The sequence below is a fragment of the Phaseolus vulgaris genome, chromosome 1, assembly GCF_000499845.2.
Source record: "Phaseolus vulgaris cultivar G19833 chromosome 1, P. vulgaris v2.0, whole genome shotgun sequence".
Taxonomy (NCBI): Eukaryota; Viridiplantae; Streptophyta; class Magnoliopsida; order Fabales; family Fabaceae; genus Phaseolus; species Phaseolus vulgaris.
Window position 1 is genome coordinate 44,194,435 of NC_023759.2, and position 140,649 is coordinate 44,335,083.

The following is a 140,649-nucleotide window of genomic DNA, read 5'->3' on the forward strand; positions in this document are numbered from 1 at the left end:
ATTAAAATTTCGTTAATTATAAAAAAACTTATTTCTACTATTGAAAAATTTAAATTTTATCCATGTTTTAATTCATTTAATTAAGATAAAAATATAAATTCAAGTACGAAGGTTGTTAGAAGGCTTGATTAAAAACAATTAAAGTTTTGTTTTGCATTTATTTTTTCCTATATATGTATGTAAATGTATAAGAATATCTTACCAAAATTTTGCTTCTAAATGAAGATGAATAATTTTTTTAACTATCCTATTAAAATCTTTTCTTTATATTATTTCTTTATTAACAGATTTTAAATATAAGATTTTACTTAAAACTAAATTCATTCTCACTCTTAATGCTAACTCCTTTAGATGATTAAAATAAAACATTCATTTTTTTAGTACATTAAATTCATTTTTCTAAAAAATAAAATAAAATAAAGTTCACACTACAATAATAAGTGAATGGAGTATAATTTTTTTTTTACAAAAAAAATATTATTTTTTTATTTATGCGGGCTAGCGGGCCAACCCGCCGCGTCCCACTGTTAACCCACACATGCTGCGGGTTATGCAAGGTGAGCAAAAACGGGTCAACAGACTAGGCTCGCAAAATGCAGGTTGGGTTTGTCTGTCCTGCACAAGGAGTATGACTCATTTCACTAGCCCGTCCCGCATAAGAGGTAATCCGCGAGCCAGTTCTAATAAGAATTTTTTTTTAAAGATTAAAATTTCGTTAATTATAAAAAAACTTATTTCTACTATTGAAAAATTTAAATTTTATCCATGTTTTAATTCATTTAATTAAGATAAAAATATAAATTCAAGTACGAAGGTTGTTAGAAGGCTTGATTAAAAACAATTAAAGTTTTGTTTTGCATTTATTTTTTCCTATATATGTATGTAAATGTATAAGAATATCTTACCAAAATTTTGCTTCTAAATGAAGATGAATAATTTTTTTAACTATCCTATTAAAATCTTTTCTTTATATTATTTCTTTATTAACAGATTTTAAATATAAGATTTTACTTAAAACTAAATTCATTCTCACTCTTAATGCTAACTCCTTTAGATGATTAAAATAAAACATTCATTTTTTTAGTACATTAAATTCATTTTTCTAAAAAATAAAATAAAATAAAGTTCACACTACAATAATAAGTGAATGGAGTATAATTTTTTTTTTACAAAAAAAATATTATTTTTTTATTTATGCGGGCTAGCGGGCCAACCCGCCGCGTCCCACTGTTAACCCACACATGCTGCGGGTTATGCAAGGTGAGCAAAAACGGGTCAACAGACTAGGCTCGCAAAATGCAGGTTGGGTTTGTCTGTCCTGCACAAGGAGTATGACTCATTTCACTAGCCCGTCCCGCATAAGAGGTAATCCGCGAGCCAGTTCTAATAAGATTTTTTTTTTAAAGATTAAAATTTCGTTAATTATAAAAAAACTTATTTCTACTATTGAAAAATTTAAATTTTATCCATGTTTTAATTCATTTAATTAAGATAAAAATATAAATTCAAGTACGAAGGTTGTTAGAAGGCTTGATTAAAAACAATTAAAGTTTTGTTTTGCATTTATTTTTTCCTATATATGTATGTAAATGTATAAGAATATCTTACCAAAATTTTGCTTCTAAATGAAGATGAATAATTTTTTTAACTATCCTATTAAAATCTTTTCTTTATATTATTTCTTTATTAACAGATTTTAAATATAAGATTTTACTTAAAACTAAATTCATTCTCACTCTTAATGCTAACTCCTTTAGATGATTAAAATAAAACATTCATTTTTTTAGTACATTAAATTCATTTTTCTAAAAAATAAAATAAAATAAAGTTCACACTACAATAATAAGTGAATGGAGTATAATTTTTTTTTTACAAAAAAAATATTATTTTTTTATTTATGCGGGCTAGCGGGCCAACCCGCCGCGTCCCACTGTTAACCCACACATGCTGCGGGTTATGCAAGGTGAGCAAAAACGGGTCAACAGACTAGGCTCGCAAAATGCAGGTTGGGTTTGTCTGTCCTGCACAAGGAGTATGACTCATTTCACTAGCCCGTCCCGCATAAGAGGTAATCCGCGAGCCAGTTCTAATAAGAATTTTTTTTTAAAGATTAAAATTTCGTTAATTATAAAAAAACTTATTTCTACTATTGAAAAATTTAAATTTTATCCATGTTTTAATTCATTTAATTAAGATAAAAATATAAATTCAAGTACGAAGGTTGTTAGAAGGCTTGATTAAAAACAATTAAAGTTTTGTTTTGCATTTATTTTTTCCTATATATGTATGTAAATGTATAAGAATATCTTACCAAAATTTTGCTTCTAAATGAAGATGAATAATTTTTTTAACTATCCTATTAAAATCTTTTCTTTATATTATTTCTTTATTAACAGATTTTAAATATAAGATTTTACTTAAAACTAAATTCATTCTCACTCTTAATGCTAACTCCTTTAGATGATTAAAATAAAACATTCATTTTTTTAGTACATTAAATTCATTTTTCTAAAAAATAAAATAAAATAAAGTTCACACTACAATAATAAGTGAATGGAGTATAATTTTTTTTTTACAAAAAAAATATTATTTTTTTATTTATGCGGGCTAGCGGGCCAACCCGCCGCGTCCCACTGTTAACCCACACATGCTGCGGGTTATGCAAGGTGAGCAAAAACGGGTCAACAGACTAGGCTCGCAAAATGCAGGTTGGGTTTGTCTGTCCTGCACAAGGAGTATGACTCATTTCACTAGCCCGTCCCGCATAAGAGGTAATCCGCGAGCCAGTTCTAATAAGATTTTTTTTTTAAAGATTAAAATTTCGTTAATTATAAAAAAACTTATTTCTACTATTGAAAAATTTAAATTTTATCCATGTTTTAATTCATTTAATTAAGATAAAAATATAAATTCAAGTACGAAGGTTGTTAGAAGGCTTGATTAAAAACAATTAAAGTTTTGTTTTGCATTTATTTTTTCCTATATATGTATGTAAATGTATAAGAATATCTTACCAAAATTTTGCTTCTAAATGAAGATGAATAATTTTTTTAACTATCCTATTAAAATCTTTTCTTTATATTATTTCTTTATTAACAGATTTTAAATATAAGATTTTACTTAAAACTAAATTCATTCTCACTCTTAATGCTAACTCCTTTAGATGATTAAAATAAAACATTCATTTTTTTAGTACATTAAATTCATTTTTCTAAAAAATAAAATAAAATAAAGTTCACACTACAATAATAAGTGAATGGAGTATAATTTTTTTTTTACAAAAAAAATATTATTTTTTTATTTATGCGGGCTAGCGGGCCAACCCGCCGCGTCCCACTGTTAACCCACACATGCTGCGGGTTATGCAAGGTGAGCAAAAACGGGTCAACAGACTAGGCTCGCAAAATGCAGGTTGGGTTTGTCTGTCCTGCACAAGGAGTATGACTCATTTCACTAGCCCGTCCCGCATAAGAGGTAATCCGCGAGCCAGTTCTAATAAGAATTTTTTTTTAAAGATTAAAATTTCGTTAATTATAAAAAAACTTATTTCTACTATTGAAAAATTTAAATTTTATCCATGTTTTAATTCATTTAATTAAGATAAAAATATAAATTCAAGTACGAAGGTTGTTAGAAGGCTTGATTAAAAACAATTAAAGTTTTGTTTTGCATTTATTTTTTCCTATATATGTATGTAAATGTATAAGAATATCTTACCAAAATTTTGCTTCTAAATGAAGATGAATAATTTTTTTAACTATCCTATTAAAATCTTTTCTTTATATTATTTCTTTATTAACAGATTTTAAATATAAGATTTTACTTAAAACTAAATTCATTCTCACTCTTAATGCTAACTCCTTTAGATGATTAAAATAAAACATTCATTTTTTTAGTACATTAAATTCATTTTTCTAAAAAATAAAATAAAATAAAGTTCACACTACAATAATAAGTGAATGGAGTATAATTTTTTTTTTACAAAAAAAATATTATTTTTTTATTTATGCGGGCTAGCGGGCCAACCCGCCGCGTCCCACTGTTAACCCACACATGCTGCGGGTTATGCAAGGTGAGCAAAAACGGGTCAACAGACTAGGCTCGCAAAATGCAGGTTGGGTTTGTCTGTCCTGCACAAGGAGTATGACTCATTTCACTAGCCCGTCCCGCATAAGAGGTAATCCGCGAGCCAGTTCTAATAAGATTTTTTTTTTAAAGATTAAAATTTCGTTAATTATAAAAAAACTTATTTCTACTATTGAAAAATTTAAATTTTATCCATGTTTTAATTCATTTAATTAAGATAAAAATATAAATTCAAGTACGAAGGTTGTTAGAAGGCTTGATTAAAAACAATTAAAGTTTTGTTTTGCATTTATTTTTTCCTATATATGTATGTAAATGTATAAGAATATCTTACCAAAATTTTGCTTCTAAATGAAGATGAATAATTTTTTTAACTATCCTATTAAAATCTTTTCTTTATATTATTTCTTTATTAACAGATTTTAAATATAAGATTTTACTTAAAACTAAATTCATTCTCACTCTTAATGCTAACTCCTTTAGATGATTAAAATAAAACATTCATTTTTTTAGTACATTAAATTCATTTTTCTAAAAAATAAAATAAAATAAAGTTCACACTACAATAATAAGTGAATGGAGTATAATTTTTTTTTTACAAAAAAAATATTATTTTTTTATTTATGCGGGCTAGCGGGCCAACCCGCCGCGTCCCACTGTTAACCCACACATGCTGCGGGTTATGCAAGGTGAGCAAAAACGGGTCAACAGACTAGATTAGTGAGTCCGCTCCACACTTTTTGATAGTGGAGTGCGAGCCGGTCTGCATGACATGTTCTGCATTGCCATCCCTAGTATGAAGTTAGTAAGAAAGATAATTTTCTGGATAGGAAGAGAAGTGAGAAGTTATTAAGGAAGATACTTTTTTTAATCATAAAAGTAAAAATAAATACCAAAAGAGTGAGATGACATGAATGTTTAAGATAACAATAAATGACAAAAAAAATCTTATTATATATTTTTAAAAATATAAAATAAAATATTATTATAAGAATAAAATGAAAAAGTAAAAATGTATACCAGAAAAACATTTAAAAAAAATTTCCTTTGTTTAGATAAACTAGCGAAATCTACATTTAGTTTTATTATTATTACTACGGAAACCCAAAGTCGTCAGTTTGAGCGAATTCACTCAACGGAATTTACTACCGAGTTAACTCGGTAAGAGTAGGTAGAAACTTGAATTCGGACGAGTCAACTCTTTGACTCGCGAGTTTGACATCTACGAGACTAACCATTTTAGAGTGGATGTGTTAGGGTAGCAGTAGAATTGAATATTGATATATTATACATCCATAATAATTTGAAGAGCAATGCGAGTATCTTATTTTCTTTAGATAATGGGGAGGAATAGCGGAAGAGACCGAAGACGAAGAAGATCGGATGAGTCCGAATCCGAATCTCCGTCCGAGTCCGAATCCGACTCGGACCGACGCCACCGTAGCGGTAGCCACCGGACGCGGCGTGACTCCGACGGCGATAGGAGGAAGAAGAAGTCCTCGAGGAACATCACAGAAGAGGAAATCGCGCAGTACATGGCCAAAAAGGCCCAAACAAAGGTCTTCATCCAGTTTTTCTATGCATATCTTGTCTCTTCACCGTTAGAATTCGCATATTGAATGATTTTCCATTGTTTCAGGCTATGAAAGTCGCGAAAAAGTTGAAAACCAGTACGGTATCGGGCTATTCCAACGATTCGAATCCATTCGGTGACTCCAATCTCAATGAGAAGTAAGTTGCTGCTTATTTGTCGTTGGTTTTCGTATCTCGTGGTTAAATTAAACTTATTCTAGGTCACAATACATAAATCTTGAGATAAGTTGTGGTCGCTCTTATAGATTGTAAACCTACACAAATGTTATTTGTAGGTTTGTTTGGCGCAAGAAGATTGAACGCGATGTTTCTCAAGGTGTGTCTATTGATACGTTTTCAGTTAAGGCCGAGAAAAAGAGACAGATAGAAAGGATGGTATGCACTTTTATCCATGAATTTTATTTGGGTAAAATATGGTTTAGGTCCTCAATTTCACGTTAAGATTGGTTATAGTTCATGTATACTTCATAATCGATAGATTTTCGCCATTACACATATTTTTGTACTTTACCGACAGTTAAAGGGACCTATAACACAATTTTCCCATCAATTTAGTTACTTCATTGGGGACGAATGTGAATCTGGTTTGCTTAGTTATGTTGAAGTATGGTTTCTGAAATGGTCTATGTATGACCGGGATTTGGGTGCAATATCAAGGTTTTTGGAGTCTGCCTCTTCTTTAAATCTCAGGTAGAGATACCAAACGCTCGCCTAAACAAATGATAAAATTACTAATATTAATGACATTAATAATTCATAATTAACAATAAAAACTCATAGGGTTATTAAAATATACAAGTAAATACCAACAACAAAAGTCAAATACAAGTTTCCTAGAGAGGATCATCAATCATCACCTTCAAAATCTAAGCCTTCTTTATTATTTCACTGCCACTACAGCTATAGATGTCATTTTTGGAATTTGAAATCCCAAAACTAGTTCCCCAAAAGAGCCCAATGTATCTATTCAAGGGGTTTCTTAGAATAACACGTAGCACCACTATTAGGAAATCAATTATATCTCAAGATTCTTGGAATAAAATATTATAATTGTTCATATTAGATTAGCTGATTTATAAGGATTGTGTTGTAGAATTATAGGAACATAGTAGCATAGTTATAGATATTCTCTCCTGTATATATCTGTGATTATTTTCATCCAATTGTAATAGAAGGAAGAATTCATTTCATTTCCTTTCTTTACATGGTATCATGCGTCATTGTTCCTTGCTTTCCCAAATTTGTTGGTTTCATTGATGGCCTTAACTGCTAACTTCCTCACTTCATACAATAACAATATTGCAGGCAGAAATTGAAAAAGTGAAAAAGAGAAGAGAGGAAAGGGCACTTGAGAAAGCACGACATGAGGAAGAAATGGTATGTCCTTTCTCATAATTTGTTATTAGTCGGTAGTTATTGTGTAGTGTTAAACTATTATTAGTTTTGGGCTTGTACTAGTTCTATGGTACTTCATTTTATACTTTTCATTAACATAAAATTATATTCAAGAGTATTCGATCAGCCTTTGGTATCTCAACTCATTTATATTGTCTCCTTTCCATCTATTTCCTTGAATTTCAACAGTTTCTATTTATATCATGCCACTGTATTTTTCTATGGTCATATTCTAATATGAAATACTGCTTTTGTATTTTCATTGTTTCTTTATTTGTTCTTGGGGGTGGGGCACAACACAAGGCTGTGTGGCTTTTCACTTTGGCTGAAATATAGAGATATTTGAGTCAAGCCTAGGCTTGATTTATTGTAGGCTGTTGATGGTGTATAAACTATGTTATATTATTGTGATTTAACACATTCTTTTCCCAGGCACTCTTAGCTAGAGAACGTGCTCGAGCTGAGTTTCAGGACTGGGAAAAGAAAGAAGAAGAGGTACTGTGTCTTTAGTTTCTTTTCATTTGATGTTATTTTATATAATATTGTTAGTTTAATGACTTAAGACAATTTAATCTGCAGTTCCATTTTGATCAAAGCAAAGTTAGGTCAGAAATTAGATTGCGTGAAGGGCGTGCCAGACCAATTGATGTTCTAACCAAGCATCTGAACGGATCTGATGATTTGGATATAGAAATAAATGAACCATATATGGTCTTCAAGGTTAATTTAGTGTTTTTCTTTTCATTTTATTTCTCGTCACTGTTCTAATGTTATATAGTATGACTAAGGATATCCAGATATTATTGGACAAGTTACATAATGATTTGATATTTGGAGCAGGGTTTGACTGTAAATGAAATGACTGAGCTACGTGATGACATCAAAATGCATCTGGACCTTGACAGGGCAACACCAACTCATGTAGAATATTGGGAGGTATCACCCTGTTTCCATTGTTTATTTTTGCATTATAGTTCTGCACAGGCTACTTAATTTATGTGTTCTGCCTTATCATATTATGGCAACACCAAATTGAGGAATATTTAAACGAAATTTGAGGTGCTTTGGGACCCAGATGAACTAGTTGACTTTCATGACCTTTTCCTGCCTTAGTAACTTGTATGACTATTATGGTTGGTATCTTGTTTAAAGTTGAAAGCTGATTGTTTAATATCATCTTCATGTAGGCACTCCTTCTGGTGTGTGATTGGGAGCTAGCTGAAGTGCGAAAAAAGGATGCGCTTGATCGAGCTAGGGTGCGTGGAGAAGAACCTCCTTCTGATCTGCTTGCAGAAGAAAGGGGATTGCATTCCAGTGTTGAGCCGGATGTGAAGAGGCTTTTGCTGGGGAAGACACATGCAGAATTGGAGGCTTTACAGGTTCACATTGAATCAGAAATGCGTTCTGGCACAGCAAAGGTGGTTGAGTACTGGGAAGCCATTTTAAAACATCTCCATATTTATAAAGCCAAGGTATTCTAAGTTGCATTAATTTCCAATTCTTTTACATGGCTTTAGGCAATGGTTTGTTCAACTATTATTAAATTGCTCCAAATACAGGCTTGTTTAAAGGAAATTCATGCTAAATTGCTACGTAAGCATTTGCAAACTCTAGAGAGACCATTGGAGGATGAAGATAAATTGGAGGATGCTAATGCTATGATACCGGAGGAGGAGGAGGAAGATACAGAGGATGATGATATTAAAGGTAAAAACTTTTTGTTGTTAAGGACATTTAGTTGTACATGAAACGATTTTTTTTGGCTCCAATCATCTCAATTTTCATACTGAAATTTATTGTTTCTTTTACTTGCTAGTCCGATCTCCAGATGAATCATTTTCACCAGAGTTCATTAGAGAGGAGCAAGAAGCTGAAGATGAGGCTGGATCATTTTCGCCACAACTGTTGCATGGTGATGAAAGTGAGGAGGCTATTGACCCTGAAGAGGATAGAGCCATGCTGGTAATATTTCTAACAATAAATGTTGATCTTATACCTAATTTAGATATTTTATAACTTGACCTTGTCTGTACATTTGTAGGAGCGGAATCGTAAGGCTGTCTTAGAAGAGCAGCAAAGACGAGTTCAGGAAGCAATGGCATCAAAGCCAGCTCCTTCTGAAGATAATTTTGAAATGAAGGCTTTAAAAGCTATGGGGGATATGGAAGATGGAGATGCTGTGTTTGGATCTGGTGCTGAAGTGAACCTGGATTCCCAGGTATAGTGTCTTGGTCTTATATTGTGGAGTGTCACATGACATTATCTTGCTCCTTTGCTATGATTCTCTGTATTTTTTATCGATAGAAAAATATGTAGTTATTGGATAGGGATACAACATTCTTCAGCTCACTTTTAAAGGATACATCAGTTAGTTTTTATTTTAAAAGCTATGTTCGTCCTTTTTCTCTAAAAAACAAGTTCCTTAATTTTCTTTAGAGCTTTTCTCCTAATATATTTTCCCTAATTTCTATAATTTTTATTAGAAGAAAAGCTAGGAACAGTTAGGTGAAACACCACCTAAAGATTGTATTATCATGTACTTAATACACTCCCCCTGGTAGAGTTTCGTATTTAATGGGAAATAGAAAACTTGTTATTTTTTTCTCCGGGTATTTTAAATTTCCTGACGGTCTGATAAATGTTGGAGCAGGTTTATTGGTGGCATGACAAATACAGGCCTAGGAAGCCGAAGTATTTCAACCGTGTTCACACTGGATACGAGTGGAACAAATATAATCAGACTCACTATGATCATGACAACCCACCTCCAAAGATTGTGCAAGGATACAAATTTAATATTTTCTATCCTGATCTTGTAGACAAGACAAAAGCCCCAACCTACACCATTGAGAAGGATGGCAGCAATGGGGAGACTTGCATTATAAGATTCCATGCTGGGCCACCATACGAAGACATTGTAAGTCTATTATCCTTTGTGTTATGAAGGATATTTGATTTTTAATCAATTTACTTATTTCATTGTGTTTTTCATCACAGGCTTTCCGCATCGTAAACAAAGAATGGGAATATTCTCATAAGAAAGGTTTTAAGTGCACATTTGAACGTGGAATTCTGCATGTATACTTTAATTTCAAGCGCCACCGCTACCGCAGATAATTTCGCACAAGGCAATGGTTCACTTTATGTAAGTTTTCCCTACTAGAAAGGCATAGTGGCTGCTGCCATTTTAATAGTAAATTTTGTGCCATGGTGCTGGCACTAGATATAAATGGCCATACATTTACAGCTGAGATTGAGACCAAGAAGAAATTCTAAGGTACTACTATTAGAATGATACCCGCACCGGTTAAAGTTTGATCCAAATCTTGTCATGGTATTTTAGACTTGATTTAAGGAAATAGTTATACTCTATTCATCTAGTGATTATATTTTTAATGGATTGAGTATAGTACTCCATTGCATAACTAAATCGAGACCAAGGGTCTATCCAAACGGGGGAGACACTAATTACATGTCTTTTCTTATTTTTGGTGCACACTCTAATAACTCGTTGATTCCTGTCTGATTTAACTAGGTTTTCCTATACATTGGAGAATATTACATTGTCCAACTGTTTCTGTAGAAAAAGTTGATTATTGTACGCCTTGACTTTAGTCATGTAGAACATTTTCTTTTGGCATAGGAGCCTTCTAGGCCTACTGACTCTTGTCTAAAGGGGCATATCGAGATCCCTTAACCCACAAAGCCCTTGACTTTCCTTACCTTGAAGGTGAAAGAAGTTGTGGTAGCAGACATATGATCAGTTATAACAATTTAATTCTCATTATAATCCTTGTGTTTTATCCAATATGCTCCTTGCTTTAGAAGATGCACAGATTCTCAGTTCATATGATTGCTGATTTTGCATTAAAAACTTTACAGTAGGGATCCATTAAATGAGAGCATGTTGAACTGGTAAAACTTTAAGAAATAAGAATTTAGGTTAACCCATTAAATAGTTGTGTGTTTGATTTAAGTCAAATTCCACTTTCCAAGGAACGTTGAAGGCGAATCTCACGCTCACTGGTTATTGTTGTTCTACGTGATCAAATGGATTCACAATTTTGAGTTTCTATTGTTATTGGTGAGTAGTGTTATTTGATATTCAACTTCTCAGACGTATTGATTTTTCACATCCAATTGATGTATTTAACAAAATAATGGGCGTACATCTTCACAGTCGTGTATGTTTTTTGATGGTGTCTTTTTTGGGAGTATGAAAATTCAGTGTCATGTGTGTGTGTGTGTGTCTCTCTCTCTCTCTCTCTCTCTCTCTATATATATATATATATATATCAGTGTATAATGCTGTAGTGGCTGTGAATAAATTCTTCTCTTTTTTATTTGTTTGTCAGTATAAATTCTGTTTTTTTTATAGGGAATTCTAGTCTAGAATATGTAAGGAACATTATGGATTGTTATTTTAATGAAGGATAAACACTGCTTCTATTTTAAATCTTATAACTGTAAACGTAGTAAAGATAAATATTATTCAACTTAACAGCTCTTAGTTAACGAGATTTCTCTAATCATATTTGATCTTGCTGTTGAATGGTTATTCTCTAATAGTTAATAAGAAATCCTTAAATTTTATAAGTAGAACGGTAAATTATAATAAGAAAAAAGATTTTATATCGATAATATATGACTGAAAAATGAATGGAAGTTAACTGGTGTTTTAAAACTTTAGTAAAAAAGTTGATAAATAATATGTTCATTATAATCCGTATGGACATTTTATTTCTAGTACAATAAAAAAATTAGAGTATTAGTATAATAACTTTAATTTTTTAATATTATTGATTTTGTTTAAATTTCATTAATTCTTAATCTAATTGTGTTTGGTCTTTAGTAATTCTCAAGTATATTAGTTAAAAGAAAAATTAACTTTAATAGGCAGAATTTTAAATTTACAATGTAAACAGTAAAAAGTTTCCTTTTAAAGATTAACTGTGTATTAAAACTAATTATTATAAAAGAGTAAACATGTATTAAGTATCTGAATTATTATTGGAGGTCAAATAAAATTAACGAAATTAATTTTTCTGCACTAAAATTATAATTTTTTTATCATATTAAACGACAATTTATTCTGAAAAATTAAAAAAATATAAAGTGAGTATAAGTTGAGATTTTTTTAATTTAATCTTTAAGATTTTATTATATAGACTTCTATTTTAAGATTAATGATATAGTTTTACTGATACTAGAACAATAGATAGATATTATAGTTGTTAGATTTTATTTTTTATATAGTTATTAACTAATCTATTAGTAGTAATAATAATAATAAATTAATATTATTATGATTAAAATTATATTATTACTACTATAATAATAATCTTAATAATATTATTATTTTCAATATTAATATTATTTTAATTATTATTAATATTAAAATTATTATTATTATTATTAATATATAATAATTACTATTAATATTATTATTCAATTAATATTTTCATTTTAATATATATTAATACAAAATAAGTTTATTAGTATTACTATTATCATAAATTATTATTAAAAATAAGAAAATTATTATCATTATATTTTTTATCATAATTATTTTTAATAATAATAATATTATTATTGTTATTATCTTTATTATTACATATTTTAGTAATTAATATTTTAATTTTATTATATATTCATATAAAATAAAATTATTAGTATTATTATTATAAACAAATATTATTAAGATTAAGATTTATTATTATTATTATTATTATCTTAATTAATATTAATATTATTATTGTAATTATATGAATAATATGCTGATGAATTTTATTGACGAAACATATTAGCGTCAAGAAAGATATTACAGATTTTACTGATGAATCTACACAAATATTATAATTTTTTTATATTCATCAATAATTATCGAATTAATAAAGTCAAATTGTTGAAAAAAAAACTCTACAACAATCAAGTATAAAAATAAATGAGAACTAATATTCACCTACAAATGATGCTCAAAAAAATAGTTGAGATGTTTAATCCATGCCAATATGAACTTATGAAACTCTTATTTTTTTTTATTAATGAAATTTTTTGAACATTTTAGAGATATTAACCCTTATAAAAAATATTAAAATCTGATTGGATTAATTGCTGGCCTAAAAAAATGTTTGCACTGTCATTTTATGATTCCTTTTTTTTTTTCATTGGAAAGTGCTAAGTGCTTGCGCTCCCAAAATTTCCCTTATACCTTCCCCCATTGCATTTCTTGCAAAGTATATATGTCTCCACTGCTTTGAAACCAGTGTCCTGCAAACCAAAAGGCATAGATAAAGAGAAACATAAGGAATAGGCATAAATATGATCTGATTTCCCACTACATACAAGAAACCCATATACATTTACAATCACAACACCTTCCCTAAATCTACAAATCAAAAGATACATATTATTGTCCAATGCAAAACCATGGTAAAACATCCAATAGTACTAGAAGCCTTTGCAAGACTATTACTGTTCTAATTAACAGGTAAACCAATTACATAAAACCTCCAATCAAGATTTATGATATTTGCAAATGATCCCTGCCAGCATCTAACCCCACCATCCAAATACTACACACTTAATTTCAAAAGTATAGAAGAATTAAGAATCCAATCATAAAACCCAACATGAAAATCAGTTATATTTCAACTCAAGTTTTTATTTGAGCCATTTGAAAAACTTACTCACCACCAACCTTCCCTTAGATGTGTGATCTCCCCCCTCACGCCGAGACTGCCAACTCGTGCGTGAGACTATATATTATGGGTGGTCCGATAGCGGCCCGATAGGGGGTGGCATAATAGGCCCAACAAATACTCGCTAGGATAAGCTCGAAAATGGCTTTGATACCATGTTACGAAGTGAACTTTAAGCTTAACTCAACCCCATAAAACCGGCTCATAGGGTTGAGGTTTGCACCTACTTATATACAATGAAAGGCTCTAATCTCTAGTCGATGTGGGATCTTCAACAGTTCCTCTTTTTCCAATACTCAACTAACAACAACCCAAAGACCTTTCCAAATGAGGTTTTTGGTTTGGACTACCATTAAACAGATAAAATTGTTCAAGAACTCCTAATTTCATTATGTTGGACATTTAAACATATCTATAACAATCATCCCATGCAGAATTTGCTAACTTACATTAAGAAGATGTTGTATTGATTCCTGAATTGACTGACAAAGAAGACATGTATTAGTACTAAGGCTTGTTTAGGAAAAGCCTAGGAAACTACTGCTTAAGGCTTGTTGTCCTAACCATGTATTCTCCCACAGTCCATGAAAATGTTTAAGCCTATGAAACTCTTACTTTTAAGTGCTAAAATTATAAATATTGGTTGATTTTGTTATGATTGATATTATAACACGAGATAATCCATTTATTTAAGTTATATATCTTTTACTTATTTTCAACTAATTTTTTAATATTAAATAATTTATACAACATTTTTGAGTTATATATCAAGAAACTAGAATATTCATAATACTTATTACGTCAGTATACAAGCAAACCCTTCCCAAATTAACCTTCATTTTAGCCATGCGTAAGCTGAAGCAGCTGCACCTTGGTTAAATATAGTGGTGACCAACCTGTTATTAGAAATTCTTTTGGCACAAACTGTATATTTTATGTAACGGACAAAACTAAAACCTGCATAAAATACAGAGGATTGTATTGAGAGGTGTAATGCCTTACTTTGAAGGAAGGGATATTAATGGGAATTGCTTCTATGTGTTAAAGCATCTCACAAAATGTTTTTATCAAGTCAAAAATTAAATAAAAATAACATTTTTTAGAAATTTCTTCTATTAAAAAAGGTAGGTTATGAATCTCCATCCAAAAGCTTCACAAATTAATATTAAGAAGTGAACTTTAAGTTTAATTCAACTTTATCAAAATCAGCTTATAAAATTAGATTTACATTCTATGAAATGTCAGCATCTCTATTTGACGTGAGATATCCTGTACACCCACCTCATATCGATACTGTCAACTTGTGTCTCTGAGACTATTTATAAATGATTTGATAAACCCAATAATAATAATGAATTTCTCATTAAATGATTTTCAAAATTTCTCTAAAAAATAATTTCCTCTCACTCTAAAATTAATATTAACTTCATTCTAAAATTCTTATACTCATATCTTATCCCAAAATCCCAAAGTATCTAACCTTAAACGTCCAAAGTATAGTACCTAACCTGACGCTAGCTCACCACACTCCTTCGAACATGTTTTTTAGGTCAACGTAATAAAATAGGAAGAGGGAGATGAAAGCAAGGGTGATGTTGAATAAGGATGATAGACAGCAACCTTTAATAATGATTAAAGTTGTTGAAGAATCATTGACCACAACCTTTAATAGTTGTTGAAGAATAAGAATGAAACAGCCTTAAGTGCAGGGAATATAAGCAAAGCATGCAAAAAGTCGAATGTTATCTTACCACCACAATCTCTCCATCTACACTTTGTTGCTTTGCATTACAAACACTTGAGTTCCCCTCGAAGACTCCACATAACAAAACAAGTTTCTTTAACACATGAAAAGTAAATAAAATACCTTTAACGAACACTTATAATAATATAATAATATTTTTAATTAAAAAATAAATAAATTAATTTATTAAAATATGAACGGTATATTTTCACTGTTCACAGTGTTAACATATTACCACCCTCCACATAAATAGTACTTCCTTTTATCTTGCAGTATTAAAACATTACTTTTTAAAGTTTGAAACCTAAATTCCCTCATGAGAAAAGAAACATGTGATATAGAAACATAAGTACGAGGATTAATAAAGTATTTGCATGTTTTGCTAAGGATTATCTTTAAAATATTCAGACATTTTTATGTTAGGGCTTATATAATTGCCGTTTTGGATGAAATATAATAATTATTTTGCTAAAGACTTTTAAATAGTGTTTTATGGAGTAAATGGTCTTTTAGAACATGAAAATACAAGGTGGTCTAAGATTGATCTCTAGAACTAATAAAATTAATTAAGTATATGAACTATTAAACAAGTTTTTAAACTAATATTTTATTTTGATCTTAATTACATGTTAAGATTATTATTTAATTACATTTTTTAATTTTTTATTAATGTAATTATTGATGCACACTCTCAAGAAAAAAAAATTGGTTTTATGGACTAATTAACAATTTTTTTTTTTACATTTTAAGGAATAAAAAACTCTTTTATCATAAATTTATTTTATATTATTTTCCACAAACTAAAACAAAAATGAAAGAGAACAACGATGCCTTGAATATAATTTATGTTTTGGTTAACTGAAAGAAATGAAATGGATTAAATAAAATAGCCTTACTTATTATTATTTGAATTATTTAAATAAAATGGAAATAAAAAGACATCTCATAATATGTTATCTACTATATGGTTTTCTATTATTTAATTCGAGATGAACATAAACAACATTAATCTATTTTCTTATTAATTCACCTTGAAATACAATCAGAAAACCATTGTTAGTACGGTAGTTTCATTTTATTTCATTCAATCCATCAATATTATATATATATATATATATGTATGTATGAACATACCCGTTACTCATGTTTAAATTCATAAAAAATGCCATAAATCTTATTATTTAAATTGTTTAAAAATTAGATAACTTCATCCATATCTCCTCACATAATTTACGTTTTGTTTTGATTAAATAATGGAAAGTGAAATTATATATGTAAAAAAGAAGAAGAATAACAATAAGTAAAAATAAAACTTGTTTTGATTAAAAAATGATAAGAAATATTTGTATTATAATATTAGTTTATTTATTTTTTATATTTATATATTATTATTATTTTATAAATATTTGAAAATTAAAAAAACTACATAATTAATTATGTTTATATTATCTATATTAACTCGCAAATTTAATAGTTTATATTGATTTTTTTTGTGTTTTTCTTTTTTTATGTCTCAGTTTGTTTAATTTTTGCGGTTTCCGTGTTGGTGGCTGAAACAAACGACATCCAGTGAAATGGGGGAATCAAACTGAGACTTAGGCACCCCACACCTACTAATGAAAATTCTTTATTTTTATCATAAACTATATAAATATTTTACTGCTGCTTAACTCCTCATTTATTTATTTTTTATGCAAATTTTATTTTTTTAACTTCATTTAATCTATTTTAATATTTTAAAATAAGTCTTTAGGCAACATTAGTTAAAATTTGGGTAGAGAAGATATAAAGAAACTGTGTTAATCATTAGATGTACTAGACAGAAACAGAAAATATTAGTGTGAAAGTGTTAACAAAAGAAGATGCATGCATGCTTCCTTAATTTGTCTGCACGTGTCCTTCTATACTAGACATCAGTTTATGGTCATGCTTGAGTAATAATTCAACCTACAATTTTCGTTTTCTTTTCAACTTTCCAAGATAAAAGTTTTTTTCTCTCTTAAAGTTCGGTAGTAAATAATTCTAATGATTTGGGTTAAAGTTAGTGGAATGCAATTGGAGGACCCAAATTAAGAAATTCCCCTTTAAAAGATTATTCATCTCTCAAAAAAATTTCTTATCTTGGTAAAAGGTTACTCAAGTAGTTTTTGAGCACCAGAAGATTTATCTAATGAGAGATAGGAGTGGTGAAGGGGAATCAATAAAAAAAGTTGAATGCTTAAGTATCTGGTTTGGTTGCTGATGAATATATATAGAAGAATACCATGGTGGTGGCTGCGCGTGGACTAGAATATGGAATTTGCATAATTACGAATCTAGTGTTGCCATTAGCGAGACTAGCCAATTTTTTGGTGATGATTACTTTCCCATATTGCTAGGAAGAAGAAGTGTGCAAAAGCAAGCATTATAGGGACTAATGACATTGCTTTTGACTTATCCCACTTAAAAGTGGTCTTTAATTTCCTCCAAGTTTTTCCCCACCATCTTGCATAAGTTGTTTCCCAAGATTATACCCTCATATCTCATCCTAACAAAATTGGTCCTACAGAATATGCTTATATTTATTGAAAGAAAAACAAACTAAAATGCCTCTTAATTTTCATGTATTTCAGTGAAGAGATAGGCATACTCCAAGTCATGAGCTGCAATTTTTATTTATATCTTCTTGGATGTGACTAAAATCTCCATTAAGATTATTTATTCTATTAAAATCACAAGTTGCAATGTAATTTGCTCTATTAGTTTGCTCTATTGAAATGTTTAATTAAGATAGTTACCAAACTATAACAACTATTAACTCAATAAAGTCAAATGTACTAATATTAAGAAAATCTGTATAGTTGTTTCTATTATCTCGTTATAAGAAAATTATTAAATAAAAATTATTTTTTAATTCTTTTTATTTTAGCCGCAAAAAGTTTTCATGTTTCGAATGATCATATTTTTTTTCGATAGAATATGAATGAATATTCACTTCTTAATAAAAAAAATAGGTAGACTAAATGTTCATATCATATAAAGTAAGAAGTATCTACACTAAAAAAATCAAGTGTAATTTTTGCTAACCTCAAGAGAAAATCAAGATTTATTATATTAACTATCTGTAGTTAGATATCCTAATTAACTAAATGTTTCATAACCCTTGTTAACTAACATGGGTTAAAGTCCTTCATGGCAGAAGTTTAATAACCTTTATTAATTAGCAAAGGTTTCATAAATGTCTTAAGTACCATGATTTTACTTGAGGTTTTAAGACCCCAATAATCTCCTAGAGGTTATAACTTATTTCCAAATGTTTCAAACCTTCTTATTAACACTATTCTTTTTGGCTCTTGCCTTGTTTTTAAATCACTGTTTTTTTATAAAGTATTGTATTTATTTTATTATATATATAAATATTTAATTGGCAATACAGTGATATGTTTGAAGAAATCTTTCATTTTAAATGATTAAAATTTATGGGCATTTTGAACACTTTAAAACTAATTGACATTTATTCATAAGTAAAAAAAAGAAAGTTCTACAATACTTTAATATGTAAGGTCATTCAACTTCAAAATTGTGTAAACATAATATAATAATGTAGACATATAAAAGAAACATAAATTTCAATGTACAAATGAACCTTCACAATGTAATTATCTTTTGTACCAACCTTCCTTGGCTTAATCGACCTAATCTAACAATAAATAAACAAACAAAAAAACCCAACATGAACAACAACAATCAAATTGCTCAATCTCAGACTTGAGAGCTTATTGTACACAATAAAACTGAACAAAATAACTCAAAAATAAAAGGTTACCTTGATTGAGACCTTCAAAGTTGTTTACAGAGGGTTTTCAAAAGTCAATGTTGACAGGTGTTTCAGAATGATTGACAGTTTTAGAACTTTGGACCTTCCATAAAAGTTTGTTGGCATCAAGAACTTGAAAGCATCAATGATAACGACTAAGATTATGAGAAAATGGAGATTTGAAGAAGAACATCAATGAGCACGATGTTATCAGAAGCACACATAGAACACACGACTGGAAGAATATGAGTTGGACACACTCTTAGGGTTATGAGAAAACAAAGATATGAAGATAAAAAGAATTAAAAAGAAAATACCTTATGCCAAAAAAGAAACCTGATAAAGAAAAATAAAATCACGATATCACTTTTTTAGAAAATAAGAAATTCAAAACAAATAAAAGAGAAAATAAAAAGGAAATGCAACGTTTTAGAAAAGTAATAAAATTTAATTATGATTTCTACTTAAACCGTCATCTTCATTTATGGTCCATCTTATTTAAAAGTGTTGATATGTTGAGAACAATGTATTATATTTCAAGTAATTTTGTTATTAAAATAAAGTAATTTTAAAATTATATTGACTAATTTCTAATTATAAGTTACTCTCTAAGTAATGTCTTCTACTCTCCCGTTCCCAAAATAACATTTTTCATTATTTAATCCGTGTTTATAAAACTTTTGTTATGTATATCTATTACTGAAGGTTATTATTAAAATTCTTGGTGCTAGCTAGTGCTAGTAGTATGCGTTTATTGTTATTGTTAGAATATATACAAATAATGTTATGCGGAAGATTAGTGCATTTGCTGAATCATAACCTTTTGCTGATGCTTTCATACTACAAAAAGTTAAACTTCCATTTCAAACTCTTTTTTCTCAAATTGTAAAAGGAAGATTACTTTGGATGAGAAAGAAATCCAAAATTCTCAAAGATTCTAACACCGCGTATACTTTGAATAGTTCATACCTTCCACATATATAATGAATTGAAAGCATCTGATTCCAACCAAATAAAATCCAGTTTTGGAATCACTTCACCTCCTTTCTCAGTGGGCTAATCACTATCTATCAGGGACCCCATTGCCACTACCTTGTTTTTGCATCAACACAGATATTAAGTTTTTCACCATAATAATTAAATACTTAAAAAAAGATTACTACTACACAGTTCATTTATAATCAAACACAAACCACACGTGTACGTACTATTTCACTCTTGTTCTACAATCCTAATTATGCAGACTAGGCGTTGAACAATATCCTTCATACTAGGCCTTTCACCTTTCTTCTCTCTCAGACATTCAAGTGCAAGCTCCAAGAAGAGTGTTATGCTTGTGAAGATTTTATCCTCCAAGGTCTCCACGGAAAGAAGCCTTTGATCCACCAATTCCATGATATTACCATTGCTCGCACGTTGATTCACATGAATTGCTAGGTTGACATCATCTTCATCACGATTGAAGTCAATGGCTTTCTGTGAAGTCAAAAGCTCTAGCAACACAACCCCATAACTATAAACATCACTTTTATCTGTTAACTGGTAGTTGCGGTAGTATTCAGGATCCAAGTACCCCAACGTTCCCTGAGCACATGTTGACACGTGACTGAGTCCCGGGCTAGCCAATCTGGAGAGTCCAAAATCTGAGACCTTGGCATTGAAATCATCATCCAATAGTATGTTTGTTGACTTAACATCTCTATGGTAGATGGGAGTGTGTGCAGCAGAATGCAGGTAGGCCAATGCTTCTGCAGTTTGAAAAGCAACCTTGAGCCTTGTTTTCCAGTTTAGAAAGTTGGAACAATACCTACCGTGAAGATGGTCATAGAGGGTCCCATTTGAGATATACTCGTAGATCATAAATGGTAGCTCAGATTCCACACAGCACCCCAAGAGCCTCACCAAGTTCTTGTGATTGACTTGAGAAAGTATTGCAACCTCATTAAGCACTTGTTGGGTGCTTTTCAGGTTTCCCACTCTAGCTTTCTTCACTGCCACTAATGTTCCATCTTGTAGCTCACCTTTGTAAACTTCCCCAAAGCCACCACTCCCCAAGAACCTCTGTTGGGAAAAACCATTTGTTGCTTTCTTCACCTCTTTCAGTTGAAACATCCTACAAGGCTTCTCCCCAGCACTTGATTTCAGCTTGTCTTCTCTTTCCTTCGCTTTGTTATCTCTATAGGTTGAGATTTTGCGGGACTTTGTGATGATGCTCAGAATCACAACAAGAGAGAAAAAAGTAACAACAACCCCTATCGAGACCACCAAGCTGGTTTTCCATTTGGGTTTTCTCTGATACCTCACACACGTTGTGAAAAAAGGGTCCCAACGGTGTCCCGCATTACAAAGGCAGCGAAATAAGCCATTTGTACCAGAAGGGGAACACGTAGAGTCTCCAGAGCAATCCGTTTGTGTCCTGCACACTGGTTCAGGTGGAGGAGCCCATTGAATTTCAAGCCCTTCCTCCCACTGATTAGGAGGCTTGTCTTGGTTCAAATGAAGAATGCTTCTGAATGCTTTACAGCCAGAATCATGAAGCCTGATCCTGTAAGCTGAAGGTATCCCACCAGCTAGAAAAGTGCAACAAGGGTGAAGACCACTTGCACACTCAAGTGCTCGCTTTGTGTCAACGTGACCTGAACTCCCCAAGTAACGATGGCAAACACTAGAAGAAGTGCAGTTAAGAGGAGAAACCAAGAGGCGTGGGGAGCAATTAAGGAGGAACACTGTATTGGATGAAGTTATATTGAAAGGAAGTGACTGGTTCAACCATATACCATTGCTTCTTTGCATGTCTTGTGTAACACACGAACCTGGTAACCAAGGTGATGGCTCTACCACCATGCGCTGGATTGAAGGCATGATCCTCAGAAGGAGATAGGAACTTCCATTGAGGGTGTCGAAGTAAAGCCTTTGAGAGTGGGAATCACAACGAAGCTTGTAGTATGGATCACCACAACTTGGATGTGTACTCAAAGGGTATGGAACTTGCATAGAGCCACAGTTTGGACAAGTCTTCTGTGAAGTAGTGTGATGGGCAAGGAGAAGGAAAAGAAGAAGAAAGGTGTAGGAATAGCAAAAATGGAAGCAGGGTCTCATGTTTGATTCAGCTATCATTTGCATGGAGAATTAAGGGAAGAAACATGTTATGAACTGAAAGATACACGATGAATAAATATAAAGAGTGCAGCTAGTTACTGCAGAAAAAAGTGGGGAAATGCAAGTTAAAGTGCCTGCAAGAATCTACCACATCGAATACTATTCTAGCCCAACCTTCCTAGGTCCAGCTTGGTTAAGTAATTCTTAAACATGTTTAAGGAGAGTTAATTATTATGAATAAAAATATTATTTTAATACAATTTTTATAAACATAACTTATTTAAAATTAAATAAAATTATATAACTGACTTTTTTTTTAATTTTAAACAACTCAATATTAAAATAATATTTTAAATAATTTGTATAATAATTTTTGTTAAATTTCTAAGACGTTTAAAACCGTATCAAAACTCAATCCATGTTTTAGTTCATTTAATTATGCCTTATCTAAAATTTACTATGAATTATAATAGTGTTATTGAACTCAATTGTAAACTTTTGCATCCTTCAATCCACATAATGCTAATGCTTTATTAATAACTCAAATGATTTTAAGAAATTAACTTTTTCTTATAAATATTTTCACTTTACAATTTTATAAATTTATTGATCACAGTTAAGTAGTTTAACCTTATTTTAGCACAAATGTACAGTAATATCGTATTGTAGTTTTCTACTTTGTTTTATAGTAAAGTTAAAATGCTGAATTATGTATATTTGAAATTATTATGACATACATATACATTATTAATAGTTTTTTTTACGGTAATAATTTCTTAGAGGTTTAATTATGAATTAAGATGAAAGGTAACGGTAATGCGAGTTAGTCTGTCTCGTATTGGCTCACATAATGCAGGTTAGGTTGACTCGTCCGTATAAGAAATGTATGTATATTGATTTCAATGATTCGTCGTACATAAGAATTAACCCACATGTTTGCTAGTAACCCGCAAAAGAAGTATTTTTTTAAAAAAAAAATAAAAAATAAAATTTTAAATATAAATTTATTTTTTATTTATTAAATTAATTATTATTATTTATTTAAATTAATTAGATAAATTATCTCGGAATATTATTCTTACGATACAGGGATAATAAGATATGGGTAAAAAAATTATTATGATTTTATTTTTAATGAAATTTGGATTTTAATTGTACTAATAAAATATTTTATTAAATATATATACATTTTTTTTAAGCTAAAACATGTAGACATTTATTTATTTATTTTTATCGCAAAATAAAAATAAATAAAAATAAATAAATATATATATATATATATAATAATAATATGTGTATATATAATACTATATTTTAATTTTATTATAAAAATGACTTAGATCCGACTAATACATTAGAAGAGTCTTCAAACCTAAACAATCTATGCATTTCAAAAAGATAAAAACACACTATTAAATAAGAGAAAATCATCAAGCCTTACTAAATTTTGTGAATGTGTTATGAATTAGTGATTGAGAAAAGTATCTTCTTACATCCCATACTTCAAAAAAATACTTAAATTATCCTTTGACATTTTTCATTGAATGTTTTTTTCTTTAATTTTAAAATGTGAAATTCAAAGACTTTCCTTCGAAAACTTCCTAGGTTATAGAATCCAGAAGTTAAAATTCGTGTTTCATATTGTACCATTCAAAATAAATTTTATATTTCAAATTGTAAAATTTGGAATACAAATTTGTATTTCGAGTTGTAGAATCTGAGATAAATAATTTTAGAATTTTAAAAGTATGAAGGTGCAGGAAAAAATAATGAAAGTAAAAAACAAATTTTCATAATTTTAATATGGGTGATGATACTTTGACACTCTGCTCCACCTTACACCCACAACAAAATATTAATATTTGTAATAAAAAAAATTAAAAAAAAATCTCCTTAATAAAAATATAAGAAAAATGCAAAATATTAAAATAATTTTCAAAATTAAAAATAATTAAAATATTAATATTTATTGGAATATAGAGTAGAGTATGAGTGTAAAAAACCATTTTTCTTTTAATATATGAGGTTATGAAGGCGCTCCACCCCTACTTGATCGCATATAATGCAATGCGTGACGAATTTAAAAAACTAATAGGCTAAAGAGCAATGATATGTTGACATCTTATTTGAAATTTTAAACAAAGAAAGAGGATTGTATAGTGAAGCAAGATTGTCAATGTATCATTTTTCTAGGTTAAAATAGATAACACATTCCGCCTTTGATGTTTTTACATTGAACCACGAACCAGATTGCATAGCTCATCCCACATTGACATCTCTATGCTTTAACAAATCCCTCAATCTCCCGAAAGGATAATTTCCTATAAAGATAAATATAGTTATTATGCTTTGTAGTGAAATCAAGTAAGTCTTACAAATATGACCTTATAGCCTTAACATTAGTCTTCCATGACTTAACTTGACCTTATAGCTGGATGACATCTCCATCATCCAGCTTGAACACCCATCTCTGATAGACGCAAGCATGGATTTTTTTACACGCAATCCTGTATTTTGAATAAGAAAGGAACAAATGTCATAAAAATGGTGGTGATCAATGGGACCAGTTTTGATACCACATGTATGGTATCAAACTTTTTTAGCTATGTATACCCCCTTTATAAGGTGCAAAGAGAAAAGGTTTTGGCATGTACTCAATTTTGCAGTGTTTTTCTTTCTATATACGTATGATCATAGTGGAGAAATTATAGTAATTTAAATATATCAAATTGCAAGACCATTATTCTTATTGCAGTATCAGTAATTATATTCTGCCATGTATTATTCTGACACATGGATCATGCATGCGCAACCACATTATTAAGCCATAATATCGCTATGTGAATTGAAGTTCAAGGTTCAACTAACAACTATACTATTTTTTTTATCAGAAAAAAAATTGAATAAAGACATTATATGTGCTCCAATCCATGTCAAAAAAGAAAAAAAAGTTAAAGGAGTATGAAATAGTCAGGCTAATGCACAACCAACATCACAGAATCAACCCCCATCCATGAATTCAACATTGCTTCTAGCCATAACCGTGCGCTCAGTGGTGATCAAATGCAGTCCCCTTGGCAAGAAGAGCTGTGGATAACTTTTTTGCTGACTACTTCGTTTGCTGCATTGAACCATGCCATCAGAGGTAGAAGGAGCAATACAGGGAGCATAACAGTATGGCTTCATGTCGGCTGCAGAGGGAAGGTGGTGTGCAACCCTTCTACCATGCGACCCTGCACTGCAGAACAACACCACAAAACAACAAGGCAAAGAGCAGAATGTACAGTAGGAAAAATGTTGCATTACTAAGCAGCACTGCCTTTTAAGATAGACCAGATCAGCACCAGTTTTCCTACTATGGGCCAGATTCTCTAAGATACGAAACTACACCAGAAAACACCACACATAGCACTGAGCTAACCATCCCAACACAGAAATATGTTATAGACCTTAGGACACAGAAGAGTTTCTAACCCGCTACAGATTTAATACACAGATGTGGACAGAGGCACCAATCCTAAAAGAACATCTGTGTTTTTGGAATTTTATTTATGATCCAAATCCTCATGGCCTACATTAAAAACCTCCTCAAGGTCCAATGGTATAGATCTAAAAAAAATTCTATTCTTGAGTCCAGATTGACCAGCCAGTAGTTACCACAGTCTTCCAAATATTGTTCCCTACCTTAGTCAGACCTAGTATATAGTGTTATCCTTATTGAGTCTAGACGCTAGTCAGTATGTTTGGTCAGATGGCGGTTGTTCTGTCTTGGGTAGAAGGTTGCTTTCTGTTTGTTGTAGACGCTTGACATGTGTGCTACGTGTTTGCTCTTCTCACGTGTCTTCGCTCATGCAGGCTTGGCTTTATATTACCTTTTTACTGCATCTGGGAAATATAATCTGAGTTTCATTTTCTCTCTTTCTTAGTTCTCTGTTATCTTGATCTTCTTGTACCTAGCTTTCATGGTATCACGGGCTAGTTTTTTTCATGTCTTCCGCTTCTTTGTCAGCCATGACTGATACAGCTTCAACCGTGCCTGCACCTTCGTTCGTTCCCCATAACTTATCCACTCCCATTACTTTAAAGCTCACCGAAGACAACTTTCTATTGTGGAAGTGACAAGTTATTGCTACGATCCATGAACTGTTACTCCTCGTTTTCTTTCATCTTCCGATGCTTTTGCTACAGTTGTCAATTCGACGTACAAGCTTTACTTTCAACAAAATCATCTCATTGCTTGGATGTTTGTTTCTATGTCCACACCGATTTTAACAAAAATGGTTGGTCTCCACTCTCTTCAGATTTGGAATACTCTCAAACAATTATTTTGGCTCTCATACTAGGGCACAGATAAAAAAAACTCAAGGTTCAACTCAAGACTCCAAAGAACAATCGCGACATTGATACATATCTTATTGAACTCAAGAAGACCGTTGATTTTGTTGCGGCTATAGGAGCGCCGATCTCTGCAGAAGAACATATTGAAATGATGCTAGACGGTCTCTTGGAGGACTATAATTCCTTTGTCACTGCAGTTATGAACAGATTGGATCTCTACACTTGAACGACATAGAAGCGCTGCTTCTTGCTGAAGAAGAACGACTTGAGAAACAAACCAAAATAGATCAAATTCTTCTACAAGCCAACACTGCATCTAGGCCATGGGTTTCCTCGAATTCCTTCTCTGTTCGCCCAAGATTTAAAAACCAGTCTACTCGTGGTGCAAGAATGTTCTCCAGACCTCCTATTGGAGGACCAAGATTTTAGCGTTCGTTCCAACCTCATCCACATTCTCACGATTCTTGGAATTCTGCATCTTCTTCTTCTTCTCAGTCTATCAAACCCATCTGTCAAATATGTGCTAAACCTGGACACACGACCTTACAGTGTTGGAAAAGGTTTGATCAACATTACTCACCTTCTTTTCAAGCTAACATTTCTCAGTTTTCTCCCACAGCAAACGACACCTCTAATTCCACCATGATGGACGTTTCTTCAACTGTGGACGATCCCTTGTGGTACCCAAACAGTGGTGATACTCAGCACATCACTAATGACCCCTCTCTTTTCTCTGTGAAAGTGAGACGGTTAAAATTGGTAATGGCTCAGGTATTCCTATTAGTTTATCATCTAATCAATCCACTTTTGTTCTGAATTATCTTTTACATGTACCATAACAAAATATCTGTTAAGCGTATCTCGTTTTGCTAAAGATAATGGTGTATATTTTGAGTTTCATGCTAACTCTTCTTCACGGAATTCTTAAAGACGGATTATATGTGTTTCCTTCTTTTAATTATATTAATAATTGTGTTGTAATAACACTTGGTTTTTTCTGTTAAACCTACTGCTCAAACCTGGCATGCACGATTCGGTCACTATAACTATCAAGTTCTTAAACATATTTTTTGTATATACAATATATCATGTGCAAACAATATTCAGTTTTGTGAAGCGTGTGTTCGTGGTAAATCCCATCAATTGCCTTTTCAACCAATTCATACTGTTTTGCCATTAACTGAGTCATGTTGAAATGTGGAGTATGAAATAGCAGCAATGGTATATGCTTATTAGCTAGTACGTCTTTCATATCGTGTATATTTGTTGAACTGTAGTTCGCAAACTAAAGTTTGCATTTTTTGTTGGTGGCAAATTTTGATCTCCCGATAAGGTTTTATATAAGATTAATGATAATGGTTGAAGTAGTAAGGAGTATTTTAAACTCAAAACTTTAATCAAAATCCAAATTAATTTCTGAATTTCAATGGTATCAAGCCAAAATGACACTTTCATGGAAGGGCAAATGAATCAGTGTTTAGAAACATCTAAAACAAACACGTGCTTATGTAATCATCTTAAACCATAAATACTCTCCTTTTAAATTTGAAACTGTCACATTCAAATCAAATGATGTCACAACTTACAACTCTAATAGCTCCCAATTAGTTGATGTTTATTATACTTCAACTGAATATATATGTAGCTGGTGCTTACACTATGCTTAATACCTATTTACAATATCAATAAATATGTATGTGGGGATAAACACCTTCAAATTTGATGAGATATGCTAATGGTAGATCAAATCATGGTGGATCTCTCTCTATATATATGTATGTATATGTATATGCTCTGTAAATTGTGATCTCATGAAGGAGGAAGTAGCTAGCTAGTGTTGCAATGTGGTGTCAAAGTCACTGCTTCTGTGCCAAGCTCAGAAGTTTCTTGGTAACAACTTACTATAACATAATACTAACTTGGCTCAAGCACTAGAGCATGATTTCCTTCTAGGAACTAGATGTTCATCTGTCCCTTTGGAAACAGAATGCCTAACTCTAGCCTTTTCACCACCTTCCACCCATCTCTTTAGCCTTTCAAGCAACTTTGTCCTTTTTGAACAAGCACTGTCACTGTGATCATGGCTACTGGGATGCTCATCAAGGGAAGGATCACTATGATGCTCCAAAAGGGAGTTGTGTAGTTCATGCTCCGAGTCATAATGAATAACTACATCATTTCTCCCAAATTCCAATTCTAAATGGGTTTTATCTTGATTCTGTTGTTGATCGTGAGGCCTCATTAGATCATGCCTTAAACAAGCATTGGTCCACCGCAAGTAAATAAGTTCTTTAGCTTCATCTGCTCGTTCCTTCTTGATCTTCTCCAATTCATCCACAAGCTGTTTGTAGTCTTCCCTACTTACATCTCCAGCTTCAATCTGCAAATGGAAAACCTTATATTATAATGATTTGAATCCTAATAAACACTCCCTTCAAAGAAAGAATTCAATTGGAACACACTAACAATAAAAAAATTTATTTCTCTTCCATTGTTCAATCATTGATTATAGTTAAAAAAATATTAATTTGTTATAATTATTTTTAAAGTCATATCTAGACTGATCTCTAACTGATTGAGATCACAATTTGTATCAAATTAAACTCCCATCCCTTTTATGCTAATATATGATTTGAGTAACAGCATAAACCTGACACTACAAGTAGATCAAAATTAAATTATATATACCGAACACTACTATTATTTTGTTTATTGATCTGAGAAACCTTTTAGATTTGAACCAGTAAATGATTGGTTTTATACATTGCTTACCTTTAAAGCATGTGATTTTTCTGCTGTATCAAGCTTCTTCATAAGCTCATTCTTTTCATCCTGCAATTGATCCAAAGCCCTCTGCAGCTCTTCCATTTTATCCTCTAGTTTACTTATGACATCAACTTTTGTTTCCAAGGCATCACGGCTTCTCAATATTTCTTCTTCTTCCATTTTGATCTTCAAAGCCTGCTCCTTGGCCACTTGGGTTTGTGCCTTTGATTTCCTGATTAGCTTCTGAAACTTCCTCCGAAGCATTCTATTCTCAGATTTCCAACGCTCTATCTGTTCTACAACTCTGAGATATTGAGCAACAAAACTCTCCAACCTTCTATTCTGTGTCTCCATCGATGAAATCTCCCTATCCAAGAAGTCAGCACGAGCAGTCTCAAGTGACAACATGTTTCTGATCTCCCCAACCACAGCTTCTTGCTCTTTCAAACCACAATAACGATCAAACTGCAAACGCAAGGCCAACTCTTTCATTTGCATACCCTCAATCCTGCTTCTTAAGCCATTAATCTCTTCTTCTAAACATGGGATGTCATGGATCAGAGAACTTTCAGCAAAAACACTTTCATCCATAGTTGTCATATTTCCTTCATCTTCCATACAAGAGAGGCTATGACTATGACAACTTTCTTCATATGAAGGATCGTGGTGGGAATTGGTTTCATCCGAACTTGCTTCATTTGGTGATAAAGAAGAGGTTTTAGAGAGGCTTTTCTTTGCCACGAAACAAGCATAAACTAAACCAGCAAAAGACACAGCCAAAGGAACACCAGCTTTGAGGATCACTGGCTTTAGGACCTCATGCTTTGATGCTGAGCTTTCCATCCTGAAGAACAGAAACAAGTATAATTTCAGCGATTTGGTCAGACTTTTATTTTGATCAAAACCCAATGGAAGACACCAAATATCTTAATTTGATCCTTGCTGTGTGTTGGGTTAGCAAAAGTTTGAAAGAAGGTTTGCTTTTAGAGGAAGAAACACAATGATATAGCTTTTTGACTTCCCCCAGAGGCCTTCTACGCCACCAAATGCTGTCAACTAGCCTTGTTCGTGCTCTTTGGAATCTAATTCTTTTCTGGATTAACAAATTTTTTGGCTTCTTTCCTTTTACGGTAAACCATTGAGTGATGTTATTTAGTTTTCACATGTTCAAAGCTTGAACATGTTACAGGGATATCCATTGGGCATTACCAAAATGGAGAACTTGACTTCACAATATTCATCCAAGTTGCCTGGGAAAAATTATTCGCTGAATGATATAATTTTATATAATAAGGATTGAATCAACACTTTGTATAAATTATTTAGATTTCATTATTGGGTCAACTGTGGTAATTATGATGATTTTGGATTTAGGGTTTATGTGTGATGATGCTAACTAAGTAACTATAAAACTTAAATATATTTTTAAGTATCTCTATTTACTATAATTAATTTTTAGTCTTTTAAAAAAGTTTACGAAAATTAGTTCTCTTAAAAAATAGGATTATTTTTCAGTCTTCCGAAATCAATTGGTAAAATAAAAATTAGCCCTACTAAAAATTTGTATTCTTGCTTATCAAACTAATTTCTTTCTTTAAAAGAAATAAAATTCATTACTTTTTTGCACTCTCACATGTCCAACCAATTTTATTGACATGTACAAAGTTTTATGTTAATGTAAATTTATTGTTGATAGGTGATAATAGGTTATGTATCTCCATTGACCACTTAAATGAATGTAACACCTTTAATTTAATATCTTAGTAATTATTATCTCTATAAATATAAAAGAATTTAAGAAATGACAAAATTTTGATTCATATTATTATGATCAAAATCTTGGTATCAAATTGGTTATAAATTTAAAAAATTATAAAATTTACCACATTATTTTTAATAAAAATTAAAAGTATCAAATTCTGACCTTTTCTAAACGCGAAATATCTGGCACAATAAAAAAGCATCAAATGTTTAATAGTTTATTTATTGTGATGTTCAATACTCCTAAACATAGCCTCACTTTTAGGCTTTGTTTGGACGAGGAGTGAATGTGAGATGATTTGAAGGAAAAGTGTAAAGAAAGTTGAGGTGTTTGGATTAAGGTAAATAGAGTGGAAAGTGTGAAAAAAGTTTGTGAGTGATGTGATGGGTGTGATTGAAATTATATATTTTTTAATTGATAAGAATATAAGTTTACAAATTTATCTTTATATCTAAAAGTTGTTAAAAAATTAATTTTATTTATTTATTTATAAATTATAATTAATTTTATTAAAATATTATTTAAATATTTATAATTATAAATATTTAATAAAAACTTATTTTTATATAAAATAATATTATTATTTTTATCTTTACTTTTTTGTAATTAATATAATTATTATATAAATTTATTTCTATATTATTAAAAAATATATTTATTTTATTATTATTTATATTTATAATTTATTATATATAACATGATTAATTATGTTATTTTATAATAATAATTTTTTATAATTTTAATTATATTTTATATTTAAATTATAATTTTATATTTAAATTATAATTTTATTTTAAATAAAAATAATAATAATTTAAATATAAAATAAAAAGGTTAAGAAAGTAAATTGCAATTAATTAAATAAATATATATATATTATTTAGTAGTCCAGCGAAGAAAGTTTTGATGAAATTCTTTTTTTCGATTTCCGTGTGATTTTGTCCGTATGTACATTGATATTTAAGCATTCTTCGCAAATAGTGAATCTTTCGTTTTCTTCGCTCTGAACCAAAGGGAGCCTTAGAGGACAACATTAAATCTTTAGAATTATAGTCAGTAGAAAAAATCTTAACCCCAAATTAGAAGCTTCATAATTTAGGATAAACCCACTTAACTTTAAAGAAGCATATTTTATCCTCATATAAAGAAGGGAATTTTTTTTATGCTTTAAAGTATTCTTTAGTTTTTCTAAAACAATTATGTTATTTTGTTAATGTGTATTTTACTGGTTATTTTAATTTTTACATCCCTATCACTTACTTCATACATCTTGAGTGTAAAAGATTAATTATGTGACTTATAAGAGCACAACACTCTCTATATTCTTGTAACAGTTTAATTTGATGAAGCACTCGAAATTTCTTAGTCTTTATTCTTAATTTTTCGTAAAAAAATTAACCTGAAAGAAAAATGATTGTCCATGTGTTACTTAATACTAAATGTATAACTATATGTTTTGACAGATATTTCTTTTTCTTTTTATACTCATACTTCTCTTTTTTTAATCACGTTTAGTTTTTAAATACGGTTTTTTTTTATAACTTCAATGAGGGATTTAGTTGTAGAATTTAGGATAAAGTGAATGTTTTATTGGTTGTTTTTTTTAGACTTTAGGGTTTAAGGGAAATGTTGAAAGAGTTTGATGAATGTAATGGTTTATCTTTAGGATTTTTTAAGTATATTATTTGTGAATTTAGTTATTTTTTAATTATATTGTGATTTGTATTGTTATAATCGGGGAAAAAAAGTATGATTAAATAGATTGAGATAAGAATGAAGTAATAACGTAAAATAAATTTTATTAAAAAAATTATTGTTTTGAATAAAAAAAGGAAAAGAGACTATCTATGAGACGATGTGTCACATGATGGTCTCCTTCTTTGTCTTTGAGGCCGTTGTGGAGACCCAGGTTCGGTTGGTTCTGGATCATCTTCTGTGAGTTGAAGTTGGTTCAGGTGAGGTGGAGTATCAAACCTGTATGAAGAGAGTGGTGGTCGATAACAATGTGATGGCAAAAGTGGACAAAATGTTGATAGAAGTGTCATGGTGGAAATACCAAAGATGTTTGAAGTCGTAGAAAACATAATTTTCTGTGATGCAAAAGTGGTGAAACTTGACGGAAATTGTTGGTATGGAGGGTGGGAAAACATAGTATGATAGTTTATGACGTTCATAACCAAATTAAATGAATGGTGGTGTGATTGTGGCGAATTTCAAGTTCTTCATCTTTCTTATATTCATGTCATTATTGTTTGCTCCTATTTCATCTGCAACTAACGACATTTGTTCATCTAATTTTCTGTCTCTGAAGTATTTATAGACTTATGAGATACAATTTCATCTAATGTCGAATGAGGATTACTGGTCTACTTACACTAGACTGAATTTCATTCCAAACCCTCACATGAAACGAAAATAATCTGAAAGACTAATAACTAGACACACCCATAATAAATGGATGATTCAGATTGAAACAAACCAAAAAAAATGCTCTTACTTTGCATAAATGAAGGGTACAATAGGAGCACAATATAAAAAATAACATGTTGTCATTTATAAAAAAAAAAACTATTGTATTATGATAAATATATTTTGTTCTCTTATATTTCTTATTTAACATATTTACATGTAATTAAACTCATTCTTGTCATGACCAAATGTAGATAATACAGAAAACTTCAAATACTTATAATTAATGCACTATTAATATTTTAAAAAAAATCATTCTTTATATATATATATATATATATATATAATTTTTGTGCACTATAATTATAAACCCTAAACCCTTAACCTCCACTCTAACCCCTCAACTCTAACCTTAAAGGCTCATTTATCATATACCTTAACATTAATCTTAGCCACAAAATCTCAATCCCCATAATCAATTAACCCTAAAAACCTTGCGACTAAAGTCCAAATATTTTAAACTTTATCACTTCCTCAAATTCTCAACTTTTATTTTAAAACTTACGAGAGAGAAAACGTGCATAAGTGACACAACTATTTTTACACTCAAATCATGTCACCATGACATGACTTCAATTAAATATTAATTTAAAAATCAATCACAGTTATCATTGGTTCTTACGACTTTAGTTCTATTACTTTTACACTAAAATTGTGTCATGATGAAATTGTGTGTTCTTAACAAGACATTTCCATAATAAAATTATGTCAACAAAACATGACTTATCCCAAATTTTACATTTTAGTATTATAAATAATAAACTTTTTCTATCATTAAGACTAATCGTAATATACTAGGTCTCTAAATGTAAATATGAAACACTTATTCTAATAAGATTCAATTCAAAAGCACTAAAAAAACATCTTAAAAAAATCTTAAAAGAGTTTTTTAAACCAATTTTTATTATTCCTACAATATTTTTTATAGTCCCGCATTATTACATTTTTTTAAAAATCTAATATATAATTTTCAAGAAACTCAAAAAAAAAAAAACTAAAACTTTTATTTAATTGTGTTTGAAATAAATTTTACTCAAGAATTGGTCTTATTCTATTTAAGAATTCCTATTTTTACTTTAAAGAAATTATTTCTTATGCAAAAAAAAAAAAATCCTAAGTTAAAAGAAACTGAATATATCTCAAAACATCTCTTCAATGCATATTTCTTCGTTAAGAAACTAATTAAAAAATCATGGATTCTCTAAAAAATACATTAATTGAGACTTAAATAGGTTAATTCAGTCATAAAAAAACTTATAACTATATACTTTGATTGCATGATTATCATTATTCTCAAACATCTGAATCAAATAACCAATCTAATAACAGCGTTTCCAAGATGAACATACAAGAACCTCCTTGCATGGGGATAATGGAAGATTGGAGTAACATCGGCACCAACTGAAACTGGCTGTGTTGCCCGCTATCATTATTAAATCTCTGGAAGCAACCAATATCTTCCCAGACCAAACCAGGATGCCTTTTTCTTTAACAAAAACTGAAACAGCATCTTTGTTAATTGATATATACTAGCCTCTTTGAGATGTGATCACCAGTTCACGAACAATGGCAAGTCGCATGAACAAATATTCAATTGACAGCTCTCAAATTTCTTAAATATGAATTAAACTGCAAAACATTGCATGGGATTAACAAGACCATCTAAGGCATTTGAGTATTAATAAATTAAATCTCCCCAATGTGTATATGATTTTCAGAGTCACAACTCAAACTGGTAATCCGAAATCAAATGACGTTATTCTAGAAAACAATCATCTCTCATTTGGCTTGTTTCTAAATTGGCCTTTAAAATGAATGTCAGTTCCTTAAGAAACTTGTTTGACACCAATATTACCTCCTCACTTCCAATGGCTTTTTCATTGAATGAAATAAAGACATAAGAACTTTGTTTCATATCCTTAATACAAAAAAAGGGCACAACCATAAAGACTAATAAATAAAGGGCAGGTGAACAGAAACCCAGAAACATGCCCTGATCTTGCCACCACTAATCAAAGTAAGTGCAACAGAAATTGGTCATGTCTTTGTTATATACAACATAAAAATACTGAGCACCTGAAGCAGATCAAGAAAGTTCAAATCCCGCATTTGAACTGATAGCATAGAGAAGCTTTGCCCTCAAGGTGCCTGGACGTTTGTATGTTGGAAGCTGTAATCATTGAGAAGTGGAAAATAAAAAGCATAAATAATTCAGATGTATGACAAATTGACAAGAGATTGCCTGAAAATGCCAACAATTTTGTCTCAAGTGACTCCATCGCTAAATGGGCTTGGTTAGTTAGTGGACATCCAAATGTCCATACTTTTAATAAGAAACCTATTTATATTATATTTTGAAATGAGATTATGAAAAATTCAAGATTGTGATGTCATACTCATAAACAGCATAAAGATTTTGACTTTCATGTACCTCATGCCAAATTCCAAATACATTATTCATAAAACTTACAAACCCCCTGTGTTGGAGGCTCCTCACTTCGCAAATGCATCGAGGGAGGGTGATTATATGTAGCCTTCCCCCATTGCACAAGCAAAGAAGCTGTTTTTGGAATCCTCAAGTAACCAAGGCAAAACTTTACTTTTGTGTCAAGGTTCTTCCCCCTTATGCATAGATTTAAAATAAAATAAAAAAAACCTTGGGAATGTAGGATTCTATCATGCTAAATGTCTCCTAAGCGCAAAGTTAGGAATGTGTTTCGCCGTTACTATATTATATTAGTAGTACCTTGAGAGTATTGTAGCAGGTTGAAGCTGATGGAAGCCGATCTACATCTTGTCCTCCAATTGTTGCCCAAAGAGGAACATCACAAGCAACCTGTGTAAACAAATAGACATGAGTGCTAGCTAATCAATAAAATCAAGACGTTTTATCATTAAAAAATGCATATTTTTTTATGGATTCTTCTAATAACTGGACCTTGATGTTGCATATGAGAGAACGAGAAAAACAGAAATCCTAGAAAACAAAGGCGAGTGGTACAAGATGCAGGCTTGAGTATCTCATAGCAAGCACTTAAAACAATAAATATCTGATGGAAAGCTACCTCATTCGTAACATCTAGGGCAACAAATTATTTTAGATTGCTGATTAGAATAGTTCAAGATGTTTTGCTTCCTAACTCAATTGTTGTGCTTAATATACTTTGCGTGAGCAACAGAAAAAATTCAAACATACCTTAATCATTAAAGAACACAGCAGAATGGGAACAGAGAGGAGTTAGTATACATGATTTTGAATGCCCATAAAACATAAAAGATTGAGAACATACCTTGTGGATGGTTAGTGGTGGCTGCAAGTATTTGAACCCAAGTAATGGAGCACGAGAACAACTAGTGACAAATTTAAGAAGCATACAACGCTCTTCAGGTTCAAAGCCTTTAATTACCTGTACACAATTGGCAGAAAGCAGAAAATGAATAAAGATAACTTAAAATTTGCCTACGCACAAATAGTATGAATAGACTCCTTAATAATTCATGAGGCTGAGAAAAATGGTCAAATGTCACATTTCGTAATCAACACGTAAAAAATCCAGAAAGTAGCAAATTTGTCCATGTGTCAAAGGGAAAGAGAGAGGATCTGTAGTTCAACCAAAAAAATGGAACCTAGAGCCCTTTCTAGGAGAGGGAAAGAGGAATGGAAGACACCTGAAACTTTAACTTTGTAGGATTTACCTTATCTATAACCTACCGATCTTAAACATCAGAAAATTTAAAGAAATAACTTTGACTCTTGTCAAACATCAACATAGTAACACAGCGATTGTATCATTGAGTGTATCTGACCTGTTTAAATTAATAGAAGAACAATTTGATTGTTTGCTTTGAAATAGAAAATAAAATTATCTTTTCCTGTGAAGTTTTCAGTAGCTCTACTCTACCCTCTTCTCGAAGAAAAACTAATGCACTAAAGTCCCTTAATTATTTTTGACAGTGCCATCAGTGGAATGGAATTATTAACACGTCAAGTCCAATTTACCCAAATTTATTGAAAAAAATAATATAATTAAGGAAACAATTTTTTTAGATCAAATCATTAATTCTTCCTTACAAGCAAAATCAGCAGAAAAAAAAAATCTACAAAATTTTCCAGGTATTAGTTATATGATCACAATGCAAAAAATTGGGTTTGATAATAGTAAATAAAGCAGAAGCAGTATCATCAACTTAAATAATTTGCTATGCGCGGACAGTTTTAATACAAAACAACTGGAAAAATATTCATGAGAACTGAATATATTTGAGTTAGGATCCATGTACCCATGGTGTAAAACTTAGTCAAATTACACTTTTAATAACTCTCTATAGAATACAAATTTAATCAATCCAACCGTTGAATTTTATTATATTATCTCAATGATCACATCTATAAAAAGAAGCTTATTGAGATGACAATACCTCCCAAAAAATCTTGATTGTCCGGCTTCCCTCGTTGTAACCACCAGTGTAACGAGTGTTATTTTTTAAATCATCAACATCAATATCATAATTTCCACCTGAAAGCAACTGCATTCCTGTATATCTAAGAAATCTTTCTGGTAAAATGAACTGACTAAAATAGATTTTTCACTATAAAAATATTTTTCACATTTGCTTTGCTGTAGTTGGCGAGAAATGCCTCTTGATTTGGGGACTCTAATATATTTGCCTTATTATATTCATTTGAACAAATTAAATAGCTACTTCAATACTGATACAGCAGACAATAAGACAATGCAAAATTTTGTCATAAAAATGTCCTGCGGTAAACTTTAAGAAAACCATTTCAACACATTGAGAAAAAGAAGATACCTGATTAAATTCACTAGCATTGAATAACTTCAACCAGGATGGAGATATAAGATCAGTTAACCCTCTATAAAATGCATTTGAAAAAGGCAACATCTGCAATTTCAACAAATATATACCCATGATATAACAGACAATACAGAAGTGAATAACCTGCATTAAACTACATGAAATGATGGTAAAACCTGTTGGTTGAGTTTGTAGTCTGCCATTGCATGCATGTACTGCATCTTGTTCTCATTCGTCACAGAAATATCTTTGCCACCAGACTTCAGTTCAACCACATACCTTTTGCCCAATGATTCTTCAGTAACTGTGAAATCAAGACAGAGCTCCATGACATCACCATCATAATTCTGCATGAATGAGAATGTGAACCTTCCAGTAGAATGGTAAAATGCCAGAACACGTATACACAGTATCCACCAAAGTCAAACAAACTCAATCTAAATTTTAAAAACAATGATACAATAAAATGCAGAATGAAGAACATTACTGAAATTTTAAGGATGTCATGAATAATACTTTTATTGTAGAGCTATATAACATCCAGTTACTACACCTAGCCAGCAAAAGACGTGGACTATTTGAGCAATATTCATATACAATATTATTTATGCTTTTAGTAGGATTGCAAATGGACCTGGTTTGTCTACTGAAGAAGAAAAACTGTAGGGGTTAAGCCATCACTAAACCAAGTTCAAATTTAAAAAACATGGATCCTAATATAAACCAATGAATCGTTTTGAATGTCCTGAATTCTGATTAGTTTTGACAAAATATTATAAGAACGAGAGCAAAACAACATGGATTTTTCTCATGGTTTACCTTGACATACATAAGATTTCTGTATAACTCTGGATCAAGTGTTGATAATTCAACAAGAAAACTATATCGTCCCAAAAGCTTTTGTACAAAAACATGGGAGAAAGAGTAATCAAGTAATATCCCTTCATATAGAGCTTTACCGACTACTCTTCCAAGGAATTCAATCATCTGAAGACCATTCTCCAAATATCTGGCAGATGCAGTTGGAATTAGAAGCCTGTCTGAAGTTGAGGTTTGGGAAAAGAGACCATATCTAAGACAAAAGGAAGAGGTGTCAGTTTTTGTTAAAGTCAATCCTTAAAGAGGCAATAACCAAGAAATAAAATCAAGAAAGTCTGGAATAGTTTGTCAAACTTACTCAGGAGCAAATGCTGCTTTTGACAAGTCAGTTAGAAACTCTTTAGATAATCCACCATAGTCCAGGCCAGCCTCAAGAAGACCGCATTCACTAACAAATGATACATGGATGGATGACTTCAACCTTGACCCAAGGGAATTTAATTGCCGAAATCCATCTTCAACAATATGCCCCCGGCGTACTACAATCTCAATGGCTCGTGAATCAGGTTCAGAAATTTCACCAGCCATTTTTCGAGATGCTTTATCCATCTTGATGAATTCACGAAACATCTCAACTCTATTGCAGTGATAAAATAGATGAGTTCTTTCTATAATCTATAGTAGACCATATAATGTCTTACACTCAACAAATGACATGATTTTGATGACAAGTTGCAATCAAATATCCCATCTGAACTCAGTTACTCTACTTTTCCAATTTATTTTCTTTAGTTATGTCTTTCTAATGCGTATCATATAGTGTATAATTGATAAATAAATACAACCACTTATGTAATAAAATATCCACTATTTCATAATATAAATGAGTAATATTATTTCAAAATGATTTTCATAGCATATCAAATTTAAGATAGTTTGAAAGATAAAGAGATATTATCAATAATCTTCTACAGTGTACTCAGTTTAAAGATTTTTCATTTGATCAGCCAAGAGTAGAGGGAACAAAATATAATATATGAATGTACCTTGAACAGTTAAGTTAGTTTACATAGGCCAGGTGACTAGACAACCAAATTAAGATTATCTTTTTATGTAACTTGTAATTTCGGCTCACATGATAAAATTTAAGAAATCAATTCATTTTGGCTACAACACAGATCATCTAGCTCTTTACTTATACCTTATCCTTCAAAGGAATCAATTGAATGCAACAACTGAAATGTCATAAGATATAAAGAACAGAATAGCATAACTAGAGAAAACATTTATCAGTCTTCTTAATGGTCATGGAATTAGTTACCTCTCCTCAAAAGGGAAAACGTGAGGAACAATAGTGACAACAGAACCAGCACTCAGCGAAGCGGATGAATCATCATATCTCAGGTTGGCTGCTAAAGCTTCATGAGTTCTGGCAGCAACAGCAATTGGTGGCCGGCTTTTTCTAGCAGGAGAAAGCCACAAAGCAGGAGGACAAAATGGGTGTCTGCAATCCCTTTCATACAGTAAATGTAAGCATCTGACAGCACAGTCCATTAGGGGCTTATTATGATGACCACCAACATGGGACAAGCCATTATAAACCAAGGTATTGAGCATAGACGCTATTCTTCTTTGCTGCTCTATTTGGAATGGAACCTAGAAACATTATATTGCTAAAAGTTAGTTTGAAAATGTGAATTAACTCATACAAGAAGGAAGGGGACAAGGAGCAACAGATCAGTTACCTGTTTCTCATAGAACTCTATGTCATCAAGAACTAAAAGCAGGTGAGAATAGGTCGCACAGAAAAGATGAAGCATAGAAAACATATTCTTTGGAATGCCTTGCGGCCCATTCCTCATAGGTTCTATGTCCCATACGTCTGATGAATCCTCATTCACTCTGCTAGACTCAGTGTGATTGTCAATAAAATTAGTACAATCTGTTGCTGCTTGTGTCTTACCCGTAAATCTATGAAGTACATTGACCCACTTATTAGGTCCATCTTTACTGACTTGTTTTTGCATCTTCTCAAAGACTTTATGTTTGCTGTTTTCACTTGTGTAATTATCAGAATTATGTTTGTCTCCAGAAAAAAAGGAACCCTCCAGTACACTCCACAATCTCACAAGAAATCCAGGAGTGAATGATAGCATGTTGAGAACTGATAATGAGCCACGAATTGGACTCAAGACTGAAAATATTCTAAGTAAGTTAGAATAAAAAAGTGCAATATCACACAATTCAAGGTTTCCCAGACATTCCAGGCTACTTGAGAGCACAGTCGCAGCCTTGTTATTGGAATCTCTATCAATTGATGCCAAAAGAATTTTGAGATGCCACTGCTGACAAACAGGCCTAAATTGATCCATGTATGACAATATTAAGGATTCATCGGTTGCTTCACCCTCGTGCTGAACTGCATCAATTGGCTGTGTTGAATTTTCAACATCAGTTTGAAGGGCTTTCTTTTTCTTTCTGACCCATCCAATATTATCAAGACAAGCCAGCAGAGCCTCTGATAGAGTAATAACAACATGGACATACAATCCATGGTCTAAACCTTGATTGAAGGATTCATTCTCATTCACTGTTGCTAAGCAGATGATGTTAGCGAGGGCCCAACCAACTGGTGGAATAGCCTTGAAAGAGACAGGAATCTCTGATTTGATGAACCCTGACATCTCCATCAAAACTTTCTCTTTCAAAATCTGTCATTGCCTGTCAGAGTTTAATCAGTTCTGATATGTTTAAATCCTAAATCATAGACTATGAAGTCATATGATCTTATTGACTTGAGTTGAAAGCTAAAGGAAGGCATATTCAAGAATAAAGTTCAAAATCTAATAAATTAAGGCTCGTTATTTTTAATTCCAGCTGTCACAGGAAAGCAGCATCTAAATATATACAAGGGAAATTTTTTCTTCACCGTCAATAATATAAAATATGCATTTAGGTACAAAAAAATATAATTTATTTGATAATTAAGGGTGAAAAATTCACCTTTCAATGATTACCTTTTCACTTTTATAGAAAAATATATAGTGTTTTCAGTTAGAAATATTATATCTATATATTACTGCATATAAATAGTGAAAAATAATTAGATGGAAGAAAATTTAGCTTTAAAGCAAGAAAGATCCATCTTTGATTTTGCAGGCATACAACTACAACATCAAACAATATGTATGCATAGAGAAGCCCAATGTGCCCGCACAATCATCAACTCAGTAGGTTGAAAGTTGGCACTAGTTTAATTAAATTATACATGTGTTACATTTACATGATCTGTTACTGTCTTGAAGAAGAAGAAGAAGAAGAAGAAGAAGAAAGTAAATATTCAAACAGAATAAAGAACAATTAAAGAGACCAAGTTGTCACTGAAATAAAAAAGCAGACCAATAATTTAGCAGGTGAAATTGTTCTACTTTAAGATGCTTACCAATAGAGTCTGGAAGCATGGAAACAAAATAGATTTGTGCTTTAAGGCTGGTAGAAGAACAAGGGGGAGACGTTGCACTAGCCAAGGTATAGTCAGCAGAGAAACAATATACTGCTCAGCAGCATTGTTGAAATCCAGCATATGAGGCGCTTCTGCATCATAGTTTGTCAGATAAAAAGGCCGTACAGCTAAAGTTATTGCACTTGCAGTAACGAAAAAAATTTCATCTGCCTGGGTGATGGTCTTTGACTGAGAAGAATGATTTTCTAATGCACTAATATATCTGCCAATAGACACATAACAACCACTTTTATCACTGCCCATGAACTGAATTAAATCTTTCACTGCTAAATCTGCATCAAAGTGGTTGTTATTTGTAATTCCTTTCCATCCTTTCAGATCAGTTAACATTACAAGAACACGCATAGATAGAGATGTAACAATAGTAATATCTTGGGCCCCCGAAGGACATTCACTGAACTCTGAAAGAATAAGAAAACTAAGAGAAGTCAGCTTGCGTGCCTGGTATCTCCACATTCTTCTTTCTTCAGTTGTACCAATTGCCAGAAAGCAAAAGTTCAGCTTTGAATCTAACCAAAGAGAAATATAGACCCATTAGTAATGTATTAAGTATGTTAAACAAAAAGAAAAAGGGGGAGTGATGAGGGTGGGGCGGGGACAGCTCTTTTGAACTCTCAAAACTAAGAAAAACAGCGCAACAAAAAGTATCTTGGCATTCATTATTTCATATAATCTCTTGTCATGTAATTAAAATAAACTGACTTGTATAATCGGAAAGTGAACATCAAATCCAATAAAATAACATCCAAATAAGAGGATATACCAGAAGATTTCAGGCTTTCCAGTACAATTGTAAAGCACAGTTTCATAGAATCTATTCTCTTGCAGTGGACCTTTTCATGTTGAGTGGAGATACGGGTAATGAAGAACAGAAATGGTCTCAACAAATTGTTTGAAATCCAATTTGCTGTCATCAGACCAGTATAATGATTCACTGCCATCTCCCACTCTTGCTGAAGTTGCAGAGAAACTGTCTTTGTGACCTTGAAGCGCCTCCATACTCTCTATTAACATCCAAAAAATAGCCATTATTTCTCCATTTTGATACAAACAGAAGCCACAGATGAAAACTATAATGTACTAACAAATTGCAGTTCCAACTTTCTAGTGTTCTGTTTATAACAAAGTACACCTCAAGTACACATTTTTTTGTTTTCAATGATTCTAAGTTTATCAGCTTCATGTGTTGAACAAAACAATACCAAGCATTGTTAAGAGCATCAAGTAAAATATCCTAAGAAAACTTGGACACTAAATATTGCGTTTCACTTTGTAACCCAATGCTTCTATAAGCAGTCAAGAAATGACACTGATGAATAACTGCTCACAAACAAAAAAATTGGCATCAAAAGGAAGTAGCAAGGCAACACTGACTCCATTTTGATGTCTATGGAAAGTAAGATGTTGTGATCATATAGGGTGATCCAGAACCAGAACTCATGGCCAAGAGATCACATCAAGCTAAAAAATTTCCACTGGGCCGAGGCTCATTAAGAAACAATGGAAACTTCTAAATGGTAGGCATGTTGTAATAGAGTATATCAATAAGATTCTATCACTCCTCCCTATACTTGCCTAATAGTTTTCCGTTGTGAAAGACAGTTGTTACATACAGTTGCTATACAGCTAATTATTTTTACTCCTTTACCAGATCTCTAACTCACAGTTGAGGCTCGCTCATCTACAAATATGAGAAACCACAGCTATGTCAAAAAGAGAAGAATAATAGTTTTACAGATTTTTATTTTTTTTTCTCAACCTTAGAGTTTTCTTTTCTCTCTCAATTTTCTCTTCTCGTAAACTTGTAATCATAATGTGTCAAACCAGTATCAGTGTCAGACATTGCATTAACACTTTAATTACTTCTAGTTGTCTTTTTTATAATTTCACATCGCTATAAAATTGAGTACAATAACAACTAGATAAATTTTAGCATTTTATTATGTCTACAATGATCCATACTCGTTTAAAACACGAATTCTCTCTCTTTTGTATAAGATTTTATTTATACTAATTTAACATTATTTTTGTACAAGTCATATGTATCCTCTGCATAAGACAATTTTGTTTGAATGAGATAAAGACCATTTTAAACTTCTCCCTCCGAATATTTAATATCATTGGTTACCTAGGTTTCGAATTTAAAACCACTAAATTAATTTTATGCATGCTGTAAGTTTGCAATGCCACAATTTACCGTATTCCCGCGCCCAAGTGGTGTGGTAATTTTAAAAATGAGAGAAAATGGAAAAAACCTGAATGAAGAGAGCAGCAGCAGCAGCTCGTTTTGCATAATTGCGAAGTTCTCTTTCCTGAGAGACCTTCTGAAGAAGGGCGTCTCGCGTTATCTCCTTCGCACTTGCTCCTCTCAACGACACCTTAACGGCGAAAATTAACAAAACCTCCATAATCAGAACACCGAGTAATGATCAAATCGAATTACTTGAATAACTGACCGCGGAGGAAAATCGAGCGCAGTATTCATGCGAAATTAAAGAACGAGATTGATTAATTGATTGATTGCAGGTAAGAAGAGTGAGTGAGTACCTACCTGCTGCTTACGAGGTGCGTCCATGGAAATCACTAATAGAGCTCAGCCTCGATTCTCAATTCCCTATCTTTCCCTTTTCCATCGCCCTCTTTTTCTTTGCTTGACTTAATTTCGGTGTCAAAAAAACAATTCCGAACAAGAAGTTTGTTTTAAGTTTCCTCGTCACGAAGTCGACAGCTGATTTTCTTTTTATTTTGTGATTTGTGAAAAAATGTGTACTATCCGGGTTATAATGGCTGTTAAGGTAAATGTGGGAATGGTTGTTACATTCTTGTAAGATATGAGAGATTTTTTATTTTTTAGTTACATGAAAAAAACGTAAGATATTAGTGGTTTTTTATTTTTTAGTTATATGGAGATAAAAAAAAAAAAATATATTAATTGATAAAAAAATATTTATGTGATTTTTATTCTTTATAAATTATATTATTATTATTTTTAAACTTGTTATGATATTATTAAGAACATAAAAAATAATATGCTTGTTATTATTTAATTTTTTTTGTGATATTATTTTTATAAAAAATTCTATAAATAAAAGATGACAAAAAAACAAAATAAATATTTATTTTATACTCTAATTCACTTGATTGTAAAATAAAAGATGTATATTTTTTTATATTTTATATATATATAAAAAAAATGAGTAGATCCTAGAAGTGATGGTGTTGGTTGCTGGTGAGAGAAATCGTAAATATATGACAGGGTGTGTGTTTACGCGCGAAGGATGGAGAGTGGAAATTGCAGTTGCAACACAAGATATGGTATTGCTACCGGTGGGGATAGGTGGCACCCAAGCCTCCATTGCAAATCCTTCAAGTCTTCTTCCCTTTCCCTCAAACCACCATCCTCCAAACCTTTTTCCCTCTCTTTCCGCCGCAACCTCCGCCATGTCACACACTACCTACCGCCGGACTCCGACTCCCTCGTCCACGCACTCCACGTCTCCTCCCGCGCTGCCGACACCCAACTCGTCAAGACCGTTCACGCCACGCTGCTTAAACTCCACGAACACGACACACGCCTTTTCAACGCCCTCATCTCCGCTTACCTCAAACTCCGCCTCTTCCCTCACGCGCTACGTCTCTTCCTCTCCCTCCCTTCACCCAACGCCGTCTCATACACCACCCTCATCTCCGCCCTATCCAAGCGGCCCCACCACGAGCGCCATGCGCTCAAGCTCTTCCTCCGAATGACGCGCTCCCACCTCATCCCCAACTCGTACACATACGTCGCCGTTTTAACTGCCTGCACAAGAATCCTCCACTTCCAGTTGGGCCTCCAGGTCCACGCTGCCGCTCTCAAAACGGCTCATTTCGATTCCACCTTCGTCGCAAACGCCCTCGTCTCTCTCTACGCCAAACACGCCCCTTTCCACGTTGCGCTTAAACTCTTCAACCAAACACGCCAGAGGGACCTTGCTTCGTGGAACACTATTATCTCTGCTGCGGTGCAGGAATCCATGTACGACACTGCGTTTCAGTTATTCCATGACATGCAGACGACGGATGCGTTTCAAGTCGATGATTTCACCTTGTCGATACTTCTGTCTGCGTGTGCGTCTTTTGTGGAAGGTCAGCAAGTTCACGCGCACGCTGTTAAATTAGGGTTGGAAACTAGTTTGAACGTTGGGAATGGACTCACTGGGTTTTATACTAACTTTGGAACCCTTGAGGATGTGGAGTGGTTGTTTGAGGAGATGAAAGTGAGGGATGTTATAACTTGGACTCAGATGGTGACCGTGTATATGGAGTTTGGGTTGGTGGATTTGGCTCTGAAGGTGTTTGATGAAATGCCCGAGAAGAATTCTGTGTCTTATAACACCGTTTTGTCTGGATTTTGTCAAAACGAGGAAGGCTTAGAGGCGCTGAAGTTGTTCGTCAAAATGGTGGAGGAGGGTTTGGAGTTGACGGATTTTAGTTTGACTAGTGGAGTAAATGCTAGTGGACTGCTTGGTGATCCCAGGGTCAGCAAGCAGGTTCATGGGTTTACCGTGAAGTTTGGGTTTGGATCAAATGCCTGTATTGAAGCGGCATTGCTTGACATGTACACGAGGTGTGGGAGCATGGTGGATGCGGAGAAGATGTTTCTGAGATGGGAGGTGGAGCAGTTTAGCTCTGTGTCTTGGACAGCCATGATATGTGGCTATGCTCGAAACGGGCGGCCAGAGGAGGCCATTTCTCTTTTCCACGTTGGTCGATCGAATGAAAAGGTGATTATGGATGAAGTTGTGGTGACTTCGATGCTTGGTATTTGTGGAACTGTTGGCCATCATGATATGGGTAAACAAATTCACGGTCATGTTGTTAAATGTGGCTTGGGATCTAATTTGCAAGTCGGAAATGCACTTCTTAGCATGTATTTTAAGTGTGGGAACGTGGATGATGCGATGAAGTTGTTTCATGATATGGCTTATACAGATATAGTTACATGGAATACTTTAATCTCGGGAAATCTTATACACAGACAGGGGAACAGAGCATTGGAAGTATGGGTGGAAATGCAAGAGAAGAACATAAAGCCTGACCAAGTTACATTTGTTTTGATAATTTCAGCTTACAGGCAAACTAACTCAAATTTCGTTGATGATTGTCGTAGTTTGTTTAACTCGATGAGAACTGTTTATCAAGTTGAGCCCACATCCTTGCATTATGCTTCCTTCATCAGTGTTTTGGGTCACTGGGGTTTTCTGCAAGAAGCATTAGAAACTATCAATAAAATGCCTTTCCAGCCTTCTGCTCTTGTTTGGCGCGCTTTGCTGGACGCTTGCAAACAGCATCAGAATAATATCATTGGAAGATGGGCTGCTCAGAATATTCTTTCCTTCGAACCTAAAGATCCTTCAACGTTTATACTTGTTTCAAATCTGTATTCTGCTTCTGGGAGATGGGACCGCTCCGAAATGGTCAGGGACGAGATGAGACAAAAGGGGATTCGCAAACACCCAGCTCAAAGTTGGATCATTTCTGAGAAGAAAATACATACATTTTATCCGAGAGATAGATCACATCCTCGGGAGAAAGACATATACAGTGGTTTGGAAATTCTGATCTTGGAGTGCCTAAAAGTTGGATATGAACCTGACACAAGCTTTGTTCTCCATGAAGTAGAGGAGCATCACAAGGAAATTTTTCTATTCCATCACAGTGCTAAACTGGCAGCAACTTACGGGATACTGATGACCAAGCCTGGAAAGCCCGTTCGAATTGTAAAGAACATCCTTCTTTGTGGGGACTGCCATACATTTTTAAAATATGCATCAATTGTCACGAAAAAAGATATATTTCTGAGAGATTCTTCTGGATTTCATTGTTTCTCCGGTGGCCAGTGCTCGTGTAAAGACTGCTGGTGAAACGCTGGTTCTTGTAGCCGGTCGTGATTTATATCAGTGGTCTTTGCTAATTTTGTTAGTTATAGGATAGCAATGTTAGGTAAGAGTTGTATGAGAGATTTTTCTGTAGATGTTACTACGAATTTGGTGGAACCAATCATCTAAGGAGAAAATGAGTAAAACAGCAAGAGGAAGTGGAAGAAAGATTCTCCTTTTAGAAATATTTCTGTAAAAAATTTAGGGGTTAGAACTGCACAGTTTCATCTGAACAAAGATGTATTTTGTGAGTTTATTGATAACCTTCGCTGTCTGGGATCTAACACGGTCAAGTATTTACCAACTCAGCTTGGTATTTTGTCGGAGTTTTGACTATTGAAATATTTACTCCAACTACATAAATTTTTAATGTTAGATGACTTTTTTATTGTATGAGAACAGCATCTCCTTTTTTCCTCGAAGGTTACACTTGATGCAATATAATAGTTTGATTTGGCATTATTTAAAATTTTTTGGGAGATAAACACCTTTTATCTCAACCAACAACATTTTCAATCACTTCGTCTCTTGTACCAATTTAATAGATAAAGGCAATTTTTTTTATAACTCAAATAATATTATTCGTTATTTTATAATAATTTCACTATATCTAAATAAAGGTTAATTTTTTCACATGACTTTCGTAAAATTAATCAATCCTTTTTTCAACAAAAATACTTATTGTTCCTGCTAAGGAGATGGGACCTAGAGAACTATTGAAGTCTTCTTCTTCCTCCTTCGGTCGGGCAAGTGAATGGGTGATGAACTGGGATTTTTCTCGTCCTCCTGCTTATCCTTCGGCACGCAGGACTCGGTCGTCGGGTGAACACCGAATGGTGGGGGTACCTGCGAAGGCACTCCGACGCTCAAGTCAGTAAAGCGGGTGGTTAGCTCTCAGGTAGGTGAACAGTAATAATGACATACCTTACTCCTTGGAATGCGTGCTATTTATATTATTCTAATGGGCCTACCTTGTTGGGCCCGTTTATCGAGGTGGATACCGCTTAGGGTTGCATTACCTAATTCTTGATGATGGATTAGCTTCACTGATCCCGGTTTGAGCGTTAATTGTAATGGGGCTCGGCCATCGGCCAAATTGTCATGGTGAGGGTCAGCCGTCGGCCAAATACCTGTGGTCTTCGACCGTCTCAGTTAAGTCTTCTAAGGTCTCGGTCTCTTGGTCAAGTCTCCAAAGGTCTTGGCCTCTCGGTCTCTCGGCCAAGTCTTCAAAGGTCTCGGCCTCTAAGCCACATGGCCAAGTCTTCTAAGGTGTCGGCCACTCGGCCAAGTCTTCTAAGGTGTCGGCCTCTCGGCCATACCGGTACACTTATGTTTTAACATATTTATTTTCATCATTAATCCCAACAAACATCAATGTTAGATGTCTACCCAGTTCATCAAGGTGCTTATATAAAAAACGAAGTTCATCGGGATACTACTCGAGCCCAAATGATGGATATAGTGAGAAAAATTACCCTAATTTGGTTTTGGACTTGATGGTTTTGGACTTGATGTCTGTGAAAGAGAGTTGGAAGTATAGAATTCTAAGGTCATTGCTTTCTGCATCCAATTGCACCCTGCAAATTTAAAATTCTAAGTTTGTTCTTGTGGTATTAAATGACAGCAGAGGGGATTGTTTGTTTTGCTCATGTGTTGTTGTGACTTCTTTGAGTATTTCACACTTGGTGGTGTTTGGTGGTGATGTTTAAAGTGTAGTGTGGATATTCATTTTCTGAATTTGTGATGAAGTGAAGATGGTGAAGGGAGGGAAACTAACTTTGTTGTTTCGTCCAACATGGGTCAACCATCTAGTGCATGACTCCAACAGTGGATATATGTTATTCAATGACATATTGTCCTACCCACGAATAGACCTTTTATAAATGAGATTCAAATTCCTCCAGTACATTTTGAAAAAGTGTTCTTATGTACATGTTTGTTACAATTTAAAAACATTATTTTCATAATGATATGAAAACAAATGTAATTTTTACAAATTAATAATGTATTTATTTATAAAAGTGTGACATAACCACTTCAATATTTCGTTTGGACAAAGTTGACGTCTTCTAGTTAGTTATACATGTGCATCAATGCGGAAGTCTTCATGAATATCCATCACCATCCACAAATTATTTAAGAGTCTCAAGTACAACACATTGATTGGTATCACACTTTTATTAGCAAAAATTGTGTTTTCCAATAAGATACAACGAAAAAATCCTTATAGCACAATCTATCTCTAGTGAACACAACACTCCTCGTACCTCTCGAAGCCAAGTCAACCTCACGTATGCACCCCGACAATGCCTTATCTTTGTCATGGCATTACCCATGTCCACACCTAACAACTCAACCAACATTGTTGTAGTCGCAGTTGAATCCAACGTGGTGTGTGTGCAAAACTATCCCACACCAGGGATATAAAGCAATGTCAACGCTTTGTTCAAAGTGATCATCATCTCACTAATAAGAAGGTGAAAATTATTGGTGTCTTAGTGTCATCTCTCCACAAAGTCAAATATCAACCACTTATCAGTGGTCTTATAATTGTTATTGCACAATGACAATAACTTAGAGTTAAGCACCGCAACCTCGATATGCCAATAAAGGGTCCCAAGTTTATTTAACTTTCAAGACCAACTTCATTTTCCCTCAATCCTAACAGAAAAAAATATGGGTGTTTGTAAGTACAAACAATTCCACAAATCCAAATATCACAATTAAGTGCAGTCTTTGTTTCTTACCTCACCCTCCCACTAACAAACGTATCAACATGTCTTCCAAAAAATCCATCCTAGTATCAAGTCTTCTTATAGGTGCAACTATTACATTATCATCACTAGCTAGCATCAACAACTTGTACACAATCTTTCCTGCAAATCAACTCTATCTATCAACACCTCGAGAGACAATACCTCTTATCCTAGTCATATATGTGCATATTAAATAAATCATATATTATTCAAATTTATTATTTCATAAATTAAATTAGAAGGAAATTTTAATACATATATTTTTCAAAATAAAAATTCATTTTGGATTGCTCAAATTCATAATGTATTTTTCTAAAATTGAATACATTCTGGATTGTGCAATCTGAAATGCATTTCTAGATCCAAAATGTCTTTCAGATTGTGTAATCCATAATTTATTCTTTTCCATAATGTATTCAAGTTTTGAAAAAATACATTCTTAATCAATCCAAAATACATTTATGGATATGAAAATGTCTTATGAATTGTGAAATAAACAATTTATTAAATATTTGAAAAGTACATTTTGGATTGTGTAATTAGAGACTTTCCTAAAGAACCAATCCAAAATGAAATTAAACAACAGTAAATGTTTTTTTTTTCAAAAACAAACTTCTGCAACGATAACATTAGCGTGATGGGATAACATATGGCAAAGGTGGTTCTTAACAACAAACAATGGGTCCCAGCGATGGGTTTGGAACACTTGAAGCAAAGGAAGCAGCAAAAGGTGCACAATGACAAGTGGATAATAAGTGAAAATGAAGAAAAAAATAGGATAAAAATATATATTTGATTAAGAATATTTTGGTCTTTTAACCACCCGTGGGAGTGCACATGAAAACTATGTAATTATGTTGTGCAGAAATAAATAACTTTAAATAAATGTTTGTCAATCAATAGGAACAAGTGTACCAACATTTTTCCCACTTCTTTTTCCTACACCACATGATTTCTTTATTTATGCACCTCCATTACTGTGAAAATTCTAAATTTTCCATGTAATTTATTTTCAAATTATTAGTTTGAAATATATTTTGAGATTGTGTAATTTTAAAATGCATTTTATGTAATTTGAAAATTCATTCTATATCACACACTCCAAAAATATATTATGAATTACATAATCAAAATTTCAGAATTATATTTATAGATTCTCCAGTGTGAAAATAGTTTACAAATTCTTTGGAAGTCAAAATTATAATTATAGATTACACAATGCATAGTCTTTCTAGTGGGATGATGTTCTTGTGCAATTTGGAGGACAATTTATTATAAGTACAAATTAGACTATTTGCGTCAAAATCGTATGATTCTTAAACTCACTTTAACGTAAGTTATTGTTCCCAATTGCGACTTCTTGTTTGCATAATCCAAATATAACTTGAAAATAATGTCACCTCCACAACTGATCAAATCCTTTGAAAAAAAACGAAAAATTACCCAAAAAGATTTAACTAATTTCAAATACCTACAAAACTTTCACTTCCAGATATATTCTTTACTGAATTCAATATCGAAAGCAATAGTTCGCAAATAAGGACACACATTAAGGACAATGATAAATATTTTGGAGTTTGAATGAATTATAAAACAAAAAAGGGGAAAATAGGCATTTTAAAAAAATAGGGGTGAAGGAAAATACGGAATTTTGGATTTTTTGTTTTTGACAAAAATATCTTTCCTGAAAAATAGTTTTCAGAATATATTTTAGAAAAAAAATGGTTTTAGATTTTGCAAGTTTACTGAAATTTTAATGTTCATAAATCATAATACATTTCTATTGTCAAAAAATAAAATTAAAATGTGGTTCTATATTTTGCAGGTTTCCTAATATTTTAATTTTCATAATACACTTCTATTGTAAAAAAAAAGTAAAAATATGGTTTTAAATTTTGCACGTTCTTAATATTCTAATATTCGATCACTACAAACTCAACCACTTCCACCAATCACTTTTTGTAATCATGGTCAGAGTTGATTTAATGATATTTTGTTTTATTTACGGGTTTTCTTTTGTTCTATCTTTAAGCTAATATTTCTTATCCTTTTTTGCTAGAGTTTTGTATTTGGAATTTTTTTTCTCCTTCGTTAAGAAAATAAAAATATACATTTTAGAAAGTCTTAATTACTTTCTAATTATTTCATTAATTTGAGTATTTTGAATTATTGTTGTTAAAAAAATTGTTCTATACTGTTTATCCCACTCAACTGAGTCATAATAGCGTTGAATTGAATAATCAAAGTAAGCAATTGATATTCTTTGTGACTAATCCTTATTTTCTTACATTACCACAGTGTTATTTGTAAACTATATGACTATGAATTAAAATAAAATCCAAATCATATAGTAAAATAAAAGTTATGACGAATGGTGTTACGTTTAATTTTCCCTCAACCTGTGAATTGAACACGAGAAATGGGCATGCCTCACCCTCATCCACCTCTCCTTATCCTCTTCACAAGAAACATTACGCATGTTTAGTGTTCACCACATCACACCATTAAAGAACAATCTTAGCCAAACAATGCTTGTTAACGTTAACATGTGAGAAATATTAGGTTATCTGGCTGTTGCTTCGTGTTGCTGTTCAGTTTTGGGACCTATATTTTTTTTTTCTTCAATTTGTTGGTTTCAGATCTACTTTTGTTTTGTATATTTAATAATACAAGGGTCAACAATAAGATTCGTAGCATTTGTTTAAGAAATGGTGAGAATAGAAAATAGTTTTTGTTTTTTTAAGAGATTTCGGTGCCCTTGCGTTAAGGATTGGAATATAAATGAACTGAGTGAACAACACGCTATTTTTGTCTTTTAAATTTATTTTATGCGTTTTTTAGAAAGATTGTGGTGCTTTTTGGTTCGTAAGTTACAGCAGGTTACATAACTTTTAGGTAGATTGATTTAATTGGACAAATTTTAATACTTAAATTATTTAAAAACCATATCTCAAAAAGGAAAATTTAATTTAAATTTAAAAATATTTTTAAAAAATATTTAGCGTAATCCCAAAAACTACAATTCAACGAGTATAAAAGTGTATGAAATAAAGAAATTTCTTTATTTTTTAATATATGTTTAAGGAAAAAAAATAGTATTAAGTAAAATTTAAGTCTATTTTAATTTTATAAAATCGATTAATAGAATGAGATCAAAATTTATTAACTCAAAACTATATATTTATAAATAATCCAATAGTGAGAATGATCCAATAAAATTAACATATTTTTTATAAAATAGATTCTAAAAATAATTTTAATATCAAATTAAAAATGAAATTTAAATTTAAATCATCTTATAAAGTTTCACACCAACTTATTTATTATAAAATATCTTATTTTTATTGAACATGTGATATTAAAAAAAAACACATATAATATGATTGAGAGATATAAATTTATAATAATTATAAATAAAAAGGTTGAATAATTATAATAATTTAATTTAGTTATATAATATATAAATAAATAATTAAAGTGTGTATTAAAAAATAAACAGTATTATCTATTAAAACAATTGCATTAAGTGTATGATTATTCGATAAAAATACTAGATTAGTACATGTAGAGAATGTAATAAAAGGTTTGGGAGTGGTAGTGCCTTAAGTAGAAGTTCTTTATGACCACTCAAATTACATGATTTGGAAATCGACATCGTCGTGGTGCGGCCTATTAAAATAGGGTTCATTGATGTTTTATTATAGTATGATGTAAAAGATAAATGCACGTTTACATTTAGCAATGTATTTTAAAACTTTTTCTTAAAAGGTCATTACCTCATGTTTCTGTTCTCTTTTAAACTCTGAAGAGAGATTGTAATTTGCACAACACCAAATTTAGAAAAAATCCAAAGCATATTTATAGCAAACCTCATCCATTAACACCTATGTTGTAACAAAATAATGTCATTTTACAGCCTCTAAAACAAGACAAGCTACTGTGTCTGATTGTGCTTGGACTCTTTGGAAAAGACACTGTTACCATCTTGGTACATTTTTTCCCTTTTTTAACACAAATTAGACTAAGGTTTCTACTCACCAAAATAAAGATGGTGAATTTCTCAACTATGATATTAAAGTTAAAAAAATTGTAAAATTGTAAAAGTGTGTCATCATGGCTTGACCTCTAACCCCCGTTGATGAAATAAATGGGAGGTGGCATGCATCAGAGTTATGACTTATGAACTTCTAATAAATTACCTTTTTCTCCTATTTTTCTTCTTAGTCTTCTGTTTTTTTACTCTCAATTATTACTATTCATATTATATTTATTTTTTTGGACTTTTGTTCTTGCCAATCATTACTTCCAGTTAGGAGCTGTTTAATTTACAAAACATTACATTTTGAAAAACTGCTATAAAATATTAAAAAATAAACTTTACATAAAAGTAATAAAATCTATATGCAAACATTATTTTAAAAGAAAACAAATCCTCCATTTTCCTAAAGATATCACATATTTATGATAAAATATTATTTTCATATTTTAATGAAATGAAAACATACCTTTAAGAAAATAGGAAAACAATAAAAATAACTCAACACGTGCATATAATTTAAACGAGTCATGAAATTGAAATTAAATAGTATTGTGAATAACCTAACAATAATAATTTTAATAATGGTGTAAAAGCGTGATTCAACTAAAGAAGTTTTTCTGACGGAGTTTATTCAACTAAAAACACTGTTTTTTTCTTTCTATAATACTTTATTTTGTTATTTGTGTATTAATTTTTGACATACGAACATATACTATCCTATATATATGAAGATGAAATTAATAAACAACTGTTATACACTGTTTTTAGTCTGCTACACGGTTTATTCACTGTTTTTAGTGTGCTACACTGTTTTTAGTGTGCTCCACTGTTTATTAATCACAAATTATGCGTTTTATAATATTGATTAAATTATAATTTTGATATTTTCACTTTTATTCATACTTTTAGCCTATTTTTTATTTTGGACTCTCTAATTAAAACGAACAACTTTAATTTACTCCTTAATTATTTTTATTTGTATTAAATTAAAATAAGGGAAGAATAATAATATATTGTATTAAATTAGAAATAAGATATCAGGTCCGTATAGTCTAATATTATACTCATATATTTCTGATCCAAACGACACGTTTGAAGCGAATCGAAGTAACAAAACGACACGTGTGGATTAAAACACCTGGGTTGGAGAATGGGAAGAAAATAAAGAGGTGATTAATAAGTGGATCGGTGAGTTGTTGGTAAGAGGCATAAAAAGAGGGGTAAAAGCGGAAATGCAAAATGTTGCATGCAAAAACTCAGATTTTGAGGGCAAAGTGTGAGGACGCTTGGCCTGAGATCGCACCCATTTATTACCAACACTTCAATGTCATATTCTTCACTCTCAGTCTCTGCCACCAAAACCAAAACTCTTCTAATCTCAACCCTCTCTTTCTCTCTTTCTTTCTTTCTTTCTTCACAAACAAAACACAATCATGTGTTCTGCAACCACCGTCTAGGTAGACAACAGAAACCACCGGCTTTCTGAATTCTGTAGCAAAAGGTTAAAAAACAGCTCCAATGGGTACTGCTACATGGGGTCCAGGGGCATCTTCATCCATCAAGCTCTTTCTGTTCATGGCGCCTCTTGTGCTTGTTGCAGGGCTTGTTTCTGTTTTCGGTCCTAACCCCTCTAGTTGGCTTTTCACTGCAAAGCCATCTGCGTTATTATTCAGCTCTGTTACTTCCTCAACTGGTAGTACAGGTGCTGTGACCACCCCTTCTGAGGTGAAGCAGAGAGAAGGGTTGGTGGTGGTTGCCGTGGATAATCGCGCAGGAGAGAATGTTATCTCTGATGACACTCACTTCAACCTCTCCTCTACCCCTCCATTTTCTGTTCAGGCCATACAAACACCTCAACAACATGTGAGAGCTTTTTCTTCTTTAATTATTATAATTCAACTCTTAAGTTTGTCATTTCTTTTTCTTTATATAAAAGCCATTACAACAGGGGTAGGATTGGACCCAATTTGGTTACAACTCTACTTTCCTCATAAAGAATCCAATTTTCACAGCGATAATCCAAATAATAAAGCTAAGGATAGACACTCTGCTATGAGAATCAGAGCCACAACACCGAACTGTGCAATAAATGTTTTGAATAAAAAGATTATACGAATTAATTAAGATCAAACTTGAATCTGATGCTGTGTTTAAGTTTTCTTCCTCGAGTTATTAGTACTTTATATCTGGGTATTTAACTTTTCTTTCCCAAGTTACTTGTAATCTATCCAAGTTTTGTTCGGTAGAAAAATAGGTAGTACTCTGGAGTAAGGAAGCTTCAAAGATGAAATTTTCGTGAAAATGCCAGATGATTTTTATATTTAAGAAGGAAAGAATGTACAGATAGAAAGAAAAGAATGTAATCAAAACCATTGAGAATGTTACAGACCAGATACCTTAACTTTTTCTTAAACTTTTTGCAGAAAAGATATAGGAGTTTGAAAAAATTTGTTGAGGCATAATACCCAAATGAAGGGGGAGAGAGAGATTTTATCTTATTATTATATAATTTGACTGTGTAGTTATTTTAATTCTATTATTTTTATAGTAAAATTTACAGAGTAAGGAGATGCAATAGCTCAGTTTAAGTTATAGCAGAGGAAAACATCGAGCTCACATAGCACTTGGTTGTTGTTTAAAATTTTCCAGATTGAAATTGTAGAATGAATATAATTTTGGAACGTTCCTCGTCATGAGGAATTAAAAATTGACATTTAACTGAACCTTACGTCTACGCACTGCTATTATAATATAATAATATATTTGCTTCATCACAAAAAAAGAGAAATATTTTTGCTTTGTTTTCATCTTTTCATCTTTTCGAGACAGGTTTTCTCGGTGAAACGGAACGGAAGGAATTGAAATAATGCAAATTGATGTATCAACTTGGATGTTACATAGTAATTGTTGCGATCCAATGAGTTATTTACGTGTTTGAGGATTTCAGACCTATAATTTATGACTATCCTTTCCCCTTGTTGAATATAGTGACTTCGTAAATACGAAAAGAAATACGTATCTCCATGATCCATCCTTTGGGTTTTTACTTTTCAGATACTTTAGTTGGTTTACAGTGTGCAATTTGTTTCTAGAAGTTACGAAACTAAATTGGAGTGACAAATATTTGACTGTGTTTATCTTCTAAATTAGTTTTTGGATCATATCCATTCTAGATGGAAATTAGTTCAATTTCTTATACATTCAACCCCTGCACTGCACATGTAGTAATGATTACAAAAAGGTTTTGGCTTTAAGAAACTAGTTGTGAAATTCCTTTTCAAGACAGGGGAATAGACAAGAGACAACTTGTTAGGTAGAGCATTGTAGTATGGTTGAAATTAAAATGTTGTCCATTCGTGAGTTTTAAATAAAGGTGGTGACGACCCGTCATTTTATTTACCAGAACAGGGATGAAGAAACCGTTCCCCAAAATTTGGGCAACCTGAGTTCCGTGAATGAGTCTTATGTAGCAGCAGAGAGGCCAAAACTGCAAAGAAAATTCAGCATCTTAGATAGAACTGAAGCAGGTCTAGTAAAAGCTCGAGCTGCAATTAGAGAAGCAAGAAACGGAAATCAAACGCAAGATGCAGACTACGTTCCTATTGGACCAATGTACATGAATGCCAAAGCATTTCACAGGTAAAAGAAGCAAATAACATAAGGGCTTTGTTGGTTTAAGATAAGTAAGTAATTTGATTTTTGTATGTGACAGGAGTTTCTTGGAAATGGAGAAACAGTTGAAAGTGTATGTGTACGAGGAAGGGGAGGCTCCAGTTTTTCATAACGGACCCTGCAAGAGCATATACTCGATGGAGGGGAATTTCATCCATGGTATTGAGATGAATGAGAAGTTCAGAACAAGAGATCCTGAGAAAGCACATGTGTTTTTCTTACCTTTTAGTGTGGCAATGTTGGTCCAATTCGTGTATGTACGTGACTCTCATGACTTTGGCCCCATAAAAAAAACTGTCACGGATTACGTCAATGTCATCGCAGGAAGATACCCCTATTGGAACAGAAGCCTTGGAGCTGATCATTTCTATATTGCTTGCCACGATTGGGTAATTAAACATTATTATTATTATTATTGTTATATTTTAATAATTGTCAGAAAATAATTAATAATTGTAAATTGGTTTTCAGGGGCCAGAGACTTCACGTTCTGTTCCTAATTTGCAAGATAATTCGATACGTGTGTTGTGCAATGCCAACACTTCTGAGGGGTTCAAGCCTTCCAAGGATGTTTCTTTGCCGGAAATCAATCTCCAAAGTGGTTCCATAAACGGTTTGATTGGTGGGCCGTCTGCTTCTAAACGTCCACTCTTGGCCTTCTTTGCTGGTGGGCTTCACGGCCCAATTAGGCCCATTCTTCTTGAACACTGGGAAAACAAGCAGGAGGACATGCAGGTTCACAGGTACCTCCCCAAGGGTGTCTCATACTATGAGATGCTGAGGAAGAGCAGGTTCTGCCTTTGTCCTAGTGGGTACGAGGTAGCAAGTCCCAGAGTAGTGGAGGCAATCTACACAGGGTGTGTCCCAGTTCTCATTTCAGATCACTATGTCCCTCCCTTCAGTGATGTTTTGAATTGGAAGTCCTTTTCCGTTGAGGTTTCGGTTGAGGACATTCCCAAATTGAAGGATATTTTGTTGAGTATTTCTCCAACACAGTATATAAGAATGCAGAGGAGAGTGGTGCAAGTTAGGAGGCACTTTGAGGTGCACTCTCCTCCCAAGAGATTCGATGTCTTTCACATGATCCTTCATTCTGTGTGGCTTAGAAGATTGAACTTTAAAGTCCACCACCATCATCAATCACAACTCTCTTAATACCACGATCAACATTTTATTTTCTCATTCATATCCTATGTAATAGACTGTCATTCTTTTCCATTGTCAGAAGCAAAAATAATATCTTTATTTGCATAAAGTACAAATTTCTGTATCAAAACCAACCTACTAAGGTACCAATATGTTTGATAGATGAATATAAAGCAAACAATCGTTGCGAACTTACTAAATTGGTAGAACAGATTCAATCATGTTATCCCGGCTATTTTTGCTTCATCGGAATGCTTTCTTATCTGAAAGCACCTTCTTGCTTTTAAGGCGATTCTGCTGTCCTGTAGCAGCCCTTTAAAATTGCAACTTTAATTAACAACTGTGAGTTATGTGTCCTTCACCATGAGGTGATTCTGGCAGTTTTCAGAACAGGAAAAGATGAGAATATATAGACTCAATCTGTGTTGTTTAAGAGAGCAAGATTTGATACCTTAAGTCTAACATCCAAATAAAGCACATCATATCGAAGATGACCCTAACCAGGAGGGATCCACCATAATAAAATATTTTGTACACGTTGCAATAAAACTAAGACATATTCCCCTTCCCATTCCATGTTCCCCCATTAGTCCTTATTCTGGTTTCAAACAATCATAACATGGGTATGGATTAATGTTATACATGGTTCTCACCCCACTACACATGTACACTTTTGAAGCTAAAACATTTTTTTGTATGTATGTTTTACAGAGGGTTTTGGTGTTTCCTCTCTCTAGTCTCATTTTGTTGATCCTAATCGGTAATGTTGCAAGATCTTCAGTTTTTTGTCATAAAGATTGTATATCTCCGAAATGCCTAAGTTAGACCTTTGTATAAGACAGTTGAAAGTTGTGTACTTTGCCTTGATTGGTAGACACATTTATAACACCGTGGTGGGCCTTTGATACTCTACCTAAATTAGGGTAGGTTATCAAATTAACCTTGAAAAATACTTTGATTATTTTAAGATGATTTTTTTCTGCACTATATCAATTTGAACTTACACCTGATTTATTAGTGAAATAATGGAAATGTTCTTACAAAATGATAAAAATGACCTTAAATGGAAGGATGTGGATAAAAGAATACTTCCAGAATTCCTTTTTCATAATAGATTTTCAGATTTGGATTTTCTGAAAATTCTTTTCCATAATACATTTTCAGATATTGTGTTTTGAATTTCTTTTCCAACATGTTGAATTTCGAATTTACTTTTTTTGAAATTAAATTTTAAGTATTTTTTAATTTTGGATTTTCAAATCCATATAACAAATAGTAATTTTAGAAATTTTGAAAGGTGATAAGGTGCAGGTTCAAACTGGTATGATACATGAAAAAATTGTCTTACCTTAATCATGCTATGTTAAATGATATTTGTTGTATCTATTAAAACTATGTTGACCAAGTCTAATGGATATTCGATCAATCATCTTGATATATATATATATATATATAACAAATTTAAATGATAATAATAATAAAATTATTTTTAAATTAAAAAATGTTTGAATAATAATATTAACTTAACAAAATCTATATAATAATTTTAAATTTTAAGAAAAAGTATTTTATAATTAAAATTTAATTTCGAAAAAATTATTAAACCGAAACTCATTTAAAAAAAACAATTACTATATTAAATAAATTATATACTATTTTACTGATTACAAAAATATTAATATTTATTTTTTTATTATTAATAAATAAATTTTAAATTGTTATCTAATTAAATATTAAAATTAAAAATAATATAAAATTAAAATTATTTATTAATAATGAAAACTAATTTTAATATAAATACATTTTTTATTTTATATTTACTTTAGTCATTATAATACTTAATTACTTTTATATTTAAAATAATTTTTTAAATAATTTTTTTCTTATTTAAACAGAAATTAGTAATTAGGCTCCCATAGCCTTGGGACTTAACCTGAAATAGCCTTAGTTAATTATTATTGTTATACTTTGATATCATTAATTTTATATGTGTACTTTATTATTTTAAAATGAATTAATGAAAACCAAGTGGGCACAAGAGAGTAGGAAATGGCATGGATGGTCAAGAGAGTCTCCATGATGAACATGAATGAAGACAAGCTCTGCAGACGCCACGTTGTTGGACACGTGTAAGATTATGCTTGTGATAGATATGGAGGTAGGAGACGGTTTGAAACATGTCAGCACCGAGTAAAATCACAGGCTACGTGTCACACTTCCATGCCTCTTTTCTCTCCACGTGTCGCTCTCCCCCCTTATCGTTTTGCGCTTCAAAACCATATATATATCATCACGCAGTGATTGTCCATTCATCACCAGCTTCCACAAGAAGTTCTTTCAAACTCAAGTTACAACCAGGTTTAAAACTCCAAACAACATCGTGCAATCAACCCATAAGATCGATGGCTTCGGGACAGGAATTCAAGGGAGACAGAGCGGAGGCAGCAGCCAAACTCGCTGCCAAAGACATCGGCGACATCAACAGACAAAACGAGCGAGACGAGAACTTCGACTTGCACTCCGAGACCAACTTTAGGCAAGCACGAGCCGAAGCAGCCGCGAAGCTCGCCGCAAAGGATTTGGAGGATGTTAACAGAATGAGGGACCACACCCACTCTACCACCACATTCAAAGAGCAACGCTACGACGAGAATAGACCCGGTGTGATAGGGTCGATGTTCAGAGCCGCTAAGGAAGCCGTGGTTGGGAAGCCTCATACAGTTGAGGCCTCGCTAAGTGGTAATGATTCCAACAGAGAGAGGGTAACGAAGGAGCAAGGTAATGATTCCAACAGAGAGAGGGTAACGAAGGAGCAAGGTGGGTCGAAGATGGGGGAATATGCAGATTATTCGACTCAGAAGGCGAAGGAAAGGAAGGATGAAAGGATGCAGAAGGCTGGGGAGTACACGGACTTTGCGAGCCAGAAAGCAAAAGAAAGCAAGGACTATGCGGAGAGGATAAAGGAGGCTAAAGATGCTACATTGCAGAAAGCTGCAGAGTACAAGGATTATACTGCTGAGAAGGCAAAGGAAGAGAAGGACAGTGCAACTGGGAAGCTTGGGGAGCTGAAGGACTCTGCTGCTGATGCTGCTAAAAGAGCTATGGGCTTCTTCACGGGCACGAGAGACGAAACAAAGGTTAACATCAACTTCCAATACTTGTTCTATGTATTTGTTGACTATTTATTTATTGCTGCTTCCTTGAAAAGGTGAGTGGAACGGCGGAGGATAATAAGCGGAGAATTGAAGAGGTGAGGGTGCAGGATAAGGACTATGGAACGGGGCACGGAGGAGAGAAGTTGGTGATAAAAATGGAAGAGTCGCGCCCGGGAGCGGTGGCGGATGCGATGAAAGCGGCGGAGAGGGCCTTAGGCGGCGTGATGGAGGAAGAAGGGACCCTTCGTGTGGAGCGTCATAGAGAGAAGATGTGAACGTGTGTGATGGATCAAGTATAATAATAATAGCGTGTTTTGTTTTGTTTTTGTATAATAAATAAATAAATATATTTTATGTTGTTCGGGTGTTTCAATAATTACTCTTCTACACTTCTGTATAGAATATACACTCTTTGGTACGTAAATTCTTATAAATAAGAGGCACAGAAACTTCTCTTAAACTAAGAGAGCCCCATATAGATACTGAAATATGCTTATAAGATAACTAACAGTTAAGAAACATAGTTTAACATGGAAGATATAGGCACAGAAATTTTTATATATGTGAAGCACTCATTCTACTCCCATGCTTTCGCAAACCAGATCAAATCACATACTTCTTCTCATTCTTCAGTAATATTATTTATCAGTTGCCTTAATTAACCAATGATAAATTACTTCAAGTAGAAGTTCAATATATAGATCTATCTTGTAAGTATACCAGATAAAATATATTTTTCTGGTAAATTCCAGTTCAGATAATAGGAAATCACGTTCCAAAGTTGTAAAAAGGATTTAATTAATGATAATGTCAATGGAACTTTATATCTTAGGCTTGTAAGAAGTGAAGCTCAGCTCTATCAACATCAAATGATGTTATTAACTGTGGTGTTAACTTCTGTGCTAAAATATTAGTAAGGATTCTTTTAGTTTTCAATAAAGATATAATTATTTTGTACTAAGTGTAATAAATTAATGAATCACAGTCAATATTTTAAGACTAAACATATATCTTCTTTTATAAGAATATGACCAATAAACACCATAGTCAACTAAGTTAAACATTAAAGATTAAACACGATTTTAAATAGAGAATAGTTGATAAAACATCGTTAAATATTATTGCTTATGGAATAAAAACAGAGAATAGTTGATAAAACATCGTTAAATATTATTGCTTATGGAATAAAAACATAATTTATATTAATAAAATTATTTTAATATGAAAATTTTATATGTTTAAAGGAATATAGATTTTAAAATTTTATATAAGATAAACCTTTATCATGTATGTAATCCACGTCCTTTCATGTAGAATAGAAAATTTTGATATTATACAGAAAATTTTAATAATTATATACTATTATTCAAGTTGGAACAAACAAAACTTTGATATTATATGTACGGGGTATTAATAGGAATGGTTAATTGTTGGAATATCATGCTATATAAATATGAAAAAAAATCAATTAAAAATATTATTATAATCCATGCATAATAATTAGTAATACAAAAGTTAATTTAATATTTGAACTTATTATTATTTAATTTAATTGATTTAGATTGTGTTAAATTGAATCAGGTTAATATTCATAATATCTAAATCGAAAAACATCTCTGTAAATTAGAATTTTAAACTTATTTTAATTAAGTTAATCAAGGTTTTTTTAAGGTAGAAGTCATTTTTGATTATCTTATTTCTAATCACCAATAATATGTATAAATCAAGTTTTTTAACTCATCAAAATGATACATGAAAATCATGTGCTTCTGCACAGCATTAGTTATGAAGCTAAACCTTTTAGAACAATATCATTAAAAAAATATTAATTGAAGGACCTATATTCAACATATACAGTATTTCTACAATTAATAACAATTTATAATTAATAAACATAAAAACATTTAAAAATAATTTATATTTATGTTATTTAAATCTTATATATTATTTTTTTTACCTTTAATTAATATATAAATTGTATTTTAATTAGTATTCACCACATATTTCATTTTTCTTTATAATTTTTTTATATTATTTATAATTAAATATGATTATATAATATTTATTATTATAATTTATGACATATATTTATATATAACTCATTATTTACATAATTTTTTAATTTAAATATATTTTTTTCTTAATTTTTATTTTAAAATTATAATTTATACATTATTTTTTATTAAACTTAATAATAAATTTATTCATTTATTTTTTATTATTACATATATTATCATCCATCCATAAGTAACTTAATTTTTTTATTTTTATATTTTTAAACTATTTAGTTACTATTTCTTTTATAAAATATTTAAACAATTTTATTTAATTTTTACTATTACTTATTTTAATATATTTTTAAGAAACAAAAAATACCAACATTATAATTTATTATAATTTTTTTATTCAAATTTTATTATAAAAATATATTTAGAAAATATTATAATTTATACTTCACAATTCAAATTTACTATAAAAATAAAAACAAAATAATGTTAATAAAATATTTTATTTCATTGATATTTCTTCATAAATTTGTATATATTTAATTTTTAAATTTTCTTCTATTTTAATTTTATAAATATTTTAATTTATTAAAAATGATTGTAAATGTTATACTTGATTCTTAAAATGAGAAGAAAAAAAGTACAAGAACGCAGTGCACTCACTGCACTTTGTTTGCTCTATGCACAATAGCAGAGAAGGAAAAAAAATTAAAAAGTTATAGGTATAATTTTGTAATTGCACATGAAGTTAGGGGTGCAGGAAGACAAATGTAATGGTGCTGGAAGAAACACTAAATACTAAAATACAGGTTCTTATGGACTAGACTATTTACTTTGGGCCAATATACTTCACATTGGGCCCAGCAGTTCATTTATATGGTTTTATACTCGGGGTATAGAGAGAATCAGGAAGAATTAGGTATTAGGGTTTACACTGAGCGGCCACACCTCAAGCAGCAGCCATGGTGCTCAAGTGCGTTTTCATTCTTCTTTTTCTTCCATCAACTTCTTTTCTAGGATTTCATAGCAATTACTTTCTTCTAACAGTCCTGTGTTCTGATGCATGCACTTATCTGTATTCTAAAATCGTTGTTTGTTCCAGTTAATCTCGTTTTTTTTTTCTTAATTTTTTTGTGAACTCGGTTTACTTCTCATTTTGTTTCCGTGGTTTGTAATTTGTTTTTAATTTCTGTCTTTTAAATTAGTATTACTGTGTGGTTGTTGAGCATACTGTGGAACAATTTGCGATGTGCCGAAAATTAAATCCACAAGACGTACATCATTATGCTTTGCTGCTTAATGACTTGATTTCAATTCCTCAACGCAGTCTCTGAAATATTTTTTGCATCTGCTTCTTTAATCTTAAATGTTGGAGAATGTGTTCTTTCATAGAAGCAGCTTTTGAAATATGTCAGACGCATAACTGTTGTAGATTGTTGAAAATAGTTTAAGCTAAACTATTCAGTGTCTTAGCGTTTTGTTTGATCCATGGATAATCATTTTTCTTTGGGTACCTTTTGTTAATATTTTATATTATTTTTTCAGAACTGAACTATGCAGATTCAGTGGTGCCAAGATTTACCCAGGAAAAGGCATCAGATTTGTTCGTGGTGATTCTCAGGTGACTTAAAATGTCTCATTTAATTTGGATCGTTGTATCACATTATTTGAGTCTGGTTCTGTTTGCTATGATTAAATGGCAAAAAGTTGTGACGGTTTTTGGTTGTTGAATCTACAGGTTTTCCTATTTGCCAATTCCAAATGCAAGAGGTATTTCCACAACCGTTTGAAGCCATCAAAGCTTACCTGGACTGCAATGTACAGGAAGCAACACAAGAAGGTATTTATTAAATTTAAATGTCTGAAAGATGTTACATTTAATCAATATCGACGACCTGACCTTGTTAAATTAGAATTTCTATTGGCATTGATGAACCCGTTTAGGAAATGAAAATGTTGCTTTCATACTTGAGTTGAATTTGATAATCTGATTTTGCTTTGTCCATAGATGTTATAATTTCACATAGAAACATGTTGTTGTGCTAAGCATTCCTGCATTTATTCATTTACTTGTGTGAATGGGATGTGTAGGACATTGCACAAGAAGCTGTGAAGAAGAGAAGACGCGCTGCCAAGAAGCCTTACTCTAGGTCCATTGTCGGTGCCACTCTGGAAGTTATCCAGAAGAAGAGGACTGAGAAGCCAGAAGTTAGAGACGCAGCCAGGGAAGCTGCCCTTCGGTGTGTATTTTGTTAATTCCTGTCTAACATTGGATTTGCGCTCTTATTTATTGTAGATGTGTGCATATTCAGTCACATTCTCAGTTATTTATTTTCTGATCAATTACTATAATTACTCTTTACTCAATGTCTCACTTTAGAGGAGCTAAAATCTTTTTATTTTAATCAATTGAAACCGTAAATTTTCAGAGACTAACTTTCAACATCTCTTTTGCTTTCCAATATGAATTACACATTTATCTGAATCTTGGATGTTGTGGTACAGTGAAATTAAGGAGAGAATCAAGAAAACAAAGGATGAGAAGAAGGCTAAGAAAGCCGAAGTTGCAGCTAAGTCACAAAAAGGAGGGAAAGGCAATGTTTCCAAGGGTGCTATGCCTAAAGGTCCTAAACTCGGCGGTGGAGGCGGGAAACGCTGAGCTTAAGTTTTGTTCCTATTTTTGCTACAATTTAAGTAGTGTTGTTTTGAAACTTATGTACTGATATTTTATTTGCATGATTAATCTTTTATTTTACTGTTTAATTAAACTTGTGTTTGATACTTCAGAAAGTACCTATTTTTGCCTTCCGCCTTAGTCACGTTAGTCGTTCTTTTATAAACTGTTTTTATTGGTTCGTGTTTGGATTTTGAACTTGACTGACCCTAGAGAGATGGGAACGATCAATGCTCTTGCTACTCATGTTTTGTATTTGTGTTCTTTATTTGAAACTTTCAATTGATTTTGTTACCAAGCCCCGTATTGATCTTAAGCATCTATTTAATTTATTTAACCAGCCACAGTCCTAGATATCTTTGTTCTTCAACGGTGACCCCGTATTGACCTTTTGTATTCTCCCACTCATGATTATTTCTCCGACGATGAACAATTCCTCTGCTACGGCTGATGGCTTAGCTTGGCCAAATGAAACTCCTATTCACATTATCTCGTTTTGGTGAAGATAATGTAGAATGTGGTTAAAAGGTTGTTGAAAACACCTAATATTATACATCAGTATCCAATTCTGTTATGGTCACTGAAAATTCTTGTTTCAACATTAGTTCGTATAATGTCGTTTACTTTTATTTTATTTTGTAATACTCTATTTCAATTTCAAACTCTTTTGTTTATAATTAATGTATTTAAAACTTTTCAATCAACGTATTGACTTAGAAGTTGAATAGAATTCTACGTAATGTGACGGACTATAAATTTTCAGATTGTCTTTTTATTATGCATTCGATATAGATAGAAAGAGTTCGTCTCTTTGATTGGTGTTATCCGGAGTGTTTAACCATGACAACATGGATTTGACGGGTTTGTCTCTGCATTATCTTTCTCACAATAGTAATGAAGTGTTCGTGGTTGAATTTCTGAGAGGCGAAGATAAAAAAATGATTAAACTTAATTACTTTGTCTTCAGGTTTTGTAAGGTTTGAAAAACCCTAGAGTCCGATATAGATGTTGCACACATTTAATTTCCTAATGTCATTTTAGATAAAAATATATATTAAATACTTTTAAATAAGTTATGTATCAAGTTTCAATTCAAAATTATAAAAGAATATTAAAGATCATAAAATACTGAATCAAGAATTTAATGTTTACAATTAAATATATAATTAAAAAATTATATAATTATTATTACAGTTTAAATTATTTAACTATTAAATTAAATTTTATATTTGCAATAATTATAAATGAAAGTATAAAAAATAAACTCAAAATTTTAACAATAATAACAAACACGAAAACAAAATAGTATTTTCAACAAGTAGATCAATATAATAAAGATTAAACTGTAATTAAATTAAAATATGAATATTTGAAACTATTACGACATTTTTTAATATTATCACCATAATTTTATTTTCTTTATTATTATTTTTATTAATATTTTTGTCACTGCTGCAAGTAACAACAATAACAATATAATAACAACGAAAATAAATAAAAAAACATAATGAAAATAATTGACATTACAAATCATGATAACAGTGATGTAAAAAATCGAGTGTTAAATAGAGTTTTTATTTTATTTTATTTGAAAACCAGAAAATTTGTAAACCAAAGCTTCAATGTATAATTTCATGCCAACAAAACTTACCTCCCTTGTTGCCTATTTTAAATATACATTCAGATTTATTGTATATAAACCTCTCAATGTGGAAATTCACACGGATACAACACGGACACAAACACGGATACAACACGAACACACACACGGAGATATGTATAATTTTTAAAAGGAGATATGTATAATTTTTAAAATATAGGATATGAAGATACAAATTTATATAGTATATAATTATGAATTATATAAATTGATAATAAAGATTTATATGTATTAAGTATGTTTCAATTTTTTTTTGAAGCACAAACATGTTTTTTATTGCTTGTTCAAAATGATTTGTTTCTTATTTTTATAATCATAATAAAAATTTATATAATAAGTTTGAGTTTTTAGAAAATTAATGTATTTTTTATTTTTAAAATTGTATTAGACCCGTGTTAGAATTGTCAGAAATTCAACAAATATTTTTTGAATTGGACACTTCATCGATACGTGTCCTACGAGTGTCGGTGTCCAATACGCGTGTCCTACACGGACACGCCATTTAAGAGGAGTGTCCGAGTTAGATATGTGGAAACTAAACAACATGGACTATATGCCTTAATATTTATAGTACAACAATCCTTAGATATTGTAAAAGGTAAAAAAATAAAAAAGAATCATGGATCACATGCATCCAAACTAGTATAATAAGATATATGAATCATTCCTAGATTGTGAAATTTAACACTCAATGTAGTTTATGTAACAAGTTATATGAGCCCAAACACTTTTACTGGCGGTTAATCAATCACATTACACCTCATAATTCTTGTTATCATTGTGTTGACTAACTAGACCATACACATGTATGATTTTCATGAGTGCTCAAGAGATTCTTCCAATACCTCATACAAGTGATTTCACTTGACATTTACATAGGTGATTTCATTAAGTGTATATGCTGCAAATTATGCATCACTAGTGTGGAATATGAAAATCATTTAAAACTTTGTTCAAAGTTAAAATTCCTATACCACATGAATTTTAACTAAAAATTGTATTATCTCATTAAGTCCATTCCTTGATGTTTATAAAATGGCAATTTCTTCCTGCACCCCTACGTTTTTCTTCCTGCAGCCCACAATTTAAAAAATCCAAAACTAGCCTTAACCTTTTATTTGAAAAAGGGCACCTTGGTGGAGTTGGTTTGACATTGTTCTTCTTCTTCTTCATTCATCTCAGGCTCTGACGAGGGTCATTTTAGTTGTGCGACGCAAGGTGGAGGAGTGAGTTGCTTTGCCGAAATGTTGTTTGATTTTTAGAGATAAGAATTAATATTTTTTAAGAGCATTGGTGGTTATGTAGTTTTTGTGGTTACCAAAAATTGGGATCCGAGAGTGTGCTACGGATTGATCAATCTGGAAGAGAAAATGTGATTTTCGAATGCGCCAGACCGTAAGTAAATCATTTTGTTTTCCGGATGAGAAGGTGTTCCAGGAGCAAATTTTTTATATATTGTGATTTTCGGATTGCTGAATCCAGAAGCCTAATTTGGGTTACGGATTGATGGATCCGAAATTTATTTTGAGTTATGGATTTCTGAATTCGGAGTACATATTTTGAATTATGGATTGGTGGATTCAGAATATTTGTTTGAATTATGGATTGTTGGATCTGGAAGATGTACTAATTCCCTAATCCAGAATTTTTATGGATTCAATAATTCGGAATGTGGAAAAAAAATGTGGATTCTCTATTCCATAAAACTATCGGATTGCATTGTCTGGAATGCTACATACGAATCTTGGAAAAAAAAAAAACGAAGCTATAAATTTGAACCAAAAAAATTACTTACCTTTTTTTCTGAACAGGGAACCATCAAGAGAAACCACCCAACTACCACCAAGTTCCCGTGACACCACCGACCACCACCAACAAAAAGTCTTCTTGTGCCAAGAGATGGAGCATCGTCGTTGTTGTTCATAAATGGAGTCCATGGAGTCTGTCTGTGCAATCTGTGGGCAAAGGAAGAAGTAAGAATAGTGTGGTCTTATGTGCATTTTAGGATTTTTAAAAAATAATAGGGATAGTTTTGTCTTTGCATAATATTATAGGGGTGCATAAAGAAAAATATAGGGGTGTAGGAAGAAACTGCCTTATAAAATTGTGTTTCTTGATAACGGGTGACTTGATAAGCGCAACAAACTCTCGCTATAATAAATTCTAAATGAAATTGATATCATCTTAAAAAGGGGACTTTAAGCCTAACTCAACCTTATAAGATTGACTCATAAGGTGAGGTTGCACTCACTTATATACTATGAGTTGTCCTTATCAGGTCACCCGTTATCAAGCTGCTATTGGATTACCCATAAATATGTAGTTCCATACACGAGTTGACAGGTCTCGACGTGAGAAGGGTGTAATGGAGATCTCACATTGATTAGAGATAAAGTCATTCCGTACTATATAAGTGATTGAAAATCTCACTTTTGTTAGTCTTTGGTTGGTTGTTCTGTGTGAATTGAGTGTTGGTTGTTTGTGAATTTGGATTGGGTGTTTTTTTCAGACGGTTTCTAGTTTGTTTGTCTAGTGTGTTGTTTTGTTATATTTTTTTGAGGCTGTGTTTTGGTTTTTTGTTAGGTGGTGACTTATTTTCCTCTATTTTGGGTGGTGTTTTCGAGATGTGTGCTATAGTTTTATGAGATGTATAAGAGTTTGATTACATCTGAAGTGATTCTATTTTTTTTTTTGATAAAAAAATAATATAAAATTATCTCCTTTTCTACTTGGTAATAAAAATGAAAAAGAAGACCTTACTGATAAATAAATAGAGATTTAGAAGCTTGGGTTGACTTGAATGAATTTAAGAGTCATGATAGGATTGGCGTAGAGCTTTCTGTCTGTTAAAAGTGTGAAAAGAAAAATACAGTTTGGTTGAAACTTCTCAAATTTAGAAATAAAACTAATAAGTATCTGTGTTGCTCCTGAACATTATTTTAACCTATAACCTTGAAGCCCCAAGACTTGCAGTCATTGTTAGTCAATCAATTATTGGGGGAATCAGAATTTGCCGCACAACTTAACCAATTTATCTTTCTTAAACTAACCCAAAATCAAACCCAACATTTACGTGCTATCCCAATAAAACTAACTCAACCCATTTTTTTTAAAAAAAATTGTCTTCCGTCTCGATTTCTGAAGGATATACTGAGTGTATTGGGGGTCAGTGTTTCGGCTTTATCCTTAAAAAAAACATTTTGGTGGATTGAAAAATGAAGAAATATATAAATTATTATTGTCTTTAACTCTTAAATGATTATTAGACATATTAAAATAATAATGAAGTAAAAACTCACTTTTATTTTGGTTGATTTTGTAAGAATAATTATAAGTTTATAAGATATATACTATTTAAGTTTTGTTATCATATACATGCTATTTGACTATTCTTGATCACCTACAATTTCCTAATTTTTATTTTTTTTAATAATTTATTCTAAAGAAAAAATATTAGGTGAGTACGTAAACTTTCATGAAAATAAAAAGAAAAATATTTTTTATACATTAAAATTAATTTACGAATGAGTTAAAAAATTTATTCTAAAAACGTTTCTATTAATTAATTTATGTATAAAATAATGTTAGATAACAAAAATGTTTTATTTTCTCTTTCAAACACTATTAAAAATATCCTTAATATTTATCATTTATGATTGAAGTAAAATGTTAATCACAAGTATACTAAAAACAAATATCAGTTTATAAATGTGTGACACAATACAATTTTAAAATTGTATATAATCTAATGTAAAATTTTCAAGATATCACTCATAATATGTTTACGCCATTAAATACATTACATTAATATTTATGATTAAACAACAGTTAATCACTTATATTCAAAGCAATGCTATCTATTTGAAGTTACATGATGATAAAGTGGTAGCCATAGAAGTAAGTAGGTATAGTAGGTGATAATAAGACTTTATGCAAGTGAATTAATTAATTGAAACTAGGAGTTATATTAAATTAGGCTTGCCCTGATTAGCTGTTTCAGAGTCATAAAACATGTCTGCACAGATCCTAATGTCATTAAGAAAAGGTTATCATCTTCTAGCTAACAAACTGGTATTAATTAATTAAGCTCAGTGATATAGTTCAAACTTGTGGAAGATAAATTAGGTATAATAGCTAATAAGGCACAATAGGCCAGTGGCAGAGAGGCAGTGAAACAGTGTTATAATCCTCCACACTCAAAGAACAAAGGCCCTCATCTGCAACCTGCTCAATGTTACTCTTTCCCCATGCCTTGTTATTAGAACCCCTTAGACCCTCTGACGTGCTTTCTACCGTTTCTTCTCCAGTTATTTCTGGATAACCGCCCAATCTTTGCGTCCCAAAACCTTGCTCTTTGCTTAGCATTGCCTTCAACTTCATAACCTGCTCACAACACATATAAACACACACACACAACAAAATAAACAAGACACACTTCTTTTGCCTAAACAACATTGCATAACTTCAAATACTGATGCAATCGATATATAACTAGTTTTGATATGAAAAACTATATACAGTTTCATATTTCTTTCACCCTGGTGTCTTTCATGACCCAACCCTAATCTTAGAGATGAAAATCGTATCATTATATTTTTGGCAGGACAAAGACAGGAGATAGATGACCACTATACTTAACCTTGAAAAGAAAAGATGTTTGAATGTATAATATATGGTTTAGAGGTAGATGGAGAGAGACAAGGATATGTGTGAAAACAAGCAACTAAACATTTGGCATGCATGTGTGAAATGAAGTGCGAAGGTACCTCTTCTTGAAGCTGCTGCTTTTCGTTGGAGATGAGATCATATTGGTGTTTGAGAACATCGTACAAGTGCTCAAGCTGCTTGGTTTTCCACCTTGTACGTCTATTTTGGAACCAAACAGCGATTTGACGAGGCTGGAGGCATAGTTCCCTCGAAAGCTTCATCTTCCTTTCAGGGTCTAACTTTATTTCCTCCTGGAAGCTCCTCTCCAATAACTCTATCTGCTTGCTTATTAACCGCTTCTTCTTCTCTTTGCTTCCATTGTCCCTTGCCGGATTCGACCTTTCTCCTGTCTCCAACATTGTCGCTTGTTTCACTTCCACTCCTGAACATATGTAACACATGGGTTAGGTTGGAAAAGCAGCAAGGTGTTTGAAGATCTGGTGATAACTATTTACAGTTCTTAGTATTAGAAAAGTTCAGTCTCTACTACATGAATGGAAGCATTTTAGCTAGGGTTTTATACCTATTTTATGATCAGTATAACATAAATATTCTATCTTTGAATATACTCCTTCAAACATAAGAAGAACATTTAGGCTGTCAGATTGATTTTTAGAGATTTTCCTTGCCGAATATACAACAACTTAACTAGTGCAGCTTTCAATGCCTTGTAACGGTTCCTTTGCTAAGAGTATTCAGAAAAGCAAGAAAATGGGACAGTTACTTGGGATTCAAGTTACAATTCATGTGCAAAACTCAGAAATATTCAAATATAGTGGTTGCAAAATATAGGCTGACTCTTGGAAGCTATTCATTGATTCACACACGTATATAATTAAGGTAACTGCATTTGAAAATCGTAAACCATGGGCAGTAAAAAAGAAATGCAAGTTGAGATTTTGGAGGATAAAGATAAATCCTTTGAAGGATGTTGTTTTACCTGGATATGGGTGGTTGTTATTGTTGTAGAAGAAGCTTAAGGTCTCTGGCTGAGGAACAAATGGTTTTGTGGTGCAATGCCAATCCATACCTTTCTCCACCTTTGTTTGATAATCTCTTCCATTGAAATCCATCTGCAAATTTGATCTCTTATATGGCTTGATGGGTTGAGTGGATGATAATGGAGTTGAACCAGATAGGCAGAGAGTGTACAGCTAAGACAGTGAGGTGTTGCACGGTCGTTCTGACTTGTTATTATGAGAGGCAAAAGCCTGTGTATATATTCCTTTCTCTTTTTGGGTGTAGCTATTAGAGGTGTAGCTATTAGAAATCTATAATTTTTCAATGCTTCTATCTAATAAATTTCTTTATGAAGTAACATTCAGAGCATTTATTTCATTAGTTAGTACCTATAAATCAAAGTTAAATTAAAGAAAGCTGTAAAGATAATATAGAGTTGTAGCTATCCGGGGCTATAGCGCAGAGAAGGAAGGTTAGAGTGAGATATGGAAATTGTAAGTGTGAGGTTCTTCTTCCTTCCTTTTGGGAGCAACAATGCCCATGGCTAAGGTAAAAACTGTGAAAGGAACATCCTGCAGACAAGATGGACAAGATGTGACACGAAAATTATCAAATAAAACTAATTTTAATTAAAAAAATGTGATACTACAAAGAAAATTATTAAATAAAACTAATTTTAATTAAAAAAAAGTGACACTACAAAGAAAATTATCAAATAAAAATTTTAGATAAAAAAAAGTTGTACACTAAAAAAAAATTATCAAATAAAACTAATTTTAGATAAAAAAATAATAATTAGTTGTTATAATAAATAAAATTACATATTATTTTAAATTTTTTATTTATTTTTAAATTAGTTTTTATTATTGTTAAATAGTTTTTAAATAGATATCTAATTAGTTATCAAAGTTTTAACTATCAATTATTTAACTATTGAAAAAAATTATCTTTAAAATAGTCTATAATTTAGTCATTACATAAACTAATTATATTTTAACTCTAAAATTGGTTTCTAATTGATAAAATAAGAAACATGTGATGAGTTGCCCACTCAGTACCCTTCATCCTTCCGTTTTTAAAAAGTCTCTTCTCTTACCATTTCTTTTACATTAATTCTTCTAATTTCAAAATCATTAAAGAAAAACAAAACAAAATAATTAATTATTATAATAATTAAATTAAATATTATAAACTATTTTATTTTATTAATATTTAAAGTAATAATAATAATTATTAATAAAATATATAAACTAAATTTAAAATTGCATAGGTTAATTAAAAACTAATCTAAAAATTAGTGTATAAATTTTACTAACAATAAAAATTACTTTAAATACCAATAATTTATTTAATCTCCGAAATAATATCTAATTTAGTCAATATAATAATTAATTATTATTTTTTTAAATTAACTTTTATTTAATGTTTTTTTAGTGTTTTATGATAAACATGTTGTAAGATTTTTTTAATATAAAAAATAAATCAAAACTAAAATGGAGTGTTTCAAGATTTTTCAATCCGTATATAAAAAATAATAAGAAATAATAAGGAACTATTTAGCATGGACTCTCTTACAATTACTATATATCCATTATCACACCTTGAAACCAATTTTTCTATACTTTCTGACATGAAGTGTGGTCAAATAAATTATGTTATGAGTTAAAATGATATTATGAAAATTTATTATAAAAGCAATTCATGATTCAAAATTATACATTTGTGTATTCTATTAAGAGTAGATTGTGCCTCTTACAATTTATAGTTAGTTTATTCCTTAATTTATAGTTATACATTAAAATGAAAACTCTTATGTCTCAACAAATTTTCTTCGTATATCATTTTGGTTTCTTTGTTTATACCAAATTAAGGAGATTTCAATCCAATAACTCACAAGCTAAAAGTTATTTGGATAAGATCTAATGTCATCTTCAACACAAAACTTAAAATATTAAGTTTTGAGTTTTTTTTCCTTAGCTATTGTTTATCTTGTTCATCTTCATTCAATATATGAGATTTTTATATTTAAATTTCTCTCTCAATCTTCTCTCCAAGTGTGAGTCATTCATGGATTGCAAAATTCTTTTTTGAAATCCAAGCCATACACATACAAGACTAATCATTAGACTAACAATATCAGGAAAAATACAAATATTTCCTGATAAAAAAATACAAAAATAAAATAAAATAAAAACTTTTATTCATTGGAAGGTTATACTTTTGAAGATAACTTCAACTAACAACAATCATCAATAACTTTAATAATATTCTTATTATTAATATAATATTTTATAAACAGGTTGGTCAATTGTATACAGAGATCTCAGCATTGCATAAATAAGCAAACCTAAAGTTAGTAATATTTAAACTGTAGTTTTATAACGATTTCATTATAAGTCTTTTACTAATTCTGCAACACCTTGATTAGCAATTAGGTGATTGATTCAATATATTAAGGAGTGATGAAATTAGGTGATAAGTTTGACAAAAATACGCATTGGAGCAAACCAGCAATACTGTCTTAAAAAATTAATTATAATTAAAATAAAACAAAATATGGCATGAATATGATATGAGTGGGTGAATTGATGCAGTGAATAATGCAGAAAGAGATTTAACAGAGGGAAACAAGTGAAATGAGTTCCAAAATTGCAACACCGAGGAAGACAGAGAAGCTGCAATAACCCTGCTGCACCATTAAAAGGCAAGTGAAGGACGGTAAATAAACCAACTTGGGCTCATCTTATGTTCATTCAACACCATTTCCCTTTCACCTTAATTGTGTTTCATGCACTGTTGAAGACAGCACAACTTCACTCCTTCTTCTGTCGGTATCTTCCTTTCTAAATTTTTTTATGCAGTTTATGTGTTTGAGTTACAGGACTGTGCGTGTTTGGACTTTTGGAGTACTTGGTAGACACAAAAGTGATTAAGGGTTCCAAACGACAAGGGAAGTCCTTTCCTTTGGGCCCAAAATATGGTGAAAGTGACAATAGTGATGGAAAGCACAGCGTGTGACAAAGGTCATTGTAGAATAGATTAATATTCCAACTCGTCTTGAACTGAGTTAATTTATTGATTCATGCACCATGACAACAACACTACATACTTTTCAATACCGATCAGTTCTGACGTACCAAAATTAATACTTGTGCACCAAAATCTTTATTGTCAATTTATATAATTCATAATTATATAATATATAGATTTGTGTCCCTGTCTCCCCGTGTCCCCGTGTTAGTGTCTATGCTACATAATTAGTAGTACACAAATTAATTATAAATAAAAAGGAATGAATAAATTTTTATCATAACAAATACATTACAATAGAAAAAAATAATTTGAACAAATTTACATTATATAAATAATTATCTAATATTATATTCACATAAGTTATTTACGAAGAAAATGAAGTACTGTTCACCAAATTCATGCTATGTTAATATGGAAAAATCTCTCAGAATAATTATTGCAATTAAAAAATTAATTCATTATATTATTCCAATTACATTTATAGTAAAAGTAATAAAAAATGTGTGTTTCTTCCAGAAACATATTGTAGGCGAAAATCATATTAAAATATGAAGTCACATTTTGTCATATTAATTAATACTTTTGTACATAAATCTTTATTGTCAATTTATATAATTCATAATTATATAATATATAGATTTGTGTCCCCGTGTCCCCGTGTCAGTGTCTATGCTACATAAATTAGTAGTACACAAATTAATTATAAATAAAAAGGAATGAATAAATTTTTTTCATAACAAATACATTACAATAGAAAAAAATAATTTGAACAAATTTACATTATATACATAATTATCTAATATTATGTTCACATAAGATATTTACGAATAAAATGAAGTACTGTTCACCAACTTCATGCTATGTTAATATGGAAAAATCTATCAGAATAATTATTGCAATTAAAAATTTTAATTAATTATATTATATTAAGTACAGTTATAGTAAAAGTAATAAAAGATGTGTATTTTTTCCAGAAATATATTGTTGGCGAAAATCATATTAAATCATTAAGTCACATTTTGTCATATAAATTAATACTTGTGCACATAAATCTTTATTGTCAATTTATATAATTCATAATTATATAATATATAGATCCGTGTTCCTGTGTCCCCGTGTTCCTGTTTCCCCGTGTTCCTGTTTCCCCGTGTCCCGTGTCCCCGTGTTAGTGTCTATGCTACATAGATTAGTAGTTCACAAATTAGTTATAAATAAAAAGGAATGAATAAATTTTTCTCATAACAAATACATTACAATAGAAAAAAATAATTTGAACAAATTTACAATATATAAATAATTATCTAATATTATGTTCTCATAAGATATATTACGAAGAAAATGAAGTATTGTTCACCAACTTCATGCTAAGTTAATATGCAAAAATCTCTTAGAATAATTATTGCAATTTAAAAATTAATTCATTATATTATACTAAGTACAATTATAGTAAAAGTAATAAAAAAATTTGTATTTCTTCCAGAAACATATCGTAGGCGAAAATCATATTAAATGATGATGTTACATTTTGTCATATAAATTAATACTTGTGCAAATAAATCTTTATTGTCAATTTATATAATTCATAATTATATAATATATAGATCTGTGTCCCTGTGTCTCTGTGTCCTTGTTTCTCCGTGTCCCCGTGTCCCTATTTCCTGTGTCCTCGTATCCCGTGTCAGTGTGTATGTTACATAGATTAGTAGTCCACAAATTAGTTATAAATAAAAAGGAATGAATAAATTTTTGTCATAACAAATACATTACAATAGAAAAAAAATAATTTGAACAAATTTACAATATATAAATTATTATCTAATATTATGTTCCCATAAGATATTTACGAATAAAATGAAGTACTGTTCACCAACTTAATGCTAATTTAATATGCAAAAATCTCCCAGAATAATTATTGTAATTTAAAAATTAATTCATTAAATTATACCAAGTACAGTTATAGTAAAAGTAATAAAAAAAATGTGTATTTCTTCTAGAAACATATTGTAGGCGAAAATCATATTAAATTATGAAGTCAAATTTTGTCATGTAAATTAATACTTGTGCAAATAAATCTTTATTGTCAATTTATATGATTCATAATTATATGTTATATAGATCCGTGTCCCGTGTCCCCGTGTCAGTGTTTATGCTACCTAGATTTGTAGTCCATAAATTAATTATAAATTAAAATCAATGAATAAATTTTTGCCATAACAAATACATTACAATAGAAAACTTTTCATAAAAAAAATACATTACAATAGAACAAAATAATTTGAACAAATTTACTTTATATAAATAATTATCTAATATTATGTTCTCATAAGATATTTACGAAGAAAATGAAGTATTGTGCACCAACTACATGCTAAGTTAATATGCAAATATCTCTCAGAATAATTATTGCAATTAAAAAATTAATTCATTATATTATACCAAGTATAGTTATAGTAAAAGTAATAAAAAATGTGTGTTTCTTACAAAAACATATTGTAGGCGAAAATCATATTAAATTATGAAGTCACATTTTGTCATATAAATTAATACTTGTGCACATAAATTTTTATTGTCAATTTATATAATTCATAATGATATAATATATAGATCCGTGTCCGTGTGTCCCCGTATCCTCGTGTTCGTGTCTATGCTACATAGATTAGTAGTCCACAAATTAATTATAAATAAAAAGGAATGAATAAATTTTTGTCATAACAAATACATTACAATAAACAAAATAATTTGAACAAATTTACATCATATAAATAATTATCTAATATTATATTCCCCTAAGATATTTACGAAAAAAATGAAGTACGTTTCACCGACTCCATGTTAAATTAATATGCAAAAATCTCTCAAAATAATTATTGCAATTAAAAAATTAATTCATTATATTATAGCAAGTACAGTTATAGTAAAAGTAATAAAAATTTGTATTTTTTCCAGAAACATATTGTAGGCGAAAATCCTATTAAATTATGAAGTCACATTTTGTGATATAAATTAATATTTGTGCACATAAATCTTTATTGTTAATTTATATAATTCATAATTATATAATATATAGATCCATGTCCTCGTGTACCTGTGTCCTCATGTCCTGTGTCCCCGTGTCCTCGTGTTCCCGTGTCCGTGCCTATGCAACATAGATTAGTAGTACACAAATTAATTATAAATAAAAAGGAATGAATAAATTTTTTCCATAACATATATATTACAATAGAAAAATTGAACAAATTTACATTATATAAATAATTATCTAATATTATGTTCCCATAAGATATTTACGAAGAAAATGAAGTACTATTCACCAATTTCATGTTACGTTAATATGCAAAAATCTCTCAGAATAATTATTCTAATTAAAAAATTAATTCATTATATTATACCAAGTACAGTTATAGTAAAAGTAATAAAAAATGTGTTTCTTTCATAAAAATATTGTAGGCGAAAATTATTTTAAATTATGAAATCACATTTTGTCATATAAATTATTACTTGTGCACATAAATCTTTATTGTCAATTTATATAATTCATAATTATATAATATATAGATTTGTATTTATGTATGAGATAAAAATAACTTATGATTTGTATTTATTTAGGATTTTGGATATTTTAGAAATTTTATTTAATTCAAATTTTTATTTAAGTAGGGCATTAAAAAAATTATAATTATTATTTATTAATATTTTGAATAATGTAGGATGTAGTTTTATTTAGAATTTTGATTAATTTAGAAATTTTATTCATTTTTTATTTTTATCTAAGAACGACTTTGCAATTTTTTGGAATTTTATTTATTTAGGATTTTTGAAAACTTTAAAATTTTATTCATTTTGTATTTTTATTTAAGTGGGAAATAAAATAATTTCTGATTTTAAAATTTTCATTTAAGTAGGCATTAAATAAGTTAGAATTATTATTTATTAATATTTTTAATAATCTTATAACTTTATTTATTTCATATATTTTATTTAAGTAAGACTTTAAATAATTTAGAATTTTTATTTATTTAAAATTTTAAATAATTTAGAAGTTTTATTTATTTAAAATTTTTATTTAAGTATGACATTCAATAATTTAGGACTTGTATTTATTTCATATATATATATATAAATAAATGTAAATGTAAATGACAAAAAAAAATATATATAAATATATATATATAAATATATAAAAAATAATCATTAGCATATGTGAATATAAATAAATAAACATACAATATATTAACATAAATAAATAATTTAAGTATAACAAACTGACAATTTTTTTGAAAAAGTAAGTAACAATACAGAGTTATGTAAAAAATTACTCATCTTTACAGTCGAATAACCCGAATTTCATTTATTTAGTATGTCAACCTTTGGTTCGAAAACCATACTATTGTCTTCTTCAAAGTCATTTAACATAAAATTATTTCATCCCGCTCTAAGTTTTGTTGATTTATTTGACGCATTTTCTTTCACTTTTATGTAAAAAATATAATTTATATAATTATATATATATATATATATATATAAATGAGAAAAAAATTATAATGCAAATATATATATATATATATATATTTTGTCCCCCCATACTTTTGTATTTTCTTTCTTTTTTCTTTTTTTAATAATATTTTTTCATGTGATGGCAGATGATTGTTGTTACTTGAGGTGTCAGCTTAGCTGAGATGTCAAGTTGCATAGTGATGCTTTATAAAAAAATAAAAATAAAATATATATATATATATATATATAATAAACATGAACATATACGAATAAGTAATTTTAGAAATTTTATTTATTTGAGATTATTATTTAAGTAAGGAATAAAATAATTTAGGATTTGTATTTATTTAAGTTTTAAGAAAACATAGAAATTTATTAATTTTTATTTAATAATGACATAAAATAGTGTACGATATGGATTTATTTAGAATTTTGATGAATTTAAAATTGTATTAATTTTCAATTTTTATCTAAGAATGGCATTACAATCTTTAGGATTTTTGAAAACTTTTAAATTTTATTTATTTTATATTTTATTTAAATATAAAATAAAATAATTTATGATTTTGTATTTATTTAGGATTTTTAAAAACTTTTGAAATTTTATATATGTATGACATAAAATAACTTATGATTTGTATTTATTTAGATTTTGGATATTTTATAAATTTTATTTATTTAAATTTTTTATTTAAGTAGGGTATTAAATAATTTAGAAATATTATTTATTAATATTTTGAATAATTTTAGAATTTTATTTATTTAAAATTTTAAATAATTTAGCAATTTTATATGTTGTAAATTTTTATTTAAGTATCACATTCACTTATTTAGTATTTGTATTTTTTATATATATATATATATAAATGTAAATGACAAAATAAAAAAATTAAAAATATATAAGAAATAATCATTAGCATATGCGAATAAATAAAAAAATAAACAGACTAAAATAATATATACAATACATGAACATAAATAATACACAGAGATAAATAATTAAAGTATAACAAACTGATAAAATTTGTTAAGAAAGTTAGTAACAATAAAGAGTTATATGTAGAAAAAGACTCTTCCTAAAATACAATGAAAATATTAATATATAAGAAATAAACATAAGTATATCCAAATTAGTAATTTTAGAAAATTTATTTCTTTGATATTATTATTTAGGAGATAAAATAATTTAGGTTTTATATTTCTTTAGGATTTTAGAAAACGTAAAAATTTATTAATTTTAGATTTCTATCTAATAATGAAATTAAATAATTTAGGATATGAATTTATTTAGAATTTTGATTAATTTATAAAGTTTAATTATTTTTTGATTTTATCTAAGAATGATATTACAAATCTTTAGATATTTATTTATTTAAGATTTTGAACAATTTAAATTTTTATTGAAGTAGGAAATAAAATAATTTATGATTTTGTACTTATTTAGGATTTTTAAAAACTTTTGAAGTTTTATTTATGTATGACATAAAATAAGTTATGATTTGTGTTTATTTAGGATTTTGGATATTTTAGAAATTTTATTTATTTCAAATTTTCATTTAAATAGGAATTAAATCATTTATAATTATTATTATTATTTTGATATTTAGAATAATTTAAAAAAGTTATTTATTTATGCAGGACATTAAATAATTTAGGATTTTTATGTTAAAATTCTTAAATTATTTAAAAATATTATTATTATAAATTTTTATCCAAGTATGACATTCAATAATTTAGGATTTGTATTTAATTATATTTTTAAATAATTTAAGAATTTTATTTATTATAAATTTTTATTTAAGTATGACATTCAATAATTATAATTTGTATTTATTTTTAATTTTCAATAATTTATGTATTTTATTTATTGTAAATTTTTATTTAAGTACTACATTTATTAATTTAATATTTGTATTTGTTTATAATAGAAAATAAATAATAGGACCAGAAATAGTAAGAATGCATAATGAAAGTATTGTTAGAAAGGTAATTAATGTTGTTGAAATTTTAAAATTTGAAAATCTAAAAAATTAAATATTTGAAGATTAATAATAATAATAATCTTGGAATTGGAAATAAGTGTGGAGCAAAAAAAGTCATAAAAAGAAGATATGAATCAGAAAAGTAATTAATGATCTTGGAATTGTAAAATTTGAAAAAATAAATATTTTAAAATTAATAATAATAATAATAATCTTGGAATTGGAAATAATGTGCAGTAGAAGAAGTCAGAAAAAGAATATGAATCAGAAAGGTAATTAATGATCTTGGAATTGTAAAATTTGAAAATATGAAAAATTAAATATTTTAAAATTAATAATAATAATAATCTTGGAATTGGAAATAAGTGTGCAGCAAAAGAAGTCAGAAAAAGAAGATATGAATCAGAAAGGTAATTAATGATCTTGGAATTGTAAAATTTGAAAATATTTTAAGATTAATAATAATAATAATTATAATCTTGAAATTGGAAATAAGTGTGCAGCAGAATAAGTCAGAAAAAAGAAGATATGAGTCAGAAAAGTAATTAATGATCTTGGAATTGTAAATTTTGAATATTAAATACATTAAAGTTTTGAATTTTGAACAAATTTGAATTTTGAATTTGAATTTGAATTTTAAATTTTGAATTTGAATTTTGAATAATATTATAATGCGAATAATCTTAACGTTAAAGTTTTTCGAAAGAATACATTAATGTGAATAATAAAATTAAATACATTAAATATAATTAAATACATTAAATTGAAGAATAACTTTTTATGAAGTTTAACTTATTTATGCCAACACATTATTATAAAGAAATAACACACATTTCATGTCTCTTTTCAAAGTAAGCTATAAAGTAACATATTGAAATAAAAAATACAAAATAACATTCCATAATAATATTTAGTATGAAATTACAAAATTTGACCATGTATCTAAACAAAACTTGATAACTAAAATAAAATAAACAAATAATTTTCTCCGGTGGACATTAAATTCAGAAGAATACAATATTGAATTTTCATAGCACTAACAACACCATAATATGAATTGAGGTTATTCCACTTGTCAAAGATCTGTGGTCTTCACAAAGTGCATGGATCTGACAAAATTTCCTCCATCCCAACAAAATTTTGCTGCACATCTTTGAGAGGAAGTCCAAATCCTAAGTAGCCCAAAAATAACTTAATTAATGATTTTATTAGCAAAAAAATGAACAATGAAAACAATTCTGAGAAAAGAGGAAGGAAAAAATTTCACCTTGATGCTTGAATGTACTATTGATATGAACGAAAATTCATTCCACTTCCACTACAGGTTGCTACACAAACTGAAATATAGATGAAAAAAGGTGTAAAAAAGGAGATCTCTTTGAGTGGAAGTCCAAATCCTAAATAAAAAAAACTCCATTAACGATTTTATCAGCAAAGAAACAAAGAAGCGGCGGTAAAAGAGATGAACAGAATCAAAACATGAAAAGAATGAAACTTTGATAAGAAAAACAAAAAAAAAATATAATTTTTATGCTATGAGACGTAACAAAAAAAAACAGAATCAACATGTCAAGAACAAAACAATGTCAAGAACGAAGCAAAGAAACGGTAAAAGAATCAACGGAGACATGAAAAAAAAGAAACTTTGATAAGCAAAATCCAACAAAATATGTCTTTGAGTAGAAGTCCAAACCATGAGGACAGACAAACTTAACCTGGAAAAGATTTCACCTTGGTGCTTGAACATACAATGGATATGAATGAAAATCCATTCAACTTCCACTACTGGTTGCGGAAGAAACTGAAATGAAATGTAGATGAAAAAAACAGCAGAAACATGAAAAGAACAAAACTTTGATAAGAAAAACCCAAAAAGAATAAATAATAACCTGGAGAAATAGGAGAGAACCGCAGGGAACCCAGCGTGCAAGAAACCCAGGGAAGAAAAAAAATCATCAGAAACATGAAAAGAACGAAACTTTGATAAGAAAAACCCAAAAAGAAGAAATAATAACCTGGAGAAATAGGAGAGAACCGCAGGAAACCCAGAGAAGACCCAGAGAAGAACCGTGCAGTAAACCCAAAGAAGAAAAAAATCATCAGAAACATGAAAAGAACTAAACTTTGATAAGAAAAACCAAAAAAGAAGAAATAATAACCTGGAGAAATAGGAGAGAACTGCAGGAAAAATCCAGAGAATAAAAAAATCATCAGAAACATGAAAAGAACTAAACTTTGATAAGAAAAACCCAAATAGAAGAAATAATAACCTGGAGAAATAGGAGAGAACCGCAGGAAACCCAGAGAAGAACCGTGCAGGAAACCCAGAGAAGAAAAAAATCATCAGAAACATGAAAAGAACTAAACTTTGATAAGAAAAACCCAAAAAGAAGAAATAATAACCTGGAGAAATAGGAGAGAACTGCAGGAAATCCAGAGAAGAAAAAAATCATCAGAAACATGAAAAGAACGAAACTTTGATAAGAAAAACTCAAAAGGAAGAAATAATAACCTGGAGAAATAGGAGAGAACCGCAAGAAACCCAGAGAAGAACCGTGCAGGAAACCCAAAGAAGAAAAAATCATCAGAAACATGAAAAGAACTAAACTTTGATAAGAAAAACTCAAAAAGAGTAAATAATAACCTGGAGAAATAGGAGAGAACCACAGGAAATCCAGAGAAGAACAACGCAGGAAAACCAGAGAAGATCGGTGCAAGAAACCAGAGAAGAGAAACAGGGGAAGTTGAAAAATAGGAGAGAGAAGGAAACAAAGAGAAGAACGGTGCAGGGAACCAGATAAGAGAGATCGGGGAAGTTGAGTAATAGGAGAGAGAAACGCTGAAAGTGTATATAAAAAAAAGGGAGTATTTAAAGAAATGGGATTTTGCACACGTGTAAGTCATATAGAGTGCCACTTGTCACTCCCAGAATGAGTTTCAGCTTGCTATTTTTAGTTAAAATTTGAATTTTTTTCTTTTTGAATTTTTTTAAAAACTTACCCCAGAAGTGCCTTCTATTTGTTATATTTATAGATAAGAGGCCGTTACCCCTCAACAGAAAAAGTTTTAAAACTTTCCTCCCAAACAAAAAACCTAATTCTAACCATCCACATTGCAATGTTAGCTACACCCCTTGACTTACAAGACAAAGAAAACTAAAGAATTTTCTGCATAATTTGACAGCTGCAACCAACACAGAGGCCATTATACAGCAAAAAATCTGCATTGGTTCTGCTCCCTCTCGGAACAACCCATCAAACCTGAAAACCTGAAATTGCCTCAGCTGCTACAGATTAGCTATGCACTTATCGTCCTTGGCTAAATAAAAAACAGAACATGCTTAACCCAGCACAAAACCTGCTGCCCACCTGTTATCCATGCTTCTGTCGGACCAATTAGAGAACTTACTAAAGCCAAAACCTGCATAACTTTGCCTAAACCTGCATAACTTATGATTCATGCACCATGACAACAACACTACATACTTTTCAATATCGATCAGTTCTGATTCTGACGTACGGATACGGTACGGCATAAAATAATTATACACTGGCGTAATCGCAATCCCCAAGCTTCCAATGCTATTTATGCTCCATCAACCGCTGCTGCAAAATCTTCTTCAGCATTTTTTTTTTTGCATGTTAACTTTTTATATTTTATTATTATTATTTTACTGTGCACCTCAAACTTAATCTTATAAAATTTAAATTGGATTATAGAATGATGGGTATAAATGCAAGTCGATTAGAGATTAAGACATTTCATATATATAAATTGATACAAATCTTACGTATAAATCGATTTTATGATATTGAGTTAGATTTAAATTCTACTTTTTTATATGGTATCAATTATTTAGAGTCCATCAAAATGAGAGTATCAGATCATCCATTATCAAATTGTTAACGGATCATATTATCGAGTCATCTATAATATATAATGTTACGCACAAGTTGAAAGTTGAAGAGTCTCAAGCATAAAAGGTTTATAGGGTGAAGATGCAAACCTCAAGTTTATTTCTTAATACTTGCAACAACGTTTTCATTTCTTTGTATTTCTTCTTTATCAAATTGTTGGACTCCTCTCTCGCGTTATGTGCTATAGTAACTTAGAGAAAAAGATTGATTTTGTTGCATGATGACATCTACACATGAAAGGAGGAATGCAAGTGGCGAAAGAATTGGTTATTTCAACTTAACCCGATCACCAAACTTTTTGAGCTTATTAAAATCCTTGGTGATTTATATTCCTACCATTTCCATGTGAAAAGATATTAGAGAAAAAGCATTTTCCTAACTATATAAAGATGGATATAATAAATGTTATTTGTATTTTAAATGTAATGGTTATTTCTAACAAAAATATATTTGTAAGCTTTGTTTGACACCTCGTCTTAGCCGACTTCTAGCTATTTTTTTAATGAAAAACTTGTATGACCCTATTTAACCAAATATTTTTTATTTTTAATATTTTATAAAGAAATAAGGACAATGATAAAAAAAACTATATTTTTTTTATTGCAATACTTTTAAATTATATAATTTATTTAACTATTATATCCATACCATATATAAAGAGATTATCACTACAAGAAAATCATTGATTAGAAACTAATTTTAGAAAAAAAAATAATTAGTTGTTATATTAACTAAATTTGAAATATTTTAGAGACTAAAAAAATTTTGATTTTTAAATTAGTTTCTATTATTTTTAAATGATTCATAAATTGATATCTAACTAGATACCAAGGTTTTTCTACCAAATTTAAATTTATAATTATTTTCCATAACATTATCCTCTATTAAATTAAATAATTTTATTATTTAATAAAATACATTCTTCTATTCAAATTAACTACATCCTTAACTAAAAATCAAAATAATTTATATCTCTCTAACTCTTATTATACAAAATTAGTTATCTTTTTTATATTTCCTTAAAATTATATTATTTTAATATAATAAGAATGCGGAGGGAGACAACCCAGAATGATTTGTTTGACTTTTTATTTATAATATTTATTTTACTATTTTGACATTATAATTTTGATATATTGTCGACTTGTTTTATTATTTTTAAATATTTTTATGTTGCAATACGTATTTTATCTATTTCGTACTATTTTAAATATTTTATATCTATTTAAAATCCGTTGATTTTATTTCATTTTAAATTTGAATAAAAATATTCTAAGATTTAGTATAGCATTAATAATAAATACACAGTATATATAACTAACGAAAGTAAGATACATATAATTAAAATAAGAAGATAAATATATAACTATAAATAGAAGATTATATGAGTTTAAAATTATTAAAAATTAAGGGTAAAATTAAAAAACTCTCAAAATATATTTTAAAAATAAAATAATTAAAAAAATAAATATCGAAATGTTTCTTGGATTCATGCATGAGGTGTCGAAACAAGCTAAATTTGTGCTCTTTCGTTACTTCTACTTTGTAGTGTTGTTTGATCCTCCTTGTGTGTGAAGAGGGTTTTGTTTCTCAAACAAAATCTTATGCAAGAAAAAAAGTGTTTAAAAGACTGTATAGGTAAAGGAAAATCCTTATATTTCTAAACAAAATATATAATATTTAGCTCATCAATATCATATAAAAATAAAACATAATCATGTGTAGAAACTCACATTTATCTTCAGGTCTAGAAACTCAACATCAATGCTGTAGCAATCAACAAAAGTAGTGTCCTCACACAGACCAGATAAAGTCATCATAGCCGTTCTTGAACTGCAGCATTGCATTATAAAATGTTAAATTTAAAATCGCTACATCTAATTACAATTTCAGACTTCATATTTCCAATTTGAGTTGCAAAATGCAAATCACAATATGAAATTATCTCCTTTTCTACTTGGTAATAAAAATGAAAAAGAAGACCTTACTGATAAATAAACAGAGATTTAGAAACTTGGGTTGACTTGAATTTAAGAGGCATGATAGGATTGACATAGAATTTTCTGTCTGTTAAAAGTGTGAAAACAAAAACACAATTTGGTTGAAACTTCTCAAATTTAGAAATAAAACTAATAAGTATCTTTGTTGCTCCTGAACATTATTATAACTATAACCTTGAAGCCCCAAGACTTGTAGTCATTTTGTTAGTCAATCAATTAATGGGAGAATCACAATTTGCCGAACAGTTTAACCAATTTATCTTTATTAAACTAACCCAACATTTACGTGCTATCCAAAATAAAACTAACTCAACCCATTTTCTGCTTGTTAGAAATTTGTCATGAAGTAAATATAAGATCAATCACCATTTTACAAGTCAAAACACATTTCCTTACTAGAAGAAAAAATATTTTAATCTCTTCAAAAACAACTCACACAAAAACTAATAAGGGAAATTAAACTCACTCTAATTATCATTTAATGTCTTTTATTCTTTGTGTTAACCTTAATATTCTTTTAGTAAATTAAACATAATACTGGAGTGAGTTTTGTTAGGTTTATCATATATATGTTATTTGACTGTTGTTGTTGAATCACCTACAATTTTCTAATTTTTTTGATTTTTTTAATAATTTATTCTAAAGAAAAAAGGATTAGGTGAGTATGTAAACACTTTCATGAAAATAAAAAATAAAATAAATTTTTTATATATTAAAATTAATTTACGAATGAGTTAAAAATTTTCTTCAAGAGAAAACTAATATAAAAACGTTTCTATTAATTAATTTATGTATAAAATAGTGTTAGATAAAAAAAAATGTTTTATTTTTTCTTTCTTAAAATTATTATTTCAAAAATTATTAAAAGTATCCTTATTATTTAATTGCCTAATTGCGTGTTAACTCACAAAGACATCCATCATTTATGATTGAAGTAAAATGTTACTACTATACAGAAAAAAAAAATCATGAAGTCCCAAAGACAGTTCATGAAAGCTGAAATACAAAGAGAGGGATGCTTTCACAATGGATCTTAGTATGCTGCGGCAGGTTCTTGTAGTGTTGGAGGATTGAAAGTTCTACAAGGATGGGGTTCTCGGGAGGTATAGCTTCCATGAAGTGAAGGTAGTTGTGGTGGTACTGCAGGTATAGTAGGTGAGGGAGTTGCAGGAGTTTTGCCAATTAGTCAACTAGATGGACAACATAGAAGAAGTGAAGAGTAATGGTTTTTGGGAGGCTGAGCAGGTTTGGAAGGGATGGCAGGGGTGCTGTCTATGCAGTTTAAGTTGACTAGGCTAAATAACCAATAATGGTGATGTTAGCTCAGCTCTGCCAGCACAGGAAACCTTCTATGAGTGTACAGGAAAGGTAAGCAAATAGGTAGGAGTTCGATGGGAGTGTATACTGCTATGAGTGGTGTGCTGTCTTGGATTTCAGTCACTGCATACTCACAGGTGCTCTGTTGTGAACAACATTGGTCAACCTGGTCAAGGTTCGGTGTGCTGGAGCTGGATTGATGGTCAGGGATCAGTAGGAGCTAAAGGCATAAGGCCACTAATAGGCTTACAGATGCAGAATCTGAAATACGTTTCCTGCTGGATTTGGTTGTTCGGGTTTTTAGTTTTTGGCCCAAGAATAGAATGTTTATGTTGCTGCCTTGAGTTTGTTCAAGACAATTTTGGTCACTCAAGACAATTTTGGTCGTTCTCATTGAAGGTATGACTTAGGCTTTTGGTTGTGTAAGTGTTGGGAGACCAGGACACTTAGCACACTCCTCTTAATTTATTTATTCATTGCTAATAATTGCTAATAATAAAAGAAAAACAGAAAAAAAAATCAGTTTATAATGATGTGACACAATAAAATTTTAAAATTGCTCCATCTTTTAGTGTTTAGTGTAGAGTTCTCAATATACATTAATATTTACGATTAAACAATAGTTAATCACTTATATTCAAAGCAATGCTATCTATTTTATGTTACATAATGATAAAGTGGTAGCCATAGTAGGTGATAATAAGACTTTATGCAAGTGAATTAATTAATTGAAACTAGGAGTTATATTAAAGTACGCTTGCCCGGATTAGCTGTTTCAGAGTCATAAAACATGTCTGCACAGATCCTAATGTCATTAAGAAAAGGTTATCATCGTCTAGCTAACAAACTGATATTAATTAATTAAGCTCAGTGATATAGTTCAAACTTGTGGAACATGAATTAGGTATAATAGCTAATAAGGCACAATAGGCCAGTGGCAGAGAGGCAGTGAAACAGTGTTATAATCCTCCACACTCAAAGAACAAAGGCCCTCATCTGCAACCTGCTCAATGTTACTCTTTCCCCATGCCTTGTTATTAGAACCCCTTAGACCCTCTGACGTGCTTTCTACCGTTTCTTCTCCAGATATTTCTGGATAACCGCCCAATCTTTGCATCCCAAAACCTTGCTCTTTGCCTAGCATTGCCTTCAACTTCATAACCTGCTCACAACACATATAAACACACACACAACAAAATAAACAAGACACACTTCTTTTGCCTAAAAAACATTGCATAACTTCAAATATACTGATGCAATCGATATATAACTAATTTTGATATGAAAAACTATATACAGTTTCATATTTCTTTCACCCTGGTGTCTTTCATTACCCAACCCTAATCTTAGAGATGAAAATCATATCATTATATTTTTGGCAGGAGAAAGACAGGAGATAGATGACCACTATACTTAACCTTGAAAAGAAAAGATGTGTATAATATATGGTTTAGTGGTAGATGGAGAGACACAAGGATATGTGTGAAAGCAAGCAACTAAACATTTGGAATGCGTGTGTGAAATGAAGTGCGAAGGTACCTCTTCTTGAAGCTTCTGCTTTTCGTTGGAGATGACATCATATTGGTGTTTGAGAACATCGTACAAGTGCTCAAGCTGTTTGGTTTTCCACCTTGTACGTCTATTTTGGAACCAAACAGCGATTTGGCGTGGCTGGAGGCATAGTTCCCTCGAAAGCTTCATCTTCCTTTCAGGGTCTAACTTTATTTCCTCCTGGAAGCTCCTCTCCAATAACTCTATCTGCTTGCTTGTTAACCGCTTCTTCTTCTCTTTGCTTCCGTTGTCCATTGCCGGATTCGACCTTTCTCCTGTCTCCAACAATGTCGCTTGTTTCACTTCCACTCCTGAACATATGTAACACAAGGGTTAGGTTGGAAAAGCAGCAAGGTGTTTGAAGATCTGGTGATAACTATTTACAGTTCTTAGTATTAGAAAGTTCAGTCTCTACTACATGAATGGAAGCATTTTAGCTAGGGTTTAATACCTATTTTACGATCAGTATAACATAAATATTCTATCTTTGAATATACTCCTTCAAAAATAACAAGAACATTTAGGCTGTCAGATTGATTTTTAGAGATTTTCCTAGCTGAATATACAACAACTTAACTAGTGCAGCTTTCAATGCCTTGTAACGGTTCCTTTGCTGAGTGTATTCAGAAAAAGCAAGAAAATGCGACAATTACTTGGGATTCAAGTTACAATTCATGTGCGAAACTCAGAAATATTCAAATATAGTGGTTGCAAAATATAGGCTGACTCTTGGAAGCTATACATTGATTCACACACGTATATAAGGTAACTGCATTTGAAAATCGAAAACCAAGGGCAGTAAAAAAGAAATGCAAGTTGAGATTTTGGAGAATAAAGATAAATCCTTTGAAGGATGTTGTTTTACCTGGATATGGGTTGTTGTTATAGTTGTAGAAGAAGCTTAAGGTCTCTGGCTGAGGAACAAATGGTTTTGTGGTGCAATGCCAATCCATACCTTTCTCCACCTTTGTTTGATAATCTCTTCCATTGAAATCCATCTGCAAATTTGATCTCTTATATGGCTTGATGGGTTGAGTGGATGAGAATGGAGTTGGACCACATAGGCAGTGAGGTGTTGCACGATCGTTCTGACTTGTTATTATGAGAGGTAAAAGCCTGTGTATATATTATATATTCCTTTCTCTTTTTGGGTGTAGCTAATTAGAGATCTGGAATTTTTGAATGCTTCTATCTAATAAATTTCTTTATGAAATAACATTCAGAGCATTTATTTCATTAGCTAGTAGTTATAAATCAAAGTTAAATTAAAGAAAGTTGGAAAGATAATATAGAGTTGTAGCTATCTGGGGCTATAGCGCAGAGAAGGAAGGTTAGAGTGAGATATGGAAATTGTAAGTGTGAGGTTCTTCTTCCTTCCTTTTGGGAGCAACAATGTCCATCGTTAAGGTAGAAACTGTGGAAAGGGAACATGCTTGTCAGGTCAAGATGTGAAAAGGGGAAACATGTGTTGAGTTCGCCACTCAGAACCCTTCATGCTTTGCCGTTTTAAACAAATGTCCCTCTCCTATATACCACTTCTTTTACCTTAATTCTTGTAATTTTACTATAAAAAATCATTAAAATTTATTTATTAAAAAATTATATACTATTTAAAATATATATATAATATTTAAAATAGTTATTCTATTAATAAAATTTATAAACTAATTTCTAGTAACTAATTAAATATCAAATTATATACTAGTTTATAAATTCTATTAATAATAGAAATTATTTAAATATTAATAATAAAAATTATTTTAAATATTAATAATCTTTTATTTTTAAAATAATATCTAATTTAATCAATATAATAATTAATTATTTTTATTCCTTAAAATTAGTTTTTATTTAATAGTCTTTTTTATCGTGTTTTTATGTTTTTATGGTAAAAATGTGTTAAGATTTTTTATAATTTTATGGTAAAAATGCGGCACTGCTGGGAAAGTGGATTTGGCGTCGGGAGACTGGGAAGGATGCTTAGTCTAATGTTTTTATGGTAAAAATGCGGCACTGTTGGGAAAGTGGATTTGGCGTCTGGAGACTGAGAAGGATGGTCTATGGAAAGAAATTCTTGAATGTAAATACGGAGGCTGGAGAAATTTGAAATTTGCAAGAACAAAGGAGTAATGCTAAGGATTCCAGTTGGTGGAGAGACCTGAAGGGGGTTTGGGGATGGAGGATTGGGGATGGAGGATTGGGGTAAATCTTTTCAGAATTGTTGCGAGTGGAGAGTGGGAGACGGGAAGGATTTTCTGTTTTGGAAAGATGTTTGGGTGGGCAATGAAGATCTGAAAAATAAATTCCCAGATTGTTCTCTTTGTGTAAGTCCAGCTGTTACAAGAAGTGCATGGAAAGACCCCTATCATTAATTCTGTAGATAGGCGGGTTTGGAAGGCTAGCAAGGATAATGGTTTCTCGGTAAAATCTGCCTATGCTCTTTTAAGAGGCCCTGTGGAGGGAAAAAGTGTGTTTGTCTTCTTCTGGAAGACTACTGCTTTACCCTCAGCACAGATTATCGCTTGGAGGGTGTTGATTAATTCGATTGCCACAAAAGCTAACTTGGAAAGGCGTGGGATTTTGGTGGATACCAATTTATGTAGTTTTTGCAGGATGGCGGTAGAGTCGACAAAACACATGTTTTTTTATTGCAGAATTGCCTGGTTAGTCTGGAATCAGTGCTATACATGGTTAGGAATTGCGTCGGTTGACCATGTTGTCCCAACAACTCACTTCTTGCATTTTAATTTGCTAAATGCTCCTGTCCAGGTTAATGTAGTCTGGAATTGTGTTTGGATCGCTGTAGTTAGTGAATTATGGAAGCATAGGAATAAACATTTATTCCAAAGAGGGGTGATCGATCCTTTGGAAGTGTTCACTTTGGCACAAGTCCTGGGTAACTTCTAAAACTGTTTCTGCTAGTTTTACTTACTCTGACTGGTGCATTGATCCTAGAGCTTGTATATTTTCAATAAAGTGAGTTTATATAAGAGTTACTCCTTCGGTTGGGTTGTTTGTTGTTATAAGTTTCTGTTGTTCTTTTTGCCCCTTGTTGTGGGTGCAAAGAGATTGTATTGGGTTTGATTTTGAGTCTGTTTGGGTTTGTACGGGTTATATTTGATTTTGTACGGGTTAGTTCTGATTTTGTATGGGTTAGTTTTTGAAATTATACGGGTTGTACGGGTTTTTAGTGGTAAATTTGTTTTTCTCTTTATTTGTTGGTTTGGGAGACCAGAAAAATTGTTTCATTGAACCACCCTTAGGTGGTTCCTGTGTTTCTTGTTATTCAATCTTTATTACTGATAAAAAAAGATTTTTTTATAAATAAAAAAAATAAATTAAAATTAAAGTGGAGCTATGAGGATATTTCAATCTGTATGTAAAAAATAATAGGACTGTGCCTCTTACAATTTATATAATTAGTTTATTCTTTAGTTTGATTGTACATTAAGATGAAAATTCTTATGTCTCAACGAATTCTCTTAATATATTGGGTTTAATATATTGGGTTGTTTGTTCCTACCTAATCTCATCTTCAACTTAAAACTTTAAAACATATAGTTAAATACTTCTCAATCTCCTCTATAAGTGTGAGTCATTCATGTATTGCAAATTCTCCCTTGAAATCCAAGCTATACACATACAACCCTAATCATTAGACTCAAGTCAACAATATCAAGAAAAATATACAAGAATAAATTTTTTTAAAAATACTTTTATTCATTAGAAGGTTCTATACAAATATTATTCACAAGATACTTATGTAATAAAGTTCTTTATATATAAGACACCTAGACTTAAACATTATTTAATACATGTTAAACTATATGTAAAACACTGTCATAGTAAATGGTTTTTTCTACTTTTCATTATGATTTGAATACTAGTATAAATTATTCAGTCTCTTTGTTAAAATAACTTTAATAATATTCTTATTATTAATATAATATTTTATAATAACAGGTTGGTCAGTTGTATACAGAGATCTCACTCAGTACTGCATAAATAAGCCAACCTACTAATAAAGTTGGTAATATTTAAAGTATAGTTTTATAACGAATTCATTATAAGGTGATTAATTGAATATATTAAGGAGTGATGATAAGTTTAATTATAATTAAAGTAAACAAAATATGGCATGAATATGATATGAGTGGGTGAATTGATGCAGTGAATAATGCAGAAAGAGATTTAACAGAGGGAAACAAGTGAAATGAGTTCCAAAATTGCAACACCGAGGAAGACAGAGAAGCTGCAATAACCCTGCTGCACCATTAAAAGGCAAGTGAAGGACGGTAAATAAACCAACTTGGGCTCATCTTATGTTCATTCAACACCATTTCCCTTTCACCTTAATTGTGTTTCATGCACTGTTGAAGACAGCACAACTTCACTCCTTCTTCTGTCGGTATCTTCCTTTCTAAATTTTTTTATGCAGTTTATGTGTTTGAGTTACAGGACTGTGCGTGTTTGGACTTTTGGAGTACTTGGTAGACACAAAAGTGATTAAGGGTTCCAAACGACAAGGGAAGTCCTTTCCTTTGGGCCCAAAATATGGTGAAAGTGACAATAGTGATGGAAAGCACAGCGTGTGACAAAGGTCATTGTAGAATAGATTAATATTCCAACTTGTCTTGAACTGAGTTAATTTATTGATTCATGCACCATGACAACAACACTACATACTTTTCAATACCGATCAGTTCTGACGTACGAATACGATACGGCATAAAATAATTATACACTGGCGTAATCGCAATCCCCAAGCTTCCAATGCTATTTATTGCTCCATCAACCGCTGCAAAATCTTCTTCACCATTTTTATTTTGCATATTAACTCTTCATATTTCATTTTATTTATTTTATTATTATTATTTTATTTTTTATTAAAAGTAAAATTTAAGTTTAACTTAATTTATAAAATAATTATTTAAGATTTCATATTGATTAAAGATAGGACACTTTATATATTTTATATATACAAGTAAATGTAAATTTCACAATATAAATCAGTTATTTAGACTACTGGTTATTAGATAGTTATCAAATCATGTTATTGGATCATTTATAATATATAGACGCATATACGAATTAAAGAGTTTCAGCATGAGAAAATTTATAGAGTAAAAGTGTAAATCTCATCTTATAAAGATTGAGATATATTTAAAATTTAGTTGTTAATACTTTGTAATATTTTCACTTCTTTATATTTTTTTTTATTAGATTGTTGGACTTGTATGGTGTTATGAGCTAGTAAATTAGAGAAAAAAGATTTTGTTGCATGAATGACATCTACACAGGAAGGAGGAATGCAAGTGGCGAAAGAATTGGTGATTTCAACTTAACCCAATCACCAAACTTCTTGAGCTTATTAAAATCCTTGGTGATTTTTATATTCCTACCATTTCCATGTGAAAAGATATTAGAGAAACCATTTTCCTAACTATATAAAGATTGTTATAATAAAATGCTCTTTATATTTTAAATGTAATGGTTATTTCTAATAAAATTATATTTGTAAGCTTTGTTTGACACCTCATCTTAGCCGATTTCTAGCTTCTTCTTTTTTATGAAAAACTTGTACGACCCTATTTGACCAAATATTTTTATTTTTAATATTTTATAGAAAAATAATGACAATGATAAAAAAAAATATTTATTATTATTGCAATACTTTTATATTATATAATTTATTTAACTATTATATCCATACCATATATAAAGAGATATATTTTTTATAATTATTTTCCATAATATTATCCTCTATTAAATTAAACAATTTTATTATTTAATAAAATACATCATTCTATTCAAAATTAACCACATCCTTAACTAAAAATAAAAATCATTTATATCTCTCTAACTCTATCATACAAAATGAGTTATCTTTTTTTATATTTCCTTACAATTGTATTATTTTAATATAATAAGAATGCGGAGACAACCCAGAATGATTTGTTTGATTTTTTATTTATAATATTTATTTTACTATTTTGACATTATAATTTTGATATATTGTCGACTTGATTTATTATTTTTAAATATTTTTATGTTGCAATACTTCGTACTATTTTAAACATTTTATTTCTATTTAAAAGCCATTGATTTTATTTCATTTTAAAATTGAATAAAAATATTCTAAGATTTAGTATAGCATTAATAATAAATACACAATATATATAACTAACGAAAGTATATAACCTGCATTATTTGGTGTAGATTTGTTTGAAAAGTTACTATAGTTCCTTAACCAGTAAATAATAATTTTTAGCAGAGGGAAGATAGGTTTAAACAATTAAAGCTGAAGGTAAAGAAACTGCAAACCATAAAAACCTAGGTATAGCTAGAAGATGTATAGGTAGAGACTAGAGAAGAGAGAGCTTGGTGGAGATGTTGAGGGTGGTCCTGTGTATGCCTGATGAAGAAGTCGATGAACTACACACATTTGAAGCTAGCTACTTATGCAGAACAGATTTCAAAATATTAATTAGAATGTGTGCGTGGTCCTCAACAGGCGTTGGATGATACTGTAAATGCATGTCAACTTTGTTCATCAGTGAAATGTTTCGGTGAGGGAGAGAAATTTCTAAAACTATACGTCACTATATAACCCTAGCTACCACATCAGTGATATAAAGAACTCACTACCTGCCTAAGAAATAGTTCTGAAAGACTGAAACAGAAGCAAAAGGTGTGTCACTCTACGTAAACGGCGCCGAACATAAGGGCATGGACCATTTATTTGTTAACTTCGCCTCATACCACAACGCGTAGAGATCCTATAGCCACAGAATAGGTTCCTCTGATATATAGTATACACATAGATGATTCTATACGAAGTTCTAATAATTTAAATCTAATGTTATAAAACAGTGACAAAAATCTATAGCAGAAGAACCTAAAAACACGACAACCGACATTGCTCAAAGAAAGTTGAAGTTACAGAGTATGAGATGAGAAAAGAGAACCCTAATTATGGTATAAAAAATTCTTCTCCACCGTCCCACGATGTAGATCTGTTTGTTTTTCTGGCATGACCCAAACACAGCTTCAATTTCTCTCTGTCCATGCAAACCTTTTTCTTACTTCAACACTTCTGCTTGCTATATATCTAATTCAAATATCATACTACACGGTAATCAATAATTTGTTTTTATAAATACTTTAAAAATTAATTAAGTAAGTAAGTAAAATGATTTTATAAACTAAAATTAACTTATTTATATAAATTAAAAAAATTAAAGAAATTATAAAATAACTTCTATAATTAAAATGAAACATAAATTAATTTTAGTTGTTAGTTTTTTCTACCTTAAAAGGTATTTATAAACAAATTTATTGACAAAAAAAGTTAAACATTACACTGTTTAATAAACATAGACTCAAACATAATATTATGCTCTCAGAAACAAAAAAGGCCTAAAAAATATTATAAGTAAGTATTATTTATTATAGCTGATATTTTTATAACATTAAATTTAATATTTAAAACTAACATGAGTTTTATTGGAAGAACGGATCTTTGAAGTAATCTCATTTTTTAATCTCCTATAATATATACTTCCTCCGTTCTCTTTTTTTTTCTTTTTTTATCGGCAAAACAAAACCCGTTCTCTTCTCTAAAGGTTGTTAAAAAAATTCAAAAAAAATAATCAATATAATTTTTTTTAATCTATTAAAATATTGATAAGATTTTTATTTTACTTTTTTCATTTTTACATAATAATTAACACATGTATGTAAATGAATTAGAGATTAAAGGAAAAATAAGAATAGAAATGATAAAAGAATAATTAATGCTTTTTGGAAATTTAAAATCAATATTAAATTAAAATAATATATTTTGTAAATATCATACTTTAAAAAATCGTTTTTTAAAATTATGTTTTTTTAAAGATATCATATGAAAAACAAACAATTTTTTTTATAGAACTCGGTCACAAGTCAAGTCAGTATATATATATATATATATATATATATATATATATATAATATTAAAGGTATAATTAAATTTACTAATTCAGAACAAAGTGTAAACTTTTAAGTCAAATCAAATTTTTGAAAAAGTTCTAGGCCTTTTATAAAGCCTATTATGTTTGGTCAATCATTAAATTTAGCGACTGCATGAAGTTTATTTAAGGTGAAGCTTGTTTAAAACATTCACTTCAATCTAAAAATTAAAAAGGAAAAGGGTGGGATTAGGTTAGACGGTTTGAACTTCATGGTATAATATCTACCTATTTTACTCTTAAATGGACATAAAATTTCACAAATTTCAAGAGTTTTAAATACATTAATATTGAATAACTTTTATTTTAAATATTGTATTTAAACAAAACAATCTAAATTTATTCCATTTTATTTTTTATTTAAATAGAGTATTTCAATTTCTATGAATAAAAATTATTTCATATTAAACAATATTTAATAATTTAATCAAAACATTAATAATATTTTCATCCAAATAGTTTTGGAGCTGATCAGATTGCAATCATTTCAACTCACGTCTATCAAAATAAAAATTCAACGTTATTGGTGAAAGCCAACTTTTTGATCGGTCAACTATCGAATAACTCGTCAAATTTCGTAAAACACATTTTTCAACCTATATATTCACATGTCCAAACATTTATTATATGCTTTAACTTTTTTATATATATAAGTAGTTCTAATTTAACAAGTTTGTCGTCTTAAATCAGTAAAAAAATAATCAAAATCGTGCCAATAAATTGAAATCGATTTCAAAAGGACACTAGTATGAATATTTTAAAAAGACAAGGGACCAAAACAAAATTAGTGAAAATATGAAGGACCGAAAATATATGTTTACCAAAATAATTTAACACACATAGGAAAACCATTGCATAGAAAGATCTATTTAGAAATACATGAGACTAAGACATTTTCTTTTAGCATTCTATCAGAATTTATATATTTGTAGTGACGTAAAAGAAATCAGCACTATGCAACTCAAGAGAATGAGTATTGTATTTAGTTGGGAATTGTTATAAAGGTAAGTGGCAATTTAAATAGTCAAACATCAGCTCTGGTTCTTAACATAGCACTCAATAAGGTGCACCTACATTTTCCAAGTGTATTAAAATTTGTGTTAATACCTGATGGAAGGCACAATAATACGAGGAGAGGAAAATCTACTACAGCATCACAATTAAGTTCCAGACGGAACAGACCAGCCAAGGCAAGTGTTAGCGAAGTTTGTTTTCCTGTTTCTGTATTCATCTCATCTGACAAAGGTAGAAAACAGAGAATGGACGGACACAGAAACGGTGATTACATAAAAACTCAAGAATGGGTAAAATATGTTTTTATCCCGCTAAAATTTCTAAAATTCAGTTTTAGTTTGTCTAAATTTTGTCGGTTTTTTTTCTCTCTAATTTTGAAATACACCTTTCTTTCCTCCAAATGCTATCCAAACCAACTTTTTGTCATCAATAAAGTGTTCTTTAAATAATTTGGAGAGGCAAAAATGTGCATTTTAAAACCAGAGAAACTAAAAACTCACAAAAGAATTAAGAACTAAAATTAAACTTCAAAAATTTTAGAGACCGAACGTATATTTTACCCCTTCATACCATGCATACCAACTATCAAAAAAATTTAAAAATAAATTCCTATTCTGTGTGGTTATTTCAGAATGCCGCTTCTGGTGCGCTCTCTCAAATCACTAGGTATAATAAATACAGAATCTACACAAAGCCCACCTTTAGAGTGTGTACAGTCAATCTGTTTCATGGAGAATCTTACTTTGGTTGTAGGTTCTGATCCCCTGACAGTAAACTCACCCACCTTGTAATCTACCCAATGTCCGCACTTTTGATTGCCGTGTGCATCATCAGGTTCAGCTTCATCCAGGCAGCACTCGAATGATGCTTGCTGACCGTCCATTGTTGACAACTCAAATTTCACTGGTTTTAAATCCCAACCATGGGTATGTTCATAATTGCGCACCCGTCGCCCAAGCCTCTTTGAAAATCGTCCAAGGTGAAGCCTAAAGGAGAGAGTATAAATATCAGCAGGAAATGGGAAGCTGATCTCCCCATCCACTTCAAACCACCATATTTGCTGCAAATATGCTACATTTTTGAACCTGAAATAAACAAAAAACAAAAGTGTAATGCAATCCTCAGAAAAAGGAGCTGACTGATTAAACCGGCATCAGGATCAAGAGTGCAACAATTTGCAGAAAGCACAAATAAGCAGCAAAGTTGACATAATTAAACCGGAAGTACATTGACAATTACACGTCCAACTATTCATGTCTAATACCAGGCACTGCAGACCAACCAAAACCACCTCTTCATGTTTTATTCCTAAGTCGGGTCAGTTTGATTGAATTAGGTTGTCTTTTGCATGGATTAGTCAAGGCTACAAAATAAGATCAACCAAGCTAAGCTAAACCAAATTGCAACCATAATTGAAAGTTAAAAAATGATTCCTAAATAATTAAAATTGAATCACACTCCTCTCCTTAAAAAAAATAAGCAGGCATTTAAAGAACAGTTTTCCCCCTGTCTATGACTCTTGGCATAATTGACAGGCAGTTTTTTAATATACTATATTAACTTGGCACCTTATGTGTTTTTTGGGTAAAATCATAAAAAAATAGTTAGATCATTTAATACTTCATTTCAATATCTACCATGTAAAATTGATAACGGTGTTGAAATTAACTGTTGGTATATATATTGAACCAAGATATTTTGTTCTTCAGAGGAGGAAATTTAGTTGAGGATGCCTTTGCCTGGACAGGACAATATGATAGTAGGGCTACCAAGTAGTCCATACTCTGTACCATAGTTAATATTTGGGCCATACAAAAGTACAAAACAATTAACTCATTAAGTTCACGGGGTTATTTGATGTGTGTGGGCAGGTATCCCCACCCCCCCTCCTTTTTTTTGAGAGAGGGAGCTAGTCTCAGATTGATCATTTGATCTAATTAGTAGTTTAATAAAATACTTGAAATTTTGTACATATTTAAATTCAAAATTGAACAAGCAGCACCCAATGATTAAACACTCGCGTTACTAATAAGGTTTGCAACTTCTAGAAGATGTACTGGACAGAAAGACCACATAACATATGAAATGTTAAACCAAAATCAATACAATATAAATAAGCTTATCTTTGAATCTAATGCACATGACAACACAGAATATTCTCCTATTTCTCAAGTGCAGAATCATCATTCACAAACTAGAAAAATTATCATGCAGGATGAAGACAATGGAAAACAAAATGTTTACACTCTCTCAAAAGGACAAGCGTGAGTCATGAAGCAATTAAAGCATATCAGAAAGAACAACAGACTACAATGAAACCGTAACAGATTGATCATGTACATAAATTAAAACTTAATGTCAGACTAACAAAATTTGGATAGTTGGATCCTAGATTGAAAATTCATGGTTGATAACAAATGGGTAGTTTGGAAATTAAAATATCAATCTCATTGAGTACAACATACAGACAAACGGTTTTCAAGACTTCATCCAAGAAAGCTCCAGGAGAATAAGTAAGATGTATAAGATAGAACTCCTAAGCATCAGCAAGCAAGATGCTTATGGGCCTAATATACTGAAAGGCCCAGAATATGGCAGATCCACACTGGGAGAAAGAGAGTGAGGCCCAATAGTGGAGAGAATGGAAAAAGAGTGGGACCCGGTAGTGGAGAGAATGATACAGAGAATAAGGCCCAGTAGTGGAGGGAATGAGAGTCAGTTACTGAATGGATGAGGTGGCATGAGGGACGTGCAGTGAGCAGTCAGTATTTTGGGAGAGGAGAGTGGGGAAGAGGCAGGCTGGATTATTGTTCAGAAATATGTTAGAAGAGTATTCTTCTCTCTGGGAGTCTTGGACTTCGGGTGTTCTTCCTTGCTTGTAGAGTCACTGAGCTCACTGATATTCTGGAATTAATAATATTATAGCCTCTTATATTCTATCCTCTATCAGTATCACTTCAACATATGAGCAGGCTTGTGAAATTCATCTAAGACACGGTTCTGTCAATATATAATATAGAACTGTGAGTACAATAAATAGATTTTGAGGCTCTAGACTATATAAGAAATTGCATAAGCATACATAGTTGATCTAAGGGTCGCATAAAAAGGTAAACATGTCTAACACCCTCTATCACCAAATTACCCCATTCACCGAATAATGTTGGAAAAGCAAAATAATAATCTTATCATTGCTTTCTAAGATTATGATAACAAAACACATTTTGACTTACAACTTGAGTTCAGCATTCTCAATAAGGCCACCTGTAACATACATTTCATGGTTCATAGTGGCATGTAAAAATATTACAACAACAAAGCAAACACAATACTTTTCTATCACAGCAATGAATTTGCATTACTGGAAGCAAAAACAATGAATCAAAAAGCATTCTGCAGAGATGTGCAGCACTCGGCACCTTTGATTCCCTCAACCTATCCACTTGGCAAAACTCCCCACCACTACATTATGTTGGTAGTTTGGTAGAAATTGGTTATTAAAGGGGTTAGAGATATGATTTGATTACATTAAATAAGGAAATGAGATATGATTTGAAGGGAAATATCTTACCAAACCCATTATTAGATATTGATTTGGTTCCCTGCTACTCTATCTCTTCTTCATTATAAATAAGAATACTCATGTGGTACACAACATACAGAATATTCCTTCTCAGTTTCTCTCTTCTAAATATGGTACCAGAGTGGTACCATCCTTCGTGACCTATTTTATTACTAATCCATCCAACATGGTATCAAAGTCTAACGAGAAGGAAACTCAAATTCATGCTTCCTATGTGGCCCACTACTGTAAACAAAAATTAGAAACTGTGATACGCTTTCCAGTTTCTTTATTTTTGCCGTATATCATTGTTCACCACTGGTAACCTTCCCACAAAGTTTTTTCCAGGCTGCACCGCCACCATTGGCATTACCTTGTCATGCAATGATCAACTCCAGCAACCACCATGTCTTCTGAGCATTTTCTTTTTCTCTCCAACAGTCGTTGTGTCCTCTGCATTTTTACTCTCCGGCACCCATCGTGCCCCCTAACCATTTTTAACAAGCTTAACTCGTATGATAATATGTTCCAGCTTGAGGGAGTGTCAAAGATATGATTTGAAAGGACAAAGCACGCTTAAGATTGATTGTCACTTTGATAGAGATATAGTCTTGGCAGAGAAATATCTACTGGCTTTGTTATTATTTATTTTGTTAGCTTTGGCAACCCACTAACTGACATGTTTACTAAGCCTCTCAAGGAGGAATTTGTTGATGACATTTGTAGCAAGCTTGTCTTGTATTGTATGTATGATATATATGCTCTAGCTTGAGAGAGGGTGTTAGAGATATGATTTGATTGTATTAATAGGGAGATACGATATGAATTGATAGGGAAATATCTTACCAAATATTGCTCATTATTAGACACTGATTTTGTTCTTTATTACTGTATCACTTCTTTATAAATAGGAATGTTCATGTGTGTATACAACACACGGAATTCATTATATTCTTTCTCAGTTTCTCTCTTCTCAACATGGTACCAGAGTGGTCATCCTCCGTGACCTGTTTGTCACTAACAGGTTAGTTAGTTAATTAAGTCAGTTAGAAGTTGCCTATAAGTAAGAGGAATTGAGATGGAGAAGAGATCTCTTTGGGTTGGGGGAAGTCGGGAGAGAACCAGGTTTCTCGAATACCTAGAGTGTAACATTGTTTTCCATCAATAAAGAACATGTCCTTCTACAGTCTGATCCAGTTTCTATCACTTTTCAATCCTCTTGTTTTTGTCAGAACCCAGTCCAGCAACCATGCACAAACTAAAACATGTTCTCTTCTGGTACATGTCCCATTAAGGCCTCACAGAAGTATACAAACAACATTAAGCACTCCATCTTGCTGCGTGCTCAGTAGAAGCATGCATAGCATGGGTTTTAAAACTCCAACCTCAAATATCAGCAGAAGCATGATTTCTCTAAAGTTGCCCAAAGTCCTCACATCATTTTAAGAACAAAAATAAACACAGTCATAAAACAAGGTCACACACAACAAACCTAACCGTAAATCACCACAACTCAACAAAAACATAACTTAAGAAAAAAATGCAGGTTCGGAGAACCTAACCTAGATTCCTCAGTAGGAACCCAAGTCCAGTATCTGCGGTCATCAATTCCAGTAATAGACATCGCCTTCGCCGAAATTGACATGCAAACCCTTCCCGTGACCCTGTCCAGCCACACTTCCTGCAAAACCATAACCCGTCAACTAATCTCCAAAAAATCAATCACGCAACTCAGAGACACAAAAGAAAACCGCGCAGCACCTTGTTGCCGTCGTCGAACGGCACTGGCCGAGAGAGCAGCGCGAATATGTCCTTCTTGGAGAGATTCCGGTACCTCTCGGGAGGCATCAAATCGAGCAGATCTTGGTAGTTGCTAGGAAGCTTCGTTTGCCAGACGGTGTCGGCGGAGGCAGCGCCGCGAAAAGAGCGATTGAGGCGCGCGAGGTTGCATATCTCCGGCGGAGTAAGGTGGAGGAAAACGCGGGCGACGCAACTCTCCGGGATGTCGCCGAGGCCCAGAGCGGCGGCCGAACCGTTGGTTCCTAGGTTCGACAGCGAGGCCCCCATTCCCTCCCGATTCAGCCGTTCTTTCCTTTCATTGAAACCTCGGCAGAGGAACGAAACGAAGGAAGGAGGGAAGAGGAAATCGAAGAGTGAGTGCGTAATTATAGAATTGAATTGAATTGAAGTGAGAGGTGAGTTCTAGAATTGCCTTGGAAATAGGAACGATGGGATTTCTATTTTTGTTTGGGTCCTGAGGAGATTCGATAGAGTAGAATGTTTACTTCTCCTCCACCAATCACCTTCACTCCTTTTAACTATTTCTTTTTCCTGTTCCTTCCTTAATTCTCCATTTTTCTTCAATACCCCCCTTCTTTATTTTCCATACCAAATTATCCTTATTTTGCATACACATAAAACAAACATTTCATTCATAGATAGAAAAATTATGTGATAGTTAGTCTTGTTAATCAGATCCAGTGATAAAAGGATCTATTATAATCATATAAACGGACAAAGCAAATGTAAGAGAGAATAAAAAAATGTAATAAAAAAAATAAAGGAATTAATTGTTTAGCCCCTTGCATAAGTTAAACACTTTAAACTTGATTTGTTCTTTCGAAACATTTAAATTTAAAGTTTTCTATTATTTCACTGTTTTTACGAGATAGTGGTAGAAATATCTTTAATTTTATTTTCATCAATAAATATATTGTTTAATTGGTGAAACTAAAGTTGGTATGAACTTTTAAATATTTAGTAACTAATATGATTGAGAGATAAAATAAAAAATTATATAGTAAAAGAAAAAATAGTATTTCAAAATGAATTTAGTAATTTAAAATGGGTAAGTATGAAAATGATGAAATGGTATGAAAATCATAATAAGGATTACATATATTATTATTTTATTTTTTTTGTTACCAGATCCAGTTTAAAGAATTAGATATTTATCAATACTTGAACTCAATAAATATAGGAGTTTTCTATGTTAAAACTATAATTTATTTGGATAATACCTATGAAAACAAAATTATTTGTCATAGCTACACTATATCTTAAATTTTCCTTCATAAATTTACCAAAATAAAATGAGTTTAATGTTTAGAAAAATTTATAAATATTATAAAAATCACATGAAAAATCAGTGCCACAAATAACCATAAAAGAACTACAACATTTGATTTTTTTTTAATTATTTATCAAACTCAGTTTTCACGATATAAATAGATGGAAAAAAAATGGTGTAGTAGCATCTTTGTAGATTACTCTAACACCTTGGGAGGTTGTCAAATGAGGCGTAGTCAAATATTGTAAAGTTAAGTTTGGATTGAGAATTGAAAGTATGAGAAATTGAAAAAGTGAATACGTAAGCATTTGAGAGAAAAAGTAAGGAAAAATTAATTGTGTTTGAATTTTTCTATATTATACTAAATTTTTTTATATTATAGTAAATTTGTGAGAAAAAATTATTGAAATTTGTGAGTAATGGGATAGTTGTCATGATATTTTTTATTTTTGTAAAGGTGTAAAATGTAAGATTACATATTTATCTTTATCTTTCAAAAATATAATATTCAAATATTAAGTATTTTTGTCTAAATTTGGATTAATTAAAATTATGTATAATTACCTTTTTGGTCCCTACATTTAGTAAATGATATAATGTTGTTATGTTTCCTACATTTATGGTCGATATTCAATTTAATACCATGGTTTTTTTTTAAAAAATCAATTTAGTCCCAAAGTTTTTTAAAAAGTTTACAATTTGGTCCCTTCTGTTACTTTTCCACCAACGACGTTAATTGGTGATAATGTGACACACAATATGTGAAATTTATGTAGAGTTGCACTCTACGTGTAATCCCCTTCTCTTCACTTCCCCAGTTTCTCTAGCATTTAATCATTTTTCGCACCAAACAATTTGCAGATGCGGATGAATTATATGAATTCAGCTAACGAGTATGGTAGGTCATCATCAATGCCAGAGACATATTATTAGAACTCTAGTAGTTGTTCAGGCCCTCTCAATCCAATCTCAAGCATTGGGTTAAAATAATTCCATGTTATCTAACAATTTATCTTCTACTCATGTTTCTCTTTGCATCAGGTCTTAGGTGTGAATTCACCTGCATTTCGCCATCAGGTCGACGACGCGTCGGGCTTACTCGATTTCGCTATCGATGATGTGATGACCTCTTATGCGTGAAGCACTGGTACACCAACCACCACAATTGTTCCCACGACTATAAGGTCACCGAGAGAAAGGTCATCGCGAGGGATAATCCACTGTGAAGGCTGTGAATATCGTGAAGGCCAAAAAACCCTAAAATCGAAGAAGGGGAAAACACTTTGATCGATCATTAAGACAAACCCCTAAAATAGGTGAAGGGGAAAACACTTTTGATCCCTAATTTATGGTTGAGGTTTATAAGTTATTGTGATTATTATGTGAATCAGTTAATTTTTTTTTCTTTGAAGGTATTTCTTATGCTAGGAATGTTCCTCCAACTAGTACCATTGCTCATAGCCAACAAGTTAGGGGTTTGACTCTTAATCAACCTACTAGATCACCACTATTTTTGGTCCAAAATCAAAGCGGTGAGGGTGAAGGGTGGAGTGGAGGTCATGACGCGGGAGAATGGAGAATGGATGGAGGGAAGAAGAAAAATCCTAAAAGTTGGTGCCTACGTGTACCCTTCACGGTTGCATATTAATGACATTGTATGTGCCAAATCATCATTTGTTAATGTCGTTTGTGAAAATTTAACAAAAAAGATCAGATTACATATTTTATTGAAAACCTTGGGACTAAATTGATTTTTTTTAAAACCACAGTAGTAAATTAAATATTGACTTTAAATGTAGGGACAAAAAAGGTAATTATACCTTAAAATTATTAGTAGTATAATTTGATATAGTTGAATAATTAATGTCGAAAAAAATACGAGTTACTTGACGAAAAATAATTTACATTAAAATTTTAAATATATATAAAAATTGTAAATTTGTATAAAGAATTAAATAATTTAAATATTCATAAATTTAAAATTCTAATTAAAAAGTTCTTTTTGTATTAAATGAAAATAATAATATTATATTTATAATAATAATAATTATATAATTTTTTATTATAATTTTTTTTATTATAAGTAACTATATATTTTTATATTAAAATTTTATTGTATTATTAATTTTTATTATTTCATTTTATTAAAATATTTGTGTTGGTTAAATTTATTTAATAACTAATATTTATAATGAAGTCTACTTTTTATTAATGAAAAATATAAAAAAAAGTAAAATCCTAAAATAAAAAAGATAAATTTGAAAAAATCTCAAATTCTAAACTGATTTTCTCTTTTATTCTTTTTATTTCAAGGGAAGGAAATATTTACTTTTGAGAGTTATATTCTCTCATTCTCTTCTTCACGAAACCAACACTATGAATTCAAAAAGGAATATACACTCACGTCACATTTACTTGTATTAAAATTATTTATTCTGAATATTTTAATTTAGAATTTAAATTTTGTATTTCAAATTTTATTAACTAAAATACAATTTTTTACATTGTAAATTATAAAATTAAAAATACAAAATATTCATTTTTGAGTTATTACAATCTAAAATATAAATTTATATTTTAAATTGTAAAGTTTATAAGATATCTTTTATTTTGAATTGTAAAGTTCATAATATATTTTCAAATCAAAAAAATATTTCGAACTCTACCATTCGGAAAGAATAAATTAAAATTTCACAAAAAGAAAGATGTGGAAGAAGAAAACACTTGGGATTTTTTTTTCCAATTTTCTTCTTTTGTCAAAGATAGTATACTAATACAAGTTTCTCCTCTTAAATATATAAAAGACAAATCAAGTTGTGTTTAAAAAGGAAAACAATATTCAAATAAAAATAAACAAATATTTCTTTTACCACTACTAAAAATTTATTAAATAAAAACTAATTATTAAGAAGAAAAATTAATAGATTAACTAAATTGGATATTACCTTATATACTAAAACATAATTGATATCTGAACTATTTTTTATTAATAATAAAAAAAATTAATATATAATTAACTAAAATTTTAGCTACAATTTTAGAATTAAAGTAATTAATAGTTAAAATATTGAAAGTTATGTAATTAGATAATAATTTATAAATTTTTATTTAAAAAATAATATACAATTTAATTAATATAATAACTAATTATTTTTTTCTAAAATTAATTTTTATTTAATGAATTTTTTTAATGTATTCCATAAATAATTGTAGTTCTAATATCAATCTTATATTTACTAGTATTGTTATTTCTCTCTTCTTTTCACTTTTTATGACTGCATGCATGCACTTCAAAGATTTTTTCCCCAAATCCTAGTAAATAAAAATCGTGAATTGGTATAATATAAAATAACTTACCAATTGGAATTAATAAAGAAGAAAAGACAGCATTTGGATAAACTAAGAAAGAACTACAAAACCAGCGGCACCGTGTCGTGGTGCGCAACGGTGGTGTTATTCGACCGCGAATCTTCAAAAGAATTAGTAAAAAAAGTTTAAAACTGAAGCGAAGAGAGAGATATACATTTTTTATTGCTTGAGGAAATAAAATATCTATATACATTTTCTAAGCTTTTTGCCTATAGTAAAGTTGTAACATACATTTACTTTAATATATATTTTATGAAATGATATTAAAACATATACATAAATAGTAAACTCTTGAGTTAATTTGAAAAATTGTATAACCAAGACATGAAAATTCGAAATTCTATGTTAACTTCTAATTCCATAAAAGATTGTGGACTTAATATCACATTTAGATTTTTTAACTGTTATAATGGTATAATTTTGGCCTTTTAGATATTAATTAAACAATTTTGTAATCTTTCACTTATGGTAAGATTGTTCAGTTTTGATTCTTTGATAAAATTTATTAAATATTGACAACAATTTTTTGTCACCATTTAAATGACACGAGGATTGATGTCTTGTTTGACATAGTTTAATTATATTTTTGGTCATTTATAACTATAATTGAAAAGAACAAAAATATAATTAAATTATATTGCCATCATGAAATAGTCATGTTAACAAGTTTGTTAATAAAAACCTTTTCCAATTACTACATTTTTGGAATTTTCAGTTGACAATTATAGAACAAAGTGACCATAATTGAATAATTAGTAAAAGTATGCGAATTTATTATTTATGGTAATTTATTATTAAATGAAACTACAAAATATATATATATATAACCCTAAACTACAATATATATATATATATATTAGTTCAAAACACATATCAAATGAGATGAAAAAAGAATTAGTAAATATTTTTTTCTGAAGAATACTCTTGCTTTAAATTGTAAATACAATACATTATATTTTTTTTGTGAGAAAATATATAATACATTATAAAATTGATGAGAAAACAAGTTAAAAAGGAAAAATATTTAGATTAAAAAAAAATCATTCAAGATGTTATTCATGGTGATGTTTGGAGACTATTTCAGAATTCAGTTTTGAAAACTTAATTAAAGAAAAATGTATTTATAAACTAAATTTGAGAATAAAAAATGTTTATAAATTATGTTATAGATGTGGAATTTTTGAGGTTAGAAGAATGAAATTTCTTTAGTAATAAATGAAAGGTTTATTATATATTTACAACTCCAATTTTTTATTTACAATTTTTAATACTATTATTTTAATATTTTTTATATCATTTAATTATAAATTTACCTTGTTCTATACAACTTCAAAAATTATCAAATTATATTTTCCTAAAGAGAATGAGAATCTAGTGTAGTGTGTGGTTGAAAGAAGAGTTTAAGAGGACGTGGAGCAACCCATTTGGCACAAAACCTGTGGGTTATGTTTTTCAAAGCACAAACAAAACCATGGGCAGTTTTCTGTCAGTGCTGTAGCATAACCAGCTGCTTCACCCTTTGTATTTTATTTCTATTATATTATTACCATATGCTATATATCCTCCTTCTCTTTCTTCCTTCTACCACCAATCCACCATGCTTCTGCATCATCATCTTTCCTACAATACCAGCTCAGCCCTTTTACTTTTTCCTCTCCACCATTGACTTCTGCATAGTCTTTCAAAGGCTGAGGAATAATTCCATGCACGAGATCTTCGTGGAAGCACATACCATGTCATTTTCCACAGGCCAAGCGAGTTATTGGTAAGGTGAACGTGTGTTATGATGTTAATTACACTACGTGGATCTAACTATTTCTCAAAACCTGAGTCCTTTAGTCAAATTGCTTTTCACCCCTTTTGAATTTTGAAGTGTTCTAACTCCAATTTGGTTCTAAATTTCCACAAGAATTTAGTGGAATTGGTGATTTTTATAGACTGAAATATTGGTGAAGTGGTCTTCAGGAGTTGATGGAACCCAATGCATTAGGTGGTGGAATATTTCCTAACATAAGTAGTGGTTTGCTAGGAGTAGAAAAGCTTCAAAACCAGCAAAACCCTCCTCACCCTTTGCACCACCCCCAAATGGTTTCCTATGCCTCTCACCATGACACTGACACACATCAACAACATCCACCACAATCAATCAAACATGGCTACAACTATTCTGCCGCGAAAACCAACAAGTTACAAATCACACTCAGTGATGAAGATGAGGCCGGGTTCACAGCAGAAGACTCTGGTGACCCCAAGAGAAAAATGTCTCCATGGCATAGAATGAAGTGGACTGACACCATGGTAAGGCTTTTAATAATGGCTGTTTATTACATTGGAGATGAGGCTGGTTCAGAAGGCAGTGATCCCACTAAGAAGAAAGCCACGGGGTTGCTGCAGAAGAAAGGGAAATGGAAATCAGTGTCAAGGGGCATGATGGAAAAGGGCTACTATGTATCTCCGCAACAATGCGAAGACAAATTCAATGACTTGAACAAGAGGTACAAGAGGGTCAACGACATTCTGGGCAAGGGCACAGCTTGTCGGGTGGTGGAGAACCAAACCTTGTTGGACACAATGGATCTGTCCCCAAAGATGAAGGAGGAAGTTCGAAAACTGCTCAACTCCAAGCACTTGTTCTTCAGGGAAATGTGTACCTACCACAACAGTTGTGGCCACAACAACAATTGTGGCACATCCAACGCGCAACAATCAAGTGAGGCTCAACCACAACATCAACATCAACATCAACATCAACAGCAGCGGTGTTTGCATTCATCGGAGAACGGGGTGGGGGGTCTGAGAATGTTGAAAGAGGATGAGGATGAGGATATTGAGGAGGAGGATTCGGAGGATTTTTCTGATGAGGAGGAAGATGAATCGGGAGAAGGAGGATCAAGGGGTATGGAGGAGGATGAGAATGATGTGATGAGGAAGAGAGCGAGGAAAGGAGGGTTTGGTGTGTTGTCATCCTCATCATCCGTATCATGTCAGGTGATGATGCAGCAATTGAATGGCGAAGTGAGCGGTGTGTTGCAAGATGTTGCGAAAAGTGCATGGGAGAAAAAGCATTGGATGAAGAAGAGGGTGGTGCAGTTGGAGGAGCAGCAGGTGAATTATCATATGCAGGCCTTTGAATTGGAAAAGCAACGGTTGAAGTGGGAGAGGTTTAGCAGCAAGAAGGAGAGGGAAATGGAGAAAGATAAGCTTCAGAATGAACGGAGGAGGCTGGAAATCGAAAGAATGCTCTTGCTAATTCGCCAGAAGGAGCTTGAACTGGTTACTGTTCATCAACAGCAGCAGCATCAGCAGCAGCATTCTTCTACCTAGAATTGAAGAAATTACTGTGTAAATTTTATGTATGGTAGTTTAAATTATTATAAGAGCATATGTAGACTTGGAGATTGTTCATTTTCTGGGGTGATCATTCCAAGTAATTTCGAAACATGTCGTATTGTTGCTTGTTTGTAGAAAATTTTTGTTCGTTCTTGTTTTTCTGTTTTAAATAAAATATACATCAAATTTTTCCACTCACGTCTGATTTTGCGGGAGCAAATTAAACTTAATAAACACGAGTTGTTTATTGGGGACCAAAAATAGAAATGTGGAAAAGGAGAAAGCAATTGAGGACTGTCTGATCTACAGAGTGAAAATTTTGTTTATGAAGTTTTAGTAAAAGAATTGAGGTGATTAATCAAAGCAAGTAATAAAAATTAATGTTAAAACAAAAATAATATTCAAATTCACGCCCGGTGGGACTCGAACCCACAATCGCCTGATTAGAAGTCAGGCGCCTTATCCATTAGGCCACAGGCGCTTATTGATTATAATATTTAATTGTTATTATTTATCGCATTATATTTAAAAAATAGCCTTATTTTGACCTTGCATGATTCACGTTCTAATATCTTAAACCAATGCTCCAAATAACAATTTGTTATATCTTCCCTTGTGAAAAGTGATAATTTGGTACATAATTGAATATTGCATAATGTATTCAATTATTAAGATGAAAACCAACATAAACTCTATGTAAATGAAATTTTAAACTAATACAAAAGATATACCAAATGTCTTGTAAGATTAAAAAAATACATAATAAAGGTACTTTCGGAATAACTGTGAAATTAATTTTTTTGGATAATTAATTATGATTATAATTTGTTTTTGTTTGGACAAGTTTATTGAAAATTATTTTAAGATTATTAATTTCGTTTGATGCAATAAATAATTTTTTGTATAAGAGAATGAGTATGAACTTTCTTTTGTAGATTTCAGCTTTGTCCCAAACTCTGAATTACAAACAGCTTTTTAATCCAAAATACGGCTAAATTTATAAAATTCTATATTTTTCAAACGTGCTCTATGAGGCTAAACGATAATCATAATCATGTCCTTTAAATAACCATACGTTATAATTAGTGCTTCATAGTCCTGAGGGACAATCGATAAAAAATATGAAAAAGGATGTTGAATCATCTCACGTGCTTAATCTTGGTAACTTCGTATTCAACCTTCATTCCGCTCAAGAAGGATTTGTGGTTTCATTGTCGATTTTTTTTAAAAAAAGACTTCAAGACCATACTTTGGAGGTAAAATATGAAAAATTGAGATTCAACAGTACGATAAAGAGATTTGAGTTGTTTAGGGTTTTGAGTTAGAGAGCTTTGAGTTGTTTAAGGTTTAAGGTTTTAAGTTGTGGTTCGATTCTCAAGGAGCTTAAAGAGGTAACACATGCATTGGTTAGTGGCAGAACCTGATTAATTTATGCTTCAGAATCACAACCATTGCTTTTTGGTGCAAAGTGAATGCAGAGAGTTGAACTAGTATAAATCCAATATGGATTATATCTTGTTTTGATAAACCTTGAGATAAGCGCGGCTTTGCGTGTCAACAAGTTATTACTTCGTCTTATATATAGACAAGTTCAGTAACTCAGATCAATATAAAAGGTAAAATAGGGTCAATCACGAATTGTTTGGTCCGTATGACACATAGCATATCACACTCTTGTTCATGATTAGACTTACACTGCTGATACAGTATAAGCACTACTCTGAAAAAATTGGCATCAGGGCATATTTCCTCTGATTTTTAACTGACAGCCTATAATATAACTATTCTAACATTCAGTTTCAATCACAAAATATAAACTAGTCACCAAACCCGGTGGAGATAACCTCAAAAAGTGGTAGCTGAATGATCTGCTACTGCCAAAAACTTGTAGACCAAAAAACAAAAGCCTAAACTGTAGTTAGATTAATGCATCACTTAATCTTCAAGCTCGATAATCTTAACCACAGATGAATCACCAACTTTCTGGCAAACAACTACACGATCGTGCGACTTTATAACTCCTGCTGCTTTTCCATGATCAAGGGCAACCTTTAGAATAGATTCGTTTGAGGCACTAGTTGAATCGGCCTGCAGGCAGAGTATTAGATCAAGTCTGGTAAGTCTCCGATCATTAAGTGATGGAATCATTGTAAAGCAGCATGTATACTAGTCAAGCAAACTGTAGCTTACGTTTCACACTGTAGCCATGACGGTGATTACTACAGAAAAATATAAAACTCATTTCTAGATCTCCCTAAAGGAAATACAAGGACTCAAGGAGCTCAGGAGTCACGATGAATTGAAGCGGAACAGATAAACAGTACCCAACCCCGATAGTCTAGCTACTTTTAAGCTTGATCAAAATTCAGTAGTCATTTCCTTCCCCCAAAAGAACAATGCATAACAATAATGCGGATAAAGATTGACTTACTGGATGTCGAGGATCGGCAAGTATGGGAAAGAGACCTCTTACAACAAGCGATTGCCTAGCCTGTGCCAACAAATTGAATTATAAGTTGGTAAACAAGATATTTCAACATGACACTATAAATCCTGGTAAATGCATGCTTCTAATCATTATACGGAACAACTGTGACCAAATGCAGGCCGATACAGCATCATCTTCCAAAGTAAGTCAGTACGTACTGTTTATGGCGTATTTCCATTACAGAGGATACGGTACAATTAATTACGGCTGAGAAAACTGGAGTAAGATTAGATAGTTTACTAAATGATATGTAAACAATGTCTAGTACATAAAAAGTCGAGAATATTTGACATAAAAACAAGATTGCAAAAATAATAAATATATATATAAGGAGAAGTATATTAATTACATTAATTGTAAATAGGCTTTCCCACAAATGAGTTGGCAGTTGATCCTGGAAAGGGCCGGGAATAAAATGAGCAAAGCATAAAAGAAATGATTTATTTAAAAGCTACAAAGTTAATTAGAAGTATTCATATATTAATCTGGGGGGTCAACTAATGCCTGGTGATCTCTTTATTCGATAACCTATCGCCGCCACTCAATAGTTTCTTACAGAAAATGATTTGGATCAACAACACATTAATTAAAAAATAACTAATTTTATGCAATTCATGCACGAATAAATTCAGAAAAGTTAAACAAAAAAAAGTTTTGCAATGTAATGGATGTTTTTCGTTTTCTTAACAATTTTAATACATTTCAATAGAGCAAAAAATGATTTTGGATAAATGTAAGATTATATGGACACGATATTTAACAAAAATGTTATTCATTAATCATTAGCGTTATGGTGTTTTTTACTTCAAAAGATATGTCCTAATTCAAATTATCTTAGCAAATAATATCCTTAAAAAAAGTAATATAGTTTAGAAAAGCTATACCGAAAATTAGGGTGGTCATGCATCCAATCTATATTCAATCTAAATCCAAATAAATGGATTGGATTTAAAATCTTTATTTTTTAACTAGATCAAATTTAAATGAATCTTTTTTAAATCCATTTAAAGTGGATTAAATTTAGATTAATTTATTTTGTTAATTAGATTAAATCCATTTTGTTAATTACATTAAATCCATTTTGATATGGACAAAGACTAATTTGACTCGAATCGGGCCTAAACCGACTCAACCTTAACACGGACCAACTCGGTTCAACAAGCCCGGACACGGACGACTCGACATCAGCCCAGACCCAGACAACTCGACAATGGCCAGGGCCTGGATAATTTGACATCAGCCCGAGCCCGTTCAACTCGACATCAGCCTGGGCCAGCTCGGCTCAACATTAGCCAGGGCCCAATCGACTCAACTTTGACTCAAGCCCGGACAACTCGACATTAGCCTGGACCTGATTGACTCGACATCAACTCGAGCCTGCTCCACTCGACATTGGCTCAAGCCTGGACGACTCGACACCGACAAGGGCCCACTTGGTCAGGGCCAATCGACTCAACATCGACCTAAGCCCGAAAGATTCAACACCGGTCCGGACGACTCGACAATGACCCGGGCCCAATCGACTCGACATCAGCCTGAGCCCGAATGATTCAACATCGGCCCGGACGACTCGACAATAGCCCGGGCCTGGATGATTCGACATCGGCCCGAGCCCACTCGACTCGACATCGATCCGGGCCCGTCCACTCGACAAAGGCTCGAGCCTGGACGTATCGACAATGGCCTGGGTCCGAACGACTCGACATCGTCTCTGGCATCCTCGACTTGACATCGGCCCGAACCCGTTGGACTCGACATTGGCCAACTCCAATCAACTTGACATAGACCCGGGCCTGCTCGACTTGACATCCGCCCGGGCCAGCTCGGCTCGACATTAGCTAGGGCCCAATTGACTCGGCATCGACCCAGGCTGCTCCACTCGACATTGGCTCAAGCCCGGACGACACGACATCGGCCCAAGCCCGCTTGGCTCGACATTGGCCAGGGCCAATCGACTCGACATAGACCCATGCCCGCTCCACTCAACATCGGCTCGGGCCTGTTCAGCTCGACATTGACCCAGGTTCAGACGACTCGACATTGGCTCGAGCTCGGACGACTTGGCAATGGTCTGGGCCCGGACGACTCGACATCGACCCGAGCTCAAAAGATTCAACATGAGCTCGGGCCCGGACGACTCGACAATGGCCCGGGGCTGGATGATTCGACATTGACCCGAGCCCGTTCGACTCTACATTGGCCCGACATTAGCCAAGGCTTAATCGACTCGACATTGACCCGTGCCCGTCCACTCGACATCGGCCCAAATCCGAACAACTCGACATCGGTCCGGGCCCGGACGACTCGACAATGGCGAGGCCCGCTTGGCTCGACATCAACTCGGGCCCGTTCGGCTCGACATCAGCCCGAGCCCGGGAGACTCGACATTTGCTCGAGCCAACTCAGCTTGACATTGGTTTGAGTCTAATCGACTCGATATTGGGTCGTTCGGCTCGACATTGGCTAGGGCCTAATCGACTCGGGCCCACTCCACTCAACATCGACCCGGTCCCATTCAGCTTGACATCAACTCAGACCCGATCAGCTCAACATTGGCCCGGGCCCAATCGACTCGACATCGGCCCGGCCAGTGCAATTTAAGAGAGGGGAAACGGTACCGTTTAAGCGGTTTTCGTGGAGGTCGAGGAAGCGGAGGTAGAGAAGTGGGGAAAGGGAATCAATTGGGCCACGGAGGTTAAGGGAAGGGGGGGAGAGGCCCACCACTCTGCCATATGGGGAGCACTCCACTCCGAGCCACGCGGCGGAAGAGGCGTCCGCTCCAGTCCAGTTGGAGAGAAGGTTGCCGTGGGTGTCGGTTTGGAGGCGGAATTGGGTTAGGGCGAGTGTATCATTTTGCCATGCAGCATCTGCAACATAGAGGAAGGCCAATGCCAGTGACAGGTTTATGGAAGAAGGGTGTTTCATGTTATGGTGTGGGAAGGGGACAAGAATGCTTATGCTGCTGTTTTTAATTTGAAAAGAAGGGTGGAATTCAGATTTCAGATTTGGGATTTGGGATTGAGAAGGAAAACGTGGCATGATTGGAGAGAGTGAGGGATTGAGGAAAAGTGTTGCGGTGTTATTATAAGTCCCTGAAAGGTAATTAGGACTAATGCGATGATTAAAGTTTGTGGTAGCGTTCATGATTACTATTGTCGCTTCCTCCTAAGATATGGAAAGATAATAATATATTAAATTAAGTTATTTAATCAAAATATAAATTAAAAATAAAATGAGTTGTAGAATAAAGTGAAATTTGTTTAGAGCGTAAAAAAATTAGGATAGTTTCAAGACATTGATGAATCGACTAAAATCATGTGCGACAACAAATTTAAATTAGAAATGATAAGGTTTCAAAACCAACTCTGGTTCATAAAGGTCAGTTTTTGAGTTACTATGGAAGGGTAAAGGGGGTTCACTGTTGCCAATCATCTAGTCTAGAACAACTCATCCTAAATAATTCTGAGTCATCCATCTAACTCGATATAGACTCGGGTCCGCTCGACTTGACATCGTCTAAATTGTCTTTGCTTAACTTGGATATGGCCAAGTCAAAATCCATCCCAAAATACAATTTGGATAATCTAAAAAGGTATCCAATCTATATCTAATCCATATCCATGGATTGGATTTAAAATCCAAAAATATGAATTTGAATTTGAAATAAATTCATTTAAATAGATTAAAACTAATATAAATATAGATAATTATGGATTGGATTTTGTGTCCACCCTTACCGAAAATCATATCAATAATATAATCCAGACTGTAAAAAAAAAGACAGGGGGTGTCCGTGCAATCCACGTACACCTAACAGAGGATAAGATGCAAACAACATAAAAGATCTAACCTCAAAAGCTCCGCTAAAGCTCCATTTCAGCTGATTTGTCTTGAGTCGGGGGATCACAACAGAGAGAACTGGCATGGTTGGCCTATATTTTGCTATCAATCTAAAAAGTGCAAGAAACCCTATTAGAAAAGCCTCAAAGACACAAGTACACAGGGAAGAAAAATTGTATCGGACATTACTTGAATATTGAATCCAATTTAGAAGTTGGGTAGTTTATCTCTCCTAGATATTATATGAACATTCACAACAAATTATTCATTGAGACAGTACCTTGCGGCTCTTCCAGATGAAGTGAAGCAAATAATAACAGAAGCCTTCACCTTAATAGCTGCTCGTACCTAAAAAGTATAATTTGCATACAAGTTTAAAAGATGAAATGGAACCAACCACTAAGACAAGAAAGCAAGATTCGTAGACAAACTATATGTTTTCAATGTAGACAGGCAATCACTAGCAAGAAGAAACTAAAACTGGCCCACAGCACAAGGCTACCTCTCACCATTCCATGCACTAGGAGCCACATAAAATAAATAAGAGGAAAGATTGAAATGAAAGTACCGCAGAGGAGGCAATAGATTCCAAGTGGGACATGGGTTCTCCAACATATTTGACAGTTCTCTTAAAATAACGGTCTTGATTAAAAACTTTCTCAGCCTGAAATAGAAGGTGGAAATCTCAGCCAGCATTTTGAGTGACATTTCAAACAGGAGACTATTTAATGAGTCAAATCAACTCTCTCAACAAAGGATTGACATTCAAAAAACTAATGCCACAGTATTATACAAAGATATTCTTTAAAACCACTATAAGATAGAAAGAAAAAAGGCTAGGAGAAATTGGAATTCAGAAAAAGAAAATTTGTGAGAACAACATAGTTTCCATCATTTCTTAGCAAGTTTTATCTAAATGAAGTCAATAGTATCTTCATCTATTTAGATGAAACTTCGGAGATAAAATAGTACATAAAATTAGAGAGAAAATGATATTCAGATAAAGAAAAGTGATGAGAATAACGTAATTGCCAGACTTTCATACTCGTAGCAATTTTTATCACAAATAAATCATACAATAAAAGAAATGAAAAAATTAAAACATTTCATGCAGTCAATGTTCTTATCAAGCCACTCTCAGGTTTTAGTTTCACTTAGCTTGTTTTTCATGAGAAATGGATGAACATGGAAAGATAAAAAGAAATTAGATATCTGGCTTATCTCAGGTCATTCAGAATATAGTATCTTCATCTGGTTACACTAACTCCAGAAGATAAAAATTTACTTTTATTTAATATTATCTTCAGCCATAAAGTATGCACACATGTAAAAAATGGTAATAAAAGCAATAAATACTAGATCGAGCAAGAGAGAATTATCCTATTACAGAGTAACTACTATACAACCAAAAGATTAAAAGCAATTTTTAGTTAAACAACTGAGATATTTGGTTATATCAATGATAATAAGTCTAATACAGAAGTTCCCTAAGCCTGTCTGAATGTCTTGAGCAAAAACTAGATGCAGCATAGGAACCCCCCAACCATACAATTGCAAAATCAGAAATGCTTGAAATAGTGAAGTTGTCAAACCACAACACTAATATTCCAATTCCAAATTATTTAGGCAACAGGCTTCTCAATACACAGAAGAATTTCATCAGAAATGTTCCATAAAATACAATACTAACATACTAAAACAAATTTGAAGTATCAAATGAAATTAAAGAGCAATCAAGTGCACTTACTTCTGCACAAATTTTGCCAACTGTAGAAATAGTTTCAACAGGGTATAACCCACGTAAAGTCTCGGCACCTAGAAGTATTGCATCACTCCCTGTATACATGTTAATAACAGTTCAACAAATATCCAATAAATGATTCTGAGAAAAACATGCAGAGCAAACAACAAAAAAACTCAATGTGAAAGGTCAAAATGAGGGGGAAAAAATCAAGGGATAGAGATTTTGAAGTTGGGTAACACAAACAAATATCAAAAGCACAGCAAGATGCACAGCTATATATAGTCACCAATGAAAGAATGACTAAATTATTGAAGCAGGCCTAAATCTGAAAATGAAGATAGCAATACATCAAGTCGATAGTCATTTACAGAAGGTTTCAAGTTACCATGCAAATCAATGTTGATGACTCCGTAGACAACTTCAAGGCTCAAGCACATAGATAGGAACTAATGGGGAGATAAATGACATCAGTGAAATGTGGGGAAAAAGAATCCAGTATCATTGTGTACAATAATAAAATAGTGCCATAACTTCCTCTCTCCATATGAACACTCTCCTCTCCTGGTAGCCCATCAGGGTTATCAATGGTGGATGGTGGAACACCAAAATTTCATCATATAAACATGCCATTGTGGCCTAAGGAGCTCCCATTACGAACCTCCATTCACCAACCAAAAACACCATGTTATGGTGTAATGGCAGCAAATGGTTATTTAACAACATTGAGCCCCCATCACACTTTGTTTTCTGCTTATCACAGAAGATATGGCCATTTCAACTTCTTAACTCGCTTACCTTCCCTTCTCACACAAGCACAACAGTTTACTGGACCATTTCTCATATTTACAAGTCCTGTCGTTGGTTGAATTTCACTATTTTACAATACCTAGAAAATTCAATGTAAATCACCTTAATTACCAAATTCTTAAATCTACAATATTCTAGACCATTGCACCTCAAATGTCTACTAAAAATCAGAACTTTTGGGGATTAAATATATTTCATCATGATATAAATATAAACTTAACAAGATAAAAATTCCAGGACATCCTAGTAGTCACCACCACCCTGACTAGTGGGATCATGTGACAGGTAACTTACCATCTAAAACAGCATTGGCAACATCAGTGGCTTCTGCACGAGTTGGTCTTAAGTTGTCAGTCATGCTATCCACAACGCGTGTAAGCACAGCAGGTTTCCCAGCCATATTACACTTGTAAAGGGCAGATTTTTGAAAGAAAAATACCTACAGAAGCAAATAGTAGTTGATTAACACCTCTGCAATGGTCAGTCTATAAATGATTAGGTTTCACTTTATGGAGACAATTATGATTGACAATACGGACATTGAAATTAAGTATCAATTCAATACAACTGACTCAGGTCAAACATCCAATTCCACTCTAGATGATATATTCCCTCGCTCAGCAAAAGTCTCATTTATTTCTTTGCTCGAAATTTGTGGTTTTAACAGCAAACCATACTCACTCAATGACTATTGGTACATTTATTTACACTTATAAACAGATGAAGACTCACAACACCAGTCATGTATAGTGGTTCAAAAACGGACATTTGGAACATTTGCACAAGCTTGGTAAACTATGTTGTTTTGAAAAAAAAAAACTAGTCAAGTTATTAGTAAAAAGGTACTCGGGGAAATTCATAATTTCACAATCAAATATAATATAAAAGACTCCATACTTAGGATATCAACCTACTAGCTAAAACTTATTTGAACCACCAAGTGCCAACCCCATCCATTAAAAAAAAAGTGGACCAGATGATCTAGGCAAGAAAAAATTGATTCAAGCATTTAAATAAAAAAATCATTTCAAAAGAGAGCAAGAACATAAAGTAAAAATAGGAACTATTTTGTCCAGTATCAGCTCTTACTAAAACCTATTGAAGCATATACTTATTTCAATTCATTATGAAAACAAATCTATAATATTTGAAGTAATAAATACTTTCTTGACATACACAAGTAGAGCCCTCCAGTCTACAAATAAGATTCGTTTATCAAAGAATCTAACCTTCTCCGGGGGAAGATCAATGCCCAAATTCCCACGGGAAAGAATAATACCATCTGCTTCTTGTAGAATTTCATCAAAATGGGTCAATCCCTAAAAAACAATACAGGTGTGCATATGCTGTTGAATCAGAACACTGACAGGAATTTAATTTACATAAAAACTAAATTGTCCAGTGAATTATGAAAAAATGCAGTTCACCTCAATATTTTCAATCTTTGCAAATATATGAGTCTGGCTTAGATCTCCTAACTTAGAAAGGAATTCACGGGCCTGCATTTCAAGCACACAACAGTTTTTTAATAGAAAACCTGAAATAGCTCTAGAAAAATAAATTAAATGGCCAATTATGAACTCCAAAAAACTAAACAAAGTAAAGAATGTGGAAGACTAGACAAGTTACCTGGCGAACATCTTCAGCATGCCTAGTATATGACAATGACAGAAAATCAATTTTGTTTTTTACTCCCCAGGTGCTTATAACCTACAAGGAAAAAATAATAGCCCAAAATTTTTAAAAAACCCTATATTTAGGCACATACAAACTATACATATTTGATGATAAGTGACTCATTTAAACATGCAAGTAAAAGTAGAAATTACCTCCTTGTCTTTATCAGTGAGGGTAGGCAAATCAATATGAACCTGAGAGGCATGCAAAGTGAACAATGACCCTGCTAATGTTGCTGAATTCTTTATAGTACAAACAACGTCCTGACCTGTAACTTCGGACACCTGCATAATTTCAGCATAACTACTCAACATGCATGTAGGACTTCAACTATTCCTACTTATGTCAGCCTATGCCATTGCCATAGATTTTGATAACATCAACAAAGTTTTAACGTCAACTATATGAAAAAAAAATCACAATATAGACTGAGACAAATGACAAAAAGGAGCTTATTAGAATACATTTTGTCTTATGTACCCAACTCATACCTCTAGCCAAACAGAAGTAGTTTCACTTCCCGTGAACAAGTATTGACCAACAAAAATTGTGTCTCCCTTCTTCATTGACTGTGAACAATCCAAATAAGATTAGGGTTTAAACCAATTCAAGCATTGCATTGGGAAAAAAATGAAATGAGTCTTAATTATGTATTGAAGAGAGTAACAAATTACAATTTCAGCAAGGGCCCTCCAAGGAAAAATCATGCAAATGGAATTTACCACTAATAAGTTCTAACACCATAAGCAAGAGCAAAATTGCTAAGCAGTGCCATGAAGGTGCAATAGACTCCAAACCAAGTACAATCACATGCATGAAGAGTATAAATGACTAGACTAAACCGCTCAGGTTAATTCGGAGAAAATATGTACATGAAAAGTAAGTATTAAAATCCTAATTCAATCTCACAAACAACTTGCAAGATGATAGTTGTTTTCCACTTATATTATATTATTTTGATCTTATCACTAGCCATGTAGAACTAAACCACCAGCCTTGAGACTGCAATTAGGAAATCCCCAAAGAGGCCAACATTAAGGGGGCTAGGGGTGATCAGAACCAAGACACTTTCCAATAGTAAGTCAATCAAAGAATATCACGACAAGGATGAAAAGTTTAATGAACCTTTGCCAGTCCATCATAATTGATAGGCAGTATCTGTGAAGATGCTTCTTGTCCCCGGTCAGGAGTCAGAACTACCTGAGCCTCAGCCTGCAGCGAGATAGATTTCTCACTTTTGTTAACAACCTGCATCTCTGCTCCCACCGTGTCCAGCATTACCTGTTAACAGAGTTACCACAACACTCAGCACCTTTTCCATTACATTAACAAATTCAACAAGAAACCTAAACAATAACAATGCATGCATGAATAAATTTGAGGGTCAAAAAAAGATATTCCTCACGCACTCAGAAAAACCTTAATCCCAACGAAACGGACAACAAAGATGTGAAACACAAGGGTTTCATGGGTAGCTTCTAACCTAAGCAATCAATTCTTTTTGAGAATGTTTGAACCAAAAAACGATATTAAGTAAAAAATAATGAAAAAGAAAAACTCACAGCACAGAGTTTCTTAGTAGATTTGATAGAAGTTTTCAAATTCTCCAAAGTCTCTTGGTGATATTCAGGATCGCACCAAGAGAAGTCGAAACGAGCCACTACAGCAGAAAAGGAGAAAAATCATCCAACATCAAATAAGCGTTTCACAAACGGTGGAGAATCAGAAAAATGAGAGAAATATCAGAACAACAATGAAGCAAAAGGAAGAGAAATATATACCTGACATTCCAGCTTTAAGGCAAGAAGAAATAACCTCGACCGATCGAGATTTGGGACCGAGCGTACCAACGATCTTCGTCATTGCGGGAAAGAAACTCTGAAAATGCAAAATAAATATAAAAAACAAACAAAAGAAAAGAGCGTTGAGGAACAAGAATAATAATAAGAAGAACAAGAACAAGATGAAGAAGAAGAAGAAGTTACTGACGGCCTTGGATGGTTTGAGGATGGAAACCATACGAATGGGTTCCTCGAGAAGTAAGTGACCGGAATGCATCCTCGCTTCTTTTCCACGCACACAGAGTCAGAGAGAAGAAGAAGAGTTGATGAAGAAGTATATGAGCACAAGGAGTTTGCGATTATGCTTGCACTCTTATAATGCTCTTTTTAAAACACTTTTTGTTTTTAGCTCTTTCTGTGCGGAGAAATTGTTTGTACTTAGTCCAAGGAAGAAAAAGATGATGATGACCTATTGTAAAACCAAATTCCGTGTAAGATAACTCCACTGTTACAGCAAACATTTTTCTCCTTTATTATTATAATTTAAAAAATCTACATGTCTATTATAAATTTAGTTATTTTCAATTAAAAAAATAAAATTTATTTAAATTTATTGTTTTGCCATCTGAATTAAATATTTATTTGATCATCCCTATAGAGTGAAGAATGGGAAGAATCAGCACACAGTATTCAAGTTAGGTGTGCACTAAAGCTACAATTTTTATTTATTAAATAAGATAGTATAAAATTAAATTCAAACAAAGCATTAATTATTTTTTCTAACAAATGCAGAGTGCTTAATTTTTTGTTAAAAAAATAACACTTCTGACATTTTTTACCTAGAAAATCTTAATGAACATTTCACTTTATTTAAGTAGCTTTGATTGGATAAAAAAATTTAAGACCCAGCTTTTTACAGTGGCACCCTGAATTGCAGGGCCCATCTAATTTCTTAGTCAAATGTCAAATTCTGTGGGTGGTGTTTACCACTCATGACTTAATTTACTTTTATCTTGGGACTTTGATTTATTGTTAGAAACTTAATTTTGTAAAGAGTCAAACCTAAAATTAATCTGATAAAAATTTCATTTGTTACTTATTTATTGTTTCGATCTGTCCATTCTATTAAAAAAAATCTCATAAAAACTATGACAATGTTTTCTCAGAATGTATATTTTGAAAACATTGCTCAGCTATCTCAATATTACACTATTTTTTTCATATCTAGTTAACTTTTCTAGAATCACCATATTTTTTAAGTTAGATATATACTCCATTTATAAAGAGCTTGCTGAGACTCCTGATTTTGTAATTATAATGAAATTTATAAAGAAAATTATTGGAAATGTATTGTTAATTTAGTCTCTTAAATGTTTTTTCATTATCACTTTAATTTTTGTTAAGTATGTATGATTTTGGTAGACTTTTGATATTTTAATGAATAAAGCATTATTAATATTAATAATATAAACTAAAATATACAAATATATGTTAGTTTAAATTTAATTCAAGTGATTAGTAAATTGATTTTTATTGGTAATATGCGGAATCTGTTCTGTATTTCACATTAGTTAAAGGATTGTTTATTTGGTCAGTTATATATACTTTCTAGACTATTTATATAGATTTTTAGCAAGTAAAAGAAAATCACGTAGAACTTTTCTAAAGCCTTTCATCGTTATTTACTATACTATTAAATTACATTATCTGAATTTTTTATTTTTTTCATAATTTCTTTTATATTATATAATTTGAAATTCATTTTAAAACTTCAAATGGTATAATCTAGAAGTCAAAAAATGAATTATTTTACCGTCTAAAACCAAAATGATTTCAAAATTGATTAATCTGAAAGTCAAAATAACAAAGCTTCCATAATTATTATGCTTGTTAAAAATTCTAAGATAACTGATTAAGTCACGACCATAATCGATTATCAACTGTTTTTAACTACATAATCGATTATGTAGTGAGTTATTTTGCAATGATAATCGATTATGCATGAAAAAAACGTAACTTCAAAACAAACATGAACTACCAAACTCACTCTCCTACTCCTATACTTACTAAAGACCCTCTCCAAGCACCATATATCAATGCAACTCTCTGTGTGAAGGCTAGACAAATGTGGTGTTTGCTTAGCTTTGAAGGCCCATTATATAATTGTGCATCACAATTATGATGCACCTACTCTCTCACCAACACACTCCTGCATTCATTTTCATTCAAAATGGTCAAAGAGATTCCTGAATCAAAGTCAGGAATCTCATGCATACTGACTGGACTGACATGTGGTGCGGTGCTTGCAGCAGCTGGTTCCATGCAAAGTGAAAGGTTAATGTTGTGTAATGTGAATAAGGGCACCATGGTTTTTCAACCAATCATACGTGGCTTTCCATGCTTTCCACTCTCCTCTCTCTTCATATTTCATATGACCCTTAAACCACTTTCCTTTTCATTCACTCTCACCCTCCCCCTCTCATAGAACCAAATGAGGGTGACCACCCTATAATTCGTCCACGCTACAAGACCATCCCCTGATCCAAACATTGCGTTAAATTTTTCACAGAAGTTATAAAATTAATTTTTAGATTGTGCCAGAAACGATGTAGTCTTCTCTTCTCCAACTCCTCCTCATTCTCTCCACCATCCTCTAATTGAAAAAGGAACTAGTGTAATTAAGGTATTGTTTAGTGCTCATGATCCTTTCACCGGAAGTCACCACGATTAGGGAGACAACAACATCATTATTGAGAAATTCAATTTTGGTGGTGGTTTTCTTATTAGGAATGAGTAATGTTAAAGAAGACAATTAAGATGATAGAAGTCATCTAGATTTACAATTAAAAAATAAAATATGACTTTTGAATTGTATATTCCAAATATTTTTTTAAAAATAATTTGTAGACCATGTAGTTTAAAAATACTTTAATTTTCAAATTACACAATAAAAAATGAAAAAGTTGAGAATTTTTATATTTATAGGATTGAAAAGAAAAAGTATAATATAAGGGTGCAAAAGAAGAAATAGACTTGTAGAATACTTGGCAAGGCCTCGCCCGAATGGGCTTCTGGATTGATTTCGTGTTTTAAAGAACGTAGTTCCTGTGGAGTTGCAAAACTTTCGATAAATATCTTAAAACAAGTTTTGGATTAAAAGTTGAATATTGATTCATTAGTTGTTTTTTTAGGATTTTGTATCTACATATACACTTCAATATTATATTATTTGTCTTTGTTTTTTTTAAAATTATGTTATGTATTTTTTACTTTATATTAACATATCACATTATCAATAATAATAAAAATAAATATTAATTTATGTTTATATATTTAACTTTTATGTGGTTGTAGAGTTTGATTTTTTATTATTTTTTATTTAAAAAAAAATTAAAACTAAACATTTTAACTTATTATTTTTTATTTTGTAAAAACTCATTTCTTTCTTCAATAATTATATTTCTAACTATTTTAAACATTAAAAATATTTTTTTACAATCAATATATTTATTTTTTTAATACATCCAAAATTAAAATTATGATTTTTTTTAATTTATTAATTCTTTTTCCTTTTGAAACAATGCTAGATATGGAAATAGAACAAAAATGTTAAATAGAAAAATAAAAATAAAATGGTGCTAGATGGGGAAATACAAGTGAAAATAATGGTATATGAGAAAAATAACCATTTAAAAAGTCTTACACTCAAGGTATATTTGGCCAAGTCTTTTTAAGAAAAAAAATTATTTTTTATAAGTATAAATTAATTCATGTATAAATAAAAAGTATATAAGATAATTTCTACAAATCAATTCAAGATATACATAAATTTTAATTTATAAATAAACTAATTTCAAAATGTTTGGAAAAAAATTATGGAAATACTTATTTTTTTATATAATTATTTTTTTTAATTTATATAGTAAATAATTTTAGTTTGTGATTTTTTTCTCACCTAAATGTATGTATGAAAAACGTGTCTAACATACATAAAATTACATTTTGAAATAATAATGATCTTTTATATGTTTTTATTATCTCACTATAATCACAATTCTCTATTTTCTTAAAAAAAAACATTTCTCACTTTATTATTCACATTTTACCAATGGGATCTATATATACCCAAGTAGCCAGTGCCAATTCCTCTCACTTATACAAAGTTAAAAAATGAAGAAAACAAACAGATATAAATAGGAAATTTTAGTTTCTTATAAGAAAAGTAGAATATATATCTAGTTGGTTTGAGACAAACCAATAGAATAATGATAAACTTACACAACTTTGATAAGTCGAAGAAAAAGAGAGATAAAGAATAAAAAAAAAGAGAAAATAGTGAAAGTGTTGTGATGAAAAAAAATGGTAGTAATGAAAAAAATATATATATATATAAAAACATGCAAAAGACAATAAAATAAAAATATCTATAACAATTATAGTAAAAGGTGTAATTAAAAATTACTATAAGAATAGTTTATCTTATAAAGGCAAATCTCTCATGGTAGAGCATTGGTTGTGTCTTATACGAAGAACAATTTAGCAGACAAACAAAATTAAAAAAAGAAAAAGGTATTTTTTTTGGTCAATTCATATTTTAAAGAAAAATAATAGTTTCGTAATTCAAGCTCATTGATATGACTAATTTAATAATGAATATATATAATTAAAGATAATTTTGTAATTAAATTTGGGAGTTGTAATGTGGTTTAGGGTTTTAACCATTTTGATTTGTTTGGAAAAAATTAAAAAAAAATTCTAAATCTAAAAAGTAAAAAAAATTAAGAGAAAACCCAAAACGACATTATACACAAACGGGTTGCCATTGATTAATTTAAGAGAATTAAGAACAGCAATTAACAGCACTTCACAAAGAAAATAAGATTTAAGCAGAAGAGGAAGACTGTGAAACTAAAAATGAGGAGGAGCAGCATGACACAGTAATAAGTTAGTGCAGCAACCATAACAAAGAACGCCGTTACGATTAAGCAAGGCCATCTTCGGTGGTGGGAAGCGACGGCGAAAGCGAATTGCGTGACCGTGCCTCATCATAATCCTCCCCCAGAGGAGACTGTTCCACCCTCAGATCCTCAACCATCTTCACAACCTCCAACATACTCGGCCTCTTCTCCGGTTGCGCCGCCACACACGCCACTCCCACGTGCAACATCGCTACCAACTCCTCCTCGATGTTCTTGTACCGCAACAGCTCCTCGTCGAACACCTCAGCGGTCCACTCCTCCTTCACCACAGACCCAACCCACTTCGGAAGATCCACCTCACTCTCATCCTCCACGCGCGGACGAGCTGCGGAACCAGGGTACGGTGTCGACGGTGACCTCCCTGTCAACACCTCCAACACCAACACCCCGAAAGCGTACACGTCAGCCTCCTGCGACAGCTTCTTCACTTCAACCTGTTCCGGCGCTCTGTACCCTCCCAACCGTGCAATCGCGTGAACAGGGTTCAACAGCAGCGATAACCCGAAGTCGGAGATCAAAGCGACTCCGTTTTTGTCGAGAAGCACGTTGGAGGATTTGACGTTCCCGTGAGGTATCTTGGACGCGTTGTACTCTGCATGAATCCTGGCCAACCCTCTAGCCGCACCTAACACCAAGCTTATTCTCGTTGTCCAATCCAATGGAATCCTTCCAGGTCCACGGTTACCTATCATTAACATCAAAACGTTAAAATTCAAATAACCCTAATAAAGTATAGTATATCAGAGGAATAAACTAACCATGAAGAAGAGCATGCAAGCTTCCATTGGGGAGGTAGTCATACACAAGAAGCTTTTCTTCCTTGGCATAGTAATAAGCTCGGAGTTTAACAATGTTGGGGTGTTTCAGCTTCCCTACAACGTCCATGTACTGTTCAAACTCGTTTCTCTCGCAGGGGTTTGCGTCTTTGAGTCTCTTCACTGCCACGGTGCACCCATCGTCGAGCACCGCTCTGTAAACCGTCCCCAAGCATCCTTTTCCCAGCATCTCCGCCGATGCTCTAAGCAGATCCTCCAACTCAAACTGGTTCCTCCTATCGAAAAACACCAGCTTGCTTCGTTCCGTCTCGGTGTTCGTCCCATCGCTATCTCTATCGAAGTTGCCACCATTTCCATACACCTTCTTCTCGCTCCCAGAACTACTCCCACTCTTCCTCTTCCCACTCTCGCTCCCCACCGCCGACCCATAGCCTTCCCCTCCCCTCGCGCAGCAGTGCGCCACCACGAATGACATCGCCACCAGCACCGTCACCAGCACCGCCACCACAATCGCCACTATGACACCCGCCCTCAGTCCTTTCTTCTTCGGAGTGTCAGAGAGAGTGACACTACTTGTTTGAGGGAACGAGCTCGGTTTTGAAGGAACGGTTATTGTGGTCTCCGTATCTGGTTCGGTTTCGGAACATTTGGGCAACGGGGTGGATCCACATAGAGCGTGATTTCCGGAGAAGCTGGCGTTGCCGAATTTTGCGAGCATGGAATCGGGAACGTGGCCACGAAGTTCATTGTTGGTTACGTTGAGTTGGGTGAGGTTGAGGAGGGAAGCGGAGAGGTCGGGGACGTGGCCGGAGAGGGCGTTGTTCTGTAACCGAAGAGTAAGGAGGTGGGTTAGTTTGGCGACTTGGTTGGGGATTGGACCGCGGATGTTGTTGTCGGAGATGTCAAGGCGGAGGAGGAGGCGGAGGGAAGATATCTGCGGCGGAATATCGCCGGAGAAGTCATTGTGGGAGAGGTAGAGAAGTTCGAGGGCAGTGCAGTTTAAGAGAGGGGAAACGGTACCGTTTAAGCGGTTTTCGTGGAGGTCGAGGAAGCGGAGGTAGAGAAGTGGGGAAAGTGAATCAATTGGGCCACGGAGGTTAAGGGAAGGGAGGGAGAGGCCCACCACTCTGCCATTTGGGGAGCACTCCACTCCGAGCCACGCGGCGGAACAGGCGTCCGCTCCGGTCCAGTTGGAGAGAAGGTTGCCGTGGGTGTCGGTTTGGAGGCGGAATTGGGATAATGCGAGTGTATCATTTTGCCATGCAGCATCTGCAACATAGAGGATGGTGAAGGCCAATGCCAGTGACAGGTTTATGGAAGAAGAGTGTTTCATGTTATGGTGTGGGAAGGGGACAAGAATGCTTATGCTGCTGTTTTTAATTTGAAAAGAAGGGTGGAGTTCAGATTTCAGATTTGGGATTGAGAAGGAAAACGTGGCATGATTGGAGAGAGTGAGTGATTGAGGAAAAGTGTTGCAGTGTTATTATACGTCCCTGAAAGGTAATTAGGACTAATGTGATGATTAAAGTTTTTGGTAGCGTTTATGATTACTATTGTCGCTTCCTCGTAAGATATGGAAAGATAATAATATATTAAATTAAGTTATTTAATAAAAAATATAAATTAAAAATAAAATGAGTTGTAGAATAAAGTGAAATTTGTTTAGAGCGTAAAAAAATTAGGATAGTTTCAAGAAATTGATGAATCGACTAAAATCATGTGCGACGACAAATTTAAATTAGAAATGATAAGGTTTCAAAACCAACTCTGGCTATAAGGTCAGTTTTTGAGTTACTATGGAAGGGTAAAGGGGGTTCACTGTTGCCAATCATCTAGTCTAGAACAACTCATCCTAAATAATTGTGAGTCATTCATCTGCTCCTTTTCCTTTATATCATCCACAGGTTAATTCAGTGGAAGAAAGTGCTCATTATTTGGTTTGCTCACTGCTCCTCTTTTACCTATGTTGTGGAAGAAAAAAAGGGGACCTCTGCTTTAAGTCATAAACAAGCAAACTTTTTCTCACATCACACCCTCAAGTCAGGCATGGAATTCAATGATGGAAAATGTATCGGTAGGTCATGTACAATGACTCACTCTCCGGTATAAGTAGACCGACACTACAAAAATCAGATTAATAAAATTAATTAACGATTAAACACTAGATAATGTATTTAAGCATGATTCAGCTCCTCCAGTTAAAAAATGTTTATAATAATCTTATAAATAGCACAACTTTCAATAATCAAATATTCAAATATTAAATTCTGATTTAAACGTTTAAGTGTTGTCTTTTGTAAATATATCATAACATGTAGAACAACAGAGAAGAACAAAAGAGTCAATGAGTCTACTTTGAAAGGAGAGAAAGAATAGTTAACCTATTCATAAGAACAGAAAAATATATTTTCACAATACTGCTCATATAAAATAATAATGAATGATTATATATTGACAAACCATCATATTACAACTGAAAACAAAAATTGCTGAAATCTTAAAAAGATTGAATAATTTTAAAATTTTGACGCAGTGACGAAGTAACATTTTTCAATAATAATATAGTTGAAGAGGGAAGGAAGTTGGATGATAAAGACTTAAATTCTAGGGACATGACTGGAATTAAAGGTTTAGTTTCACGACAAAAGTTGACCTAGCAAGTCAAAACACACAGAGTATAGTACAGAACTTGTTCCAATCAATTTGATATTTGAAATTGTCGGTTTTCAGAACAGTACAACCCAGCCCAACCAATTAGTTCTTTTTCTTATAATCTCTTTACTTTTCATTTGAGAGCTTTATTCTTCTTATTATAGCTGAAAATTGCACACACAAGTTTATCAACACACCATCTTTCTTTAGGATTGAGATCTTTCCAATCTCTAAATATGTAATCAGATTCTTACCATGCACACTTCCTCCTTTATCATCATTAAAATGTTTGAGAGTTTTTAACTTCGTGACGGTTTTAAAAGTCTTTGTGAACTGAGGTATAAGTAAACTATTATTAGCTTCTGTATCTAAACGATATGAAACATTTTTAATAATCTTTTTATGTTACAATATAAAAAAAGTATTGATTATAATTATGAAAATATTAATTTTATTTATAATTTAATGATTAATGATAGAAGATGATGGGGTGATGGGTAAATGGCACATGGGTGGGGGCATTGGATGGTACAGTGGTATCGCTTCTGATCTCCATTGGAAACCTTCCGTAGAGTTTCCACCACTATGCTAATGTGTGTTGTCCCAAAAAGTGAGGGAATTCTTTCAGCTTTTCTCTCTTTCATTCTTCATTACACTCTAAAGCAAAACCCTTCAAAAAGCAGAGCCTTTCAAGCCGAGATTGCCGCTCCAAATTTTAAAACTACCACCACTTTCTTTATCAACTCACCTTTTTCTATTAGTTTGCTAGAAACATTCAAAGAATGTGTAAATAAATTTGTTAGAAAGTGTCACAACAGTTTCTAATTTTAAGCAAGTGGACGATCTAGCAACAATATTAAAGAAAATAGGAATATGATTATTTATAACAGTTTCTATTATCTAAATTAAAAAAATTTATTGTCACTTGCTGATGAAGCAGGACAAACCACAGCAGAAACCAGCAAGGTTCATGTTCAATTTATGTTTGGAAAATGGCGCAAAGAACAGAATCTGAATTTGAAGAACTTTCTGCCTAGATAAAAGCCAAAGCTGAAATTGTTGTCTTCAAGGTGTCTCTTTTAGCATTTCAAGGTGTCTATTTTGCCATTTTGTCAACATTACAAAAAAAATAAAATAAAAATAAATAAATAAATAAATATATATATATATATATATATATATATATAAATAAGTGGGTGCAAATCTCATTTCATGATCCAGTTTTATGAGGTTGACTTAGGTTTAAAATACATTTTGTAATATGATATCAGAGTCATTTAAAGTTTATCTTAACGAGTGTTTGTTGGAACTATCGTGTCACCCGCTATCGGACCGTTGTTGCATCCATAATATATTATCTCACGTACGAGTTGTCAAACTGGATGCAACCTCACTCCATGATCCGATTTTATGAGTTTCATATTTTATATATATAGAAGGTAAGTTGCATGGAGTTTAGTATAGCAGTTAAAACATGGAGTTGTTGTTAGTTTCAGAACTGTATTCTTTATTCAGAGGACAATTCAAAATTGCAAGAGTTATTGTTGAATATTTCCTTTGGCTCTTTTCTGGGACTGAATATCTGATTGTCCAATGGAGTGTTGGATTGAACCTTGCTCAAGAAGTCTTTTAACCTTTTTATTTCATAATCTTGTTTCTTCTTTATTACTCCCTGGATGATTCATGTTTTGGTTAAGTATCTAACTTTTTTTATACATTAATAATCCTATACCTAATATGTTTGTTCTTAATTTATATAAGTTAATTAAACGGTTATATTAAGAACTCCGATTTACACTAGCAGGAAAATTTAACCAAATTAAAAGAATAATAATTTTCCCGATATCCTGTGTTAAATATTTACTCAAATAGTATATTATGCTAAATAATTTTTTAAACAATATGGTTTAGCATAACAATTCGAAATTTGATTTGATTTTAAATATTTTTTTTATATTTTTTTGGTCATTTTAGGTTTTTAAAAATAATTATTTAATAAATTGGTTTAGAAAATAATTTCTTTAAAAAATATTTAGAACAAAAATTATATAAAATATAATTTTTTTAAAATAATTATTTATAAAACATATATTTTAAGCAATAATTATTTTAAAAAAATTTGTTAACAAAACTAACATTTATAAATTTTGAAATAATTTATTTCTAAAATTTTGGTTTGAAAAATTCATAGTAAAAAAAAGGAAAGAATGTTTTTAAAAAAATAGTGGAAAATGTTTTATATAATTTAAATTATTGATTTGTGAATAATAAATATAGTAATTAAAATATTTATAAATGTAATATTAAATATTGACTTTGAATATTTTTAATATAGGATTTGTTTTTACATTTTTTACATTTTACTTAATTAGTACTTTATTAATAAATAAATAAATATTAATATCACATTTTTTAATTCAGTAAAACGCTAAATAATCACTTCTCTAAATATTTAATTTTCTAACAAATTAAATTTTCACATTTTTAATTTTCTAATTAATTAGTTTTTAAAATTTTATAAATGATTATTTTTTAAAATTATAATATTTTTAAATGATTATTTATTAATATAATTATTTTACTAAATTATTATTTTTTAATATGTTTATTTTTATAAAATATTATTTCTCTATATAATTACCTTTTTAAACTTAACTTTTAAATATATATATTTTTCTACAATTTCATTCAAAATGTTTTTTTTTTTAATATTTTTCAAAATAAAAAAAAATTATTTTAAACTTTTAAAATTTTATTTTCTTTATTTTAAAATAAATAAAAACAAATTTTTAATAGAACTGAACTGTTAAAATAAACTGTGCTATTTGCTTAATTATTTGATGTTGGAGAAAATAAATGATCCACCAAAATATATTGTTTTTGTCAAATTTTTCAATAGCAACAATTTATCAGTTATGTTTTCATTTAAAAATAAAAGGACACCCTCCATTATAGACGTGATTAAGTTTGTTTGTAGTTGGGTTGGTTCTATTTCGGTTGAATCAAATATATAAAAAATATGTTTTTGAAAAAGAAAATCCTAACTAAATAATAATTAAAAAATATGTATCTTATTCCATATAATAATACCAATTGGGCAAGACTCTAAACCTTTGGGGATATTGCACTTCAAGGCCACGCCATGATAAGTGATAACACTTTTTTTCCTATCAATAACATGCCATTCCGATTCCAACACCTATCTATTCAAATACATTTAAAACTAAAAAATCTGCAATTTGGGGTTATATCAGAGTACTGCACCACAAAAGTGAAATTAAAGGCATTATAAGAGATGATAGAAGACACTAAAAGGTCACGCCTATCTAAAATATGATTACATTTTCTTTTTTGCCATTAATGCAATTTGGGTCTTTTTTCACTTTACATGTACAATTTTCTAAAAGAATACTATTTCATCTTCATTTTGTAGTGTTCATTGACAGATACAAAAATACTTGCTTCACTTCATTCAGCAGATTAAGTTTGGAACAATTTGTTCATGACAACCATCGTCTTGCTTCTTAACAATCTGTAAAAGTTTCCGCATAACGCAATTTTCATTATAAATCAGCAGATGCATATTCATACTTATGATATTTTTTGGGATCCATGATTATTTTCGTAAGAGGCCCAACAAAATCGTGGATTCTAG

At 31.5% G+C, this 140,649-nt stretch overlaps 14 protein-coding genes and 1 non-coding gene across 23 annotated transcripts; 6 read left to right on the plus strand and 9 right to left on the minus strand.

Annotated features, from left to right (window-relative positions):
- The first annotated feature begins 5,173 nt into the window (after positions 1-5,173).
- Positions 5,174-10,559, plus strand: LOC137814511 (splicing factor Cactin). The gene is made up of 13 exons (XM_068617291.1): positions 5,174-5,645; positions 5,726-5,817; positions 5,955-6,054; positions 6,985-7,056; positions 7,507-7,569; positions 7,654-7,794; positions 7,915-8,010; positions 8,262-8,546; positions 8,634-8,781; positions 8,891-9,036; positions 9,116-9,292; positions 9,725-9,991; positions 10,072-10,559. Exons 1-13 carry the CDS (start codon positions 5,427-5,429, stop codon positions 10,189-10,191), a joined length of 1,926 nt encoding a protein of 641 aa, XP_068473392.1. The 5' UTR covers positions 5,174-5,426; the 3' UTR covers positions 10,192-10,559.
- A 9,681-nt stretch (positions 10,560-20,240) lies between these two features.
- On the minus strand, positions 20,241-22,466 carry LOC137814512 (wall-associated receptor kinase-like 20). Its single transcript, XM_068617292.1, has one exon. The coding sequence runs from the start codon at positions 22,436-22,438 to the stop codon at positions 20,528-20,530; it is 1,911 nt and encodes a 636-aa protein (XP_068473393.1). The 5' UTR covers positions 22,439-22,466; the 3' UTR covers positions 20,241-20,527.
- A 5,806-nt stretch (positions 22,467-28,272) lies between these two features.
- On the minus strand, positions 28,273-30,733 carry LOC137814513 (protein CHUP1, chloroplastic-like). Its single transcript, XM_068617293.1, has 2 exons — positions 29,525-30,733; positions 28,273-29,132 (listed from the first exon to the last, which is right to left on the minus strand). Exons 1-2 carry the CDS (start codon positions 30,359-30,361, stop codon positions 28,677-28,679), a joined length of 1,293 nt encoding a protein of 430 aa, XP_068473394.1. The 5' UTR covers positions 30,362-30,733; the 3' UTR covers positions 28,273-28,676.
- A 4,153-nt stretch (positions 30,734-34,886) lies between these two features.
- Positions 34,887-45,756, minus strand: LOC137814514 (E3 ubiquitin-protein ligase UPL7). 6 transcript variants are annotated; one of them, XM_068617295.1, is made up of 15 exons: positions 45,461-45,756; positions 45,165-45,287; positions 43,673-43,913; positions 42,829-43,418; positions 41,132-42,097; positions 40,708-41,042; positions 39,745-40,023; positions 39,387-39,639; positions 38,744-38,914; positions 38,562-38,654; positions 38,169-38,276; positions 37,040-37,156; positions 36,496-36,585; positions 35,826-35,919; positions 34,887-35,378 (listed from the first exon to the last, which is right to left on the minus strand). In XM_068617295.1, the coding sequence occupies exons 1-14, from the start codon at positions 45,482-45,484 to the stop codon at positions 35,836-35,838; spliced, it is 3,474 nt and encodes a 1,157-aa protein (XP_068473396.1). In that variant the 5' UTR covers positions 45,485-45,756; the 3' UTR covers positions 34,887-35,378; positions 35,826-35,835. The 6 variants fall into 6 exon arrangements, 5 of the variants coding, with proteins under 5 accessions (XP_068473396.1, XP_068473398.1, XP_068473395.1 ...); XM_068617297.1 differs by having other exon boundaries at positions 38,744-38,871; positions 39,527-39,639; positions 45,461-45,663; XR_011081651.1 differs by lacking the exon at positions 34,887-35,378 and having other exon boundaries at positions 35,601-35,919; positions 38,744-38,871; positions 45,461-45,663.
- A 364-nt stretch (positions 45,757-46,120) lies between these two features.
- Positions 46,121-49,226, plus strand: LOC137814516 (pentatricopeptide repeat-containing protein At5g03800). The gene has a single exon (XM_068617299.1). The coding sequence runs from the start codon at positions 46,188-46,190 to the stop codon at positions 48,810-48,812; it is 2,625 nt and encodes an 874-aa protein (XP_068473400.1). The 5' UTR covers positions 46,121-46,187; the 3' UTR covers positions 48,813-49,226.
- A 7,586-nt stretch (positions 49,227-56,812) lies between these two features.
- Positions 56,813-60,640, plus strand: LOC137814518 (probable glycosyltransferase At5g03795). Of its 2 annotated transcripts, none has more exons than XM_068617303.1 (4): positions 56,813-57,485; positions 59,026-59,261; positions 59,335-59,683; positions 59,766-60,640. In XM_068617303.1, the coding sequence occupies exons 1-4, from the start codon at positions 57,141-57,143 to the stop codon at positions 60,447-60,449; spliced, it is 1,614 nt and encodes a 537-aa protein (XP_068473404.1). In that variant the 5' UTR covers positions 56,813-57,140; the 3' UTR covers positions 60,450-60,640. The 2 variants fall into 2 exon arrangements, with proteins under 2 accessions (XP_068473404.1, XP_068473405.1); XM_068617304.1 differs by having other exon boundaries at positions 56,864-57,485; positions 59,031-59,261.
- A 2,094-nt stretch (positions 60,641-62,734) lies between these two features.
- On the plus strand, positions 62,735-63,971 carry LOC137814517 (late embryogenesis abundant protein ECP63-like). 2 transcript variants are annotated; one of them, XM_068617302.1, is made up of 3 exons: positions 62,735-63,179; positions 63,219-63,577; positions 63,649-63,971. In XM_068617302.1, exons 1-3 carry the CDS (start codon positions 62,843-62,845, stop codon positions 63,868-63,870), a joined length of 918 nt encoding a protein of 305 aa, XP_068473403.1. In that variant the 5' UTR covers positions 62,735-62,842; the 3' UTR covers positions 63,871-63,971. The 2 variants fall into 2 exon arrangements, with proteins under 2 accessions (XP_068473403.1, XP_068473402.1); XM_068617301.1 differs by having other exon boundaries at positions 62,735-63,577.
- Positions 63,972-66,449: 2,478 nt separating this feature from the next.
- LOC137814519 (large ribosomal subunit protein eL24-like) lies at positions 66,450-68,416 on the plus strand. The gene is made up of 5 exons (XM_068617305.1): positions 66,450-66,574; positions 67,147-67,222; positions 67,340-67,441; positions 67,693-67,841; positions 68,107-68,416. Exons 1-5 carry the CDS (start codon positions 66,564-66,566, stop codon positions 68,258-68,260), a joined length of 492 nt encoding a protein of 163 aa, XP_068473406.1. The 5' UTR covers positions 66,450-66,563; the 3' UTR covers positions 68,261-68,416.
- Positions 68,417-73,826: 5,410 nt separating this feature from the next.
- Positions 73,827-75,692, minus strand: LOC137816209 (homeobox-leucine zipper protein ATHB-22-like). The gene is made up of 3 exons (XM_068619287.1): positions 75,583-75,692; positions 74,702-75,024; positions 73,827-74,318 (listed from the first exon to the last, which is right to left on the minus strand). The coding sequence occupies exons 1-3, from the start codon at positions 75,668-75,670 to the stop codon at positions 74,070-74,072; spliced, it is 660 nt and encodes a 219-aa protein (XP_068475388.1). The 5' UTR covers positions 75,671-75,692; the 3' UTR covers positions 73,827-74,069.
- Positions 75,693-93,086: 17,394 nt separating this feature from the next.
- On the minus strand, positions 93,087-94,979 carry LOC137816210 (putative homeobox-leucine zipper protein ATHB-51). Its single transcript, XM_068619288.1, has 3 exons — positions 94,762-94,979; positions 93,885-94,207; positions 93,087-93,507 (listed from the first exon to the last, which is right to left on the minus strand). Exons 1-3 carry the CDS (start codon positions 94,892-94,894, stop codon positions 93,259-93,261), a joined length of 705 nt encoding a protein of 234 aa, XP_068475389.1. The 5' UTR covers positions 94,895-94,979; the 3' UTR covers positions 93,087-93,258.
- A 7,887-nt stretch (positions 94,980-102,866) lies between these two features.
- Positions 102,867-108,882, minus strand: LOC137814520 (F-box protein PP2-A15-like). The gene is made up of 3 exons (XM_068617306.1): positions 108,243-108,882; positions 108,044-108,162; positions 102,867-104,004 (listed from the first exon to the last, which is right to left on the minus strand). Exons 1-3 carry the CDS (start codon positions 108,546-108,548, stop codon positions 103,542-103,544), a joined length of 888 nt encoding a protein of 295 aa, XP_068473407.1. The 5' UTR covers positions 108,549-108,882; the 3' UTR covers positions 102,867-103,541.
- Positions 108,883-114,491: 5,609 nt separating this feature from the next.
- Positions 114,492-116,442, plus strand: LOC137814521 (uncharacterized). Its single transcript, XM_068617307.1, has one exon. The coding sequence runs from the start codon at positions 114,892-114,894 to the stop codon at positions 116,242-116,244; it is 1,353 nt and encodes a 450-aa protein (XP_068473408.1). The 5' UTR covers positions 114,492-114,891; the 3' UTR covers positions 116,245-116,442.
- A 216-nt stretch (positions 116,443-116,658) lies between these two features.
- TRNAR-UCU (transfer RNA arginine (anticodon UCU)) lies at positions 116,659-116,731 on the minus strand. The gene has a single exon. It is a non-coding gene; the product is annotated as a tRNA-Arg (tRNA).
- A 1,129-nt stretch (positions 116,732-117,860) lies between these two features.
- Positions 117,861-129,091, minus strand: LOC137814523 (pyruvate kinase 1, cytosolic-like). 2 transcript variants are annotated; one of them, XM_068617308.1, is made up of 17 exons: positions 128,796-129,057; positions 128,588-128,684; positions 128,369-128,466; positions 127,932-128,087; positions 127,298-127,375; positions 126,959-127,090; positions 126,759-126,839; positions 126,557-126,628; positions 126,359-126,448; positions 125,424-125,568; positions 124,326-124,414; positions 123,147-123,242; positions 122,859-122,926; positions 122,589-122,688; positions 119,088-119,132; positions 118,682-118,741; positions 117,861-118,338 (listed from the first exon to the last, which is right to left on the minus strand). In XM_068617308.1, exons 1-17 carry the CDS (start codon positions 128,862-128,864, stop codon positions 118,186-118,188), a joined length of 1,629 nt encoding a protein of 542 aa, XP_068473409.1. In that variant the 5' UTR covers positions 128,865-129,057; the 3' UTR covers positions 117,861-118,185. The 2 variants fall into 2 exon arrangements, with proteins under 2 accessions (XP_068473409.1, XP_068473410.1); XM_068617309.1 differs by lacking the exon at positions 119,088-119,132 and having other exon boundaries at positions 128,796-129,091.
- A 4,297-nt stretch (positions 129,092-133,388) lies between these two features.
- LOC137814524 (leucine-rich repeat receptor-like protein kinase PXC1) lies at positions 133,389-135,859 on the minus strand. The gene is made up of 2 exons (XM_068617310.1): positions 134,325-135,859; positions 133,389-134,251 (listed from the first exon to the last, which is right to left on the minus strand). The coding sequence occupies exons 1-2, from the start codon at positions 135,673-135,675 to the stop codon at positions 133,569-133,571; spliced, it is 2,034 nt and encodes a 677-aa protein (XP_068473411.1). The 5' UTR covers positions 135,676-135,859; the 3' UTR covers positions 133,389-133,568.
- Positions 135,860-140,649: the final 4,790 nt, after the last annotated feature.

Coding starts and splice junctions, on each gene's coding strand:
- LOC137814524 (XM_068617310.1), bottom strand. CDS start 135,675: ATGAAACACTCTTCTTCCATAAACCTGTCACTGGCATTGGCCTTCACC. Junction 134,252..134,324: donor CTTGCATGCTCTTCTTCATG/GTTAGTTTATTC, acceptor TGTTAATGATAG/GTAACCGTGGACCTGGAAGG.
- LOC137814514 (XM_068617295.1), bottom strand. CDS start 45,484: ATGGACGCACCTCGTAAGCAGCAG. Junction 43,419..43,672: donor GGAAAGCCTGAAATCTTCTG/GTATATCCTCTT, acceptor CTCTTTGGTTAG/ATTCAAAGCTGAACTTTTGC. Junction 36,586..37,039: donor CACCACTAACCATCCACAAG/GTATGTTCTCAA, acceptor TTGTTTACACAG/GTTGCTTGTGATGTTCCTCT.
- LOC137816209 (XM_068619287.1), bottom strand. CDS start 75,670: ATGGATTGGCATTGCACCACAAAACCATTTGTTCCTCAGCCAGAGACC. Junction 75,025..75,582: donor TAACAACCACCCATATCCAG/GTAAAACAACAT, acceptor ACATATGTTCAG/GAGTGGAAGTGAAACAAGCG. Junction 74,319..74,701: donor AGCAGCAGCTTCAAGAAGAG/GTACCTTCGCAC, acceptor TGTTGTGAGCAG/GTTATGAAGTTGAAGGCAAT.
- LOC137814523 (XM_068617308.1), bottom strand. CDS start 128,864: ATGCATTCCGGTCACTTACTTCTCGAGGAACCCATTCGTATGGTTTCC. Junction 126,629..126,758: donor ATGCTGAAGATGTTCGCCAG/GTAACTTGTCTA, acceptor CTTGAAATGCAG/GCCCGTGAATTCCTTTCTAA. Junction 118,742..119,087: donor AAAGCCTATTTACAATTAAT/GTAATTAATATA, acceptor TTGTTGGCACAG/GCTAGGCAATCGCTTGTTGT.
- LOC137814511 (XM_068617291.1), top strand. CDS start 5,427: ATGGGGAGGAATAGCGGAAGAGACCGAAGACGAAGAAGATCGGATGAG. Junction 7,570..7,653: donor GGGAAAAGAAAGAAGAAGAG/GTACTGTGTCTT, acceptor TTTAATCTGCAG/TTCCATTTTGATCAAAGCAA. Junction 9,992..10,071: donor GGCCACCATACGAAGACATT/GTAAGTCTATTA, acceptor TTTTCATCACAG/GCTTTCCGCATCGTAAACAA.
- LOC137814518 (XM_068617303.1), top strand. CDS start 57,141: ATGGGTACTGCTACATGGGGTCCAGGGGCATCTTCATCCATCAAGCTC. Junction 57,486..59,025: donor TACAAACACCTCAACAACAT/GTGAGAGCTTTT, acceptor TTTATTTACCAG/AACAGGGATGAAGAAACCGT. Junction 59,684..59,765: donor ATATTGCTTGCCACGATTGG/GTAATTAAACAT, acceptor ATTGGTTTTCAG/GGGCCAGAGACTTCACGTTC.
- LOC137814521 (XM_068617307.1), top strand. CDS start 114,892: ATGGAACCCAATGCATTAGGTGGTGGAATATTTCCTAACATAAGTAGT.
- LOC137814519 (XM_068617305.1), top strand. Junction 67,442..67,692: donor ACAGGAAGCAACACAAGAAG/GTATTTATTAAA, acceptor TGGGATGTGTAG/GACATTGCACAAGAAGCTGT. Junction 67,842..68,106: donor GCCAGGGAAGCTGCCCTTCG/GTGTGTATTTTG, acceptor GTTGTGGTACAG/TGAAATTAAGGAGAGAATCA.
- LOC137816210 (XM_068619288.1), bottom strand. CDS start 94,894: ATGGATTTCAATGGAAGAGATTATCAAACAAAGGTGGAGAAAGGTATG. Junction 94,208..94,761: donor TAACAACAACCCATATCCAG/GTAAAACAACAT, acceptor ACATATGTTCAG/GAGTGGAAGTGAAACAAGCG. Junction 93,508..93,884: donor AGCAGAAGCTTCAAGAAGAG/GTACCTTCGCAC, acceptor TGTTGTGAGCAG/GTTATGAAGTTGAAGGCAAT.
- LOC137814520 (XM_068617306.1), bottom strand. CDS start 108,548: ATGGGGGCCTCGCTGTCGAACCTAGGAACCAACGGTTCGGCCGCCGCT. Junction 108,163..108,242: donor CGTTCGACGACGGCAACAAG/GTGCTGCGCGGT, acceptor ATGGTTTTGCAG/GAAGTGTGGCTGGACAGGGT. Junction 104,005..108,043: donor GTTCCTACTGAGGAATCTAG/GTTAGGTTCTCC, acceptor TGTTTATTTCAG/GTTCAAAAATGTAGCATATT.
- LOC137814517 (XM_068617301.1), top strand. CDS start 62,843: ATGGCTTCGGGACAGGAATTCAAGGGAGACAGAGCGGAGGCAGCAGCC. Junction 63,578..63,648: donor GCACGAGAGACGAAACAAAG/GTTAACATCAAC, acceptor TTCCTTGAAAAG/GTGAGTGGAACGGCGGAGGA.
- LOC137814516 (XM_068617299.1), top strand. CDS start 46,188: ATGGAGAGTGGAAATTGCAGTTGCAACACAAGATATGGTATTGCTACC.
- LOC137814512 (XM_068617292.1), bottom strand. CDS start 22,438: ATGCAAATGATAGCTGAATCAAACATGAGACCCTGCTTCCATTTTTGC.
- LOC137814513 (XM_068617293.1), bottom strand. CDS start 30,361: ATGGAAAGCTCAGCATCAAAGCATGAGGTCCTAAAGCCAGTGATCCTC. Junction 29,133..29,524: donor AAAAATCACATGCTTTAAAG/GTAAGCAATGTA, acceptor TTCCATTTGCAG/ATTGAAGCTGGAGATGTAAG.